The 144,179-nt window shown below is 43.1% G+C and overlaps 2 protein-coding genes and 6 long non-coding RNA genes across 13 annotated transcripts; 4 read left to right on the top strand and 4 right to left on the bottom strand.

Moving 5' to 3' along the window:
* The first annotated feature begins 24,408 nt into the window (after nt 1–24,408).
* Nucleotides 24,409–25,946, top strand: LOC144988748 (uncharacterized). 2 transcript variants are annotated; one of them, XR_013652736.1, is made up of 3 exons: nt 24,409–24,628; nt 25,403–25,493; nt 25,734–25,946. It is a non-coding gene; the product is annotated as an uncharacterized LOC144988748 (long non-coding RNA). The 2 variants fall into 2 exon arrangements; XR_013652735.1 differs by having other exon boundaries at nt 25,403–25,488.
* Nucleotides 25,947–38,940: 12,994 nt separating this feature from the next.
* LOC144988747 (uncharacterized) lies at nt 38,941–42,611 on the bottom strand. 2 transcript variants are annotated; one of them, XR_013652733.1, is made up of 3 exons: nt 42,394–42,611; nt 41,529–41,619; nt 38,941–41,288 (listed from the first exon to the last, which is right to left on the bottom strand). It is a non-coding gene; the product is annotated as an uncharacterized LOC144988747 (long non-coding RNA). The 2 variants fall into 2 exon arrangements; XR_013652734.1 differs by having other exon boundaries at nt 41,076–41,288; nt 41,534–41,619.
* Nucleotides 42,612–44,549: 1,938 nt separating this feature from the next.
* On the bottom strand, nt 44,550–46,487 carry LOC144988746 (uncharacterized). Its single transcript, XR_013652732.1, has 3 exons — nt 46,391–46,487; nt 45,205–45,291; nt 44,550–44,722 (listed from the first exon to the last, which is right to left on the bottom strand). It is a non-coding gene; the product is annotated as an uncharacterized LOC144988746 (long non-coding RNA).
* Nucleotides 46,488–51,273: 4,786 nt separating this feature from the next.
* Nucleotides 51,274–54,671, bottom strand: LOC111947965 (uncharacterized). 2 transcript variants are annotated; one of them, XR_002873936.2, is made up of 3 exons: nt 54,454–54,671; nt 53,594–53,679; nt 51,274–53,348 (listed from the first exon to the last, which is right to left on the bottom strand). It is a non-coding gene; the product is annotated as an uncharacterized LOC111947965 (long non-coding RNA). The 2 variants fall into 2 exon arrangements; XR_002873934.2 differs by having other exon boundaries at nt 52,076–53,348; nt 53,589–53,679.
* A 1,938-nt stretch (nt 54,672–56,609) lies between these two features.
* LOC144988745 (uncharacterized) lies at nt 56,610–58,547 on the bottom strand. The gene is made up of 3 exons (XR_013652731.1): nt 58,451–58,547; nt 57,265–57,351; nt 56,610–56,782 (listed from the first exon to the last, which is right to left on the bottom strand). It is a non-coding gene; the product is annotated as an uncharacterized LOC144988745 (long non-coding RNA).
* A 3,151-nt stretch (nt 58,548–61,698) lies between these two features.
* Nucleotides 61,699–81,952, top strand: LOC144988744 (uncharacterized). Of its 3 annotated transcripts, none has more exons than XR_013652729.1 (5): nt 61,699–61,836; nt 63,744–63,924; nt 63,999–64,129; nt 64,304–64,389; nt 81,815–81,952. It is a non-coding gene; the product is annotated as an uncharacterized LOC144988744 (long non-coding RNA). The 3 variants fall into 3 exon arrangements; XR_013652728.1 differs by lacking the exon at nt 81,815–81,952 and adding an exon at nt 64,486–64,624; XR_013652727.1 differs by lacking the exon at nt 81,815–81,952 and having other exon boundaries at nt 64,304–64,464.
* A 20,038-nt stretch (nt 81,953–101,990) lies between these two features.
* LOC144988894 (uncharacterized) lies at nt 101,991–103,348 on the top strand. The gene is made up of 4 exons (XM_078940203.1): nt 101,991–102,270; nt 102,341–102,577; nt 102,667–102,936; nt 103,080–103,348. Exons 1-4 carry the CDS (start codon nt 101,991–101,993, stop codon nt 103,202–103,204), a joined length of 912 nt encoding a protein of 303 aa, XP_078796329.1. The 3' UTR covers nt 103,205–103,348.
* Nucleotides 103,349–103,853: 505 nt separating this feature from the next.
* Nucleotides 103,854–105,558, top strand: LOC144988896 (uncharacterized). The gene is made up of 4 exons (XM_078940210.1): nt 103,854–104,123; nt 104,239–104,547; nt 104,636–104,950; nt 105,026–105,558. The coding sequence occupies exons 1-4, from the start codon at nt 104,060–104,062 to the stop codon at nt 105,556–105,558; spliced, it is 1,221 nt and encodes a 406-aa protein (XP_078796336.1). The 5' UTR covers nt 103,854–104,059.
* Nucleotides 105,559–144,179: the final 38,621 nt, after the last annotated feature.

Consider the following 144,179-nt stretch of genomic DNA (forward strand, 5'->3'; position numbering starts at 1 on the left):
TGCTTTTGAGAGCGTTTTGTAGTTATACATCATTTTGTCAGTCAAATGAGCCAAAAGTGTGAAAAAAGCATGTTTCTGACTGTCTGGACTTTGAAACTTACAATGTGACCATGAATAACACTTGTTTTGAACTACAAATGACAAAACGTGCTTTTGAGAGCATTTTGTAGTTAAAAATCATTTTGTCAGTCAAATGAGCCAAAAGTGTGAAAAAAGCCTGTTTCTGACAGTTTTGACTTTGAAACTTACAATGTGACCATGAATAACAGTTGTTTTGAACTACAAATGACAAAACGTGCTTTTGAGAGCATTTTGTGTTCAAAAATCTTTTTGTCAGTCAAATGAGCCAAAAGTGTGAAAAAAGCCTGTTTCTGACTGTCTGGACTTTGAAACTTACAATGTGACCATGAATAACACTTGTTTTGAACTACAAATGACAAAACGTGCTTTTGAGAGCGTTTTGTGTTCAAAAATCATTTTGTCAGTCAAAAGTGCCAAAAGTGTGAAAAAAGCATGTTTCTGACTGTCTGGACTTTGAAACTTACAATGTGACCATGAATAACACTTGTTTTGAACTACAAATGACAAAACGTGCTTTTTAGAGCGTTTTGTGTTCAAAAATCATTTTGTCAGTCAAATGAGTCAAAAGTGTGAAAAAAGCATGTTTCTGACTGTCTGGACTTTGAAACTTACAATGTGAACATGAATAACACTTGTTTTGAACTACAAATGACAAAACGTGCTTTTGAGAGCATTTGTAGTTAAAAATCATTTTGTCAGTCAAATGAGCCAAAAGTGTGAAAAAAGGATGTTTCTGACTGTCTGGACTTTGAAACTTACAATGTGACCATGAATAACACTTGTTTTGAACTACAAATGACAAAACGTGCTTTTGAGAGCGTTTTGTAGTTAAAAATCATTTTTTCAGTCAAATGAGTCAAAAGTGTGAAAAAAGGATGTTTCTGACTGTCTGGACTTTGAAACTTACAATGTGACCATGAATAACACTTGTTTTGAACTACAAATGACAAAACGTGCTTTTTAGAGCGTTTTGTAGTTACACATCATTTTGTCAGTCAAATGAGCCAAAAGTGTGAAAAAAGGATGTTTCTGACTGTCTGGACTTTGAAACTTACAATGTGACCATGAATAACACTTGTTTTGAACTACAAATGACAAAACGTGCTTTTCAGAGCGTTTTGTGCTTCAAAATCATTTAGTCAGTCAAAAGTCCCAAAAGTGTGAAAAAAGCATGTTTCTGACTGTCTGGACTTTGAAACTTACAATGTGACCATGAATAACACTTGTTTTGAACTACAAATGACAAAACGTGCTTTTTAGAGCGTTTTGTGTTCAAAAATCATTTTGTCAGTCTAAAGTGCCAAAAGTGTGAAAAAAGCATGTTTCTGACTGTCTGGACTTTGAAACTTACAATGTGAACATGAATAACACTTGTTTTGAACTACAAATGACAAAACGTGCTTTTGAGAGCATTTGTAGTTAAAAATCATTTTGTCAGTCAAATGAGCCAAAAGTGTGAAAAAAGGATGTTTCTGACTGTCTGGACTTTGAAACTTACAATGTGACCATGAATAACACTTGTTTTGAACTACAAATGACAAAACGTGCTTTTGAGAGCGTTTTGTAGTTACACATCATTTTGTCAGTCAAATGAGCCAAAAGTGTGAAAAAAGGATGTTTCTGACTGTCTGGACTTTGAAACTTACAATGTGACCATGAATAACACTTGTTTTGAACTACAAATGACAAAACGTGCTTTTGAGAGCGTTTTGTAGTTAAAAATCATTTTGTCAGTCAAAAGTGCCAAAAGTGTGAAAAAAGGATGTTTCTGACTGTCTGGACTTTGAAACTTACAATGTGAACATGAATAACACTTGTTTTGAACTACAAATGACAAAACGTGCTTTTGAGAGCGTTTTGTAGTTACACATCATTTTGTCAGTCAAATGAGCCAAAAGTGTGAAAAAAGGATGTTTCTGACTGTCTGGACTTTGAAACTTACAATGTGACCATGAATAACACTTGTTTTGAACTACAAATGAAAAAACGTGCTTTTGAGAGCGTTTTGTAGTTACACATCATTTTGTCAGTCAAATGAGCCAAAAGTGTGAAAAAAGGATGTTTCTGACTGTCTGGACTTTGAAACTTACAATGTGACCATGAATAACACCTGTTTTGAACTACAAATGACAAAACGTGCTTTTGAGAGCGTTTTGTAGTTAAAAATCATTTTTTCAGTCAAATGAGTCAAAAGTGTGAAAAAAGGATGTTTCTGACTGTCTGGACTTTGAAACTTACAATGTGACCATGAATAACACTTGTTTTGAACTAAAAATGACAAAACGTGCTTTTTAGAGCATTTTGTGTTCAAAAATCATTTTGTCAGTCTAAAGTGCCAAAAGTGTGAAAAAAGCATGTTTCTGACTGTCTGGACTTTGAAACTTACAATGTGACCATGAATAACACTTGTTTTGAACTACAAATGACAAAACGTGCTTTTGAGAGCATTTTGTAGTTAAAAATCATTTTGTCAGTCAAATGAGCCAAAAGTGTGAAAAAAGCCTGTTTCTGACAGTTTTGACTTTGAAACTTACAATGTGACCATGAATAACACTTGTTTTGAACTACAAATGACAAAACGTGCTTTTGAGAGCATTTTGTGTTCAAAAATCTTTTTGTCAGTCAAATGAGCCAAAAGTGTGAAAAAAGCCTGTTTCTGACTGTCTGGACTTTGAAACTTACAATGTGACCATGAATAACACTTGTTTTGAACTACAAATGACAAAACGTGCTTTTGAGAGCGTTTTGTGTTCAAAAATCATTTTGTCAGTCAAAAGTGCCAAAAGTGTGAAAAAAGCATGTTTCTGACTGTCTGGACTTTGAAACTTACAATGTGACCATGAATAACACTTGTTTTGAACTACAAATGACAAAACGTGCTTTTTAGAGCGTTTTGTGTTCAAAAATCATTTTGTCAGTCAAATGAGTCAAAAGTGTGAAAAAAGCATGTTTTCTGACTGTCAGGACTTTGAAACTTACAATGTGAACATGAATAACACTTGTTTTGAACTACAAATGACAAAACGTGCTTTTGAGAGCATTTGTAGTTAAAAATCATTTTGTCAGTCAAATGAGCCAAAAGTGTGAAAAAAGGATGTTTCTGACTGTCTGGACTTTGAAACTTACAATGTGACCATGAATAACACTTGTTTTGAACTACAAATGACAAAACGTGCTTTTGAGAGCGTTTTGTAGTTAAAAATCATTTTTTCAGTCAAATGAGTCAAAAGTGTGAAAAAAGGATGTTTCTGACTGTCTGGACTTTGAAACTTACAATGTGACCATGAATAACACTTGTTTTGAACTACAAATGACAAAACGTGCTTTTTAGAGCGTTTTGTAGTTACACATCATTTTGTCAGTCAAATGAGCCAAAAGTGTGAAAAAAGGATGTTTCTGACTGTCTGGACTTTGAAACTTACAATGTGACCATGAATAACACCTGTTTTGAACTACAAATGACAAAACGTGCTTTTGAGAGCGTTTTGTAGTTAAAAATCATTTTTTCAGTCAAATGAGTCAAAAGTGTGAAAAAAGGATGTTTCTGACTGTCTGGACCTTGAAACTTACAATGTGACCATGAATAACACTTGTTTTGAACTACAAATGACAAAACGTGCTTTTTAGAGCGTTTTGTGTTCAAAAATCATTTTGTCAGTCAAATGAGCCAAAAGTGTGAAAAAAGGATGTTTCTGACTGTCTGGACTTTGAAACTTACAATGTGAATATGAATAACACTTGTTTTGAACTACAAATGACAAAACGTGCTTTTGAGAGCGTTTTGTAGTTAAAAATCATTTTTTCAGTCAAATGAGTCAAAAGTGTGAAAAAAGGATGTTTCTGACTGTCTGGACTTTGAAACTTACAATGTGACCATGAATAACACTTGTTTTGAACTACAAATGACAAAACGTGCTTTTTAGAGCGTTTTGTAGTTACACATCATTTTGTCAGTCAAATGAGCCAAAAGTGTGAAAAAAGGATGTTTCTGACTGTCTGGACTTTGAAACTTACAATGTGACCATGAATAACACCTGTTTTGAACTACAAATGACAAAACGTGCTTTTGAGAGCGTTTTGTAGTTAAAAATCATTTTTTCAGTCAAATGAGTCAAAAGTGTGAAAAAAGGATGTTTCTGACTGTCTGGACTTTGAAACTTACAATGTGACCATGAATAACACTTGTTTTGAACTACAAATGACAAAACGTGCTTTTTAGAGCGTTTTGTGTTCAAAAATCATTTTGTCAGTCAAATGAGCCAAAAGTGTGAAAAAAGGATGTTTCTGACTGTCTGGACTTTGAAACTTACAATGTGACCATGAATAACACTTGTTTTGAACTACAAATGACAAAACGTGCTTTTGAGATCATTTTGTAGTTAAAAATCATTTTGTCAGTCAAAAGTGCCAAAAGTGTGAAAAAAGGATGTTTCTGACTGTCTGGACTTTGAAACTTACAATGTGAACATGAATAACACTTGTTTTGAACTACAAATGACAAAACGTGCTTTTGAGAGCGTTTTGTAGTTACACATCATTTTGTCAGTCAAATGAGCCAAAAGTGTGAAAAAAGGATGTTTCTGACTGTCTGGACTTTGAAACTTACAATGTGACCATGAATAACACTTGTTTTGAACTACAAATGACAAAACGTGCTTTTTAGAGCGTTTTGTGTTCAAAAATCATTTTGTCAGTCAAATGAGCCAAAAGTGTGAAAAAAGGATGTTTCTGACTGTCTGGACTTTGAAACTTACAATGTGACCATGAATAACACTTGTTTTGAACTACAAATGACAAAACGTGCTTTTGAGATCATTTTGTAGTTAAAAATCATTTTGTCAGTCAAAAGTGCCAAAAGTGTGAAAAAAGGATGTTTCTGACTGTCTGGACTTTGAAACTTACAATGTGAACATGAATAACACTTGTTTTGAACTACAAATGACAAAACGTGCTTTTGAGAGCGTTTTGTAGTTACACATCATTTTGTCAGTCAAATGAGCCAAAAGTGTGAAAAAAGGATGTTTCTGACTGTCTGGACTTTGAAACTTACAATGTGACCATGAATAACACTTGTTTTGAACTACAAATGACAAAACGTGCTTTTGAGAGCGTTTTGTAGTTACACATCATTTTGTCAGTCAAATGAGCCAAAAGTGTGAAAAAAGGATGTTTCTGACTGTCTGGACTTTGAAACTTACAATGTGACCATGAATAACACCTGTTTTGAACTACAAATGACAAAACGTGCTTTTGAGAGCGTCTTGTAGTTAAAAATCATTTTTTCAGTCAAATGAGTCAAAAGTGTGAAAAAAGGATGTTTCTGACTGTCTGGACTTTGAAACTTACAATGTGACCATGAATAACACTTGTTTTGAACTACAAATGACAAAACGTGCTTTTTAGAGCGTTTTGTGTTCAAAAATCATTTTGTCAGTCAAAAGTGCCAAAAGTGTGAAAAAAGCATGTTTCTGACTGTCTGGACTTTGAAACTTACAATGTGAACATGAATAACACTTGTTTTGAACTACAAATGACAAAACGTGCTTTTGAGATCATTTTGTAGTTAAAAATCATTTTGTCAGTCAAATGAGCCAAAAGTGTGAAAAAGCCTGTTTCTGACAGTTTGGACTTGGAAACTTACAATGTGACCATGAATAACACTTGTTTTGAACTACAAATCACAAAACGTGCTTTTAAGAAGGTTTTGTGTTCAAAAATCATTTTGTCAGTCAAAAGTGCCATAAGTGTGAAAAAAGGATGTTTCTGACTGTCTGGACTTTGAAACTTACAATGTGACCATGAATAACACTTGTTTTGAACTACAAATGACAAAACGTGCTTTTGAGAGCGTTTTGTAGTTATACATCATTTTGTCAGTCAAATGAGCCAAAAGTGTGAAAAAAGCATGTTTCTGACTGTCTGGACTTTGAAACTTACAATGTGACCATGAATAACACTTGTTTTGAACTACAAATGACAAAACGTGCTTTTGAGAGCATTTTGTAGTTAAAAATCATTTTGTCAGTCAAATGAGCCAAAAGTGTGAAAAAAGCCTGTTTCTGACAGTTTTGACTTTGAAACTTACAATGTGACCATGAATAACACTTGTTTTGAACTACAAATGACAAAACGTGCTTTTGAGAGCATTTTGTGTTCAAAAATCTTTTTGTCAGTCAAATGAGCCAAAAGTGTGAAAAAAGCCTGTTTCTGACTGTCTGGACTTTGAAACTTACAATGTGACCATGAATAACACTTGTTTTGAACTACAAATGACAAAACGTGCTTTTGAGAGCGTTTTGTGTTCAAAAATCATTTTGTCAGTCAAAAGTGCCAAAAGTGTGAAAAAAGCATGTTTCTGACTGTCTGGACTTTGAAACTTACAATGTGACCATGAATAACACTTGTTTTGAACTACAAATGACAAAACGTGCTTTTTAGAGCGTTTTGTGTTCAAAAATCATTTTGTCAGTCAAATGAGTCAAAAGTGTGAAAAAAGCATGTTTCTGACTGTCTGGACTTTGAAACTTACAATGTGAACATGAATAACACTTGTTTTGAACTACAAATGACAAAACGTGCTTTTGAGAGCATTTGTAGTTAAAAATCATTTTGTCAGTCAAATGAGCCAAAAGTGTGAAAAAAGGATGTTTCTGACTGTCTGGACTTTGAAACTTACAATGTGACCATGAATAACACTTGTTTTGAACTACAAATGACAAAACGTGCTTTTGAGAGCGTTTTGTAGTTAAAAATCATTTTTTCAGTCAAATGAGTCAAAAGTGTGAAAAAAGGATGTTTCTGACTGTCTGGACTTTGAAACTTACAATGTGACCATGAATAACACTTGTTTTGAACTACAAATGACAAAACGTGCTTTTTAGAGCGTTTTGTAGTTACACATCATTTTGTCAGTCAAATGAGCCAAAAGTGTGAAAAAAGGATGTTTCTGACTGTCTGGACTTTGAAACTTACAATGTGACCATGAATAACACTTGTTTTGAACTACAAATGACAAAACGTGCTTTTGAGAGCGTTTTGTAGTTACACATCATTTTGTCAGTCAAATGAGCCAAAAGTGTGAAAAAAGGATGTTTCTGACTGTCTGGACTTTGAAACTTACAATGTGACCATGAATAACACCTGCTTTGAACTACAAATGACAAAACGTGCTTTTGAGAGCGTTTTGTAGTTAAAAATCATTTTTTCAGTCAAATGAGTCAAAAGTGTGAAAAAAGGATGTTTCTGACTGTCTGGACTTTGAAACTTACAATGTGACCATGAATAACACTTGTTTTGAACTACAAATGACAAAACGTGCTTTTTAGAGCGTTTTGTGTTCAAAAATCATTTTGTCAGTCTAAAGTTCCAAAAGTGTGAAAAAAGCATGTTTCTGACTGTCTGGACTTTGAAACTTACAATGTAAACATGAATAACACTTGTTTTGAACTACAAATGACAAAACGTGCTTTTGAGATCATTCTGTAGTTAAAAATCATTTTGTCAGTCAAATGAGCCAAAAGTGTGAAAAAAGCCTGTTTCTGACAGTTTGGACTTGGAAACTTACAATGTGACCATGAATAACACTTATTTTGAACTACAAATCACAAAACGTGCTTTTAAGAAGGTTTTGTGTTCAAAAATCATTTTGTCAGTCAAAAGTGCCATAAGTGTGAAAAAAGCATGTTTCTGACTGTCTGGACTTTGAAACTTACAATGTGACCATGAATAACACTTGTTTTGAACTACAAATGACAAAACGTGCTTTTGAGAGCGTTTTGTAGTTACACATCATTTTGTCAGTCAAATGAGCCAAAAGTGTGAAAAAAGGATGTTTCTGACTGTCTGGACTTTGAAACTTACAATGTGACCATGAATAACACCTGTTTTGAACTACAAATGACAAAACGTGCTTTTTAGAGCGTTTTGTGTTCAAAAATCATTTTGTCAGTCTAAAGTGCCAAAAGTGTGAAAAAAGCATGTTTCTGACTGTCTGGACTTTGAAACTTACAATGTGAACATGAATAACACTTGTTTTGAACTACAAATGACAAAAGGTGCTTTTCAGAGCGTTTTGTGTTCAAAAATCATTTTGTCAGTCTAAAGTGCCAAAAGTGTGAAAAAAGCATGTTTCTGACTGTCTGGACTTTGAAACTTACAATGTGACCATGAATAACACTTGTTTTGAACTACAAATGACAAAAGGTGCTTTTAAGAGCGTTTTGTGTTCAAAAATCATTTTATCAGTCAAATGAGCCAAAAGTGTGAAAAAAGGATGTTTCTGACTGTCTGGACTTTGAAACTTACAATGCGACCATGAATAACACTTGTTTTGAACTACAAATGACAAAACGTGCTTTTGAGATCATTTTGTAGTTAAAAATCATTTTGTCAGTCAAATGAGCCAAAAGTGTGAAAAAAGGATGTTTCTGACTGTCTGGACTTTGAAACTTACAATGTGACCATGAATAACACTTGTTTTGAACTACAAATGACAAAACGTGCTTTTGAGAGCGTTTTGTAGTTAAAAATCATTTTTTCAGTCAAATGAGTCAAAAGTGTGAAAAAAGGATGTTTCTGACTGTCTTGACTTTGAAACTTACAATGTGACCATGAATAACACTTGTTTTGAACTACAAATGACAAAACGTGCTTTTGAGAGCGTTTTGTAGTTACACATCATTTTGTCAGTCAAATGAGCCAAAAGTGTGAAAAAAGGATGTTTCTGACTGTCTGGACTTTGAAACTTACAATGTGACCATGAATAACACCTGCTTTGAACTACAAATGACAAAACGTGCTTTTGAGAGCGTTTTGTAGTTAAAAATCATTTTTTCAGTCAAATGAGTCAAAAGTGTGAAAAAAGGATGTTTCTGACTGTCTGGACTTTGAAACTTACAATGTGACCATGAATAACACTTGTTTTGAACTACAAATGACAAAACGTGCTTTTTAGAGCGTTTTGTGTTCAAAAATCATTTTGTCAGTCTAAAGTGCCAAAAGTGTGAAAAAAGCATGTTTCTGACTGGACTTTGAAACTTACAATGTAAACATGAATAACACTTGTTTTGAACTACAAATGACAAAACGTGCTTTTGAGATCATTCTGTAGTTAAAAATCATTTTGTCAGTCAAATGAGCCAAAAGTGTGAAAAAAGCCTGTTTCTGACAGTTTGGACTTTGAAACTTACAATGTGACCATGAATAACACTTGTTTTGAACTACAAATGACAAAACGTGCTTTTTAGAGCGTTTTGTAGTTACACATCATTTTGTCAGTCAAATGAGCCAAAAGTGTGAAAAAAGGATGTTTCTGACTGTCTTGACTTTGAAACTTACAATGTGACCATGAATAACACTTGTTTTGAACTACAAATGACAAAACGTGCTTTTGAGAGCGTTTTGTAGTTACACATCATTTTGTCAGTCAAATGAGCCAAAAGTGTGAAAAAAGGATGTTTCTGACTGTCTGGACTTTGAAACTTACAATGTGACCATGAATAACACCTGTTTTGAACTACAAATGACAAAACGTGCTTTTTAGAGCGTTTTGTGTTCAAAAATCATTTTGTCAGTCTAAAGTGCCAAAAGTGTGAAAAAAGCATGTTTCTGACTGTCTGGACTTTGAAACTTACAATGTGAACATGAATAACACTTGTTTTGAACTACAAATGACAAAACGTGCTTTTCAGAGCGTTTTGTGTTCAAAAATCATTTTGTCAGTCTAAAGTGCCAAAAGTGTGAAAAAAGCATGTATCTGACTGTCTGGACTTTGAAACTTACAATGTGACCATGAATAACACTTGTTTTGAACTACAAATGACAAAAGGTGCTTTTAAGAGCGTTTTGTGTTCAAAAATCATTTTATCAGTCAAATGAGCCAAAAGTGTGAAAAAAGGATGTTTCTGACTGTCTGGACTTTGAAACTTACAATGTGACCATGAATAACACTTGTTTTGAACTACAAATGACAAAACGTGCTTTTGAGATCATTTTGTAGTTAAAAATCATTTTGTCAGTCAAATGAGCCAAAAGTGTGAAAAAAGGATGTTTCTGACTGTCTGGACTTTGACACTTACAATGTGACCATGAATAACACTTGTTTTGAACTACAAATGACAAAACGTGCTTTTGAGAGCGTTTTGTAGTTACACATCATTTTGTCAGTCAAATGAGCCAAAAGTGTGAAAAAAAGGTGTTTCTGACTGTCTGGACTTTGAAACTTACAATGTGACCATGAATAACACCTGTTTTGAACTACAAATGACAAAACGTGCTTTTGAGAGCGTTTTGTAGTTAAAAATCATTTTCTCAGTCAAATGAGTCAAAAGTGTGAAAAAAGGATGTTTCTGACTGTCTGGACTTTGAAACTTACAATGTGACCATGAATAACACTTGTTTTGAACTACAAATGACAAAACGTGCTTTTTAGAGCGTTTTGTAGTTACACATCATTTTGTCAGTCAAATGAGCCAAAAGTGTGAAAAAAGGATGTTTCTGACTGTCTTGACTTTGAAACTTACAATGTGACCATGAATAACACTTGTTTTGAACTACAAATGACAAAACGTGCTTTTGAGAGCGTTTTGTAGTTACACATCATTTTGTCAGTCAAATGAGCCAAAAGTGTGAAAAAAGGATGTTTCTGACTGTCTGCACTTTGAAACTTACAATGTGACCATGAATAACACCTGCTTTGAACTACAAATGACAAAACGTGCTTTTGAGAGCGTTTTGTAGTTAAAAATCATTTTTTCAGTCAAATGAGTCAAAAGTGTGAAAAAAGGATGTTTCTGACTGTCTGGACTTTGAAACTTACAATGTGACCATGAATAACACTTGTTTTGAACTACAAATGACAAAACGTGCTTTTTAGAGCGTTTTGTGTTCAAAAATCATTTTGTCAGTCTAAAGTGCCAAAAGTGTGAAAAAAGCATGTTTCTGACTGTCTGGACTTTGAAACTTACAATGTAAACATGAATAACACTTGTTTTGAACTACAAATGACAAAACGTGCTTTTGAGATCATTCTGTAGTTAAAAATCATTTTGTCAGTCAAATGAGCCAAAAGTGTGAAAAAAGCCTGTTTCTGACAGTTTGGACTTGGAAACTTACAATGTGACCATGAATAACACTTGTTTTGAACTACAAATCACAAAACGTGCTTTTAAGAAGGTTTTGTGTTCAAAAAACATTTTGTCAGTCAAAAGTGCCATAAGTGTGAAAAAAGGATGTTTCTGACTGTCTGGACTTTGAAACTTACAATGTGACCATGAATAACACTTGTTTTGAACTACAAATGACAAAACGTGCTTTTGAGAGCGTTTTGTAGTTACACATCATTTTGTCAGTCAAATGAGCCAAAAGTGTGAAAAAAGGATGTTTCTGACTGTCTGGACTTTGAAACTTACAATGTGACCATGAATAACACCTGTTTTGAACTACAAATGACAAAACGTGCTTTTTAGAGCGTTTTGTGTTCAAAAATCATTTTGTCAGTCTAAAGTGCCAAAAGTGTGAAAAAAGCATGTTTCTGAATGTCTGGACTTTGAAACTTACAATGTGAACATGAATAACACTTGTTTTGAACTACAAATGACAAAACGTGCTTTTCTGAGCGTTTTGTGTTCAAAAATCATTTTGTCAGTCTAAAGTGCCAAAAGTGTGAAAAAAGCATGTTTCTGACTGTCTGGACTTTGAAACTTACAATGTGACCATGAATAACACTTGTTTTGAACTACAAATGACAAAAGGTGCTTTTAAGAGCGTTTTGTGTTCAAAAATCATTTTATCAGTCAAATGAGCCAAAAGTGTGAAAAAAGGATGTTTCTGACTGTCTGGACTTTGAAACTTACAATGTGACCATGAATAACACTTGTTTTGAACTACAAATGACAAAACGTGCTTTTGAGATCATTTTGTAGTTAAAAATCATTTTGTCAGTCAAATGAGCCAAAAGTGTGAAAAAAGCCTGTTTCTGACAGTTTGGACTTGGAAACTTACAATGTGACCATGAATAACACTTATTTTGAACTACAAATCACAAAACGTGCTTTTGAGAGCATTTTGTAGTTAAAAATCATTTTGTCAGTCAAATGAGCCAAAAGTGTGAAAAAAGGATGTTTCTGACTGTCTGGACTTTCAAACTTACAATGTGACCATGAATAACACTTGTTTTGAACTACAAATGACAAAACGTGCTTTTAAGAGCGTTTTGTGTTCAAAAATCATTTTGTCAGTCAAAAGTGCCAAAAGTGTGAAAAAAGCATGTTTCTGACTGTCTGGACTTTGAAACTTACAATGTGACCATGAATAACACTTGTTTTGAACTACAAATGACAAAACGTGCTTTTCAGAGCGTTTTGTGCTTCAAAATCATTTAGTCAGTCAAAAGTCCCAAAAGTGTGAAAAAAGCATGTTTCTGACTGTCTGGACTTTGAAACTTACAATGTGACCATGAATAACACTTGTTTTGCACTACAAATGACAAAACATGCTTTTGAGAGCGTTTTGTAGTTACACATCATTTTGTCAGTCAAATGAGCCAAAAGTGTGAAAAAAGGATGTTTCTGACTGTCTGGACTTTGAAACTTACAATGTGACCATGAATAACACTTGTTTTGAACTACAAATGACAAAACGTGCTTTTCAGAGCGTTTTGTGTTCAAAAATCATTTTGTCAGTCTAAAGTGCCAAAAGTGTGAAAAAAGCATGTTTCTGACTGTCTGGACTTTGAAACTTACAATGTGACCATGAATAACACTTGTTTTGAACTACAAATGACAAAAGGTGCTTTTAAGAGCGTTTTGTGTTCAAAAATCATTTTATCAGTCAAATGAGCCAAAAGTGTGAAAAAAGGATGTTTCTGACTGTCTGGACTTTGAAACTTACAATGTGACCATGAATAACACTTGTTTTGAACTACAAATGACAAAACGTGCTTTTGAGATCATTTTGTAGTTAAAAATCATTTTGTCAGTCAAATGAGCCAAAAGTGTGAAAAAAGGATGTTTCTGACTGTCTGGACTTTGAAACTTACAATGTGACCATGAATAACACTTGTTTTGAACTACAAATGACAAAACGTGCTTTTGAGAGCGTTTTGTAGTTACACATCATTTTGTCAGTCAAATGAGCCAAAAGTGTGAAAAAAAGGTGTTTCTGACTGTCTGGACTTTGAAACTTACAATGTGACCATGAATAACACCTGTTTTGAACTACAAATGACAAAATGTGCTTTTGAGAGCGTTTTGTAGTTAAAAATCATTTTTTCAGTCAAATGAGTCAAAAGTGTGAAAAAAGGATGTTTCTGACTGTCTGGACTTTGAAACTTACAATGTGACCATGAATAACACTTGTTTTGAACTACAAATGACAAAACGTGCTTTTTAGAGCGTTTTGTAGTTACACATCATTTTGTCAGTCAAATGAGCCAAAAGTGTGAAAAAAGGATGTTTCTGACTGTCTTGACTTTGAAACTTACAATGTGACCATGAATAACACTTGTTTTGAACTACAAATGACAAAACGTGCTTTTGAGAGCGTTTTGTAGTTACACATCATTTTGTCAGTCAAATGAGCCAAAAGTGTGAAAAAAGGATGTTTCTGACTGTCTGGACTTTGAAACTTACAATGTGACCATGAATAACACTTGTTTTGAACTACAAATGACAAAACGTGCTTTTGAGAGCGTTTTGTAGTTAAAAATCATTTTTTCAGTCAAATGAGTCAAAAGTGTGAAAAAAGCATGTTTCTGACTGTCTGGACTTTGAAACTTACAATGTAAACATGAATAACACTTGTTTTGAACTACAAATGACAAAACGTGCTTTTGAGATCATTCTGTAGTTAAACATCATTTTGTCAGTCAAATGAGCCAAAAGTGTGAAAAAAGCCTGTTTCTGACAGTTTGGACTTGGAAACTTACAATGTGACCATGAATAACACTTGTTTTGAACTACAAATCACAAAACGTGCTTTTAAGAAGGTTTTGTGTTCAAAAATCATTTTGTCAGTCAAAGGTGCCATAAGTGTGAAAAAAGGATGTTTCTGACTGTCTGGACTTTGAAACTTACAATGTGACCATGAATAACACTTGTTTTGAACTACAAATGACAAAACGTGCTTTTGAGAGCGTTTTGCAGTTACACATCATTTTGTCAGTCAAATGAGCCAAAAGTGTGAAAAAAGGATGTTTCTGACTGTCTGGACTTTGAAACTTACAATGTGACCATGAATAACACCTGTTTTGAACTACAAATGACAAAACGTGCTTTTTAGAGCGTTTTGTGTTCAAAAATCATTTTGTCAGTCTAAAGTGCCAAAAGTGTGAAAAAAACATGTTTCTGACTGTCTGGACTTTGAAACTTACAATGTGAACATGAATAACACTTGTTTTGAACTACAAATGACAAAACGTGCTTTTCTGAGCGTTTTGTGTTCAAAAATCATTTTGTCAGTCTAAAGTGCCAAAAGTGTGAAAAAAGCATGTTTCTGACTGTCTGGACTTTGAAACTTACAATGTGACCATGAATAACACTTGTTTTGAACTACAAATGACAAAAGGTGCTTTTAAGAGCGTTTTGTGTTCAAAAATCATTTTATCAGTCAAATGAGCCAAAAGTGTGAAAAAAGGATGTTTCTGACTGTCTGGACTTTGAAACTTACAATGTGACCATGAATAACACTTGTTTTGAACTACAAATGACAAAACGTGCTTTTGAGATCATTTTGTAGTTAAAAATCATTTTGTCAGTCAAATGAGCCAAAAGTGTGAAAAAAGCCTGTTTCTGACAGTTTGGACTTGGAAACTTACAATGTGACCATGAATAACACTTATTTTGAACTACAAATCACAAAACGTGCTTTTGAGAGCATTTTGTAGTTAAAAATCATTTTGTCAGTCAAATGAGCCAAAAGTGTGAAAAAAGGATGTTTCTGACTGTCTGGACTTTCAAACTTACAATGTGACCATGAATAACACTTGTTTTGAACTACAAATGACAAAACGTGCTTTTAAGAGCGTTTTGTGTTCAAAAATCATTTTGTCAGTCAAAAGTGCCAAAAGTGTGAAAAAAGCATGTTTCTGACTGTCTGGACTTTGAAACTTACAATGTGACCATGAATAACACTTGTTTTGAACTACAAATGACAAAACGTGCTTTTCAGAGCGTTTTGTGCTTCAAAATCATTTAGTCAGTCAAAAGTCCCAAAAGTGTGAAAAAAGCATGTTTCTGACTGTCTGGACTTTGAAACTTACAATGTGACCATGAATAACACTTGTTTTGCACTACAAATGACAAAACATGCTTTTGAGAGCGTTTTGTAGTTACACATCATTTTGTCAGTCAAATGAGCCAAAAGTGTGAAAAAAGGATGTTTCTGACTGTCTGGACTTTGAAACTTACAATGTGACCATGAATAACACTTGTTTTGAACTACAAATGACAAAACGTGCTTTTCAGAGCGTTTTGTGTTCAAAAATCATTTTGTCAGTCTAAAGTGCCAAAAGTGTGAAAAAAGCATGTTTCTGACTGTCTGGACTTTGAAACTTACAATGTGACCATGAATAACACTTGTTTTGAACTACAAATGACAAAAGGTGCTTTTAAGAGCGTTTTGTGTTCAAAAATCATTTTATCAGTCAAATGAGCCAAAAGTGTGAAAAAAGGATGTTTCTGACTGTCTGGACTTTGAAACTTACAATGTGACCATGAATAACACTTGTTTTGAACTACAAATGACAAAACGTGCTTTTGAGATCATTTTGTAGTTAAAAATCATTTTGTCAGTCAAATGAGCCAAAAGTGTGAAAAAAGGATGTTTCTGACTGTCTGGACTTTGAAACTTACAATGTGACCATGAATAACACTTGTTTTGAACTACAAATGACAAAACGTGCTTTTGAGAGCGTTTTGTAGTTACACATCATTTTGTCAGTCAAATGAGCCAAAAGTGTGAAAAAAAGGTGTTTCTGACTGTCTGGACTTTGAAACTTACAATGTGACCATGAATAACACCTGTTTTGAACTACAAATGACAAAATGTGCTTTTGAGAGCGTTTTGTAGTTAAAAATCATTTTTTCAGTCAAATGAGTCAAAAGTGTGAAAAAAGGATGTTTCTGACTGTCTGGACTTTGAAACTTACAATGTGACCATGAATAACACTTGTTTTGAACTACAAATGACAAAACGTGCTTTTTAGAGCGTTTTGTAGTTACACATCATTTTGTCAGTCTAAAGTGCCAAAAGTGTGAAAAAAGCATGTTTCTGAATGTCTGGACTTTGAAACTTACAATGTGAACATGAATAACACTTGTTTTGAACTACAAATGACAAAACGTGCTTTTCTGAGCGTTTTGTAGTTACACATCATTTTGTCAGTCAAATGAGCCAAAAGTGTGAAAAAAGGATGTTTCTGACTGTCTGGACTTTGAAACTTACAATGTGACCATGAATAACACTTGTTCTGAACTACAAATGACAAAACGTGCTTTTGAGAGCGTTTTGTAGTTAAAAATCATTTTTTCAGTCAAATGAGTCAAAAGTGTGAAAAAAGCATGTTTCTGACTGTCTGGACTTTGAAACTTACAATGTAAACATGAATAACACTTGTTTTGAACTACAAATGACAAAACGTGCTTTTGAGATCATTCTGTAGTTAAACATCATTTTGTCAGTCAAATGAGCCAAAAGTGTGAAAAAAGCCTGTTTCTGACAGTTTGGACTTGGAAACTTACAATGTGACCATGAATAACACTTGTTTTGAACTACAAATCACAAAACGTGCTTTTAAGAAGGTTTTGTGTTCAAAAATCATTTTGTCAGTCAAAGGTGCCATAAGTGTGAAAAAAGGATGTTTCTGACTGTCTGGACTTTGAAACTTACAATGTGACCATGAATAACACTTGTTTTGAACTACAAATGACAAAACGTGCTTTTGAGAGCGTTTTGTAGTTACACATCATTTTGTCAGTCAAATGAGCCAAAAGTGTGAAAAAAGGATGTTTCTGACTGTCTGGACTTTGAAACTTACAATGTGACCATGAATAACACTTGTTTTGAACTACAAATGACAAAACGTGCTTTTTAGAGCGTTTTGTGTTCAAAAATCATTTTGTCAGTCTAAAGTGCCAAAAGTGTGAAAAAAACATGTTTCTGACTGTCTGGACTTTGAAACTTACAATGTGAACATGAATAACACTTGTTTTGAACTACAAATGACAAAACGTGCATTTCAGAGCGTTTTGTGTTCAAAAATCATTTTGTCAGTCTAAAGTGCCAAAAGTGTGAAAAAAGCATGTTTCTGACTGTCTGGACTTTGAAACTTACAATGTGACCATGAATAACACTTGTTTTGAACTACAAATGACAAAAGGTGCTTTTAAGAGCGTTTTGTGTTCAAAAATCATTTTATCAGTCAAATGAGCCAAAAGTGTGAAAAAAGGATGTTTCTGACTGTCTGGACTTTGAAACTTACAATGTGACCATGAATAACACTTGTTTTGAACTACAAATGACAAAACGTGCTTTTGAGATCATTTTGTAGTTAAAAATCATTTTGTCAGTCAAATGAGCCAAAAGTGTGAAAAAAGCCTGTTTCTGACAGTTTGGACTTGGAAACTTACAATGTGACCATGAATAACACTTATTTTGAACTACAAATCACAAAACGTGCTTTTGAGAGCATTTTGTAGTTAAAAATCATTTTGTCAGTCAAATGAGCCAAAAGTGTGAAAAAAGGATGTTTCTGACTGTCTGGACTTTCAAACTTACAATGTGACCATGAATAACACTTGTTTTGAACTACAAATGACAAAACGTGCTTTTAAGAGCGTTTTGTGTTCAAAAATCATTTTGTCAGTCAAAAGTGCCAAAAGTGTGAAAAAAGCATGTTTCTGACTGTCTGGACTTTGAAACTTACAATGTGACCATGAATAACACTTGTTTTGAACTACAAATGACAAAACGTGCTTTTCAGAGCGTTTTGTGCTTCAAAATCATTTAGTCAGTCAAAAGTCCCAAAAGTGTGAAAAAAGGATGTTTCTGACTGTCTGGACTTTGAAACTTACAATGTGACCATGAATAACACTTGTTTTGAACTACAAATGACAAAACGTGCTTTTGAGAGCGTTTTGTAGTTACACATCATTTTGTCAGTCAAATGAGCCAAAAGTGTGAAAAAAGGATGTTTCTGACTGTCTGGACTTTGAAACTTACAATGTGACCATGAATAACACCTGCTTTGAACTACAAATGACAAAACGTGCTTTTGAGAGCGTTTTGTAGTTAAAAATCATTTTTTCAGTCAAATGAGTCAAAAGTGTGAAAAAAGGATGTTTCTGACTGTCTGGACTTTGAAACTTACAATGTGACCATGAATAACACTTGTTTTGAACTACAAATGACAAAACGTGCTTTTTAGAGCGTTTTGTGTTCAAAAATCATTTTGTCAGTCTAAAGTGCCAAAAGTGTGAAAAAAGGATGTTTCTGACTGTCTGGACTTTGAAACATACAATGTAAACATGAATAACACTTGTTTTGAACTACAAATGACAAAACGTGCTTTTGAGATCATTCTGTAGTTAAAAATCATTTTGTCAGTCAAATGAGCCAAAAGTGTGAAAAAAGCATGTTTCTGACAGTTTGGACTTGGAAACTTACAATGAGACCATGAATAACACTTGTTTTGAACTACAAATCACAAAACGTGCTTTTAAGAAGGTTTTGTGTTCAAAAATCATTTTGTCAGTCAAAAGTGCCATAAGTGTGAAAAAAGGATGTTTCTGACTGTCTGGACTTTGAAACTTACAATGTGACCATGAATAACACTTGTTTTGAACTACAAATGACAAAACGTGCTTTTGAGAGCGTTTTGTAGTTACACATCATTTTGTCAGTCAAATGAGCCAAAAGTGTGAAAAAAGGATGTTTCTGACTGTCTGGACTTTGAAACTTACAATGTGACCATGAATAACACCTGTTTTGAACTACAAATGACAAAACGTGCTTTTTAGAGCGTTTTGTGTTCAAAAATCATTTTGTCAGTCTAAAGTGCCAAAAGTGTGAAAAAAGCATGTTTCTGACTGTCTGGACTTTGAAACTTACAATGTGAACATGAATAACACTTGTTTTGAACTACAAATGACAAAACGTGCTTTTCAGAGCGTTTTGTGTTCAAAAATCATTTTGTCAGTCTAAAGTGCCAAAAGTGTGAAAAAAGCATGTTTCTGACTGTCTGGACTTTGAAACTTACAATGTGACCATGAATAACACTTGTTTTGAACTACAAATGACAAAAGGTGCTTTTAAGAGCGTTTTGTGTTCAAAAATCATTTTATCAGTCAAATGAGCCAAAAGTGTGAAAAAAGGATGTTTCTGACTGTCTTGACTTTGAAACTTACAATGTGACCATGAATAACACTTGTTTTGAACTACAAATGACAAAACGTGCTTTTGAGATCATTTTGTAGTTAAAAATCATTTTGTCAGTCAAATGAGCCAAAAGTGTGAAAAAAGCCTGTTTCTGACAGTTTGGACTTGGAAACTTACAATGTGACCATGAATAACACTTATTTTGAACTACAAATCACAAAACGTGCTTTTGAGAGCATTTTGTAGTTAAAAATCATTTTGTCAGTCAAATGAGCCAAAAGTGTGAAAAAAGGATGTTTCTGACTGTCTGGACTTTCAAACTTACAATGTGACCATGAATAACACTTGTTTTGAACTACAAATGACAAAACGTGCTTTTAAGAGCGTTTTGTGTTCAAAAATCATTTTGTCAGTCAAAAGTGCCAAAAGTGTGAAAAAAGCATGTTTCTGACTGTCTGGACTTTGAAACTTACAATGTGACCATGAATAACACTTGTTTTGAACTACAAATGACAAAACGTGCTTTTCAGAGCGTTTTGTAGTTACACATCATTTTGTCAGTCAAATGAGCCAAAAGTGTGAAAAAAGGATGTTTCTGACTGTCTGGACTTTGAAACTTACAATGTGACCATGAATAACACCTGTTTTGAACTACAAATGACAAAACGTGCTTTTTAGAGCGTTTTGTGTTCAAAAATCATTTTGTCAGTCTAAAGTGCCAAAAGTGTGAAAAAAGCATGTTTCTGACTGTCTGGACTTTGAAACTTACAATGTGAACATGAATAACACTTGTTTTGAACTACAAATGACAAAACGTGCTTTTCAGAGCGTTTTGTGTTCAAAAATCATTTTGTCAGTCTAAAGTGCCAAAAGTGTGAAAAAAGCATGTTTCTGACTGTCTGGACTTTGAAACTTACAATGTGACCATGAATAACACTTGTTTTGAACTACAAATGACAAAAGGTGCTTTTAAGAGCGTTTTGTGTTCAAAAATCATTTTATCAGTCAAATGAGCCAAAAGTGTGAAAAAAGGATGTTTCTGACTGTCTGGACTTTGAAACTTACAATGTGACCATGAATAACACTTGTTTTGAACTACAAATGACAAAACGTGCTTTTGAGATCATTTTGTAGTTAAAAATCATTTTGTCAGTCAAATGAGCCAAAAGTGTGAAAAAAGCCTGTTTCTGACAGTTTGGACTTGGAAACTTACAATGTGACCATGAATAACACTTATTTTGAACTACAAATCACAAAACGTGCTTTTGAGAGCATTTTGTAGTTAAAAATCATTTTGTCAGTCAAATGAGCCAAAAGTGTGAAAAAAGGATGTTTCTGACTGTCTGGACTTTCAAACTTACAATGTGACCATGAATAACACTTGTTTTGAACTACAAATGACAAAACGTGCTTTTAAGAGCGTTTTGTGTTCAAAAATCATTTTGTCAGTCAAAAGTGCCAAAAGTGTGAAAAAAGCATGTTTCTGACTGTCTGGACTTTGAAACTTACAATGTGACCATGAATAACACTTGTTTTGAACTACAAATGACAAAACGTGCTTTTCAGAGCGTTTTGTGCTTCAAAATCATTTAGTCAGTCAAAAGTCCCAAAAGTGTGAAAAAAGCATGTTTCTGACTGTCTGGACTTTGAAACTTACAATGTGACCATGAATAACACTTGTTTTGCACTACAAATGACAAAACATGCTTTTGAGAGCGTTTTGTAGTTACACATCATTTTGTCAGTCAAATGAGCCAAAAGTGTGAAAAAAGGATGTTTCTGACTGTCTGGACTTTGAAACTTACAATGTGACCATGAATAACACTTGTTTTGAACTACAAATGACAAAACGTGCTTTTGAGAGCGTTTTGTGTTCAAAAATCATTTTGTCAGTCAAATGAGCCAAAAGTGTGAAAAAAGGATGTTTCTGACTGTCTGGACTTGGAAACTTACAATGTGACCATAATTAACACTTGTTTTGAACTACAAATGACAAAACGTGCTTTTAAGAGCGTTTTGTGTTCAAAAATCATTTTGTCAGTCAAATGAGCCAAAAGTGTGAAAAAGCCTGTTTCTGACAGTTTGGACTTGGAAACTTACAATGTGACCATGAATAACACTTGTTTTGAACTACAAATGACAAAACGTGCTTTTGAGAGCATTTTGTAGTTAAAAATCATTTTGTCAGTCAAATGAGCCAAAAGTGTGAAAAAAGCCTGTTTCTGACAGTTTGGACTTGGAAACTTACAATATGACCATGAATAACACTTGTTTTGAACTACAAATAACAAAACGTGCTTTTAAGAGCGTTTTGTGTTCAAAAATCATTTTGTCAGTCAAAAGTGCCAAAAGTGTGAAAAAAGCATGTTTCTGACAGTTTGGACTTGGAAACTTACAATGTGACCATGAATAACACTTGTTTTGAACTACAAATGACAAAACGTGCTTTTAGGAAGGTTTTGTTTTCAAAAATCATTTTGTCAGTCAAAAGTGCCATAAGTGTGAAAAAAGGATGTTTCTGACTGTCTGGACTTTGAAACTTACAATGTGACCATGAATAACACTTGTTTTGAACTACAAATGACAAAAGGTGCTTTTAAGAGCGTTTTGTGTTCAAAAATCATTTTATCAGTCAAATGAGCCAAAAGTGTGAAAAAAGGATGTTTCTGACTGTCTGGACTTTCAAACTTACAATGTGACCATGAATAACACTTGTTTTGAACTACAAATGACAAAACGTGCTTTTAAGAGCGTTTTGTGTTCAAAAATCATTTTGTCAGTCAAAAGTGCCAAAAGTGTGAAAAAAGCATGTTTCTGACTGTCTGGACTTTGAAACTTACAATGTGACCATGAATAACACTTGTTTTGAACTACAAATGACAAAACGTGCTTTTCAGAGCGTTTTGTGCTTCAAAATCATTTAGTCAGTCAAAAGTCCCAAAAGTGTGAAAAAAGCATGTTTCTGACTGTCTGGACTTTGAAACTTACAATGTGACCATGTATAACACTTGTTTTGCACTACAAATGACAAAACATGCTTTTGAGAGCGTTTTGTAGTTAAAAATCATTTTGTCAGTCAAATGAGTCAAAAGTGTGAAAAAAGGATGTTTCTGACTGTCTGGACTTTGAAACTTACAATGTGACCATGAATAACACTTGTTTTGAACTACAAATGACAAAACGTGCTTTTTAGAGCGTTTTGTGTTCAAAAATCATTTTGTCAGTCTAACCCTTCCGCTCGCTTAGGTTGGCATGTGCTTTGGGGTCTGCATGACCCCCCTGCAAAAAATGTAACTCCTTCCGCTGTGTTACAGGGCATAAGTGACCCCACGATGCATTTCTCGGTGGCCAGCACGAAACCCATTCCCTCCGCTGTTTAAACGGGCATAAGTGACCCCACGAGACAATACTTTATTTTTTTTTCTCTTTCCATCCTCTCCGCTGTGTTACAGGGCATAAGTGACCCCACGATGCATTTCTCGGTGGCTAGCACGAAACCCATTCCCTCCGCTGTTTTAACGGGCATAAGTGACCCCACGAGACAATACTTTATTTTTTTTTTCTCTTTCCATCCTCTCCGCTGTGTTACAGGGCATAAGTGACCCCACGATGCATTTCTCGGTGGCCAGCACGAAACCCATTCCCTCCGCTGTTTTAACGGGCATAAGTGACCCCACGAGACAATACTTTATTTTTTTTTTCTCTTTCCATCCTCTCCGCTGTGTTACAGGGCATAAGTGACCCCACGATGCATTTCTCGGTGGCCAGCACGAAACCCATTCCCTCCGCTGTTTAAACGGGCATAAGTGACCCCACGAGACAATACTTTATTTTTTTTTTCTCTTTCCATCCTCTCCGCTGTGTTACAGGGCATAAGTGACCCCACGATGCATTTCTCGGTGGCCAGCACGAAACCCATTCCCTCCGCTGTTTTAACGGGCATAAGTGACCCCACGAGACAATACTTTATTTTTTTTTTTCTCTTTCCATCCTCTCCGCTGTGTTACAGGGCATAAGTGACCCCACGAGACAATACTTTATTTTTTTTTCTCTTTCCATCCTCTCCGCTGTGTTACAGGGCATAAGTGACCCCACGATGCATTTCTCGGTGGCCAGCACGAAACCCATTCCCTCCGCTGTTTAAACGGGCATAAGTGACCCCACGAGACAATACTTTATTTTTTTTTTTCTCTTTCCATCCTCTCCGCTGTGTTACAGGGCATAAGTGACCCCACGATGCATTTCTCGGTGGCTAGCACGAAACCCATTCCCTCCGCTGTTTTAACGGGCATAAGTGACCCCACGAGACAATACTTTATTTTTTTTTTCTCTTTCCATCCTCTCTTCATTTTCCTTACACCCCAAGACCACCAGGGGGTGGAGAAGGAGGGGGGGGGGGGGTATCAATTTTTTTTTAAATTTATTTTCATACCCCTCGCGCTGTGGAGTTTGCGACTACTATTCGCAGTCCAGCCTGTTCCTGTGACGCTTTGAGTGTGTGAAATATTGTTGTTTCTTTTGTAAAAAAAAATGCTTTTGTCTTTTCACTGTTGCTTGTGTTACTTGACTTGCCTGTGAAACTCAATAAAACAATGGAGTTGATATGTTTTTTTCCTTGTTGTTTTTTTTTTCTTTCAACCATTTTTCACTCCAGCAAGGCATGAGTCAAGGTAAGTAAACTTTACAGCGACTTTTTCTTTTTAGCTGGGACTTTTGATTATGTTTTATGTCTTTCTTTTTTTTAAAAAAAAAAAAAACCTGTTGCAACTGTAAGACTTTAGATTATTATTAAATACCTTTTATTTATTTATTGCTTTCTTTTTTTGTTGTTTGTTTTTGCTTTCAAAAAATAAAAAGTTGTGTCTCAGCTCGCTTTTTGGAAAATCAGTTTTAAGACAGGACCAGTTGGTGCAATACCTCCACACCAGGTGGTGGCAGTATTGCACCATTCTGTTTTTCTTGTCAAGCTGCAGGAACCGGAAATCAGAAGCTATCCGGTCTACCACGCACGCATTTAATTGCTTTTAAAAACTATAAACACTAAATTGTGCAGCACTGTATGCCGTTATAGTTATCGATTAGGGAGGGAATTCGGACACAGATTTTCAGGACTTTTGTAACCTTGAGATTTAATGTTTACAAGCTTCACGTGTTTACATGGCTTTGTTACAAAACGGTGAGTTTTCCCGGTCATATGTGGGCTTGTTGCTTTTACTAAACACTGTCATTTGCGTAATCAGTGTTCTAAATTTTATTGAAGAGAAAAAAAAAACCAACAGGAATTACCATCTTTAATAGAATTTGCATCTGATGCAGCAAGAATGATTTTATGGATTTTAATATAAAATGATCTTTTAGGTAACATTCTTTCGTTCAGATTCTTAAAAGAATGTAAAATTGTGAACGCTATTAAATAATAACAGGATGCAGACAATGAGTCCGAACACACAAAAAACCCAGGTGAACTCAAACCGATCTAGGTCACAGATTTTTTATTGTAATACAGTATAATCATAATCAAGGATACATTTCTTGAAAATATGCAGTGTCAGATTAAATCAAATTAAAAACGAATGTACGACTCCAAGTACCACAGATACATCAAACAAATTTCAGAAGCAATAGTTCTTGATAGTGTAATTACTCACAAATATAGACATTTTACCTTGAAGAATATCTATGAAGTACACTCGTGTCACATTTAGCTAAGTGATATAAGGAGCCACTTACCAGATATATCAAAAATAGAGATTAAAACTTTTCTTAAAATGTAAAGACAACTCAAAGATGATGATATAATATTTTTCTACATTTTCTTATGCGATGCACACGTGTCGAACTACGTTGGTTACATATATATTGATTACAATTAATGATTGCTATTACTTTTATAAAGAGCTTATATGTGGCTTGAAAAGTAACGAAAATAACATGTCATTCTGGGGGGGAGGTCCGGTCCACATCAGCGCCATCTTCCTTCATGTCATCGTCGTCCTCATCAGAAGAACTGCCGATATAAATGACTCCAACATGACTGTAAGGTACCGCATGTTCCCCATAGATTTCCATCTGTAAAAGATGTTAGGGAAATTTCATGTGTAATTGCATTAATTATTCATTAAAGAATAATGAATCAAAATTGCTTGAAAAGTAAAAAAAAAAACAATACATTACCTGGTTGGGTTGCATGTTATGGTTTATTGAAAGTGGTCTCTGGTTTTTTGTCTTCAAAGTGAATTTTTCCTCACTTTCTGTCTGCACGCCTTTGTCAATCTTCGCAGGTTTGTCTGCTGTTGGAGTGCCTTCAGTTGAAGATGTGACATCTTCTATCATCTTTTCATCTTGGAAACTGGTTAGGTTTCTATTGATGCCTTCACAGCACAGGTATTGTCCTCCACAGAGGCAAAAACACCTCTTCCCTGAGCCAGGTTCAGGTGAACCAAAACCTTGGAGGTCCTTAAGATCTGCAGAAAAAAATGAAGGGGTAAAAGTTGTCCCGTCTAAATTTCTTTCGTGAATAATGGTAAGATCTTCCATCTTGTGCTCCAATCTGTTGTCCTGGGGAAAGCCTGAAGTAGAATGGGGAGGCCTTTATTTAAATCCTCTGTCTGGAGTCTGACTTCCTAATAAGGTTGAGGAGCAAATCAAAAGTTCCCAAGTTTATGGTTGCTCCTTTACCATAAACACATACATTTTAACTCAAGGATCAGAATTAGCTATTCTATCATTGTGCCATGTCATGTCAGACACCTCAGAACCCACACAGATTTAAATCTATGGAGGTTTTTAATACTAAACTCTGTGACATAACATAACAAAGATATATCTGGACTTTTTAAACAAAATTTTCTGAATCTTTACCAACAAACAGACAAACAATTTAAGCGTCTAGGTAATGTACCCATCTCATTAGCTGGTCGTGTAAATATAGTTAGAATGAACGTATTGCCAAAATATTTATTCCTTTTCCAATGCATCCCTATTATAATTCATTAAAAGTTTTTTTAAAAAAAATCGATTCTCTTGTCTCATCATTTATTTGGAATAAAAAAACACCCAGAATTAAAAAAGTTTTTTTGCAAAGACCAAAATTCCTGGGAGGATTAGGACTGCCTAGGTTTAGTCTGTATTATTGGTCATGTAATATTTGATGTATGTCCTTCTGGGACGGAAAAACCAGACCTGACTGGGAACGGTTGGAAAATCGAGCTTTCTTCCCAAACACAGCAAAGTCACTGCTATATTGTACATCAGATCTTTCTAAATTTAAATGCCAGAACCCAGTTGTATCTCAGTCCCTAAAAATTTGGTCCCATATAAGAAAACATTTTAAATGGAATTTTTGTTCAGTACAAATGCCGTTGACCAACAATCAAGCTTATAAATTACTATCACATGATACATTTAAACAATGGGGCTCTAAAGGGATCCACTTAGTAGCAGATTTGTTCATAAATAAGACTTTCTCTACATTTGACCTTTGAAAAATCTCAAGAGTTGAGCTTAAATGTAAGTGCGGACGAGCCAATTTATTCGCCCAAAACAGAAAAGAAATACAACCTTTTTGGTAAAGTTACATTTGTGATTAAGACGAAAGAAAACCGATAATTCAAATAATTCAATCTCTTGAGTGGCTGTGATTGTGTAAAAAACAACCCTGCAGCTTTTGCACATTTCATCCACAAGGTGACAGCATTCTCCACAACAAAATCCACTGCCAACCTGTTTGGAAAGTCTTTATCGGTCTGAAAAGGACCTCTTTGCACCAAATCCATTCTTACTGGATCAGAGAGTGTGGTTGGTCATTCAGCTGGATCAACTGGATTTAAGTTTGGGCGAATTTTGGATCCAGTCTGTTCCTCTTCCATACAGAGCTACAATAAAAGCAAACAGTTAAAAGAAAACAGTCAAATGTTTCCCTTTCAACAGTAGATGTGGTGACAGAAGTTTCTTCTGCAGATAAAAAACAAGAATTATTATTGTACAATAATCAATGATAAAGCCAATAAAATATCTATAGCAGAATAATAATATATTGGCTCGTTTAAAATCTGTGTGCAGGTTTTTCACAATTTCATGATCTTTTTATATATTTATGAGAGATTTATTGTTTGATTGTATATTTGCATAAGGTCATATTTCATTATGCAGACACTGTTTTTTTTTTATTACTCCAATACTTTTTAATACTTTTTGAGAGCAGAAGAAACTGTCGGCTGAGATGGAACTGTGCAAAACATCATCATTATGTAAACTAAAACTGCAAAATATAAATGAGAAATAAATGTACCTATTTATAAATAATAAAATGTGAACACTAATTTGAGAATAAGTGGAAATATAAGCCTTTAATACACTTCTTTTTGTATTATTTTGTATGTTCATAATTTTAAAATTAGTACATTTATTTTGTTTGTCATTTATAGATGAGAACCTTTATTTCCTGACACACTCGTTGTAAAACTCAGACTACCTGACTGTCTATAACAGATAAACAGCAGTTTTTATGCTGTAATAAACCGAAAAATGCAGAACGCACTAAATATGTGTTACCAAAACAATGAAACAAAACGATAACGTGAGTTAATTGCGCAGCTGCACAGAACTGCTGGATAATGTAAAAATAAAGCCCCAACATCCTCCAAACTTACCTGGTGACTGATGTGGAGTTGATCAGTGACAAAATGTGTTGGTTCGTTGATTTGTTGTTAGGAACCCATCTTGAAACGGAAGGCATCAACCTAAGGGCTGTGTAAACATTACCTGGTGACTGATGTTGAAGTTTCTTTTATCCCTTTTAGGTCCTGTCAGATAAAGTCTCTGAGGAATTAAGTGTTTCTTGTCGAGTTGATCACTGACAAAATGTGCTGGTTCGTTGATTTGATGTTAAGGGACCCACCTTGAAACCATCCACCTAAGGGCTGTGTAAACATTAAGGTTAACGTTTTTTTAGGTTTCATGCTTTTCTATTCCCGTTTTTGCTTGTTCCTTTAGCATAAATCCTTTTAAATTTGATTCTGTCAGGTTAGGTTATGTGGACAGTGTTTAAGTCCAAAATACATTTAAAAAATAAATAAAAATACAGATCGGGAGAGGTGCAGGAGGGATAGACCAGCATTTTATGTATGTATGTATGTATGAATGTATGTGTGTGTGTTGAAGGCCGATAATCATTTTATTACCATTTAGCTTATAATCTTGTTTATGTTTACGCTGAACACTTTTATTGAAACTGCTGAAACTTTTATATAACTTTTGCATTATCTTAAAGTAGATGTGGATTTTACTTAAATGTGTTTGCTAGATCTGTTTTTTTTTTTAAGGAGGGGCGTGATGGTGACCTCAGGCCTTGTCTACAGAATCAATGTATTTTCTCTTTATTTTATCGCAAAGCCCTTTTCGCACCTTCAAGGAGTTGTAAAGTGCTATATGTATGAACAAAGTGTCATTCGTTCAGGTTCCCTTAAATGAAATAATTGTTTCTGACAGAGGCAAAACGACGGGGGAAAATAGTGTATGAGGATTCATACCTGCAGATCGTTCCCGACATTCCACAAAGCGTTCGTATCGCCAGAAGAGCGTTCAACTCCGTGTGCGCGCACCTCATCGAGAGGAATATACGCTTCCAGATGGCTTATCCAGCAACACTGTCCTTCACAATCAACGGACCTGAAAAGACTTTCAGAGACTCGAAAGAGGCTGAACTATTTCTAAAAATTGCCCACAAATGAGGTACTGTTCTTCTATTCCAACCTCAATAATAATCTGGTGAGTAAACGTCGCAGTAATGAATGACTAATGTTTGTTAAGGGTATTGAATGAATTGCACTCCTCGGGAGAGAGAAATTTGACTTGAGTTTACTTTAATGACTATGGTAATCTTTATGTTTCTTAAATTTTTACTTATTGCAAACAAAATCATTTTACTACACAACTGAAGGTTGCATCTGGAGATCGAAAAAAAAAAAAAGTCTTGGAGGGTGTTAAATGACATTCTCAGCCGCAGAACAAAAACTACAGTCATCCCTGATGCCTTAGAGCAGTGGTTCCCAAACTTTTTCTGCAGGGCCCCCCTTTCTAAAGATTAGAATATTTTCGAGCCCCCCCACACTGACACAAACATACAAATCCTTTGTTTCTAAACTCCACTGCGCCTTATAACATGTGGTTAATGAGAAATCTCTCTCTGAACGGTAGAATTCTGTTATCTGAAGCTGAAGGAATCTCTAGATCTGTCTATGTGTCTCTGTCTTTAGAAATGCCAAAACACATCTGTAACCTATTAAACAAAACATTATTTGATTTTGGAGGAAAAAATGTCATTACTTAAGGAAAAATATTTGTGTAACAGCAGAAAACATTGGGGCATGGATGTATTAACCTTTGAAACTTTAAACAACTCTTTTAAAATAAAGTGGTTAAGTAATTTATTGAAAGGGGAAGACAATATCTGGAATGCATTTCCCAAATATATATTTGACACAATGGGAGGCATTCAATTCTTGCTAAAATGTAATTGTAAAAATGAAAAATTACCCACAAAACTTTCAAACTTTTACAATGAAGCCCTGCTGGCCTGGAAACTCCTTTATAAACATAATTTTTCTCCAACAACTTGTTTTATTTGGAATAACAGTAATGTACAATACTAGAATAAATCACTTTTTTTCCTAGATGGTATGATAATGATATTGTTTTAATCAGACAACTTTTCAATTCTCATGGACATCTTCTGACGAATGAAGAATTTCTTTTAAAATTCGGTATTCCTGTTCCACCCAGAGAATATGCAATAGTGTTAGATGCCATTCCAACCAGTCTACTTCAACTGTTTAAAGGGATTTATAACATAAGTCAATTAAGAACCCAGACAATTTTTTTGGACAATGTGGATATGTGTGTTAATTCAGTTTCCAATAAACAAATAAGAAATCTTTTACAGACCACAACCTTACCTGCTGGGAGGTTTTACTGGGAATCCAAATTTGTGGACATAAAATGGGCTTATGCTTGGACTATTAGTAATAAATACTGTCTAAATAACAAAATAAAAGAGGTGTCCTTCAAAATATTGCATTGTATATATCCTACCAAAACTTTGAGTAGATTTGTTGTGGACATGGACCTGTTTTGTTCATTCTGTGGAACTCAGGAGGAAACTATTTATAATCTGTTTGTGGACTGCAGACATACTAATATGTTTTGGATTGAAGTGGGAAACTATATTGGAAATATAACTAAACTAACTGTTACATTTTTAGATAAAGACATTATTCTGGGTTACCTTAATGTCAAAGTAGACAAAGATTGTATCTTCATTACACAATTGTTTTTATTATTGGCAAAATTCCATATCCATAAAGCCAAACGGTCAAACTCCAAACCTAAATTCCAGCAGTTTCTGAGTGAAATCAATCAGTACTGTACCATTATCAAACATCTGCAAAACAAAAAAGCAATCCAACTAATTTAATTTTTGAAAGATTTAAAATTTATTAAACCCCAAAGATTTTTGAAGGAATTATTCTTTTTTCTCTTATGTTGTATATGTATATGTATATAGTTTTTGTTTTATTTCCTATATTTTTCTGCAATATGTACACATTTCAATTCCCCCTGAGACATTCACATTGTTATTGTATTATGTTGTTTGTCAATAAAGTATGAAAAAAAAAAAACTCCACCGCGCCCCCCCTGCAATACCTCCGCGATACCTCCTCTGTGATTTTTAGTATCATTTTTGTCCCCAGACTTATATATGGGTATTATTTGAGCTATTTTAGTAATTTTTGGGACTTTGCCATGTGTTAATGAAAGATTAATGGTGTAAGCGAGAGGTTCTGCAATTTCATTTACTATAGCTTTGATGATGTTACTACTTATGTTATCAGCACCAACTGTGTAGGACGATCTTAGCTTGTTTATAATATTCACCACTTCTGTTTTACAGGTTGGTTTTAGAAAGAATGAATTTGGGTAATTTCCCTGAAGATAAACATTGTAATTAGCACCACCTGGTGGATGAATGTTTTGAGAGAGACTTTTCCCAACTGAACAGAAATAATTGTTAAAAATATCAGGTAAACTGAGATTGTTTGATTGACATTGCTCTAAGGCACAGTGGCGCCTCCAGAAATTTTTCATGGGGGTGGCCAGTGGGGGGCCACATTAAATCTTGGGGTGGCACACAAAAACCATGAGCTATATTTTTAAAATTCATTCTACCAAACGTAGTAAAACAACCTTTAGAAAACCAACAGAAAGATAAATGCCTACTGATATTTTGTAGAACATGAACTTATAGTAGATACTACTAGTATAATAACTAATAGATACTAGTAGATACCATTAGTAGATACTACTACTGATATATATATATATATTTTTTTGTTTATATTTAATGCTTTGGTGTGTCTGCTTGGGGTGTTCGGCTCTTGACTGAGAGATATCTATAATGAACAAAAAATGAAATCTGTTGTTCTGAAATAATAATAAAAATATCCTCCTAATTATTAATTATATCTGTAGACATTTCTATTCAGACTAATAATCATGAAACATTTTTATTATTAGGGTAACATAATTCTAACTTCACCTGTTGGTCCAGGAACAGGTGGAGCACCTGCTTATGCTGAGTTCTGCCTTGTTTCTCTGACCAATGATGCTGACTGATGCTGAGAGTCTCATCTTTGTCTTCCTCATTCTCTTCTGTCATTCATGCTGCTCTGTCTCATCTTCCTCCTCCTCCTCACTACTCCTCTGTTGCTCCCCTTCCATCTCTTTCACTCCTTCTGCTGCACTTTTATTCTTAAAATAAGAATATATGTTGAATTTCTCTTCATTCTCTGAAAATGGACAGACACAAGCATCAACTAATGACTATAGGTAACTCTGTGGAAACAAAAACACATCAAAATGTTGCGGTAACACAACAACCAGTGCTTAAATAGTTCCATAAAAATGAGTGGCGCGTGTGACAGGGACATCCTTTGTTTACTTATTAATAAAAAGTAATGACACATCCACCGCCGCTGATGATGTGGCGTATTTGCACCAAGTATTTGCACACTGGGTTTACATGTTTTGCAGACCGCATGTTTTTTACACCTTTGCAGCTGTGTTTATTTAATATTTATTTCTTTATTTAATAAGAATCTAATTTTTCATAATTTTTCATAATTTTCTGTGATATTTTTAATTATTTAATATAAATGTCATTATTGATGTCCTTTATTGATGTTATATTATATAGATTATTTCTGAATGTCGTGTTGCTGCCACAGATAAATGAAATTTCCAAGTTATCTATCTATCTATCTATCTATCTATCTATCTATCTATCTATCTATCTATCTATCTATCTATCTATCTATCTATCTATCTATCTATCTATCTATCTATCTATCTATCTATCTATCTATCTATCTATCTATCTATCTATCTATCTATCTATCTATCTATCTATCCAGATCTAAAGTACAGTAAACAGATTGTTAAAGACCCACGGAAAATATTTAACAGGAAAAGAAACTTAGCATTTTGGGATGTGTCATTGTGTGTGCGTGCGTGCGCTCTCGCGCGCACGCGTGTGTGTGCGTGCTGAAACCGGTGCTCGCGCGATGCAGGAAGAGAGGGGGGAGAGCGCGTGTGAGGCTGTGGAGCGCATACACGCGCGGTCAGTCGCCGTTTTGGACTTAAGGAAAAAGTAATAAAGAAAGTTCATCTTTAGTGACTGAGACTGGTTCTTTTGTCTGACCGGCCCAGAGGATCTGGGGGTTCGAACGCGGAAGTGAACCACGCGTCTTATTCATTCTTATTCTTATTCTTATTCATTCTTCAATTATTCTTTTTTCTCTTATGTTGTATATGTATATGTATATAGTTTTTGTTTTATTTCCTATATTTTTCTGCAATATGTACACATTTCAATTCCCCCTGAGACATTCACATTGTTATTGTATTATGTTGTTTGTCAATAAAGTATGAAAAAAAAAACTCCACCGCGCCCCCCCTGCAATACCTCCCCGCCCCCCCTAGGGGGCGCGCCCCCCAGTTTGGGAACCTCTGCCTTAGCAGTGGCGCCACCAGGGGGTGGCCAGGGGTGGCCATGGCCACCCCTCTCCGACACCTGGCCACCCCAGTGGCCACCCCACTGGCCACTATAAGCTGTGGTAGCATCAGTTGTGCGTTTCATCCCAAATGCACAGCCAGCAAGCGGGCAAGTCGCTCTGATCACCTAAACCGGCCCTCACCCCCTCCCCTCCCTGCTGCCTTTGAGTGCGCAGACATCTACAGAGGAGCCGCTGGACGCAGAATGAATAAGACGCGTGGTTCACTTCCGCGTTCGAACCCCCAGATCCTCTGGGCCGGTCAGACAAAAGAACCAGTCTCAGTCACTAAAGATGAACTTTCTTTATTACTTTTTCCTTAAGTCCAAAACGGCGACTGACCGCGCGTGTATGCGCTCCACAGCCTCACACGCGCTCTCCCCCCTCTCTTCCTGCATCGCGCGAGCACCGGTTTCAGCACGCACACACACGCGTGCGCGCGAGAGCGCACGCACGCACACACAATGACACATCCCAAAATGCTAAGTTTCTTTTCCTGTTAAATATTTTCCGTGGGTCTTTAACAATCTGTTTACTGTACTTTAGATCTGGATAGATAGATAGATAGATAGATAGATAGATAGATAGATAGATAGATAGATAGATAGATAGATAGATAGATAGATAGATAGATAGATAGATAGATAGATAGATAGATAGATAGATAGATAGATAGATAGATAGATAGATAGATAGATAGATAGATAACTTGGAAATTTCATTTATCTGTGGCAGCAACACGACATTCAGAAATAATCTATATAATATAACATCAATAAAGGACATCAATAATGACATTTATATTAAATAATTAAAAATATCACAGAAAATTATGAAAAATTATGAAAAATTAGATTCTTATTAAATAAAGAAATAAATATTAAATAAACACAGCTGCAAAGGTGTAAAAAACATGCGGTCTGCAAAACATGTAAACCCAGTGTGCAAATACTTGGTGCAAATACGCCACATCATCAGCGGCGGTGGATGTGTCATTACTTTTTATTAATAAGTAAACAAAGGATGTCCCTGTCACACGCGCCACTCATTTTTATGGAACTATTTAAGCACTGGTTGTTGTGTTACCGCAACATTTTGATGTGTTTTTGTTTCCACAGAGTTACCTATAGTCATTAGTTGATGCTTGTGTCTGTCCATTTTCAGAGAATGAAGAGAAATTCAACATATATTCTTATTTTAAGAATAAAAGTGCAGCAGAAGGAGTGAAAGAGATGGAAGGGGAGCAACAGAGGAGTAGTGAGGAGGAGGAGGAAGATGAGACAGAGCAGCATGAATGACAGAAGAGAATGAGGAAGACAAAGATGAGACTCTCAGCATCAGTCAGCATCATTGGTCAGAGAAACAAGGCAGAACTCAGCATAAGCAGGTGCTCCACCTGTTCCTGGACCAACAGGTGAAGTTAGAATTATGTTACCCTAATAATAAAAATGTTTCATGATTATTAGTCTGAATAGAAATGTCTACAGATATAATTAATAATTAGGAGGATATTTTTATTATTATTTCAGAACAACAGATTTCATTTTTTGTTCATTATAGATATCTCTCAGTCAAGAGCCGAACACCCCAAGCAGACACACCAAAGCATTAAATATAAACAAAAAAATATATATATATATATCAGTAGTAGTATCTACTAATGGTATCTACTAGTATCTATTAGTTATTATACTAGTAGTATCTACTATAAGTTCATGTTCTACAAAATATCAGTAGGCATTTATCTTTCTGTTGGTTTTCTAAAGGTTGTTTTACTACGTTTGGTAGAATGAATTTTAAAAATATAGCTCATGGTTTTTGTGTGCCACCCCAAGATTTAATGTGGCCCCCCACTGGCCACCCCCATGAAAAATTTCTGGAGGCGCCACTGTGCCTTAGAGCAATGTCAATCAAACAATCTCAGTTTACCTGATATTTTTAACAATTATTTCTGTTCAGTTGGGAAAAGTCTCTCTCAAAACATTCATCCACCAGGTGGTGCTAATTACAATGTTTATCTTCAGGGAAATTACCCAAATTCATTCTTTCTAAAACCAACCTGTAAAACAGAAGTGGTGAATATTATAAACAAGCTAAGATCGTCCTACACAGTTGGTGCTGATAACATAAGTAGTAACATCATCAAAGCTATAGTAAATGAAATTGCAGAACCTCTCGCTTACACCATTAATCTTTCATTAACACATGGCAAAGTCCCAAAAATTACTAAAATAGCTCAAATAATACCCATATATAAGTCTGGGGACAAAAATGATACTAAAAATCACAGAGGAGGTATCGCGGAGGTATTGCAGGGGGGGCGCGGTGGAGTTTTTTTTTTTTCATACTTTATTGACAAACAACATAATACAATAACAATGTGAATGTCTCAGGGGGAATTGAAATGTGTACATATTGCAGAAAAATATAGGAAATAAAACAAAAACTATATACATATACATATACAACATAAGAGAAAAAAGAATAATTCCTTCAAAAATCTTTGGGGTTTAATAAATTTTAAATCTTTCAAAAATTAAATTAGTTGGATTGCTTTTTTGTTTTGCAGATGTTTGATAATGGTACAGTACTGATTGATTTCACTCAGAAACTGCTGGAATTTAGGTTTGGAGTTTGACCGTTTGGCTTTATGGATATGGAATTTTGCCAATAATAAAAACAATTGTGTAATGAAGATACAATCTTTGTCTACTTTGACATTAAGGTAACCCAGAATAATGTCTTTATCTAAAAATGTAACAGTTAGTTTAGTTATATTTCCAATATAGTTTCCCACTTCAATCCAAAACATATTAGTATGTCTGCAGTCCACAAACAGATTATAAATAGTTTCCTCCTGAGTTCCACAGAATGAACAAAACAGGTCCATGTCCACAACAAATCTACTCAAAGTTTTGGTAGGATATATACAATGCAATATTTTGAAGGACACCTCTTTTATTTTGTTATTTAGACAGTATTTATTACTAATAGTCCAAGCATAAGCCCATTTTATGTCCACAAATTTGGATTCCCAGTAAAACCTCCCAGCAGGTAAGGTTGTGGTCTGTAAAAGATTTCTTATTTGTTTATTGGAAACTGAATTAACACACATATCCACATTGTCCAAAAAAATTGTCTGGGTTCTTAATTGACTTATGTTATAAATCCCTTTAAACAGTTGAAGTAGACTGGTTGGAATGGCATCTAACACTATTGCATATTCTCTGGGTGGAACAGGAATACCGAATTTTAAAAGAAATTCTTCATTCGTCAGAAGATGTCCATGAGAATTGAAAAGTTGTCTGATTAAAACAATATCATTATCATACCATCTAGGAAAAAAAGTGATTTATTCTAGTATTGTACATTACTGTTATTCCAAATAAAACAAGTTGTTGGAGAAAAATTATGTTTATAAAGGAGTTTCCAGGCCAGCAGGGCTTCATTGTAAAAGTTTGAAAGTTTTGTGGGTAATTTTTCATTTTTACAATTACATTTTAGCAAGAATTGAATGCCTCCCATTGTGTCAAATATATATTTGGGAAATGCATTCCAGATATTGTCTTCCCCTTTCAATAAATTACTTAACCACTTTATTTTAAAAGAGTTGTTTAAAGTTTCAAAGGTTAATACATCCATGCCCCAATGTTTTCTGCTGTTACACAAATATTTTTCCTTAAGTAATGACATTTTTTCCTCCAAAATCAAATAATGTTTTGTTTAATAGGTTACAGATGTGTTTTGGCATTTCTAAAGACAGAGACACATAGACAGATCTAGAGATTCCTTCAGCTTCAGATAACAGAATTCTACCGTTCAGAGAGAGATTTCTCATTAACCACATGTTATAAGGCGCAGTGGAGTTTAGAAACAAAGGATTTGTATGTTTGTGTCAGTGTGGGGGGGCTCGAAAATATTCTAATCTTTAGAAAGGGGGGCCCTGCAGAAAAAGTTTGGGAACCACTGCTCTAAGGCATCAGGGATGACTGTAGTTTTTGTTCTGCGGCTGAGAATGTCATTTAACACCCTCCAAGACTTTTTTTTTTTTTCGATCTCCAGATGCAACCTTCAGTTGTGTAGTAAAATGATTTTGTTTGCAATAAGTAAAAATTTAAGAAACATAAAGATTACCATAGTCATTAAAGTAAACTCAAGTCAAATTTCTCTCTCCCGAGGAGTGCAATTCATTCAATACCCTTAACAAACATTAGTCATTCATTACTGCGACGTTTACTCACCAGATTATTATTGAGGTTGGAATAGAAGAACAGTACCTCATTTGTGGGCAATTTTTAGAAATAGTTCAGCCTCTTTCGAGTCTCTGAAAGTCTTTTCAGGTCCGTTGATTGTGAAGGACAGTGTTGCTGGATAAGCCATCTGGAAGCGTATATTCCTCTCGATGAGGTGCGCGCACACGGAGTTGAACGCTCTTCTGGCGATACGAACGCTTTGTGGAATGTCGGGAACGATCTGCAGGTATGAATCCTCATACACTATTTTCCCCCGTCGTTTTGCCTCTGTCAGAAACAATTATTTCATTTAAGGGAACCTGAACGAATGACACTTTGTTCATACATATAGCACTTTACAACTCCTTGAAGGTGCGAAAAGGGCTTTGCGATAAAATAAAGAGAAAATACATTGATTCTGTAGACAAGGCCTGAGGTCACCATCACGCCCCTCCTTAAAAAAAAAAACAGATCTAGCAAACACATTTAAGTAAAATCCACATCTACTTTAAGATAATGCAAAAGTTATATAAAAGTTTCAGCAGTTTCAATAAAAGTGTTCAGCGTAAACATAAACAAGATTATAAGCTAAATGGTAATAAAATGATTATCGGCCTTCAACACACACACATACATTCATACATACATACATACATAAAATGCTGGTCTATCCCTCCTGCACCTCTCCCGATCTGTATTTTTATTTATTTTTTAAATGTATTTTGGACTTAAACACTGTCCACATAACCTAACCTGACAGAATCAAATTTAAAAGGATTTATGCTAAAGGAACAAGCAAAAACGGGAATAGAAAAGCATGAAACCTAAAAAAACGTTAACCTTAATGTTTACACAGCCCTTAGGTGGATGGTTTCAAGGTGGGTCCCTTAACATCAAATCAACGAACCAGCACATTTTGTCAGTGATCAACTCGACAAGAAACACTTAATTCCTCAGAGACTTTATCTGACAGGACCTAAAAGGGATAAAAGAAACTTCAACATCAGTCACCAGGTAATGTTTACACAGCCCTTAGGTTGATGCCTTCCGTTTCAAGATGGGTTCCTAACAACAAATCAACGAACCAACACATTTTGTCACTGATCAACTCCACATCAGTCACCAGGTAAGTTTGGAGGATGTTGGGGCTTTATTTTTACATTATCCAGCAGTTCTGTGCAGCTGCGCAATTAACTCACGTTATCGTTTTGTTTCATTGTTTTGGTAACACATATTTAGTGCGTTCTGCATTTTTCGGTTTATTACAGCATAAAAACTGCTGTTTATCTGTTATAGACAGTCAGGTAGTCTGAGTTTTACAACGAGTGTGTCAGGAAATAAAGGTTCTCATCTATAAATGACAAACAAAATAAATGTACTAATTTTAAAATTATGAACATACAAAATAATACAAAAAGAAGTGTATTAAAGGCTTATATTTCCACTTATTCTCAAATTAGTGTTCACATTTTATTATTTATAAATAGGTACATTTATTTCTCATTTATATTTTGCAGTTTTAGTTTACATAATGATGATGTTTTGCACAGTTCCATCTCAGCCGACAGTTTCTTCTGCTCTCAAAAAGTATTAAAAAGTATTGGAGTAATAAAAAAAAAACAGTGTCTGCATAATGAAATATGACCTTATGCAAATATACAATCAAACAATAAATCTCTCATAAATATATAAAAAGATCATGAAATTGTGAAAAACCTGCACACAGATTTTAAACGAGCCAATATATTATTATTCTGCTATAGATATTTTATTGGCTTTATCATTGATTATTGTACAATAATAATTCTTGTTTTTTATCTGCAGAAGAAACTTCTGTCACCACATCTACTGTTGAAAGGGAAACATTTGACTGTTTTCTTTTAACTGTTTGCTTTTATTGTAGCTCTGTATGGAAGAGGAACAGACTGGATCCAAAATTCGCCCAAACTTAAATCCAGTTGATCCAGCTGAATGACCAACCACACTCTCTGATCCAGTAAGAATGGATTTGGTGCAAAGAGGTCCTTTTCAGACCGATAAAGACTTTCCAAACAGGTTGGCAGTGGATTTTGTTGTGGAGAATGCTGTCACCTTGTGGATGAAATGTGCAAAAGCTGCAGGGTTGTTTTTTACACAATCACAGCCACTCAAGAGATTGAATTATTTGAATTATCGGTTTTCTTTCGTCTTAATCACAAATGTAACTTTACCAAAAAGGTTGTATTTCTTTTCTGTTTTGGGCGAATAAATTGGCTCGTCCGCACTTACATTTAAGCTCAACTCTTGAGATTTTTCAAAGGTCAAATGTAGAGAAAGTCTTATTTATGAACAAATCTGCTACTAAGTGGATCCCTTTAGAGCCCCATTGTTTAAATGTATCATGTGATAGTAATTTATAAGCTTGATTGTTGGTCAACGGCATTTGTACTGAACAAAAATTCCATTTAAAATGTTTTCTTATATGGGACCAAATTTTTAGGGACTGAGATACAACTGGGTTCTGGCATTTAAATTTAGAAAGATCTGATGTACAATATAGCAGTGACTTTGCTGTGTTTGGGAAGAAAGCTCGATTTTCCAACCGTTCCCAGTCAGGTCTGGTTTTTCCGTCCCAGAAGGACATACATCAAATATTACATGACCAATAATACAGACTAAACCTAGGCAGTCCTAATCCTCCCAGGAATTTTGGTCTTTGCAAAAAAACTTTTTTAATTCTGGGTGTTTTTTTATTCCAAATAAATGATGAGACAAGAGAATCGATTTTTTTTTAAAAAACTTTTAATGAATTATAATAGGGATGCATTGGAAAAGGAATAAATATTTTGGCAATACGTTCATTCTAACTATATTTACACGACCAGCTAATGAGATGGGTACATTACCTAGACGCTTAAATTGTTTGTCTGTTTGTTGGTAAAGATTCAGAAAATTTTGTTTAAAAAGTCCAGATATATCTTTGTTATGTTATGTCACAGAGTTTAGTATTAAAAACCTCCATAGATTTAAATCTGTGTGGGTTCTGAGGTGTCTGACATGACATGGCACAATGATAGAATAGCTAATTCTGATCCTTGAGTTAAAATGTATGTGTTTATGGTAAAGGAGCAACCATAAACTTGGGAACTTTTGATTTGCTCCTCAACCTTATTAGGAAGTCAGACTCCAGACAGAGGATTTAAATAAAGGCCTCCCCATTCTACTTCAGGCTTTCCCCAGGACAACAGATTGGAGCACAAGATGGAAGATCTTACCATTATTCACGAAAGAAATTTAGACGGGACAACTTTTACCCCTTCATTTTTTTCTGCAGATCTTAAGGACCTCCAAGGTTTTGGTTCACCTGAACCTGGCTCAGGGAAGAGGTGTTTTTGCCTCTGTGGAGGACAATACCTGTGCTGTGAAGGCATCAATAGAAACCTAACCAGTTTCCAAGATGAAAAGATGATAGAAGATGTCACATCTTCAACTGAAGGCACTCCAACAGCAGACAAACCTGCGAAGATTGACAAAGGCGTGCAGACAGAAAGTGAGGAAAAATTCACTTTGAAGACAAAAAACCAGAGACCACTTTCAATAAACCATAACATGCAACCCAACCAGGTAATGTATTGTTTTTTTTTTTACTTTTCAAGCAATTTTGATTCATTATTCTTTAATGAATAATTAATGCAATTACACATGAAATTTCCCTAACATCTTTTACAGATGGAAATCTATGGGGAACATGCGGTACCTTACAGTCATGTTGGAGTCATTTATATCGGCAGTTCTTCTGATGAGGACGACGATGACATGAAGGAAGATGGCGCTGATGTGGACCGGACCTCCCCCCCAGAATGACATGTTATTTTCGTTACTTTTCAAGCCACATATAAGCTCTTTATAAAAGTAATAGCAATCATTAATTGTAATCAATATATATGTAACCAACGTAGTTCGACACGTGTGCATCGCATAAGAAAATGTAGAAAAATATTATATCATCATCTTTGAGTTGTCTTTACATTTTAAGAAAAGTTTTAATCTCTATTTTTGATATATCTGGTAAGTGGCTCCTTATATCACTTAGCTAAATGTGACACGAGTGTACTTCATAGATATTCTTCAAGGTAAAATGTCTATATTTGTGAGTAATTACACTATCAAGAACTATTGCTTCTGAAATTTGTTTGATGTATCTGTGGTACTTGGAGTCGTACATTCGTTTTTAATTTGATTTAATCTGACACTGCATATTTTCAAGAAATGTATCCTTGATTATGATTATACTGTATTACAATAAAAAATCTGTGACCTAGATCGGTTTGAGTTCACCTGGGTTTTTTGTGTGTTCGGACTCATTGTCTGCATCCTGTTATTATTTAATAGCGTTCACAATTTTACATTCTTTTAAGAATCTGAACGAAAGAATGTTACCTAAAAGATCATTTTATATTAAAATCCATAAAATCATTCTTGCTGCATCAGATGCAAATTCTATTAAAGATGGTAATTCCTGTTGGTTTTTTTTTTCTCTTCAATAAAATTTAGAACACTGATTACGCAAATGACAGTGTTTAGTAAAAGCAACAAGCCCACATATGACCGGGAAAACTCACCGTTTTGTAACAAAGCCATGTAAACACGTGAAGCTTGTAAACATTAAATCTCAAGGTTACAAAAGTCCTGAAAATCTGTGTCCGAATTCCCTCCCTAATCGATAACTATAACGGCATACAGTGCTGCACAATTTAGTGTTTATAGTTTTTAAAAGCAATTAAATGCGTGCGTGGTAGACCGGATAGCTTCTGATTTCCGGTTCCTGCAGCTTGACAAGAAAAACAGAATGGTGCAATACTGCCACCACCTGGTGTGGAGGTATTGCACCAACTGGTCCTGTCTTAAAACTGATTTTCCAAAAAGCGAGCTGAGACACAACTTTTTATTTTTTGAAAGCAAAAACAAACAACAAAAAAAGAAAGCAATAAATAAATAAAAGGTATTTAATAATAATCTAAAGTCTTACAGTTGCAACAGGTTTTTTTTTTTTTTAAAAAAAAGAAAGACATAAAACATAATCAAAAGTCCCAGCTAAAAAGAAAAAGTCGCTGTAAAGTTTACTTACCTTGACTCATGCCTTGCTGGAGTGAAAAATGGTTGAAAGAAAAAAAAAACAACAAGGAAAAAAACATATCAACTCCATTGTTTTATTGAGTTTCACAGGCAAGTCAAGTAACACAAGCAACAGTGAAAAGACAAAAGCATTTTTTTTTACAAAAGAAACAACAATATTTCACACACTCAAAGCGTCACAGGAACAGGCTGGACTGCGAATAGTAGTCGCAAACTCCACAGCGCGAGGGGTATGAAAATAAATTTAAAAAAAAATTGATACCCCCCCCCCCCCTCCCTCTCCACCCCCTGGTGGTCTTGGGGTGTAAGGAAAATGAAGAGAGGATGGAAAGAGAAAAAAAAAATAAAGTATTGTCTCGTGGGGTCACTTATGCCCGTTAAAACAGCGGAGGGAATGGGTTTCGTGCTAGCCACCGAGAAATGCATCGTGGGGTCACTTATGCCCTGTAACACAGCGGAGAGGATGGAAAGAGAAAAAAAAAAATAAAGTATTGTCTCGTGGGGTCACTTATGCCCGTTTAAACAGCGGAGGGAATGGGTTTCGTGCTGGCCACCGAGAAATGCATCGTGGGGTCACTTATGCCCTGTAACACAGCGGAGAGGATGGAAAGAGAAAAAAAAATAAAGTATTGTCTCGTGGGGTCACTTATGCCCTGTAACACAGCGGAGAGGATGGAAAGAGAAAAAAAAAAATAAAGTATTGTCTCGTGGGGTCACTTATGCCCGTTAAAACAGCGGAGGGAATGGGTTTCGTGCTGGCCACCGAGAAATGCATCGTGGGGTCACTTATGCCCTGTAACACAGCGGAGAGGATGGAAAGAGAAAAAAAAAATAAAGTATTGTCTCGTGGGGTCACTTATGCCCGTTTAAACAGCGGAGGGAATGGGTTTCGTGCTGGCCACCGAGAAATGCATCGTGGGGTCACTTATGCCCTGTAACACAGCGGAGAGGATGGAAAGAGAAAAAAAAAATAAAGTATTGTCTCGTGGGGTCACTTATGCCCGTTAAAACAGCGGAGGGAATGGGTTTCGTGCTGGCCACCGAGAAATGCATCGTGGGGTCACTTATGCCCTGTAACACAGCGGAGAGGATGGAAAGAGAAAAAAAAAATAAAGTATTGTCTCGTGGGGTCACTTATGCCCGTTAAAACAGCGGAGGGAATGGGTTTCGTGCTAGCCACCGAGAAATGCATCGTGGGGTCACTTATGCCCTGTAACACAGCGGAGAGGATGGAAAGAGAAAAAAAAATAAAGTATTGTCTCGTGGGGTCACTTATGCCCGTTTAAACAGCGGAGGGAATGGGTTTCGTGCTGGCCACCGAGAAATGCATCGTGGGGTCACTTATGCCCTGTAACACAGCGGAAGGAGTTACATTTTTTGCAGGGGGGTCATGCAGACCCCAAAGCACATGCCAACCTAAGCGAGCGGAAGGGTTATATTGACAAACCAATACCTTTTTACATGCTTATCACAGGTAAGATTGATAACCCTTGTGCTGTCTTAGGGGAAAAGAAAAGCATGGATTAAAAAAAAAGATAAGGAGGGGGGGTCATTTTAAAAACGCATACCCCCCTTTGGTATTGACCCCAGACAGGTACACCCCGTACACCCTCCCGCAATCGAAGAGGGTCGAGTTCCTGAATTTTTGTTTTTTCATTGTGGATTGACTCAGTCCAGTTTCATTTTTAGCATTTAAATCAGTGTTTTTCAACCAGTGGGAGATGGTCAAGTGTGCTGTGGGAAATCACCCTCATTAACTGATGTAAAAAGATTTCCATCTCCAGGATATCAGCTCTTTGTTCATCCTTACAGGCGCTGAAAAACAAAACACTAAGAAATTAGGATTATGAAAGCTCTTTGTGTTTATTTAAAGACATTTTGATAAGAATAACGGTACCCCGATTTAGCTGTAGCTTCAGCTGTTTTAGAAAAAGTCCCGTTCCTTTAACTGTCTCCACCAATCCTTCTTGGATTCTTAATCACATGTCATCAGTCTGACCAAGTAAGTCTTCAAATCCTTTTTCTGAATTTTGCTGATAAAGTTGCTCAGTTCTAACAAAAATACCAGCTGAAGCTCATCTTTAGCTGTGTAGCTTACTAAAGAAACCGGTGTCAGACTGTGGAACAAGTGAACAAAACAATGAAGTTCAGAGACGCTAGTCTTTTTTTTTTTACTTTTCAAGCAATTTTAATTAATTATTCTTTAATGAATAATTAATGTAATTACACGTGAAATTTCCCTAACATCATTATATCTTTTACAGATGGAAACCCATGACACATATATGGTACCTTACAGTTATGTTGGAGTCATTTATATTGGCAGTTCTTCTGATGAGGATGACAGCTATGGAGATGAAGGTGACGTGGACCACTGCTCCCCCCTAGAATGACATGTTATCTTCAGGTTACTTTTCAAGCAACAAAAGAAGCTCTTTATAAAAGTAATGGCAATCATTTATTGTAATCAATATATGTAACCAATGTAGTTCCACACGTGTGTTAAGGTAAAGTGCATCACCTAAGAAAATGTAGAATTTTTTTATCATCACCTTTGAGTTGTCTTTATATTTCAAGAAATGTTTTAATCAATATTTTTTGATATATCTGGTAAGTGGTTCCTTATATTACTTAGCTTAATATGGCATGAGTGTACTTCATAGATATCATTTAAGGTAATTGTTTATAATTGTGAGTAATTACACTATCAAGAACTATTGATTCTGAAATTTGTTTGATGTATCTGTGGTACGTGGAGTCGTACATTCGTTTTTATTTGATTTAATCTGACTGCATATTTTCAAGAAATGTATCCATGATTATGATTATACTGTATTACAATAAAGAATCTGTGACCTAGATCGGTTTGAATTCACCTGATGTTCATTATGTGTTCAGACACATTGTCAGCATCCTTTTATTATATATAAAAGAATAACGTCCCCCTTTTACATTCCTATAAGAATCTGAACGTAAGAATGTTACATTAAAGATCGTTTTAGATTAAAATCCATAAAATCATTCTTGTTGCATCAGATGCAGTTCCATTAATGATGATAATTCCTGTTTTTTTTTTCTCTTCAATAAAATTGTCATTGAGAATGCGTATTTAGAACACGGCTTATGTGCGCCATCAGGCGGATACGAAGAGAACAGAACACAAGGGACGAATAATCATTCCACGTCTGGCCATTTTTTTTCAAGTCCACACCACGCATATGTAATAACTGTCTGGACACACAAATGACAGTGTTTTGTAAAAGCAACAACCCCATGTGAACGGGAAAACTCACCGCGTGTAACAAACAAAGCCATGTAAACACGTGAAGCTTGTAAACATTAACTCTCACGGTCCCGAAAGTCCTTAAAGGCTCTGTCCAAATGTCCTCCTTAATCTCTACATACTTTAACACCATGTAGTGCTGCACTATGTAAAATTCTGGGTTTTAAAAAGCAATTAAAACCGTGGCTGTCAGTACTCACAGCTTCCGCTGTCGGTTCCTGTAGCTCGAGAAGAAAACAGAATGGTGCATTACCGCCACCGCCTGGTGTGGAGGCAAACTACTATCTTAACGCTGATTTTCCAAAATAAAAAATAAATGAATAAATATTGCTTTTTGCCTTTTACTTCTAAGGGAATCCATCCTGAACCGGTTAGTGAGCTGGTGGTGCAAAAGCCCAAAACAGTTGGCAGGGACGGTCTGAGCTCCACACTGTTCAAGGCATATACAGGTGATTAATTTAACTTTGTGTTGCTTTGTGACAGCAAGTTAAGTTGGGTTTTTTTTTTCTAATCTTATGACTAACCAAATTATGGTTACAGCAGATATAATGAATAAAATTTAAATGTAGTTATGAACTCATGTCTAACTTTTGTGTGTTGTGTTTCTCTTGTGTAGGACCACAGCCAGATCCATATATGATGACATCTGGAAGCAGATTATGCCAAGTGCAGCCCCAACCTCTCGTGGCTGTGTTGGATGGGTTTCTGAGATGGAATGAAAGAGAACCTGGATATGTATTATTATGGCAAATACATGAATGCATACCTTAAATTGCACTTATCTTGTCTTTAACAATCAGTTAAGCCTTCTGTCTTACTGTTGATGATCTGAAATGTTATTTTTTATTGTAAATGTTTGATATCATTTGTGTTGTGATTAATCAGTTGTTGTTGTTGTTGTTACCAAAATATTAAATGAGGCACAATTTTGACCAAAATTGTTTTATTTGTTCATCTAATTTTTTGTGAAGTCAAAGTCACCTTTCAACAGAAAAATATTAAGAATATAACAATTATATTTAATTAGATTTTAAGAATATGTGAGAACACGAAATTTTTCCATACTATTTGCACATTATACATTTTTAAAATACCAAACATTAATTCACTCTTCAAAACAAAAAGTCCATGATCATTTGCCAAAACGCGGAAGTTTATCCAGATCTGATTCCCACTGCCCAAAATGCAACTTTATTAAAAGATTACACAAAAATTTCAATGGATTATTGTTGGTGATGATGTTCATGATCATCACAGTAAGTTTGAAGAAGATTTACTGGAGAAAATTAGAGAAATTACCATTATAGTTCTCCTAAGCATACTGCCTTTATAGTTAAAGTAAAACATTTGATCCACCCAAAATGCAACTATTAAAAGATTACGCAAAAATTTCAATGGATTATTGTTGGTAATGATCTTCACTAATATCTAAGCAAGTTTGAAGAAGATTTACTGGAGAAAATTACAGAAATTACCATTATAGTTCTCCTAAGCATACTGCCTTTATAGTTAAAGTAAAACATTTGGTCCACCCAAAATGCAACTATTAAAAGATTACGCAAAAATTTCAATGGATTATTGTTGGTAATGATCTTCACTAATATCTAAGCAAGTTTGAATAAGATTTACTGGAGAAAATTAGAGAAATTAAAGTTTTAGTTCTCCTAAGCATACTGCCTTTATAGGTAACATAGGACATTTGATCCACCCAAAATGCCACTTTATTAAAAGATTACACAAAAATTTCAATGGATTATTGTTGGTAAGGATCTTCCCTAATATCTCAGCAAGTTTGAAAAAGATATACTGGAGAAAATTAGAGAAATTACCATTATAGTCTCATTCAGGCAGGGTTATCCATGGTCAGCATATAACATGGAAACCATCCAAAATGCCACTTTATTAAAAGATTACACAAAAATTTCAATGGATTATTGTTGGTAATGATCTTCCCTAATATCTCAGTAAGTTTGAAGAAGATTTACTGTAGAAAATTAGAGAAATTGCCATTATAGTCTCATGCAGGCAGTCTCATTCATAGTCAGCATATAACATAGAAACCATTCAAAATGCCACTTTATTAAAAGATTACACTAAAATTTCAATGGATTATTGTTAGTAATGATGTTCATGATCATCACAGCAAGTTTGAAGAAGATTTACTGTAGAAAAATAGAGAAATTAAAGTTTTAGTTCTCCTAAGCATACTGCCTTTATAGGTAACATAGGACATTTGATCCACCCAAAATGCAACTTGACTAAAAGATTACACAAAAATAGTTTCCTCCTGAGTTCCACAGAATGAACAAAACAGGTCCATGTCCACAACAAATCTACTCAAAGTTTTGGTAGGATATATACAATGCAATATTTTGAAGGACACCTCTTTTATTTTGTTATTTAGACAGTATTTATTACTAATAGTCCAAGCATAAGCCCATTTTATGTCCACAAATTTGGATTCCCAGTAAAACCTCCCAGCAGGTAAGGTTGTGGTCTGTAAAAGATTTCTTATTTGTTTATTGGAAACTGAATTAACACACATATCCACATTGTCCAAAAAAATTGTCTGGGTTCTTAATTGACTTATGTTATAAATCCCTTTAAACAGTTGAAGTAGACTGGTTGGAATGGCATCTAACACTATTGCATATTCTCTGGGTGGAACAGGAATACCGAATTTTAAAAGAAATTCTTCATTCGTCAGAAGATGTCCATGAGAATTGAAAAGTTGTCTGATTAAAACAATATCATTATCATACCATCTAGGAAAAAAAGTGATTTATTCTAGTATTGTACATTACTGTTATTCCAAATAAAACAAGTTGTTGGAGAAAAATTATGTTTATAAAGGAGTTTCCAGGCCAGCAGGGCTTCATTGTAAAAGTTTGAAAGTTTTGTGGGTAATTTTTCATTTTTACAATTACATTTTAGCAAGAATTGAATGCCTCCCATTGTGTCAAATATATATTTGGGAAATGCATTCCAGATATTGTCTTCCCCTTTCAATAAATTACTTAACCACTTTATTTTAAAAGAGTTGTTTAAAGTTTCAAAGGTTAATACATCCATGCCCCAATGTTTTCTGCTGTTACACAAATATTTTTCCTTAAGTAATGACATTTTTTCCTCCAAAATCAAATAATGTTTTGTTTAATAGGTTACAGATGTGTTTTGGCATTTCTAAAGACAGAGACACATAGACAGATCTAGAGATTCCTTCAGCTTCAGATAACAGAATTCTACCGTTCAGAGAGAGATTTCTCATTAACCACATGTTATAAGGCGCAGTGGAGTTTAGAAACAAAGGATTTGTATGTTTGTGTCAGTGTGGGGGGGCTCGAAAATATTCTAATCTTTAGAAAGGGGGGCCCTGCAGAAAAAGTTTGGGAACCACTGCTCTAAGGCATCAGGGATGACTGTAGTTTTTGTTCTGCGGCTGAGAATGTCATTTAACACCCTCCAAGACTTTTTTTTTTTTTCGATCTCCAGATGCAACCTTCAGTTGTGTAGTAAAATGATTTTGTTTGCAATAAGTAAAAATTTAAGAAACATAAAGATTACCATAGTCATTAAAGTAAACTCAAGTCAAATTTCTCTCTCCCGAGGAGTGCAATTCATTCAATACCCTTAACAAACATTAGTCATTCATTACTGCGACGTTTACTCACCAGATTATTATTGAGGTTGGAATAGAAGAACAGTACCTCATTTGTGGGCAATTTTTAGAAATAGTTCAGCCTCTTTCGAGTCTCTGAAAGTCTTTTCAGGTCCGTTGATTGTGAAGGACAGTGTTGCTGGATAAGCCATCTGGAAGCGTATATTCCTCTCGATGAGGTGCGCGCACACGGAGTTGAACGCTCTTCTGGCGATACGAACGCTTTGTGGAATGTCGGGAACGATCTGCAGGTATGAATCCTCATACACTATTTTCCCCCGTCGTTTTGCCTCTGTCAGAAACAATTATTTCATTTAAGGGAACCTGAACGAATGACACTTTGTTCATACATATAGCACTTTACAACTCCTTGAAGGTGCGAAAAGGGCTTTGCGATAAAATAAAGAGAAAATACATTGATTCTGTAGACAAGGCCTGAGGTCACCATCACGCCCCTCCTTAAAAAAAAAAACAGATCTAGCAAACACATTTAAGTAAAATCCACATCTACTTTAAGATAATGCAAAAGTTATATAAAAGTTTCAGCAGTTTCAATAAAAGTGTTCAGCGTAAACATAAACAAGATTATAAGCTAAATGGTAATAAAATGATTATCGGCCTTCAACACACACACATACATTCATACATACATACATACATAAAATGCTGGTCTATCCCTCCTGCACCTCTCCCGATCTGTATTTTTATTTATTTTTTAAATGTATTTTGGACTTAAACACTGTCCACATAACCTAACCTGACAGAATCAAATTTAAAAGGATTTATGCTAAAGGAACAAGCAAAAACGGGAATAGAAAAGCATGAAACCTAAAAAAACGTTAACCTTAATGTTTACACAGCCCTTAGGTGGATGGTTTCAAGGTGGGTCCCTTAACATCAAATCAACGAACCAGCACATTTTGTCAGTGATCAACTCGACAAGAAACACTTAATTCCTCAGAGACTTTATCTGACAGGACCTAAAAGGGATAAAAGAAACTTCAACATCAGTCACCAGGTAATGTTTACACAGCCCTTAGGTTGATGCCTTCCGTTTCAAGATGGGTTCCTAACAACAAATCAACGAACCAACACATTTTGTCACTGATCAACTCCACATCAGTCACCAGGTAAGTTTGGAGGATGTTGGGGCTTTATTTTTACATTATCCAGCAGTTCTGTGCAGCTGTGCAATTAACTCACGTTATCGTTTTGTTTCATTGTTTTGGTAACACATATTTAGTGCGTTCTGCATTTTTCGGTTTATTACAGCATAAAAACTGCTGTTTATCTGTTATAGACAGTCAGGTAGTCTGAGTTTTACAACGAGTGTGTCAGGAAATAAAGGTTCTCATCTATAAATGACAAACAAAATAAATGTACTAATTTTAAAATTATGAACATACAAAATAATACAAAAAGAAGTGTATTAAAGGCTTATATTTCCACTTATTCTCAAATTAGTGTTCACATTTTATTATTTATAAATAGGTACATTTATTTCTCATTTATATTTTGCAGTTTTAGTTTACATAATGATGATGTTTTGCACAGTTCCATCTCAGCCGACAGTTTCTTCTGCTCTCAAAAAGTATTAAAAAGTATTGGAGTAATAAAAAAAAAACAGTGTCTGCATAATGAAATATGACCTTATGCAAATATACAATCAAACAATAAATCTCTCATAAATATATAAAAAGATCATGAAATTGTGAAAAACCTGCACACAGATTTTAAACGAGCCAATATATTATTATTCTGCTATAGATATTTTATTGGCTTTATCATTGATTATTGTACAATAATAATTCTTGTTTTTTATCTGCAGAAGAAACTTCTGTCACCACATCTACTGTTGAAAGGGAAACATTTGACTGTTTTCTTTTAACTGTTTGCTTTTATTGTAGCTCTGTATGGAAGAGGAACAGACTGGATCCAAAATTCGCCCAAACTTAAATCCAGTTGATCCAGCTGAATGACCAACCACACTCTCTGATCCAGTAAGAATGGATTTGGTGCAAAGAGGTCCTTTTCAGACCGATAAAGACTTTCCAAACAGGTTGGCAGTGGATTTTGTTGTGGAGAATGCTGTCACCTTGTGGATGAAATGTGCAAAAGCTGCAGGGTTGTTTTTTACACAATCACAGCCACTCAAGAGATTGAATTATTTGAATTATCGGTTTTCTTTCGTCTTAATCACAAATGTAACTTTACCAAAAAGGTTGTATTTCTTTTCTGTTTTGGGCGAATAAATTGGCTCGTCCGCACTTACATTTAAGCTCAACTCTTGAGATTTTTCAAAGGTCAAATGTAGAGAAAGTCTTATTTATGAACAAATCTGCTACTAAGTGGATCCCTTTAGAGCCCCATTGTTTAAATGTATCATGTGATAGTAATTTATAAGCTTGATTGTTGGTCAACGGCATTTGTACTGAACAAAAATTCCATTTAAAATGTTTTCTTATATGGGACCAAATTTTTAGGGACTGAGATACAACTGGGTTCTGGCATTTAAATTTAGAAAGATCTGATGTACAATATAGCAGTGACTTTGCTGTGTTTGGGAAGAAAGCTCGATTTTCCAACCGTTCCCAGTCAGGTCTGGTTTTTCCGTCCCAGAAGGACATACATCAAATATTACATGACCAATAATACAGACTAAACCTAGGCAGTCCTAATCCTCCCAGGAATTTTGGTCTTTGCAAAAAAACTTTTTTAATTCTGGGTGTTTTTTTATTCCAAATAAATGATGAGACAAGAGAATCGATTTTTTTTTAAAAAACTTTTAATGAATTATAATAGGGATGCATTGGAAAAGGAATAAATATTTTGGCAATACGTTCATTCTAACTATATTTACACGACCAGCTAATGAGATGGGTACATTACCTAGACGCTTAAATTGTTTGTCTGTTTGTTGGTAAAGATTCAGAAAATTTTGTTTAAAAAGTCCAGATATATCTTTGTTATGTTATGTCACAGAGTTTAGTATTAAAAACCTCCATAGATTTAAATCTGTGTGGGTTCTGAGGTGTCTGACATGACATGGCACAATGATAGAATAGCTAATTCTGATCCTTGAGTTAAAATGTATGTGTTTATGGTAAAGGAGCAACCATAAACTTGGGAACTTTTGATTTGCTCCTCAACCTTATTAGGAAGTCAGACTCCAGACAGAGGATTTAAATAAAGGCCTCCCCATTCTACTTCAGGCTTTCCCCAGGACAACAGATTGGAGCACAAGATGGAAGATCTTACCATTATTCACGAAAGAAATTTAGACGGGACAACTTTTACCCCTTCATTTTTTTCTGCAGATCTTAAGGACCTCCAAGGTTTTGGTTCACCTGAACCTGGCTCAGGGAAGAGGTGTTTTTGCCTCTGTGGAGGACAATACCTGTGCTGTGAAGGCATCAATAGAAACCTAACCAGTTTCCAAGATGAAAAGATGATAGAAGATGTCACATCTTCAACTGAAGGCACTCCAACAGCAGACAAACCTGCGAAGATTGACAAAGGCGTGCAGACAGAAAGTGAGGAAAAATTCACTTTGAAGACAAAAAACCAGAGACCACTTTCAATAAACCATAACATGCAACCCAACCAGGTAATGTATTGTTTTTTTTTTTACTTTTCAAGCAATTTTGATTCATTATTCTTTAATGAATAATTAATGCAATTACACATGAAATTTCCCTAACATCTTTTACAGATGGAAATCTATGGGGAACATGCGGTACCTTACAGTCATGTTGGAGTCATTTATATCGGCAGTTCTTCTGATGAGGACGACGATGACATGAAGGAAGATGGCGCTGATGTGGACCGGACCTCCCCCCCAGAATGACATGTTATTTTCGTTACTTTTCAAGCCACATATAAGCTCTTTATAAAAGTAATAGCAATCATTAATTGTAATCAATATATATGTAACCAACGTAGTTCGACACGTGTGCATCGCATAAGAAAATGTAGAAAAATATTATATCATCATCTTTGAGTTGTCTTTACATTTTAAGAAAAGTTTTAATCTCTATTTTTGATATATCTGGTAAGTGGCTCCTTATATCACTTAGCTAAATGTGACACGAGTGTACTTCATAGATATTCTTCAAGGTAAAATGTCTATATTTGTGAGTAATTACACTATCAAGAACTATTGCTTCTGAAATTTGTTTGATGTATCTGTGGTACTTGGAGTCGTACATTCGTTTTTAATTTGATTTAATCTGACACTGCATATTTTCAAGAAATGTATCCTTGATTATGATTATACTGTATTACAATAAAAAATCTGTGACCTAGATCGGTTTGAGTTCACCTGGGTTTTTTGTGTGTTCGGACTCATTGTCTGCATCCTGTTATTATTTAATAGCGTTCACAATTTTACATTCTTTTAAGAATCTGAACGAAAGAATGTTACCTAAAAGATCATTTTATATTAAAATCCATAAAATCATTCTTGCTGCATCAGATGCAAATTCTATTAAAGATGGTAATTCCTGTTGGTTTTTTTTTTCTCTTCAATAAAATTTAGAACACTGATTACGCAAATGACAGTGTTTAGTAAAAGCAACAAGCCCACATATGACCGGGAAAACTCACCGTTTTGTAACAAAGCCATGTAAACACGTGAAGCTTGTAAACATTAAATCTCAAGGTTACAAAAGTCCTGAAAATCTGTGTCCGAATTCCCTCCCTAATCGATAACTATAACGGCATACAGTGCTGCACAATTTAGTGTTTATAGTTTTTAAAAGCAATTAAATGCGTGCGTGGTAGACCGGATAGCTTCTGATTTCCGGTTCCTGCAGCTTGACAAGAAAAACAGAATGGTGCAATACTGCCACCACCTGGTGTGGAGGTATTGCACCAACTGGTCCTGTCTTAAAACTGATTTTCCAAAAAGCGAGCTGAGACACAACTTTTTATTTTTTGAAAGCAAAAACAAACAACAAAAAAAGAAAGCAATAAATAAATAAAAGGTATTTAATAATAATCTAAAGTCTTACAGTTGCAACAGGTTTTTTTTTTTTTTAAAAAAAAGAAAGACATAAAACATAATCAAAAGTCCCAGCTAAAAAGAAAAAGTCGCTGTAAAGTTTACTTACCTTGACTCATGCCTTGCTGGAGTGAAAAATGGTTGAAAGAAAAAAAAAACAACAAGGAAAAAAACATATCAACTCCATTGTTTTATTGAGTTTCACAGGCAAGTCAAGTAACACAAGCAACAGTGAAAAGACAAAAGCATTTTTTTTTACAAAAGAAACAACAATATTTCACACACTCAAAGCGTCACAGGAACAGGCTGGACTGCGAATAGTAGTCGCAAACTCCACAGCGCGAGGGGTATGAAAATAAATTTAAAAAAAAATTGATACCCCCCCCCCCCCTCCCTCTCCACCCCCTGGTGGTCTTGGGGTGTAAGGAAAATGAAGAGAGGATGGAAAGAGAAAAAAAAAATAAAGTATTGTCTCGTGGGGTCACTTATGCCCGTTAAAACAGCGGAGGGAATGGGTTTCGTGCTAGCCACCGAGAAATGCATCGTGGGGTCACTTATGCCCTGTAACACAGCGGAGAGGATGGAAAGAGAAAAAAAAAAATAAAGTATTGTCTCGTGGGGTCACTTATGCCCGTTTAAACAGCGGAGGGAATGGGTTTCGTGCTGGCCACCGAGAAATGCATCGTGGGGTCACTTATGCCCTGTAACACAGCGGAGAGGATGGAAAGAGAAAAAAAAATAAAGTATTGTCTCGTGGGGTCACTTATGCCCTGTAACACAGCGGAGAGGATGGAAAGAGAAAAAAAAAAATAAAGTATTGTCTCGTGGGGTCACTTATGCCCGTTAAAACAGCGGAGGGAATGGGTTTCGTGCTGGCCACCGAGAAATGCATCGTGGGGTCACTTATGCCCTGTAACACAGCGGAGAGGATGGAAAGAGAAAAAAAAAATAAAGTATTGTCTCGTGGGGTCACTTATGCCCGTTTAAACAGCGGAGGGAATGGGTTTCGTGCTGGCCACCGAGAAATGCATCGTGGGGTCACTTATGCCCTGTAACACAGCGGAGAGGATGGAAAGAGAAAAAAAAAATAAAGTATTGTCTCGTGGGGTCACTTATGCCCGTTAAAACAGCGGAGGGAATGGGTTTCGTGCTGGCCACCGAGAAATGCATCGTGGGGTCACTTATGCCCTGTAACACAGCGGAGAGGATGGAAAGAGAAAAAAAAAATAAAGTATTGTCTCGTGGGGTCACTTATGCCCGTTAAAACAGCGGAGGGAATGGGTTTCGTGCTAGCCACCGAGAAATGCATCGTGGGGTCACTTATGCCCTGTAACACAGCGGAGAGGATGGAAAGAGAAAAAAAAATAAAGTATTGTCTCGTGGGGTCACTTATGCCCGTTTAAACAGCGGAGGGAATGGGTTTCGTGCTGGCCACCGAGAAATGCATCGTGGGGTCACTTATGCCCTGTAACACAGCGGAAGGAGTTACATTTTTTGCAGGGGGGTCATGCAGACCCCAAAGCACATGCCAACCTAAGCGAGCGGAAGGGTTATATTGACAAACCAATACCTTTTTACATGCTTATCACAGGTAAGATTGATAACCCTTGTGCTGTCTTAGGGGAAAAGAAAAGCATGGATTAAAAAAAAAGATAAGGAGGGGGGGTCATTTTAAAAACGCATACCCCCCTTTGGTATTGACCCCAGACAGGTACACCCCGTACACCCTCCCGCAATCGAAGAGGGTCGAGTTCCTGAATTTTTGTTTTTTCATTGTGGATTGACTCAGTCCAGTTTCATTTTTAGCATTTAAATCAGTGTTTTTCAACCAGTGGGAGATGGTCAAGTGTGCTGTGGGAAATCACCCTCATTAACTGATGTAAAAAGATTTCCATCTCCAGGATATCAGCTCTTTGTTCATCCTTACAGGCGCTGAAAAACAAAACACTAAGAAATTAGGATTATGAAAGCTCTTTGTGTTTATTTAAAGACATTTTGATAAGAATAACGGTACCCCGATTTAGCTGTAGCTTCAGCTGTTTTAGAAAAAGTCCCGTTCCTTTAACTGTCTCCACCAATCCTTCTTGGATTCTTAATCACATGTCATCAGTCTGACCAAGTAAGTCTTCAAATCCTTTTTCTGAATTTTGCTGATAAAGTTGCTCAGTTCTAACAAAAATACCAGCTGAAGCTCATCTTTAGCTGTGTAGCTTACTAAAGAAACCGGTGTCAGACTGTGGAACAAGTGAACAAAACAATGAAGTTCAGAGACGCTAGTCTTTTTTTTTTTACTTTTCAAGCAATTTTAATTAATTATTCTTTAATGAATAATTAATGTAATTACACGTGAAATTTCCCTAACATCATTATATCTTTTACAGATGGAAACCCATGACACATATATGGTACCTTACAGTTATGTTGGAGTCATTTATATTGGCAGTTCTTCTGATGAGGATGACAGCTATGGAGATGAAGGTGACGTGGACCACTGCTCCCCCCTAGAATGACATGTTATCTTCAGGTTACTTTTCAAGCAACAAAAGAAGCTCTTTATAAAAGTAATGGCAATCATTTATTGTAATCAATATATGTAACCAATGTAGTTCCACACGTGTGTTAAGGTAAAGTGCATCACCTAAGAAAATGTAGAATTTTTTTATCATCACCTTTGAGTTGTCTTTATATTTCAAGAAATGTTTTAATCAATATTTTTTGATATATCTGGTAAGTGGTTCCTTATATTACTTAGCTTAATATGGCATGAGTGTACTTCATAGATATCATTTAAGGTAATTGTTTATAATTGTGAGTAATTACACTATCAAGAACTATTGATTCTGAAATTTGTTTGATGTATCTGTGGTACGTGGAGTCGTACATTCGTTTTTATTTGATTTAATCTGACTGCATATTTTCAAGAAATGTATCCATGATTATGATTATACTGTATTACAATAAAGAATCTGTGACCTAGATCGGTTTGAATTCACCTGATGTTCATTATGTGTTCAGACACATTGTCAGCATCCTTTTATTATATATAAAAGAATAACGTCCCCCTTTTACATTCCTATAAGAATCTGAACGTAAGAATGTTACATTAAAGATCGTTTTAGATTAAAATCCATAAAATCATTCTTGTTGCATCAGATGCAGTTCCATTAATGATGATAATTCCTGTTTTTTTTTTCTCTTCAATAAAATTGTCATTGAGAATGCGTATTTAGAACACGGCTTATGTGCGCCATCAGGCGGATACGAAGAGAACAGAACACAAGGGACGAATAATCATTCCACGTCTGGCCATTTTTTTTCAAGTCCACACCACGCATATGTAATAACTGTCTGGACACACAAATGACAGTGTTTTGTAAAAGCAACAACCCCATGTGAACGGGAAAACTCACCGCGTGTAACAAACAAAGCCATGTAAACACGTGAAGCTTGTAAACATTAACTCTCACGGTCCCGAAAGTCCTTAAAGGCTCTGTCCAAATGTCCTCCTTAATCTCTACATACTTTAACACCATGTAGTGCTGCACTATGTAAAATTCTGGGTTTTAAAAAGCAATTAAAACCGTGGCTGTCAGTACTCACAGCTTCCGCTGTCGGTTCCTGTAGCTCGAGAAGAAAACAGAATGGTGCATTACCGCCACCGCCTGGTGTGGAGGCAAACTACTATCTTAACGCTGATTTTCCAAAATAAAAAATAAATGAATAAATATTGCTTTTTGCCTTTTACTTCTAAGGGAATCCATCCTGAACCGGTTAGTGAGCTGGTGGTGCAAAAGCCCAAAACAGTTGGCAGGGACGGTCTGAGCTCCACACTGTTCAAGGCATATACAGGTGATTAATTTAACTTTGTGTTGCTTTGTGACAGCAAGTTAAGTTGGGTTTTTTTTTTCTAATCTTATGACTAACCAAATTATGGTTACAGCAGATATAATGAATAAAATTTAAATGTAGTTATGAACTCATGTCTAACTTTTGTGTGTTGTGTTTCTCTTGTGTAGGACCACAGCCAGATCCATATATGATGACATCTGGAAGCAGATTATGCCAAGTGCAGCCCCAACCTCTCGTGGCTGTGTTGGATGGGTTTCTGAGATGGAATGAAAGAGAACCTGGATATGTATTATTATGGCAAATACATGAATGCATACCTTAAATTGCACTTATCTTGTCTTTAACAATCAGTTAAGCCTTCTGTCTTACTGTTGATGATCTGAAATGTTATTTTTTATTGTAAATGTTTGATATCATTTGTGTTGTGATTAATCAGTTGTTGTTGTTGTTGTTACCAAAATATTAAATGAGGCACAATTTTGACCAAAATTGTTTTATTTGTTCATCTAATTTTTTGTGAAGTCAAAGTCACCTTTCAACAGAAAAATATTAAGAATATAACAATTATATTTAATTAGATTTTAAGAATATGTGAGAACACGAAATTTTTCCATACTATTTGCACATTATACATTTTTAAAATACCAAACATTAATTCACTCTTCAAAACAAAAAGTCCATGATCATTTGCCAAAACGCGGAAGTTTATCCAGATCTGATTCCCACTGCCCAAAATGCAACTTTATTAAAAGATTACACAAAAATTTCAATGGATTATTGTTGGTGATGATGTTCATGATCATCACAGTAAGTTTGAAGAAGATTTACTGGAGAAAATTAGAGAAATTACCATTATAGTTCTCCTAAGCATACTGCCTTTATAGTTAAAGTAAAACATTTGATCCACCCAAAATGCAACTATTAAAAGATTACGCAAAAATTTCAATGGATTATTGTTGGTAATGATCTTCACTAATATCTAAGCAAGTTTGAAGAAGATTTACTGGAGAAAATTACAGAAATTACCATTATAGTTCTCCTAAGCATACTGCCTTTATAGTTAAAGTAAAACATTTGGTCCACCCAAAATGCAACTATTAAAAGATTACGCAAAAATTTCAATGGATTATTGTTGGTAATGATCTTCACTAATATCTAAGCAAGTTTGAATAAGATTTACTGGAGAAAATTAGAGAAATTAAAGTTTTAGTTCTCCTAAGCATACTGCCTTTATAGGTAACATAGGACATTTGATCCACCCAAAATGCCACTTTATTAAAAGATTACACAAAAATTTCAATGGATTATTGTTGGTAAGGATCTTCCCTAATATCTCAGCAAGTTTGAAAAAGATATACTGGAGAAAATTAGAGAAATTACCATTATAGTCTCATTCAGGCAGGGTTATCCATGGTCAGCATATACTTTAACTATAAAGCAGTATGCTTAGGAGAACTATAATGGTAATTTCTCTAATTTTCTCCAGTAAATCTTCTTCAAACTTGCTGAGATGATCATGAACATCATCACCAACAATAATCCATTGAAATTTTTGTGTAATCTTTTAGTCAAGTTGCATTTTGGGTGGATCAAATGTCCTATGTTACCTATAAAGGCAGTATGCTTAGGAGAACTAAAACTTTAATTTCTCTATTTTTCTACAGTAAATCTTCTTCAAACTTGCTGTGATGATCATGAACATCATTACTAACAATAATCCATTGAAATTTTAGTGTAATCTTTTAATAAAGTGGCATTTTGAATGGTTTCTATGTTATATGCTGACTATGAATGAGACTGCCTGCATGAGACTATAATGGCAATTTCTCTAATTTTCTACAGTAAATCTTCTTCAAACTTACTGAGATATTAGGGAAGATCATTACCAACAATAATCCATTGAAATTTTTGTGTAATCTTTTAATAAAGTGGCATTTTGGATGGTTTCCATGTTATATGCTGACCATGGATAACCCTGCCTGAATGAGACTATAATGGCAATTTCTCTAATTTTCTACAGTAAATCTTCTTCAAACTTACTGAGATATTAGGGAAGATCATTACCAACAATAATCCATTGAAATTTTTGTGTAATCTTTTAATAAAGTTGCATTTTGGGTGGATCAAATGTTCTATGTTACCTATAAAGGCAGTATGCTTAGGAGAACTAAAACTTTAATTTCTCTAATTTTCTCTAATTTTCTCCAGTAAAACTTGCTGAGATGATCATGAACATCGTTGACAACAATAATCCATTGAAATTTTTGTGTAATCTTAGACAGAAGCCACTTTAGAATGAATTGACATGACAGGACCAGATGTGCCCTTTTACGTGGAGAATCTTTATTTCTGTTTCGTTCCATTCCATGCCATGCTCAACAACACACAAAACACTCTTGTTAGTGTTCAAACACACTTTTAGAATCTGTCTGATTGATTATATTTCAAACAAAACACTTTATTTATGGTAGTTTATTATAGAATGGTCAGACATGCAATCTAAATGAATAAATCTGTACATCAAATAACAATATAGGGCTTGCAATAGCTCTCATAGATGTCAGAGCACAGTACATGTTATTTGATCATAGGTAACTGTGATATGATGGGTTATAGTAGCGTTTTATACGTCTTTTCAGCTCGCTGGCCGTGTGTACCGTAAACTATGATGTAAACGCGCATGCAAAAAGTCGGTGACGGCTAGCGAGACCGCACTTCCACAGATGTCGGCTCACTTGACCGCGGTCCACTCTTCAGGCGACGAACGACGCAGCCGCATCACAATCCGGAGCGAAGTGCCGGCATCAGACGATGCTAACTGTGTTTACATTAAAACTATGCCCTTCCTCTCTTCGGATCGCCTGTATCCATTCGGGTTTCAGGTTTGGATCCACAGGAAAATAATGAAATGAAAGGCCGGGCTGTTTTTGGTTGGAAGACGAACAGCCTGGAACACAACAGAAACTTCAACTCTTCGACTCTGCCATTCTTCATATGTGCTGCTGTGCTAACAGGAAGTTGTCATTGACGTATTTCCGGTCGAAAAATGCGGAAGTGTGAAAAAGGTCTATTAAAACCGTACTGTTTGAATTATTCGAAGATGGCAGACGGTTGCGCTAGAAAGAGGACTTAAAAATGTAAGTATATTTAAAAGTATCTTGTATATGTTGTAAAATATATTTGTAAATACGTAAGGTGACTTGTTTAATATGTTAATATTTATCTACATTGTTTTGAAGCTCATCAATTTCGGTAATGCTAAAGCTAACGCTAGCGCGAATTAGCATTGAAGGCTAAAAACAAACGCTGTTGATAGTACATCAAAAAATAGAGAAAATTCCCTTAAAACAGTCTAATTTTCATAAGCAGGTTTTATTAACATGGACTTTGATCTACAAACATAATTTTTCTCCTCGTCGCTACTATATTTGGAATAACGCAGATATTCTACACAAAAACAAGAGTATTTTACTTGAAAATTGGTTTGAAAAGAACATTTCTCTTGTAACACAGCTGATTAATCCACATGGTAACCTGATGTCATACGATGAGTTTCTGTCCACCTATGGTCTGCATGTTTCACCTGCAGAGTTTGCATTGGTTACTGGGGCCATCCCAGGTGGTGTTAGACTTCTGTGTAGCAGTACTCCTTCAAATACTCCATGTTCTCCTCCCAAATTAACAGATTTGTGGTGTGGAAAGATTTGTTTTTCAACTAGCAGGAATAATCGAATTATCCGTTTTCTGTTTCAAAATGAGATTGCCACAAAACCGTATGTTATCTCATACTGGAACAGCTTTGGATTTAGAATTCAGTGGGAAAAGGTTTGGACCCTGCCCCAAAAGTATTTCATCACCAACAAAATCAGAGAAATTTCTTTCAAAATTCTTCATAAATTTTATCCAGTGAAACACTTCTTTACCAAATTCAAAAAAGATCTGGACATAAACTGTTCATTCTGTCATTCCTCACCAGAAACTGTGCCTCATCTTTTTTGGTATTGCTCCTTTACTCAACTATTTTGGAAAGATTTGATACATTTTATAAGAACTCATCTATGTGTAGATTATAGATTATTTTATGAGCATATTATTTTTGGATATTTTACACAAGAAAAACTTAATGCAGATAAATTATATGTAGTTAATTTACTCATAATTATGGCTAAACACTTTATACATAAGTGTAAATATTCCAACAAGAAACCAGTGTTTTATGTTTTTCAGAAAGAAATGGTGTTGTATGTGAACAGTATAAAATCCTCCACTAACAAAAAAGCTGTCAGAACAGTTGAAGCTTGGTCTCTCCTGAAACTTTAACAAATTCCTATGCCTTTATTATTTTTGTTTTATTTTTGCATAACCAGTTTTACATAGTTATTATTATGGTTTTTGTTTTTTGTTCATTCTCCTGGCAAACGTGAATATTGTATTTTGCACAGTGTGGAGTTTTGTTTTTGGTATTTTGTATGTGCAATATTTGTTAATAAAGTTTAAAGAAAATAGTACATCAAAAAGCAGTGAGTTCTAACCATAGTCATAAGTTATTAACACATTTTTAAAATGTGTTTATATATGTAGGGACAGACGAGGATGAGGAAAATCTGATCCATCTGTGGATGGAGAAAGATAGCCTGTTTGTTATCAGGCAAGCTCGTGCCGGATGGGAGTGAGAGACACTTGATCAGATTTGTATTTATTTATCATTAAACTGTAATCGTTGTCATGTTGGGGTAAAGGTTGTTGTTAAAAGGGGAGAGGAGAGGAGGAGAGAGCAAGAAGGGACAAAGAGTGACAGGAGAGTCTGTTAAGCTTACCTGAGTTTAAAATATTGTTGACAAAATGTAACATCGTCGTTGTTTTTGCAATTTGTTTAATAAATGCATGAACAAAAATGAATTATTTACATGTATTATTTAAATCTGATCCATTTTTAACAATCTCAAAAGGATTTTCATATAAATATCAAATGTACATATTTACATTTTCGTTTTATATGTTAACATTTATTTTATACATCTTAACAATAATCCTGGTCTTCTAGAGTCATGTGTGTCACAGTTGGAGCTAAAAGGAAAGCAGAGATCTGTCCTCGCAGACGGACGCCACTTTACCCGTCCTACTGGTTCCTGCTGTGGCTCAACATCTGTGGCTCCCAGCAGTCCCCTTCGCTGATGCACAGATCGTGCAGAACTGAACTGCAGGCAATGATTTTCATCGCAAAGGTTGGTTTTACTTCCAGTGCCCCCAGAAATATTGCTCTCCTGCTCATTTGCCAAATGCTCTCTCTCCACCACAGAGCGTGCCTTGGTGTGGTGCTGGTTGTAACGGGCCTGAACCGCATTCCTCATGGGTTCCCTGTAGGGTGTCAGCAGCGTGATGGGATGAGCAATGCAGGGATACCCACCATCACCCAAAAGGATCCTTCAGGTGGGTTTGTTTGATTTACATAAATTGGGCTTTTACGTAGAACCTGTGAACTGTGGACTGATCCTTGATTCCCAACAAAAATATCTCTATATTTGGCTTGGAGTCACATACAGCCTGCAGTTGAATGGAATAAAAAAGCTTCCTGTTAAAATAACAAGCTGCATTTTCTTTTAGGGCCTTTATTCTTCAGTGGCAGCCATCAATGCTCCCCACGACCTTTTGGAAGGTGGAAGACCAAGCAAGCTGCTAAAAAACCAGAGGTGACTAATGGCAGTTCATTCCCACTGGATGCTGGATGACCCTGCTTATCAGCTGGAGGATGCGGTCTGCCGTCCTGTGGACAATGTCACTTACAGTGGACCGTGGCATGTCAAAGGCCCTGGCTACCACACTGTATGATGTGCCACATGCCAGCCAGAAAAGAAACACCAGGACCTCAGTCTCCTGTGCCCCCCCCCCAGAGTGTGAGGAACCGGAAGCTGCTCCACCAGATGCTCAATGGTCCTGCGGGTCAACCGACCTGCAGGTCTGCCGGTCTGGTTTTGTGTCGGACTGAGCGTCAGCGTGAAGGGCCACGACAGACACCTTTATGTTTGCAAAGCAGTAGAGACGTGGAAGAACTTGTAAAATAGAAAAATAATTATTTCATTGAGAAAATTAAATCTGATTTTTTTGAATGTTTCATTGCAAAGCAGTAGAGACGTGGAAGAACTTGTAAAATAGAAAAATAATTATTTCATTGAGAAAATTAAATCTGATTTTTTTGAATGTTTCATTTTATTCTGATGTCTTACATTTTAGTTTATGACGTATTTATTAATGCTGGAAAATCTCGTGTTTTTTTTTTTTGGCTGGGTTTTTGGATTTTTATATAAATATTTAAAAATTAAAGTATTTTTGTTTAAAACAAGTGATATGGTTTGACTCTGAATAAAAAATACTAAACTTTGAACTCACAAGTGTTTCATGTAGTTAGACTATACAGTTCATAGTCCAGTGTTGAAAAATAATTTTAAACTCTTACCCAGCAGACTGTGTAATCTTGAGCACAATTAGTGACAAATGCTTAAATTGAACTAATAAAAAAACTTTAAGTTTAACTTACAGATGGTTTATGTCTGGTCAGGGGCATCCAGATGAAATCTTCTGAGACGTCTGCTTCTCCTTGCCGTCCTGTGATGCTGCATATCTGCTCGTTTTTGGTTTGATCCCATGAAAAACGGTTGAATTATTGCCAGGAACACGGACAGATTCATATATAAAGCTATTTTCAGTAAGGTAGAAGAGAAAACTACAGAAAAAAATGCCTCCTCGCAAGAGCCTGTAAATCGTTCAGCGGCACAAAAATAAATATTGCCATGGAGTAATAACATAGGGGTTTATTTATCAACAAATACATAAAATCACCACCAATGTGTTTGTAATTTTATTATTTATAAATCAGCCACGTTTTCCATGATCAGAACACAGCAGATGCATCAATAGTCTTCATAAAATGTTCATATTTATTATATTTTTAATTTGACAAATGGGTGTCATTCTCCGCGTTAAATAGAAGTAGTTCCCCTCCAGACCAGGTGGTGGCGGTAATGCGCCACTTTGTTTCCGTGCCAAGCGCCATTTGAAAACACCCGAAAGAGAAAACTAGTGAGCACGGGTGTCCGAATTGCTTTGAAAATTCAAAGAACTATATAGAGAACTATATAGTGCCGCACTATATAGGGTTTTAGTAGTTAGGGGTTAGGGCGGTAATTCGGACACAGTCCTCACAGCTTCCGCTGTCGGTTCCTGCAGCTCGAGAAGAAAACAGAATGGTGCATTACCGCCACCGCCTGGTGTGGAGGCAAACTACTATCTTAACGCTGATTTTCCAAAATAAAAAATAAATGAATAAATATGAACATTTTACGAAGACTATTTACGAATCTGCTGTGCTCTGATAATGACAAACATGTCTGATTTATAATGCATAAAAGTAGATACAAATTTGTCTAGATTTAATGTGTTTGTTCAGAAATAAACCGCCAAGATACTAGGCATGTGTCTGTCATTTTTTAAAAAGAAACATACTGTGGCGGCTGCTCTCTCACGTAGGTCAGGATGGAGCAGAATGCAGCTATGCTAAATAGCAAGGTGCTAATGCCTGTCACCTAAACTGTTTTAGCAGGCTGAAAAGTGAGCTGACCCGTGCCGCATGACCCCAGGCAGCTGTTGTTTTAGGAGGCACAAATGAAATGACAGAGTCCAATGTCCTCAGATTAACCATTTATTAGGCCTTTTCAGAACTAAACAGAACAGACCAACATTGAAAATGTCTTTACTGGAGATACCCAACTCACTCATGGTTTCAACAAAGCAAACAGAAAACTCCCATACTGCATTCCTGCCATGGGCAGGATAGCCACATCGACAGGATCACTACACAGCCCCCCCTCTTAGAGGGTTAAGTGTCCTCACAACCCTTAAATGTCATCAATTTCAAAATCTTGTAAGTTAACAGGCTGGTGGCGAACACGCACTGGTATTCTCTTTGGTGTGTCACCATGACCAGGCCCAGCCCTGAGTCTGCTTCCACCATTCTCTGACGCGGTTTTTGTGCAGGTTTGCTGTGAGGATTGTGGGACATTAACGCATGCCCGCCAGCGACAAAGGAGGTCAAGCCCTCTAATGCAGTCATCTTGGATGTCAGCCAGCCAAAACTCATGTTTAGACTTAATAGCCCCAACTGCCACCGATAACAATTTCTTCCCTGGCATGATGGTTCGCTCACCTGTCACTGTGAGCAGTGCAGTCTCAGTATGAATCCAACTCTCTGGGAGAGAGCCTGATGTCACTGGACCCTGCATTGGCATTGGTGGACCCTGTGTCCACCAATGCACTGCAGGGCTGGCCACCAATGGAACAGTCCAAATATAATCCATGTGTTGGGCCACAGTGATCTACCATTGGAGTGATGGTTCCAAGGGGGGTTGTGGTTTGGGGTGAGGATCCCCTTACTGCCTCACCCCGCTGGTGTTTCCCCTGAAGGGCCTGAGGTCTGGCTCTGGGACTGGGTGCTGGACAGTCTCTGGCAAAATGTCCTGGTTCTCCACAGCGGTGGCAGCAATTGGGCGGCATCCGGCGCCGTTGGGTTCGAACAGCTTGAGCTTGACTGAGCTCGTCCTGCGCAGAGTCCTCCAACTCATGGTCAGCAGCCCTCACCAGTGGGGATCTCTCAGTTGACCCAGCACACAAAACGTCCTCCGCCTGTTCAGCTCCTTTCAGCGCCTCCCCCAGGCTGGTGGGAAAGGAGAGACACACGTGTTGGCGCAGAGGTTCAGGTGTCAGACCCCGCAGAAATGCATGAAGGCTTAGCTCTTCCCTGGCAGAACTTGGAAAGTTAGGGTAGCCATGTCGTATGTGTAGTTGAATGTCAGCGGCATAGGCTCCCAGACTCTCTCCACTACGTCGTTGTCGTCTGATCAGCTGCTCTCTGCTCTGCTCACTGGACACTCTTTGGCCAAACCTTCTGTTTAGGGCCCCAGTAATGGCTTGTAGGTCACTATGTTCGTCTGCAGACAAGTCTACTAAAACCTGAAGTGCTGGACCCTCCAGAGCAAGGGCCAGGTGGATAGCCGTCTCCCTGCTGCTCCATCCATCATGCAAGGCAGCTAAATCCACTTGGGCAAGGAAAGGCTCAAGAGGAGTCAGGCCGCTAAATCTCGGTAGCTTTGCCGGTGTTTGAGTAATGGGTTTCGTGCTGGCATCCGAGAAATGCTTCGTGGGGTCACTTATGCCCTGTAAAACAGCGGAGAGGATGGAGGGGAAAAAAAAATAAATAATGTATTGTCTCGTGGGGTCACTTATGCCCTGTAAAACAGCGGAGGGAATGGGTTTCGTGCTGGCCACCGAGAAATGCCTCGTGGGGTCACTTATGCCCTGTAAAACAGCGGAGGGAGTTATATTTTTTTGGAGGGGGGTCATGCAGACCCCAAAGCACATGCCAACCTAAGGGAGCGGAAGGGTTAAAGTCAAATTGTTTTTATCAATAAAGCACTTTGACACAGTAATCCGCGCCTTTATTTCTATTCGACTGGATCAGTGTAACTCTCTTTCCATCTCTCACTCGTCCTTATCCTGTCTCAAACTGGCAAAGATCGCTGCTGTATGTTTGTTAACTGGCATGTGGAACAGAGAGCATATTACTCAAGTTCTGACTTCTCTACACTGGCTGACTGTTCATTTTAAAATTCTTTTATTTGTTTCTAAATCTTTAAACAGTCTGGCTCTGCCCTGTCTCTCTGAGCTGCTACAGCTGCATTCCTCTTAGATCAGCTGACCAGCTGCTGCTGGATGTGCCAAGGACACAGGGGAAACTCAGAGTGTATGGGGCATTTTCCTTTGCTGGCCTCAGCTTGTGGGATGCACTGCTCATGCAGGTTAGGCAGGCCAATTCTTCGAATGATTTTAAATCCAAGTTGAAAACTCAGTTTTTCTCACTGGCTTTTAACTTAGTTTGAGTTGGTGATTGTACTGATTTTTATTACTTTTGTATTATGTTGTTCATTTTGGATCGTTGTCTTGTTTTATCTTTCATCATTAAGCACTTTGGTCAGCCTCTGCTGTCACAAAAGCGCTTTATAAATAAAGTTTACTTGACTCATGCCTTGCTGGAGTGAAAACATAGTTGAAAGAAAGAAACAAAAACAACAAACAAAACACATCAACCCCGTCATTGTTTTTATTGAGTTTCACAGGCAAGTTTACTGTAGCACAAGCAACAGTAAAAAAAAAGCAAAAGCATTTTTAAAACTAAAAAAAAAACTATATTTCACACACTCAAAGCGTCTGCCAGCACAGAGTCCTTTCACTGCTAGCGCATTTCACAGGAACAGGCTGGACTGTGAATAGTAGTCGCCATCCCCGTATGTTTTGGCAGCATTAAGACCGTCTCGATGAGCGTTGTGTGACATGAAGGCGTCTGTATTTCTCCCGTCGCCTTGCCTCTCTTTGAGCACTGTGGAGGTGAGCACCATGGTGATCACGTACATGGCGTATATGAGAATGTTGAACACTGCTATGGCGCACTCCACGTTGTGCATCCTGTGTTCGTCACGAATCAGCGGCCTGTACAAGAGCTCCATGCAACCAGAGACGACTGCCATGAACAGCTCCAGATTCATCATGATCAGACAGGCCAGCACCGTCCGGGTGCTTTTGTTGAGCCTTCTGGTTCCTTCCTCGGCGTCGTCCATCTTGCGCTTGCTCTTGGCCGCGAAAAAGCTCAGCACCACGCTCACGACCATCGCCAGACAGCCCATGGTTATCACAGCTATGCCGCCGTGTATGTAAGCGTGATCGTAGCTACTCCTCTCCTGAGCCGTAGAGGAGCCGAAGGAGACGTCCCGAGCGCTCCCCCTCACGGCGTGACTGCTATCTATCAGGTAGAGGATGTTGTTGGGCAAGGCGAGGAACCCGACAATGAGAGAGGTGATGACCGCGATGGCGGCCCCCAACTTTCCCCTGAACCTGGCAACGCTCAGTACGGGGTTGGACTTCCTCCCCATCAACATCTCTTTTCCGGACGAAATCAAAGAATCGAAGCCTCCGACGAGGCCGGACCTGGTCCGCTGCATCCCGCCCAGCAGAGGTGGGCAGACGGGGTCGCGTCCTGCGCACGAGAGGGCCGAGCCAGCATAGGTTACCTACCCCCCTTTAACGGTTACTGCCGCACAGCGTCTTGGTCCACCCCGAGACATTTAATACGATGAAGCTCGGGAGGCCCGTGATCGAGTTCAGAGGGTCGAGAAGAGACCTCCAGGCGAAGGCCGTGACGCAGGACCGGTGGTACAGGGTCCGCGGCATCACGAGGACCTTGGATTCGATCGCGCGCCGCAGGAGAGGCGTCCGATCTCACAACATGATATGTGTGGACCTATACGCTAGGTTTTTTAGCCACCTCGTCCGTGACCGACGAAACCCGCTCGGCTGGTTGTCTCATCACTTGGCCATCCTGAACGCGCCTGATGACCCAGCCCGTAAGTTTGAGGGCGAGTTGAGACGCCTGCTGGCATACGGCTCTCTCAACTTTGAGTCGTGCAGGCGCGCCTGGGACAGGAGCCGCATGTCCAGGGGCATAGGAAACGCAGTAGACGCTCAGTGCAAGGACGTGTTCAACGGAAAGAAGGCTGCTTCAGAGACCGGGCCCGTGTCTCGCCTCCTGCTCGCCCAGCTCGAGGCCCTGCGCCTCAAGCCGATCTGCGCGGGCCTCAAAGTGGCCGGCGTGCCCACGCCCGACCGAGGCGGCAGCACGTACCACAACGGCTGCACCCGGGGCTGCGGGCCACTGCCTGGACGGAACACCTTCTACACGGAAGTCGACCTGCTGGCTCACGATGCAACGACCGACACCGTGGCCCTCCTAGAGCTCAAGACCCGAAACAGCGACGTCTTGGATGCCCCTACCCTGTGGCGGTACAACGCCCAGCTGTGGCTGACCTGGACGATGTTCTCGCTCACGTACCCGAGCGTGGCGGAGCGCTCAAACGCTTACCTGGTGATCGTGAGGCCAGGCACGAACACAGTCACCATAAGGAGCTGTCTGAGGCCCTCCGTGACCAAGACGCTGCGCACCAAGTTCCCCTGGATAAACTGCCTTTGTCCGCAGGTGCTCAACTGCCTCACGCCGACCTGTGTCAACGTGAGAGTGCAGGCCTATCCGAAGCCAGGCTCTGGCGGCAGGGCGAGCATCGACCCAAAGGACCTCTGTTACAGGAACGTCATGTTCAACCGAGAAAAGGCCAGAGTGCGTCAGAGACGTTACCCCGATGAGGGATCGCAAGGCCGTCCACCGCACCCAATACCCTCCTCCTCCGAGACGAGCGGGGCCCCCAGGGGTCCTGGGTCCGCATCATGTCGGAGCCAAAAACGGCTCCCGCGCAGGCATGACACTCAATGAAAAGCCTCGCATGTTCGAGCGCTGGATGGAAACTGACGGACAACTAGAACTGACATGGGTCTGAGGCACCAAGCGCTCCACGGCATGCTGGCCAACCCAGACGTGTCCCCTTTCAAAGTCATCGAGAAACCCAGCGAACAGCAGGACTGGATCCTGATAGACCATCTCATGGTCATACACACAGTCAGAGAAAGCGATTACACGGAGAGCGAACCGGAGATGTCGGTCGCGAGGATGGCGAGCTATTTCGCATCCCGGTACGTCAGAGAGAGGGCCCACGGCCGATGCGTCGTGCTCGTAAAAGACGGTCCGGGGGCGCAGAAGCCTAGCGTGAGGGAAGAAAGGGCCAACAGGACGGTCCCTGGTCACTTGAAGTTCTGTAAGGCTCACCTGGCCGAGATAGAGTACGGCACGATGAAACTGTTGGCCGACGTGGGCATGAGAGACAGCTTTTTCTTAGTCACGGGGGCGGTAGGCGAGTCGCGCTGGGCCGAGACCGCCGGCGAGCGCGCCAGCAACCTGGTCTCGTTCCACAACGAGCGCGAGGAGCGCGGGGGAGAGGGGGCCAGTCCACTCACGGAGCCAGACCACTTCAAAATCGAGACCCTCCATTTTCCCATCGTGGATCTGAGCTTCTGCGACGGCAAGACCTACAGGCCTGAGGGGACGCCTGGAGTTTTCTTGACAGCTTTCGGGAGCCCGGAAGACGAGCGGCTCCAGGGCTTGCTAAAGGCTTGCGTCGAGTGTCGAGAAACGGAGGCCGACACGCTGATGGTGGAGTTGGCCAACGCCCTGACGGGCTCAGTGACAGTGTGCACAGGGGACACAGATCTGATAGCCGTGCTCGCTGCGAGCGGACGGCCCGGCCTGACACTGAGGTTGGACAACAAAAGCTACACTGAGGACAGAGCCATGCACGAATCGCCCTTCGGCGAGCTCCTTGTCGAGCCAGCGGTCCGACGGACCGCCAACAGAGCGCCGGGTGCCACAGACGACTGGCTGAGCGCACTGTGCGACCTGGGCTCCGCAGAGCACCACCTGTTGCCCAACGGCGCGGCGGAAAGACATGCCGATCTGGGTCGCCTTCTGGAGAGCCACGGGGGCGAGGCGTTCAAACTCTCAGTGTACGAGTTCTTGTACCGGGGCGGTGTTCGAGGCTCGGTTTACGTCGCTTTCCTGAGCGCGTTCTTCGAGTCTGACGCGAGGAGCAAACTGAGCGAACTGGCACTGGAGAGCCAGAAAACGTACCCCCCCGGCACACGCAGCGCAAACACGTTACGCTTCGCCTTCACGGTCCTGTGCGGCGCGGATGACCCGAAAGTCTTAGGCGCGGGGAACGCGCCCTCGTCGCAACTTTTCGGTAACGCAGCACGCTCGGTCGAGCGGGGATCTAAGCGCCCCCGCGAGCCAGAGGTCGACCGTGAGGGCGAAGCAGAACAAGAGATCGGATCCGACCCCCAGAAGACCAAGGTAAAGATCACGGCTGGGCTCAAGCGCACGGCCAAAGCCTACGCGGACGGAGCAATTCCGGAGTCCACTCACGCCCGTTACCTCAGACTGGCTCGCTCCGGAAGGCACCTGTTCCTGAGAGCCAAAGCCAGAGCGCAGGAGGACCAGAGCGTCCGATCCAAACACTTGCTGTTCATGGCCCTCTGCGGAACAGACTACAGCTTCACTCCAGTGGGGCTGGGAATCAAAAGGTTGCTGAGTGGCGCGATACGCAACCGAGAGAAGTTCAGCTCTTGGTGCGCCAAGCTCGTGACCGCGCTGTGGTCCCGGGACGGAGAGGATGGCGGAGGGAGCGAAAGGTCCCTTGAGTTTCGCGCCATGGGCGAACAGTTGGCCAGCCTCACAGGAGTCCCCAAGTCTACGAGCTCAAAGCATTGGACTGGAAAAAAGTTTGAAATCATGTGCAGGACGCTCAAATACATGTGCGACCTGTGGACCCTGAAGGGTCCCCGGATCGGTCCCCATTATGGGTTTCATGTGCACGACGGAGTCGTGCGTTTCATAGAAGAGGAAGACCCAGAGTCTGTGTCTTGAGAGTTGATACAGGGGCGAGATGTATTTCATTTCATTTTCTGTGTAAAAAATGAAGAAGAAAAAAACGAGCGAACAAACACAATAAGAGGATGACCCAGAGTCTGTGTCTTGAAAGTTGATACAGGGGCGAGATGTATTTCATTTCAATTCCAATTTCTGTGTAAAAAATGAAGAAGAAAAAAAAAAAATAAGTGAACAAACACGATGGAAACAATAAAAGTAAATTCAAACACACCAGTGCAGTTTTCAGAGTTTTATTTCATTCGGGCACGTCTGTATTTACACCACACAATGTCGATTTCAACTCTCGAAGCCATCTCTAAATTACCACTGGAGTTCGTCGTGTGTCAACCGAAAGGATGATTGGCGTACTCGAGCTTGCTCATCCATGTACATTAAGGTCATAGGCGGCGCTAAGGATGAACAAAGGCCGCAAAAGAACACTAAGAAGCAGGTCGAGGCCCCTGGCCCACAAGCGGGGAACAAGAGCGGTCGAGCCAGAGGATCCTCGGCCCGACTCGCAAGGGCAGCGCGGGGGGCCGAAGCCGGGCCGCTACGAACCCTACGACTGGGATTCGGACTCAGACGGGGGACACGGAGACGGAGGGGGTCACGGTCGAGTCAGCCGCAAAACTCGCGCGGGCCGGCGATCCCATCCGCCGGGGGACAAAGCCCGTGAGCCTGATGCGGCAGCGTTGGAGCCCGTGGGTCCTCGGCACGACTCGGAAGGGCAGCGCGGGGCCCCGAAGCCGGGCCGCTACGAACCCTACGACTGGGATTCGGACTCAGACGGGGGAGACGGAGGGGGCCACGGTCCGCCGCGGGACGAAGCCCTCGAGCCTGATGCGGCAGCGGTCGAGCCCGAGGGTCCTCGGCACGACTCTGAAGGGCAGGGCGGGGGAGACGGAGACAGAGGGGGCCGCGGTCAGGTCGGCCGTGAAACTCTCGAGGACAGGCGATCCGATCCGCCGCGGGACGAAGCCCTCGAGCCTGATGCGGCAGCGGTCGAGCCCGAGGGTCCTCGGCACGACTCGGAAGGGCAGGGCGGGGGAGACGGAGACAGATGGGGCCGCGGTCAGGTCGGCCGTGAAACTCTCGAGGACAGGCGATCCGATCCGCCGCGGGACGAGGCCCACATGCCTGACGATGGAGCGGTCGAGCCCGGGGGTCCTCAGCATGAATTGGAAGGGCAGGGCAGAGGCGACGAACCCTCCGATTGGGATTTGTACGAGTGTGAAACGGACGTGGACGAGCTCGATGGTTCTCAAAGTGAAACGGAAGAACAGCACCGGGGCCCCAGGTCATCGGGCGAGGAAGACGTCGAGGAAGCCGTTGAGGAAGACGCCGAGGAAGACATAGAGGAAGAACCAGCCGCAGAGAGCGCGAGCGTGTACCCGGATACATTTTCCTCCAAGAACGGTGAAATAAAGTGGTCAGCGAACGAGCGTGATCGGTCGAGCGTCCGGGCGTCCCCTCCTCACCAGGCCTCAGGGCCTACCACTGAGGCGAGGGAGGGGGCTCGAGACATCCTGTCTTCTTTTCTTTTGTTTTTCACTCCAAATGTAGAAAGACTGATTTTGATAGCTACCAACCGCCATAGCGCCGATAAGGCCCACGAATTAAAGACTCCGAAACCCATGGACGAGATTGAACTGAGGGCCTACGTGGGACTGCTGATCTTGGCCGGGGTGTACAGGTCTCGAGGCGAAGCGTTGGTGAGCCTGTGGGAGCCCGAGTGCGGACGACCGATCTTCGGGGCAACCATGTCCCTTAGAAGCTTTTACCAGCGCTCTGCGACGCTCAGGTTCGACGATCGAAGCACGAGAGCCTCTAGGAGCGCTTCGGACAGATTGGCCGCAGTCAGAGAGGTGTGGGAAGAGTGGTGCTATCGGCTGCCCAGGCTTTACGACATCGGACCCGAGGTGACTGTGGACGAACGAATGGTTCCTTTCAAAGGTGCGGTTTCAGCCTCCCTTTTTACTGTTCTCAGGGTATCCTTGACGTATTTGCGTCTGTCTTAACTCTTCCTTTTGTTTTTCTTTCTCTACGCAGGACGTTGTTCTTTCAGACAGTACATTCCCAGCAAGCCTACCAAGTACGGCCTCAAACTATGGGTCGCTTGCGACGCAAGGACGAGCTACGCTTGGAGGGTCCAACCGTACATGGGCAAGCTGGCTTCGGGTGCTCGAGAGACAAACCTTGCGTCCCGAGTGGTTTCGGATCTCACCCGGGGACTGGAGCACCGTAACGTCACGTGCGACAATTTCTTCACTTCGTACGCGCTCGCCACCGAGCTCCTGAAACGGAACATCACCCTGCTCGGTACGATCAAAAGCAACAAACCCGAACTGCCTCCGGAGCTCGCATCGGCCCGCGGACGAGAAGCACTCTCCTCCAGGTTCGCCTTTACGGACTGTGCCGCGGCCGTTTCCTACGTGCCCAAAAAGAACAAAAACGTCCTGCTCCTTAGCACGAAGCATTCGAGGGTCAAAATATGCCACGAACGCAGGGACAAAAAACCAGAGATGATCTTGGATTACAATAAAACCAAGGGCGGCGTGGACAACCTGGACAAACTGCTGGCCACGTACAGCTGCAGGAGAATGACCAAGCGCTGGCCCTTGGCCATGTTCCACAACATGATCGACATGTCGGCGTACAACGCTTACGTGATATGGAGGGAAATGCACCCGGACTGGATGCCGTGGAACCGCAACCGAAGGAGAATCTTCCTCGAGCAGCTGGGCAAAGATCTCGTCAGACCGCTCGTACTTCGCAGGAAGCGTGTTCCTCGCGCAAGGCCGGCCTACGATCTAATGGTCAGCATGCAAGAAGCCGGCGGGACGAGCGCGCGCAGCGAGGGCAAAAGAAAACGATGTCAGATATGCCCGCGCTCCAAGGACACAAAGACGCTGATCTCCTGCAAGAGCTGCGGAAAGAGCATCTGCAGAGGCTGCACTGTCCCCTTTTGCCCCCTTTGCTCCGAGCGCCAGGGAAGGGACGGCGACACAGACGCGTCCCAGTGAAAGGGATCGAGCTGTCTGGTAGCGCGACCTGATGCCTCGTTTCCCACTCGAGTAACTGAAAATCTGTTCTGTTTTGATATCAGCGAGTCTGTCCTCTGTGCCGCCCTGTATGTCCTCTGAAAATAAAACTGAGAACTGCTGTCGTACAAAGGTGTCTGTGTGCGCGTGTGTCTGTGTGAACATTCGAGAAGCAAAACTGTTGAAAGGGTTTGAGGGGTCTACGCGAAGGTACGGATATTTCGATCCAACGTGTTCGATTCACAAAGAAAGGCCTACAAACAGGGCTGGTTTGAGCTCGCAAAGCCTCTCAGCGCCCACAGGCCAACTCTGTCCTCGTTCGAGTGGATAAACAGAGTCAGCAGGGATTCTAAGCTTTATGGGGAGAGAATTGGCCTGCAAGCTCTGAGGCTTGGCGTTCTGGAGGTATCTTCACATTCAGAATGCTTGAGTCCGGAAAGATTTTTTTTTTCTTCCCACTCGAGCTGTCAGAATTACATGTGGAGCCAGTTTGGGGAGGGAACCGCAACAGCCGAGAGCTCAGCGGAAGGGGAAAAAAATGAGTTGGCCTTGTAGCACCAAATCTCTTATGAATCCTATGAGCTCTCCACCTAAACCTACTGTGAATGTTGTGTGAGATTTTCACTGGGTGTAAAATAAAATAAAAACAGAACAAATAATCGAAAAGAACCCAAACATTATAGTTTTTTTTTTGTGTGATTCGGGGATGTCTTCTGATGCAAAAGGCTCGTAGCGCTGGCCAGCCTTCGCGATCTGGTCTGCGCCCTGGAAACGAGCAGTGTGGGTTTGCGAGGGTAGCCGAGCTGCCACACGGCTGCTCGTTCTGGGATAGGATTGGCCTGCGAGCTCCTCTCATCAACGACACGCTTCAGTTTGCCTCTGATTCGGCTTCCCTGACACAGCGCGCTGTGATGTGACTCGCAGAGCCACACATCAAACCCTTCCCATAGAGCTTCATGTGCTGTCAGAGTGGAGGCGATCGGCCTGCTCTGGGGCTGGGCTCCCCTTGGGGTTGCTTCACATTTGGAACATTTGGAGATACAAGCGGAGCCAGCCCGGAGAGGGAACAGAAACGGACCACAGCTCAACGGAAAGGAGAGAATGTTGGTCTTTGAGCACTCCGCCTGAAGCTATCGCGAATATTCCGTGAGGTTTTCACTGTCTGTAAAATAAAAATAAAAAACAGGACAGAAAATCCAAACGAACACAGAAATTGTTTTTATTTTGTAAGACTTTTTTATTACAACATGACCTGGGTATCCAACCCAGGGTGGAACCGAAACGGTCAGAGCTCAGCGGAATGGAGAAAGTCGGCCCTCCCTGACACAGAGCGCTGCGGTGTGACTCGTGGCATCCAGCCTGTCTCTCAGTCAGCTCACTCTCAGGCGCAGGCTGCGTGTGTTTTTCAGACGCGAAAGGCCCCAGCCTGTCTCTGAGGATGCCCCCCTGCCCCCCGACACAGAGCTCTGTGGTGTGTGGATTGTGTTCTGAAAGGGTTTTCTCACTCGAGCGGTCAGAATTACATCCTGAGCCACGCAGAGCCGCTCGTGCGGTTCCCTTCACCCAAACCTGAGCCTCTCCACGGAGCTTCATGTGCTGTCAGAGGGGAGAGGGTCTGCATGCGGGCTGCTCTCAGCCAATGCACGATCTAGCCTGCCCCTGCGCGGTCCAGCCTTCCTCTCATTCTCCTCCCCTGCAGGCGCGGGCTGCGTGTGTGCCTCAGACAGGAAAGGCTCCAGCCTTCCTCTGCCTCGGCCCCCCTTGAAACAGCGCTCAGTGGCTTTACTTCACGCAGAGCCGCTCAGGATTTTTCCCTACACACACCCCAAGCCTTTCCGTCGAGCTTCATGTGCTGTCAGAGGGGACAGGCTCTGACTGCGGGCTGCGCTGCAGCTCGGCTTCCTTGAGGTTGCTTCAAAGTTAGAACGCTTGTGTTCGGAAAGGGTTTTCTCACTCCGGCTGTCAGAATTACATCCTGAGCCACCCTGGAGAGGGAACAGAAATGGCCCAGAGCTGAACAGACTGAAGAGAATGTCCTTCTTAGAGCTCTACGCCTGAATCTATCGCAAATGTTCCGTGAGGTTTTCACTGGCTGTAAAATAAAAATTAGAAAAAAACAGAACAGAAAATCCAAACGAATTTCCCCCCGGGAGGGGCTGCGTGTGTTTCTCAGACGCGAAAGGCTCCGGCCTGCCTCTGAGAGTGCACCCTGAGCCTCTGCAGAGAGCCTCCGTAGAGAGCCTGCCTGCGAGTGGGGACTTCCCGACAGAAGCGGAGCCCTGTGCCTTGTGACATCTGTTTCGAAAGACCGCAGCCTGCTTCTGCTTCTGCAGCTTGCTTGACACGGATTTCTGCGGAGCGTGGCTGGTGTTGGGAAAGATTTGTTTTCTCACTCGAGCGGTCAGAATTAAGTGCAGGGCCAGCTCTGGGAGTGAACCGAACGGGCCCGGAGCTCAGCAGAGTGAAGAGAAAGTTTGCCACCGAGCTCTTTGCCCGTTGCTGTCTAGAGTGTTCTGTGAGGTTTTTGCTGGCTGTGAAATAAAAATGAAAACGAAGTAAAAACGGGACAGAAAACCCAAAAGAACACAGAAAATTTATTTTGTGTGATGACTTTTTTTATTACAACACAAGCTGGGTATCGAACCCAGGGGTGGAACAGAAACGGTCCGCAGCTCAGCCAACCCTGCCTGACACACAGCTCTGCCGTGTGACTCGTGGCATCCAGCCTGTCTCTCGCTCGGCTCACTCGCGGGCGGGGGCTGCCTGTGTTTCTCAGACGCGAAAGGCTCCGGCCTGCCTCTGAGGGTGCGGCCTGAGGAAAGGTTTTTTTTTTTTTTTCCCTCTCGAGCTTTCAGAATTACATGTGGAGCCAGCTTGGGGAGGGAACCGCGACAGCCAAAAGCTCAGCGGAATGGAGAAAGAGTTGGCCTTCTAGCACTAAATCTCTCATTGTTTTTGCAAATGAGCTCTCCAACTCATGCTACTGTGAATGTCGTGTGAGGTTTTCACTAGATGTAAAATAAAAAACAGAGCAAAAAATCCAAAAGAACCCAAAAATTATTGTAATTGTTTTATTTTTTATTTTTTGCATGATGATTTTCTTTGTTGAGACTCGGGGATGCCTTCTGATGCAAAAGGCTCATCGCGTTGGCCAGAAAGAGTTGAATTCAGAAAGAGTTTTTCTCACTCGAGCTGTCAGAGATACAAGCGGAGCCAGCCTGAAGAGGGAACAGAAACGGGCCACAGCTCAACGGTCTGCCTGCGGGCGGCTCTCAGACAAAGCACGATCCAGCCTGCCTTCAGTCGCTCCCCTGCACAAATCCAGCCTGCCTCTCATTCCCTCCCCTGCAGGCGTGTGTGCCTCAGACGCAAAAGGCTCCAGCCTTCCTCTGCGTTGGGCCCCCCCTTGACACGAGCTTCAGTGTCTTTACTCCACACGGAGCCTGCCTGCGGGCGGCTCTCAGACAAAGCACGATCCAGCCTGCCTTCAGTCGCTCCCCTGCACAAATCCAGCCTGCCTCTCATTCCCTCCCCTGCAGGCGTGTGTGCCTCAGACGCAAAAGGCTCCAGCCTTCCTCTGCGTTGGGCCCCCCCTTGACACGAGCTTCAGTGTCTTTACTCCACACGGAGCCTGCCTGCGGGCGGCTCTCAGACAAAGCACGATCCAGCCTGCCTTCAGTCGCTCCCCTGCACAAATCCAGCCTGCCTCTCATTCCCTCCCCTGCAGGCGTGTGTGCCTCAGACGCAAAAGGCTCCAGCCTTCCTCTGCGTTGGGCCCCCCCTTGACACGAGCCTCGCGGAATGGAGAAAGAGTTGGCCTTCTAGCACTAAATCTCTCATTGTTTTTGCAAATGAGCTCTCCAACTCATGCTACTGTGAATGTCGTGTGAGGTTTTCACTAGATGTAAAATAAAAAACAGAGCAAAAAATCCAAAAGAACCCAAAAATTATTGTAATTGTTTTATTTTTTATTTTTTGCATGATGATTTTCTTTGTTAAGACTCGGGGATGCCTTCTGATGCAAAAGGCTCATCGTGTTGGCCAGAAAGAGTTGAATTCAGAAAGAGTTTTTCTCACTCGAGCTGTCAGAGATACAAGCGGAGCCAGCCCGAAGAGGGAACAGAAACGGGCCACAGCTCAACGGTCTGCCTGCGGGCCGCTCTCAGACAAAGCGCGATCCAGCCTGCCTCTCATTCCCTCCCCTGCAGGCGTGTGTGCCTCAGACGCAAAAGGCTCCAGCCTTCCTCTGCGTTGGGCCCCCCCTTGACACGAGCTTCAGTGTCTTTACTCCACACGGAGCCTGCCTGCGGGCGGCTCTCAGACAAAGCACGATCCAGCCTGCCTTCAGTCGCTCCCCTGCACAAATCCAGCCTGCCTCTCATTCCCTCCCCTGCAGGCGTGTGTGCCTCAGACGCAAAAGGCTCCAGCCTTCCTCTGCGTTGGCCCCCCCTTGACACGAGCCTCCGTGTCTTTACTCCACACAGAGCCGCTCGTGATTTTTGCTTCTCACAAACCGAGCCTTTCCGTCAAGCTTCATGTGCTGACGGAGGGGACAGGGTCCGCCTGCGGGCTGCGCTGCAGCTCCCGTGAATTTGCTTCAAAGTCAGAACGCTTGTGTTCGGAAAGGGTTTTCTCAATCCGGCTGTCAGAATTACATCCCGAGGCAGCCCGGAGAGGGAACAGAAATGGCCCAGAGCTCAGCAGACTGAATAGAATGTCGGTCTTAGAGCTCTCCGCCTGAAGCTATTGGGAATGTTCTTTGAGGTTTTCAATGAGTGTGAAATAAAAAAATTAAAAAAAACAAACAGGACAGAAAATCCGAATGAAAACAGAAATTGTTTGTTTTTTGTATGACTTCTCCAGCCTGCCTCCTGCCTCTGAGTCGCCCCTCCCTGACATTGAGCTCTGTGGCGTGTGACTCGTCTGAGAGGAAGTCTCCAGCCCGCCTCTGAGCGGGCTCCCCTCGACAGGACGCACAGCTCCGTGGCGTGTGACTCGTCTCGACCAAAGGTTGCAGCCTGCCCCTGAGTCTGCCTCTCCTGACCGAACGCAGGGCTGCCTGGCGTGTGGGTCGTTTTTGGAAAGGTTTTTTCTCTCTCGAGCGGCCAGAATTACATGCGGGGCCAGATCGGGGAGTGAACCGAAACGGCCCAGAGCTCAGCAGAACGAAGAGAAAGAGTTGGCCTTCAAGCAACAAATTTAAAGCTATTCTGAATGTTCTGTGAGGTTTGCGATGGGTGTGAAATAAAAGAAAAAAAAATGAAACGGGACAGAAAATCCAAACGAACACAGAAATTGTTTGTTTTGGTATGACTTTTTTATTTCAACCCAGGGATAGCTCAGCGAAATGGAGAAAGAGTTGGCTTTCCAGCCCCACACCTGAAGCAATTGCAGCCCGCAGAGCTCAGTGGAGTGTGACTCTTCTGAGAAGTACCCAGATTTTTGTTTTGTTCTTGTGGGCATACAACGGGGAACAGAGATGCTTCAGAGCAGGCTCAGAGACCCCGCCGAGCTTTGGAGAGCGATAAAAAGAAATGAAAAGCAAAAGAAGCTGTGCTTTTTTTTTTAAAAAAAAAAAACGGTGCTTAGAAAGGCGACTGGTAGTCGTGCGAAACACTTTCGGTGCTGCTGTTAGATACCGCACTCTTCATTCTGTTTCAGAGTCTGCCCATCGGAGTCCTCGCTGTCCCCAGCCACGCATTTGAGAGGGAAATACCGCCGCCCCTCACTACGGCACGCTGCCCCACGAGTAAATCCCACGCTCGAACAGTCAGGGGAAGAGCCTCGGGATTTACATTTAGGGCTGACCCAGGCTGGAAACCAAAAGGGCCCAGAACTCCGTCACGAGAGGAGAGGGTTGGTGTTCGAGCAATAGGTTCAGAAGCTATTGCAAACATTGTGTGTGGTTTTCACTGGCTGTGGAATAAAACAATAACAAAACGAATAAAAAAGCCACAAAGACACCCAGAATTGGTTTTGCGTGGTGATTTTTTTTTTATTACAGCATGACTTGGAGACGCTCTCATAGACAATAAAATGGAAAATACAAAAGATTTGTCCAGCGAATCGCTCAGATGTTCCTAGTCAACGTCTCCGTCGCTTGTCAAGGCTCTCAGAGCAGACTGACCTGGAGGTCAGCCGTTTGCGCGAACGGCCCATCCCTCTCAGTCCAGAAGTCCTCACTTCGTGCCGAGTTTCACCTGCGCGAGACTGGGTCGAAGGCCACGTTCTCATCTCCAGAGCGGCGCGACCGTCGGCCTTGCGCAAGACGCTCACCGCGCGGGCCAACCTTCGCGATCTCATAGGCGCCCTGGACGCGTCCTCCCCCTTGACCACAGTCATGGCCACGGCGTAGTCCCGTTTCAGGCTTTCGACGGTGAACGCATCATGACCGTGCAGTCTGTTGAACACCTCGCAGGCTTCCAGCCACTCCCAATCCGGTTCCAGCTCGACGACGGGCCGGCGGGTGCCGTCTTCCTCCCTCAGCAGAATTCGCTCCTGGTGGTACACGGTTCGCGTGGCGCAGAAGGAGCTCAGGTTTTTCACCGGCAGGCCCGAGTACTCCGGCGAGTAGACGCTCAAGCGAGGCCCGTGAAAAGTGTCCGCCGGGCCTCTCTCGGACTCCCTCTCGTGCAGAGGGTCCAGAGATCCCCGCGGCGGGTCGTCTCCCCTGAGCCTGAAGGCTCTCGCCACCAGCCCTCCGTAGTACAAGGGCGCAGTGCAGCGAAAGAGCTGTCCCCCGATGGCGCATTTGTTGAACGAGAGCTCGTTCAGAGGATCCACTCCCGCCGTCGCCTCGAGTATCAGGGAGCGAACCGGGTCGTCGCCGAAGTCCAGGGAAAACACCAGTCTAGCGCTCCGATCCATCTCCTCGTCCCCGTCGGCCTGTGCGGTCCCGAACGCGTTGGTCTTTTCGACCGTTTCGTTGTCATAGGCGTCCATCATCGCTTCGCCCAGCTGGTCCCAGAAGCCCCGGTGCGCCTCGGGCGCGTACAGAGCCAGCATGTCGTAGACCGCTTCGAGAGAAAGGGTGACGGAGCTCACCTTTTTGGGCCGAGCGTGTCCACGCCTGCCCTGCTGCGTGTTCTGAGAGGGGGCGCATTTGTACGAGCAGAGCCTGCGGCTCCTGGGACCCGTCCCGCCACGTTCGGGAAACGTGCAGTTCGAGCAAAGCTGGAGCATTTCGTGAGCGGCGTCGTTGCCGCCTCTAAATTCGGGGCCCGAAAAACTCAAAGAATCGACGCCCGAAATGCACATCTGACCGTCCTTGACGGCGGTCTTCAGGCCCTTTTCCCGCACCTGACAAAGAAGGCGGCCCAGCGCCTTGCACGCGAAGCGTCCCTGCGCGTCCAGCACGCGGGGGCAAATGTCCGGCAGGCAGGCGGCCGCGCAGAGCTTGAACGCCGCGTTGGTCTCCAGGCAGATCTGTCCGAAAGACAGCCTGTCCAGGGCCCTCAGTCTGTTCCTGTTCAGCTGCGTCCAGAAGCCGCGGAGGTCCGGGAAGCTCCCCTCGTCTGGCACCTCCGTCCACGGAGGGACCCACACGTCGAACACAAAGTGGCAGGCCAGTTTCATGGCCTCGGCGAAGACCAGCTGGTTTATGCAGAAGGACACCCGTCTGCTCAAGGCTCCCGCGCACACGACGTGACTGGCGTACATGGCCTCGACGCAGGCGTCTCTGGCCGCGTCGAACCTCCTGTCGAACTGCATGATCTCGGACTCGGCGATCATGGTGGCCGACTGCACCAGGTTCTGCCTGTACAGGCAGACGGCAGCCACCTTGTCCATGGATCGCTTCTCCACTGTGTCCTGCAGCTGTTTCGAGCTGCGCGTCCGAGTCACGTGCGCCGAGAACTCGGATTCCATGATCACGCAGCGGTCGGCCCAGGCGTCGCTCACGAACCCCAGGGTGTTGGTGTTCCACACGAACCCGCAGTTGTGCACCGCGTGATACCTCACGGTGTCCACCTTTCCGCTGCGCGCGTCCTTGCCCACCACGTCGCTCTCCAAGACGCTGGTGTCCAGCAGGTTCTTGAACGTGTTGGGTATCACGCTGGACTCCTTGTCCAGGGCCTTTAGGTTTTTCTCGTGGGTGATGTGAGCGTCGTCTATCATCACCACGCAAGCTTTCCTCTGTTGCTTGTACTTGAAAGCTTGCGGGGTGAAGGACGTGAGCGTCTCTATGCAGCCCTTCACCTGCCTGAACTGGCAGTTCAGCACGTTGTTGGCGTAGCTCTTGCCCTCCCCGGGCCCGGTGACGTTGAACAGCATGATCCGTTCGATCGTGTACCTGGGCGCGGTGTTGGTCACCACGTAGTTGAAGGTGGTGGAGGCCTGAAATAGCCTGCCCACCTGGAGGCTGTCAGAGAACATGTAGCGCACCAGCGCGTGGTCGTAGACCTTCACCGGGTTCAGCGAGCGCGGGTCCTCGGCGTAGTCGTCGTAGTAGTCCTCAGCCGGGAACTCCAGGCACAGCTCCTCGTGTATGTCGGGGAGAGCGCGGCCGAGAGACAGGCGCGAGTTGAGCATCCCTTCTCCCATCAGGTCCCGGAGCCCCGCGTACAGCGCGTCGGCGTGCGAGGAACGGCGCTTCGCGAGGATGTCGAAGACCATGTTGGCTATGCTCTCGAAGTGCCTGTGTCCTCCGTATTTCGTCTTCATGTCCTTGCTCAGGCGTTCGAGTTTTCCCAGGTGAGGGTACAGGTGCGCAAAGTAATGGTTGTAGTCGCACCTGCTCACGGAGAAGGGGTGCTGCTCGCACACGTTGTAGAAGCACGCGTACGCAGTCTGACAGTCTTCCCGGCACCTCCTCCCTCGACGATCCTGGTCGACGGCCGGGCCGGGCCGGGGGCAGGGGCAGTGGCAGCGGCCGCCCGTCAACAGCCGAGCGAGGTGCCGGGTCCTGCGGTTGGCCCTGATCTCTCGCAGCGCTCTCGAGATGCGAGGCTTCGTCACCGGCATGTGCCTGTGGAGCATGGAGTTCAGGAAGGCGTCGGGTTTGTCCCTGTCTATAAGCCTTTCGATCGAGTACCTAAACACCAGGAGCCTACCCACGCAGACTTGGGGCGCTGTCCCGCCCGCGAGGGCTCGCGTGAAGGCTCTCACCTCCTCCAAGAATCTTGCGTCGTTTGGGATGCTCGAGCTGTACCTCTGCACCACTTTGTGCCTTCTCCAGTTGTCCTCTGCGAGCCTCGAGACCAGGCGCTCGAAGAGTTCCTTGCCTTGGTCCCGACTCTCGGTGTCCGTGATCCTCCCTATCGCCTCGGCCAGGGACTTCAGCGTCAGACCGGTGATCGCCTCGGGCAGCGCGGTCGTCTGCTTTCCGCCCTGGCAGGCGGGCACGTACATCGAGCCCTGCAGTTCCTTGACCTTTTTCCGATCTATCTTGTCGGGGTTCAGCGTATCGCTGCGAATGTCTAACCACTCGAACGCAGGGTTCAGTTCTCCCTTGGGGTCTCTCATGACGATCATAGCGTTGTTCAGCGACACAGCTTTCTGCCTGACGAGCTGAAGTCTCATGAAGGCGTTGTAGGCCTCCTCTCCAAGCTCGTAGTCGATGGCGGTCCAGTCGTGTGGCTCCTCGTCGCCGTCATCGCCCTCGTCAGGCTCGCTGTCCACACTGGTGTCGGAATGCTCGTCTCCGCTCGCCCCGGGACTGCGGAACACGCTCGCGTCCGCCTCCACGAAACGCAGTAGACCACCGCCGTAAACGCACTCGGCCGGGTCGCCGTCCTCGCGACCGCGACGTTTACCCGACTCGCGTCCAGCGGCCACAAAGCTAGAAATTCCGGGAGAGTCGCCCCCGTTCATGTCCAACACGAAACAGAAAAGCCTTCCGTGCGCAAAGTCCTCCCTGACGGGGGCCGACATGCTCGAAAAGTCCGGGTCCTCCAAGGTCAACTGGAGGACTTGTCCTTTGCAGCAATAGGTGAGGTAGAGGAGCAGCTGCACCAAAGACCTTTCGCAGGGCGGCAGAGCCCGAAAAGCCAGCTCGACCGTCTCGTCGTCGTGCAGCATTTCGGTGTCCAACGCGAGGAACAGAGCTCTCCTGTCGGTGGGGAGTTCCACCATTCGCACCACTGCGGTGTTAGATTCCCTGTGGGGCAACGCCGCTCGCTCCTTCTGCTGGGCCTTTTTGTCAGACTCCATGCTCGTGGTGTGCGCGAACCTGCTGCCAACACTACATCTGGATCTGCGTGTGGCTCACTCACTCACGAGCTCATCGGTAGGCTGGCCAAGTGAGCAGTCTGACTTCAACTGAGGCGGTGGGAAACGCTCCGAGTCTGGAGGCAGGGCATCCCCGTCAGACTTTGCTGTGGGTTGGACACTTTCAGAGGCGGCCTCTGGCTCACTCACTCACGAGCTCATCGGTAGGCTGGCCAAGTGAGCAGTCTGACTTCAACTGAGGCGGTGGGAAACGCTCAGAGTCTGGAGGCAGGGCATCCCCGTCAGTTTTTTGCTGTGGGTTGGACACTTTCAGAGGCGCTCACAGCCGGCCTCTTTTCGATCAGATTTTGCTGTGGGTTGGACACTTTCAGAGGCGGCCTCTGGCTCACTCACTCACGAGCTCATCGGTAGGCTGGCCAAGTGAGCAGTCTGACTTCAACTGAGGCGGTGGGAAACGCTCAGAGTCTGGAGGCAGGGCATCCCCGTCAGTTTTTTGCTGTGGGTTGGACACTTTCAGAGGCTGCCTCTTTTCGATCGGATCGTTTTGCTGGCGGTCGGGGCTGGTCTTTGCTACGTCGGAGATTTTAGATCGTGGCCGGACCCTTTCAGCGGCGGTCGGAGTCCTTCTGTGTAGCAAGGGGAACCTGTGTTGAGAAGAAGAAAGAAAAGAGGTGAATAAGAAAGAAGAAGAAGAAAATAGAAGAGAAAAGGAATTTAAAAATAAATAAAATAAAATAAAAATAAACCAAACACCTTGTGTCCAGTCTAAGTTCACTGTACCCCCCATTTTTTTTTTTTTCTGAGGAGAACGATGGATAGGCCCATTCCTTTCGTGAATTTGTTCCCCGACATCTTTCCGAAACGTAGAGCAGTATCGCCCTCGGAAAGAGGTTTGATCGGGCTCATGGTCAAGTCTGTGATGTTTCACAGGTTGGAGGAGGCACTCTTGTGCAGGGGCTTGGTGCTGCAGGCTCACAACGGCACCACGGTGTACACCACAGTGTGTTTCAAAGTGGTGGGCATAATGCCCGTGGTGGGCTATGACTTGGAATTGGACTCTGACCAGGGCGACGCCTGTGAGAGCTGGGAGCGGGTGAGTCGAGAGTGGCGCAGACACTTTGCTGCGGAGCCGGCTCACGTGAGAGTGGTGCACGACGACGTGAAAAGGGAAGTGAAGGCCGCTGCGTTCCCGCTGGGGAGCATAGCGCTGGCCAAAAAATATATGGAGACCGTAAAAGGAGCTCTCACGTTTGGGGATTTCCACCCAGAGAGCGGCTACTACGTTGCACGGGACGGCAACACGCCGGCCCTGTGCTGCGATGTCATGTACGGACGAGTGTATTTCTTGCCCGAGGAAAAGTGTGGCGGGACCCTGGTCCCAAGCGAGCTCGTGTACGACCACGAGAGGTCCGAAGAGGAGGCCAAGCTGTTTGACACCGTGCACGCGCCGCACGTCTACAGGGCCGCCTGTCTTGACATCGAGACCGTGGTGGACGAGGCCTTCCGCGATCGCTCCCTGAGGTGCGAGTTTTTCGCCCACAGGTTCCCCTACTGCACGGAGCGCACGGTTTCCGATTTGACGGCGTACAGGAGCAAACTGGTCAAGATCCTGAGCGACTTGAAGAAAGGCCCGCTCAGAGGGGCTTGTCGGGTGTCCATACCGGCCCTGGCCAGTGACATGCCGGGACAGGAGCACGAGATCACATGCGTGTCCTTGGTGCTGATGAACTCGCACCTCCCAAAGCCCGAGCCGGGGAGTCACAGGAAACAACTGATAGTGGTCTACAACAAACTGAAGGTAAAGGGCCAGGGACACCCGAAACCCGATGGCGCGCTCGTGGAGGCCGTGGGACTGGAGTCCGCGTCCAGGATCCTTTTCTACCCCTGCGCCGGAGAGCTCGCGCTCCTAGAGCAGACCCTGCGGCTGCTCGATCGCCACGGCGTGGAGCTCCTGTACGTGTACAATGCGGAATTCGACCTGAGAGTCATCGACCAGCGCGTGCATTTCTACGCGGACTCCAACTACGCAGAGCGATCGGACGAGGATACCCGCAGAAGGTGCGCTGAAATCCTCCGGTCTTGGCACGGGCTCTTTGTCACCAGGCACCTCTCGGAAGACCTGCCTCCCGTTTTCCGTTTCGAGTCGGTGCGCCACTTGGAAATCTACAAGGAGATGCTGACCGCCGTGGGCTCGAGCCTGACCGGAGGCAAGCTCACCGAGCGTGAGGTCGAAGCGGCGTGTCGACACGTGGACAAGTTCAACAAGGACAAGGGCAAGCTGGGCCACTTTAAGATGATCGGCTGCGGCATGACAGTCGTGGACCTGTACAGGATGGCGGGCACCAGGGAGATCAGATTCGCCTGCACGAGCATGAAGCTGAACGACGTGGCGCCCTTCGTGATTTCCAGAGACCGAGAGCTGCGCGGACTGCCTCCCAAAGACCCACGTAAGCTGCGGAAGCTGACCGACGTGCCCTACTCGATGATGGACGGCATGATCCACCGCGGCGGGACCGAACTGTTCGCCGTGCTGCTGTACAACTTGGTGGACTCGCAGCTGTGTTCGAGGATGGCCAAGGCGCTCAAGCCCGCGTCCGCGCTGTTCCACAGGTGCAGGATCACGCTCAACATAGACGTGGTGGTGCACGGGCGGGGAGACAACTTTGGCGGTTTCGTTCAGAGCATCCACTCGGTCCAGATGCCCCAGCTCAAGTACGTGCTCGACACTCTGAGGGTCAGGGCGGGACCCTCGGGCAGAGAGCTGAGCAGCCGCGAGCCCTGGGACGCCTCACCGCCGGGGCTCGACGGAGCGGGCGAGGACACGTGGAAGGGAGGGTCCGTGTGCGAACCCCTCTCGGGCCTCCACTACTCTGGGCCCGGCATGGGCTTGGAGCTGGCCTTCGATTTCGCCAGCATGTACCCGTCCATCATGTGCGCGCTCAACATTTCTCCAGAGACCACCGTGCCCTGGCCTCCGCGCTCCTTCCCCCACGATCTCTCCGGATGGGTCGTGTACAAGTGGGAGGCCGAAGGCTTCGAGTACGCGACGCTGATCCTCCGGTACGACGCGGACCGAGCCGTCTTCGAGCGGGCGCCGGCCGTCTTCTCCTCCTCCGTGGAGCATTACCTCAACAGGCGGGACGAGTTCAAGGCCAAGCTTAAGGACCCGGCCCTCTGCGACGCGGAGCGAGCGTACTACAAGGTGCAGGAGGCAGAGTGCAAAGTCATGGCCAATTCGTTTTACGGGACCGCTCCCCCACCCTGCGGGTCCCTCATATCGGGACACGGCAGGAGACAGATATCGGTGGTGAACGACTGCGTGTCGACTTTTTACAAAAACCGCTGCCCGGTCATGTACGGGGACACGGACAGCGTGATGGTGTCCGCGGGGTACGGGCCGGACGACCTGCCCGAGAGCGACGTGTCGGACGAACAGCCGGGCGACGGGGAGTCCCCGGAGCTCGAGACCGAGCGGCTTCGGAACTTCGCGGCGGCCTCCCTGGCGGCCTTGGGGGCGAAATTCGAACGCGCTGCCTCCGAGGTACCGGGTTTCCTCCGATACGTGCACCTGGCGCTGGTGGAGGACACTCTGAAGAGGATGTACACCATAGAGAGGGGCAACGAGCCGGTGGCGGTGATCAGAGACCCCGAGGGCGCCTTCACGGAGGAGGGCTACCCCGTGTACGTGGCGCAAACTCCGGACTCCCGGAGCCTCCTGGACGTGACGAGGCCCTTCGTGAAGGACCGGCGGGTGAAGCTGGAATACGAGTACAGCAGCTCGGTGTACTGCCACGTGGCGAAGAAGAGCTACGTGTCTCTCACTCACAACCTTGATGGGAGGGGCCGCATGTCCTCCTCGACGGTCAAGATCAGAGGACTCTCCGCTGTAAAAAGCCTGCGCTCGCCCTGCGATTCCGCCGTCGCGGACACTTTCGTGGCCTGCGTCATGAGGGGAGACTGCGTCAAGCTGGAGCCCCACGGACTCTCCTGCTTCTCCACCCTACCGTGGCATCGGCTATCGGAGGGGGATCTCGTACTGTACCCGGAGAGCGAGCTCACCGTGGACGGCCGCGGGCGGTGGGAGCAGCTGGATCGAGCGCAAGCCCTCCTCGTAGGCCACAGGGTGCTGCGCGTAACAGAGCTGGAACTGGACGGCGGGTTTTCGGCCGTCTCCGTCACGTTGGCGAGGCCGGGTTCCGGCGTCGTCACGGCAAGAGCCCTGTACAAGGACGGAACGTACTGCATGAACCACCTGTTCTCGAGCAGACACGGAGTGCTCAGGGACCTGCTCGCGTGCCGAGCCTCCGAGCTCATCGCGTCCAAGATGGGAGCGGGCTTCTTTCCCTGGAGCGCCCTCGTCAAATCGGCGAAAAACAAGCACTTCAGCCAACAGACGCTGGAACGTTTCAAAGCGAGCAAGTCCGGCGTGAAGACGACGTACGTGGAGATCGTCCGCACGTGGCTGCAGAGGATAACCGGGCTCTCTGTGAAACCCGTGGAGTGCGAGGAGTTCTACAAGTGCAGCCCCATCGAAGCCGCCTTCTACAGGTACCCGCTCAACCTGCAGGCCACCTCGGGGTGCACGACCGCGATGTTCGGAGGTTCCCTCGCCTGCCTCTCGGACAAACACGCCCGTGGCTGCGACGGCGAGGCCGGCGCCCGGAGCGCCTCGGCGGGCCGTTTGGTCCCTCACCCCTGTCAGCCTCAGAGCCAGTGCTTCGCCGACGCCAGGGTCTTGACGGCGCACAAGGCAGACCGTGAGCTCGTCGGCCGATCCGGGAAGCTGGTGGCCCACTGCATCGTGGACTACTGCCTTCCGCGACGCATGTACGGGAGCGGCGCGGACGAGCTCGAGATCCTGGCAGACTGCAGGAGGCACCTGATCCTGTCATTCTCCGCCGTCCGAGAGCGCCTGAGCAGAGCTACGGCCGCGTTCAACGCGCTGATGAACGTCTGTCCGGAACACATGGAGCCGGCGTGCGGCCTCCGCGAGCTCGAGCGCCTGAGGGCTCTCCGTCGGGCTGCGCCTCGCCTCACGGGGGACAAACTGGAAGCCTGTCGCAGGGTCCTGGAGGAAGATCTCGCGCTGGTGCCCCGTGAGGTGTACGCCGGCCTGATCGGAGAGCTCGGCCGCTCGCTGGCCTTGCTGACTCGCGAAGGCGTCGTGCGCGTGGGAACCTCGGACGAAGGCGAGGGGCTCTCGAGCGAGCGCATAGCCCTCCGCCTGCCGACGTGCCTGTTGGTCGATGCGGGCCTCGCCGGCTCGGAGGGATCGCTGTCCATCTCGAAGAGCGAAGCCTCGGAGAGGGCCTTGGTGGACCTCGCGGGGCTTCTCTACCAGACGTTGCTCGCGCTGCACGTGAGATCGCCCGACGCGTTTTCCTCTGTCGTCGCCAGGGAGCCCGATTCGACGCTGCGCATCATGCCGTACACGACAGAAGACCCCGATGCCCTGAGAGCCTGGATAGAGGACTTCAAGAGCAAAAAGTGGCTCGTGCGTCCAGCGCCGCCAACGGGACAGAAAAGGACGGCCCGCGACAGGGCCTCTCTCGGAGGGACCGCGGGAGTCACGTATCACTGCGCCGGTTGCAAAGACTTTTTCAGAGACCTGTGCGCAAACAAGGTGTCGGGCCGGACGCTCCTGCGCAGTGTGTACGGAGACAACGGTAAGAGGAAGCTGGGGCGTTGCGTCAACGAAGCCTGGTGGCTCCGTTGAGAAAGGGGACGGCGCCCGAGCGGCAAACGGGTCGCGGTCCGGGGACGTGAACTGGGCAGACTAACTGAACCGAGGTGCGGAGGACCCCGAGCGAGCGAGCGACCAGGAGCGGACGAGATGGCCTTCAGTCAGAAGACCTACGTCTTTTGTCACGACGTGGCTAAGGACAGCGTGTCGAAACAGCCCCTCCTGTTCGCCGTCGACCTGCGGGATCTCATCTCGCCTTTCGAAGGATGCAGCCCCATGTTTGTGATCGAACAGATGAGCTTGCGGGCGTACAAGAGAGACACCTTCGAAAGGATACCGGCAAAGTTTGCGGTGCTCAACTACGCCAAGAGCAGGGTGGTCACCAACGACCCCTCCAGACTCTCGTCCGCGTGGGAAGTGGAGTTGAACGGAAAGGATGTCCGGATCAGGGCGGCGGGGACAGACACTGATCCTTTTTGCCGCACGCCGTCCACGCACGACGACGACAACAGACAGGCTCTCTTGAACGTTCTGGCCTTCATGATGTCGGGCGGGGTGCGAGCCTCGGATGGGGCGAGGCGCTCCCTCGACGCCATGAAAGGCTGTTTGTCCTCGGAACACTTCACCTACGCCTGCGAGCTGTGCAAGGGACAATGTGAGGCGACGGTCATCGTGACCCAGCCCGGCTACCCGTCCCTGTCGTTGCCCTTGTGCGTCGACGGCTACGTGTGCGTGCCCGAGCGGTCGGGCTCGACGAGTCCGAAGTCTCAAACGTACAGGAGTGTGATTTCGCTCCTCAGGACTGCGTACGAAGACAACACGAGCCTCGTGGACCGAGCGATCCAGGCCGCGTTTGCGAACTCGGGGTTCGGGCGTTATTTGGAACGGGGCAACGGAGAAGTGGAACTGTTTCCCAACCCGCTGATAAACTTTGTCGTTTCCCTGTATGACACGTTGAGCGACCAGGCCGGCAATTTCGTGGCGGTCGACAAACACGAGCCCGGTCTGAAGGTGCTGGTCGAGAGCCCCGCGGAGAAGGTGGGACACGTGACGGGCTCCCTCACTCTCACACTGCTGTACGGTCAGAGCGTGCTGGACGTGTACAGCAACGTGAAGGCACGGCACCGAGGCACCGACTGCCCACAGGACCTGCTGGACATGCACACGGCCGTGACTCGGCTCGGCTGCGACGCCTTGCTCAGACGATTCCCCTTGGACTTCTGCTCTAAGAAACGCCACCTCACCACAGTGGATTTGTGCAATTTTGACAACGACTAAGTGTGTCCCGTGGTTTATTTGAGGGTTATGCTTTATTGTGTGTTACCGGTTGCACTGTGCTCTAAACGCCAAGGTGACAATAAAAATCAAAGACAGAAAGAATATGTTTGGTCTCACGCACTCATTTATTTTGTGCACACAACCACATGGACAGAGAAATGAAAACGAGAAAAAAAATAATAACGCAGCCTCTCGCGCTGGGCAGAGCTGACCCACGGAGGCATCTAAAGGTGAAGGTGACAGCACAATTGTCTAATATCATGTGCAGACATTCACTTGGAAAGAAAAATCAGCCTTTTTAGCCGGCTGAGCCCGTACACCAGGGCCTCCATGTCCATGTGATAAGCGAGGCACTTTTTGTCCCTCGGTCCGCACACCACGGTAAACCCACGGATGCCGAACACGACCTTGCACTTGTTGATGAGCAGTCCGTAGCCCCCGTTTCATTTGCTCAAGTACATGATCTCGAACAAGTACCCGGGACCCCTTTCTTCCTTCACGTCCGTCAGAGCGATCATGGCGCTCGGCCTCCTCTGTCGCTGCAGAGCCGTGAGGGGATACGTCAGCTTTGGCACTTGGGCCAAGTTGGTGTACGTACCCCACCAAACCTTGCCCATGGGGCCTCGTATCAGCCTGTGCAGCCGCTCTGGTATCCTCGCGTCGGCGAAAAAGCTCCGTTGCGAGGACGTCACGTTGGAGGGCTTGCGAGCCACCGTTCGCTGGCATCCCAGTAGCAGCACGATGTCCCTCGGGTCATCGTAGTAGCCCTTGAGCTCCTTGCACACGTAAAGTCCCCTTTCCATTGCGATCTCCGTCGTCAGCACTGCGTCCGAACTGCCCTGCATCGTCACGGAGCACAGCGCTCCGATCTTCGGCTCCAGGGGCTCCGAGACCACGACGGCGCATCGCCCCTTCTCGCTCCTCAAGAACGTAGCTATGTCATCTCGAGACACGGAGCCCCACCAGCGATCGTCCAGCCAGTTCAGGAAACCCTTCCAAGAACGCATGACGCTCAACCAGTTCTGGACGAGCGTGTCGGAGTCAGAGTAGAGCTCTTCCATGTTCACTTCAACTGCTCTCCTCGAGAACATGGTGCTAGGTACGAGCAGCTGGGAGCCATCCTCCCCGTTGATGATACACTCTTCTTCTTTATCCATTTCTACATCTTCATATTCTCTCTCTTCTTTTTCTTTCCTTCCTTCCCCTACTTTCTCTTCGTCCGCCTCTCCGGGTTTCTGAGACGTGGCGAACTTTGAATCCCGGAGCCCTCTCGCGATGCAGCGGAGCGGCTCTGAGACTGCCTGACGGCACTCGCCGACAAAGGTGTGGCGGCAGAACCCATAGCAACCCGAGCCGCTCGGGTCCTTCACGCACACGATGGGTTCGTAGTGGCCCAACTGGTTCTGCACGTATATCCCGGGCAGCTCGTTCGACCGAGGCCTGCCGTCTGGACTGTAGACTACCCACCCTCCGTGGTTGTGGGTGTACACGTTCACGTCCCAGCCGTTGGCCAGCGCTGCGATTTCCACCTCGGTGGCCCAGACACCCCGATCCTTCGGCCTCCTTTCGAGAATGTACTGCTCCACGCTCGAGTACTGCGAGCGCAGCAAATCTCTGTATTTTTCTTTATTCGAACTCATTTCCCTGACGCACCAGCTTCTGATCTTGTAGTGGTAGTCGTCCCTGCCGCAGACCAAGTAGCTGACGGCCCTGAAGAAACAGTTGCCGTCTCCCATCACCGGCACCGTCGCGCAGGGCCGTCCCAGAGGCACGGGTGAAAAATTCGGCCCGCGGCACAGAGCTCTCGGCTTCTCAGGAGCTGCCACAACGTACGCAGCCAGGTCGAGCAGCGTCGCTCCCCTCACCGGATCGAAGGTCATTTTGTTCCCCGGGGCAGATTCGATGTACATGACATCCAAGTCCGAGTCGCTCCCAGCCCTCCCTCCAGATACCGGGGTGCTGTCCATTCTAACGAAGAGAGTGTTTCGGTCTGGAAACTCGAGAGGAGCAAATGAGGAAAACGAAAAAAACAAAAAAAAAAACAAAAAGAATACTACTTAGAAACTTTCCAAGCGACAGAGATACAAGGTACAACAGAGACAGTGCAACAGGTTTGCTCTCATCTGCAGAGCCTGTCAAGTGCCTGCCCCTGAAAGGGTGTGGGTGGGGGAAGAGGTTTCTTAGGAAAGGTGTGCCTGTTAAATATTTAAGCGGAGGGGCTGGCTTCTCTCCTCCTATCGTCTTGCAAACAGCCAGGAATTCAGAGACATGCAGTGTTAGGAATAATTAGAAACAGAATAGTTAGAAACTCAATCTTTTCTTTTATTACATTCACTTTTACCTTTTACTACACAAATGGTTTAAACTTGATTCAGTATTATCATCTCAAATTTATATTACATCCTAAGACAGCACAGCAGAGTTATTGTTGTCACAGTTTCTCCTCATCCTCCCTTTTTCACTTTTTGTGTGTCCTCGTGTGGGTCCATAGACCCTCGGACCATCTTCTGAATAAGTAAATGCTAGGTATATAAACCGAACCTTTTTATGAGTGTCTTTGTTCAGACTTTGAGATCATGTTCCTCTGTCTGTAACCCTGCGTACAAATCTGTGCTGTTTTGTGCGGGGTAAATCTTCACTGTAGCTATGTATTGTCTCTGAGTCTTATTCATTCATTTCTGTGTGCAGGAAACTGAAGGGAACGAACCAACCGAACGTTTTTATTAAAACAGTCCTTTCTAGAAAATCCAATTTTCTCACAGGCAGCATGGACGTCGACTCGGATGAGGAAGTCAACGCAGGACGGCGGTTTGTCCCAAGACGCCGGACCATCGGGACCAATACTGGGACCTCGCCCGAAGGGCCGCAGGCCAGCGTGGAGGATTCCGAGTCAGATTCTGACAACGATCGGGCCATGATGGCTTACTTGAAAAAACGGATCAAAGAGTCCCGTCAGTCCGGGAGCGACAGCAGCGAGCTGGAGTCTGGCGGAGAAAGCGTGGAGTCCTACGACGACAAAGAAATTTTCCCGGCCCACCTTTGGGGTTTCGGGGACCATGAAATCGACTGCGAATGCTGCAACTGCGTCTTCTGGCGCGCAAAGTACCGTCGCAATTACTACCAGAGTAAGCACGGTAGGATCTATTACGATCGCACCACGCAGACTGGAGCAACGGAATCCACGAGCGCGCCAGCTCAACCCGAGAAATCTGAGCCGGCACGCGTGGATCGCGGCACGAGGCCCATAACCTCAAGATTCACCAGCAAGAAGATGCGACTCGCCCAAGCCAAGTCACATTTCAGGCACACGGGAGACATATACGTCGACAGCACGTCTGACGAGGATGAGCCCAGAAAACCCTAGTTTTACAGTCACGGGCTGTGCACTCGTTTTACCAAACGATGTGAACCTGGTTTTGTTTGAATTGAATTCTACGTTCCTGTGTTCCATTACAAAATAAAGACTCCTTGACTGGGGTGTTGCTCCTTGACTGATTTTTTGTTTGTTTTGTTTTTTCTGTCTCGACCCTATCTTTAACTCGATTGAATACTGAGGAGCAAGTTACACACACACATGCACAAAAGACAAGCACACAAAAACACACACAACATAAAGGTGTGCACTGTTGGACAAGCATGAAGGCTTTTGGTCAGAGAGGTAAAGTATGTCCCTAGACCTTGAGAAAGCTCATGTGCCCCTTCCACCGTATTTTCTGTGTGCAGAAGAGATCTGCTCAAACAGACGTTGCATCCTACCTGCCATAACGGCCAGGCAGCGCGGAAAGTGTAAGAAGTAGAGACGAACGAGGAGAGTGCACAGAAATTTTATTTTATTTCATTTTTTCCATACATAACAGACAGCAGAGGGCAATAAATCTACAAATCCGGTCGCCACTTCAACATTCCCGCCCGCTGTCGACTGTCGAGTCACGATCGCTGTCTTCGCGGTAGCCCCTGCCGCCTTGTTTCACCTCCCTTCCCTGACCGTGCCTTGTCGAGGAGAACTCCTTCGCACTCGAGCGACATCCATTGCGAACAGGCACTCTCCCTCGCTCTGTTCTGTCAAACCTCGATTCGTCCGCTTCACGCCATCCGCTTTCCACAGCTTCGCTCGGGTCAACCCTTTCGGCGTGACGACCGGGCCCTCTCGTCTGCGCCCGGAGCTTGCCCGCTCGAGAAAGCTGCGCAAAGTCAGATTCCTCCGGAGGAGCTGACGGGGCGGGCGACTGGAACGGAGGCAACCAAGCGTGGGGGATGTCTCTCAGGGGTTCGACCGCTCCGGCGCCAGCACCCCACGCTCGAAACCTGTTGTAAATGAAGCCCCCTCGATCGGACGATGCGAAGCTCACGCTGTAGCGAAACAGCAGGTACACGTAGTACCTGGACAACTTGCGATGGTCCACGGCGATGCATTTCGGGACCTTGGCGCCGGCGTGCCCGGCGCTCTCGCACTCCATCCGATGGAGCGAGATCAGGTCGTCCTGACACACGTGCAGCGCGTCAGACCTCGTCCACATGTCCCTCAGAAGCTCGAGGCTCTTTTGAAGCGTGGGTCTGTGCTTGCTGACCACTTCGTTCTGCAGCAGGCCAGTGGCGGGCGCCCCTGCCACTATCAGGCACTCGAAAAGGGCTACCGAGGCGTGGGGAGAAAACGCGATTTTCTGTCTCATTTCTGAGTTCATTTTATAAACTGACCGAGAGCCCCCTTCGGGCGCGCAAAGCATGGAGGACGGCGGACGGTGCACTCGGAGGCTTCTCGGACTGCTGGGAGAGCACCGCTTGTATCATGTTAAGACTCTTTGTTGCAGCGACGCTCCTGGAGCGCTGGAGTGGCTGGGAGCTAAAAGCGTCGATCTGTGCGAACCTCGCCGGGGAAGAGAAAACCTAGTCGCCTGGCTCACGAGACTGTGCGGGCTGTGCGGCGTGGACACGGACAAGGTAGAGATATGCAGCGTGGACGCGAAACCTCGCGTCCGAGAGACCACGGAGCGTTTGGTGGTGTGCGTAGAGAGGACCTGGTTCCTGGGTCGCGACGGGTCTCTGGTCCTGTTTTCGACTGTAGGGCGAAACGCCCCATCTCAGAAAAACGACGAGGTGAGGTCCTTGTGCGCGGCCGCAAACGCGATCTTGGGCGCGGGAGGCTTCGAGTATGTCGCTCGCCGCGTTGCCCGGGGCTGCGAGTGCTCAATAAGACCCAAGGAGCAGGGGAGCGCTCCCGTGCTGAGGAGCCTGAGACCAGAGAGGTACGACACCGTGCCTCCAACGACGCCGATTGTGACAGCTGACAGTTTCGGACGGCGTAGCGAGCCAGAGGCGCCCACCCGCTCGTCCGAAAAATGGACGTTACGCGCCGTCCCGGAGACGGCGTCCGCGACGGCGGTCGACCTCGAGTCCCTGCTGCGCGACGGGAAGTCCGTGCTGGGCCGCGGCGGGTTCGGCGTCACGGTGCGCATCGAGGAGGGGCTGGTTGCCAAGGTCAACCTCTTCCCCGAGATGCTGAACTGGAGCCTGCCCGTGGTGGAGGACGAGTTCAAGCGCTATGCGCACGTCGCGACCCAGATGGAGGAGGTCCTGATCGGAGCCTCCATCAAGCACCCGAACGTGCTGCGGACATTCGGGGGCTTGTGGTGCGAGGCCCCCGGGTACCCTTTGGGTGGCAGGGTCGTATCCCTGATGGAGGAGGCGGCGTGCTCCCTGCACGAGTTTTCGGCGCACATGGGGACCGAGACGAGGTACGTGCCCCTGGTCGAACTGGACGTTCTGCGCGCCCTGGACCACCTGCGGTCGAGAGCCATCCAGCACAGGGACATCACGCACAGAAACGTCCTGGTGTGTCGCGCCGAAAGCAGGAGGCCCCTGCCACTGGTGTTCAAGATCAGCGACTTTGGCACCGCGTGCAACTTCTCCACTCCCGATCAGCCCAGGGGCACCCGTGCGAACAGAGCTCCCGAGGTGCTGTGGTGCCTGGAGTCCGACACTCAGGCGGACGTGTTCAGCTGGTACTGCATGATCTGGGAGCTGTACAGCGGTGCGCCCCTGATCGGCCACAGGGCGTCCGGTCAGCGGGAAGGTTTTTGCAGCAGGACCTACGCGCGGAATTTGTCCGAGCTGCTAGGCACGTACGAGCCTACCTCAGAAGCCGCCTTCGATTCGTATTACATGAAGAGCTTGGACGCCATGGAGCTGCGGCGGCAATTCCGCTCGAGGCCGCGGACTAGAGACGTCGCGGAGAAGCTGGAAGCCGCGGCCGCGAGGGCGTCCGGTCGAGCGGGCCCAGATCCGGAGTTCGTCGCCATCGGGGCGGCGTGCGTCACGTTGTTCCCCCAGGAAAGGTGGTCGGCGTCTGAGCTGCTCGAACTCCCGAGGTATCGGGACCTGGGCGCGGATGCCGTCTCGGTTCCGGCGAGGGAGATCCCGACGAACATCGGCGCCGGCTGCTACAGAGCCTGTGACGCGGTGGCTTGCGAGGACTGCGAACCCCCCGCCTTCCGGGTGCCAGACACCTCTTCTCTCGCTACCACATTCCGATCCGAGAGTAAGATCTTCTACGGGGTCGACGTGATAAGACTGGCTCCGGGTTACATACAGCCTTACGTGTGGTACTCGAGAAAGGCCAGCGCTTCATCCCAGGTCGCCAAGGAAGACTCGGGCCGTGTCGGGCGGTCTCCGGAGAGACTCACCTTCGCGCAGATGCGGATCGGGTCTCCAGAGCCAGACCCGTGCTCCGCTTCGGCCAGCTCGCCCGCGGGAGGTCCCCGGGTCATCGTGAAAGGCAAAAGCGGATGCTGCGAGGGAGAGGTCGACACAAAGATGGCCATCCTCACCCAGGCATCTCCGGAGGACGCCGAGAGGTTCAGAGAGCACGTCGTCGAGCTCTCGATTGCTGTCACGGAGCAGCGACCGGACTTGTTCGCGGGCCCGATCCGAGGCCTGTGCAGGAGCTCGGAGAGCTGCGACGGCGTTGTGGTGTTCCAGTACGCTCCCATGTTCGCTGACTGCAAGAAAGCATCCGAGTGGACTCTCGAGAACGCGCCTTTCTCCGCTGACGCCTTCGCCGCTCAGGTGCTCCTGACACTTCACCAGGCCTTGGAGGCAAAGAAGCTCCCCACGCGCGCGTTAAATCTGGACGACTTGCTGATCTGCCGAGGCTGCGCGCTGATCGACCCGGTGGCTTACCTCGCCAAGCACTTTGGTCGCGGTGGTCCTTTTTTCGGGGTGCGAAACGAGGGCCTGCTCACGTTCTGTATCGAGGTTTTGGGCAGATGCGGCTTTCGCGAGGCGGATTCCATAAGCCTCCTCTCCTCAAGGGACCCCGTCGGGATCCTCAGCGGGGCCCTGGGGATCCTGAGTGAGAGAGCGGGCCGGGGGAGAGCCGTCGTACCCAGCAGGCTCACCCTGGACAGCGCCTACTTCGCGTTCGAGGAGTACACGGCCGAGAGGTCCACTTGGCGGGCCGAGCCGAGCCTCACGGGGACGAAATACGAGTCGGCCCGCGGGCTCGGCCTGCTGGTGTTCGGCAACCCTCCGCCGCGAAGGGGAAAACAGACGTTGCCGGGGCCTCCATCTGATTCCAAGTCGCTTTCTTCCCTGATACGAAACCTGACGCTGAGACTGAAGGTCAGAGTGTTCGAGAGCCACAAGGTCGAAGTGGTCGCGTTCAACTGCACGAGAGCCCCGCTGACCGTGGACCTCAGCAGGGCCGGGCTGCGCGACGTCGCGGGGGTCGACCTACTGAGCCCCGACAGAGTGCAGCTGTCCCGAGACGGCAGGTGCTACACTCACGACGCAGACCCTCGGGTCGCCTTGGGTCTATTGAAATGGGCCCCCGTCGTAATGATCTCCAAACACGCAGCACGGAGCCCCGTGCCCGAACTCACCAAAGTGTATTACAGGATCGTCATCGCGCTCGTACGCCTGTGCGGTAACGGCGCCTCCGAGAGCTCGCTGGTCGACCTCTTTGCCAGACTTTCGCCCCTCATCGTCTCCACTCACCTGCGGTGCTAGTGAGGAGCCCTTCGATCAGAGGCCCAGCGTACATGCTCATGTATGTGTGTCGATGAATGTCCCAGAGACACGGCTACGCTACACTGAGATCTGCTTCGGCTGGCTTTGTTTCTGTACTTTTACTTGACTTTTTCACGTTTGTTTGATTGTTTTCAGGTGTCCTTCGAGGGACCTACACATTGTTTGTTTTTTTGTTGTATCGTCGAGTGAAAATAAAATGTATTGTGTTCAGGTGTCTGGTTCTCCTTTATTTTCAGAGGTGAGATAAACTGTGCACTCGCTCCACCGGGGGTACGGGGTACGGTAGTGTAACCGTCCGTTGGCTCCAGTGGTACTAGGGCCCGCCAGTTCTTATTAAAATATTGCGTTCCCTTTCGGACTGCTGACAGATAGTTTCGTGTATCCCGTCAGAAAAAAAAAAACCATGAGAGGTCTCCCATTCGGACCGTGGCTACTTCTGACTCTCACATGGACCTTGAGCGCAGCGGGTGAGTCCTCTGTAGGCTTGCTGATACTGTTCCTAGCACGAGTACGATCGATGAGCCTGTGTTTTGAGAGGCAGGCCGTGACTATTCGATGAGTCTGTGTAGTCAGGTTACAAAGTCGCAGAAGGACTCGGGAGGGTTGCCGGCTAAATGTTTTTTTCTGCTTTCTTTCTTGTGTCGCTGTCACGTTGTTACAGACACCAACATCACCTGTCTCATCATGGAAACCTGCATCTTACCCTGCAGTTTTCAGAGAGGAGACAATCCGATAGTGCACTGGATTAAGGATAACGAGGGCACCCCCTTTCTTTCATATTACAACGCGAACCCTCAGTTCAGGAATGTCAAGGGCAGAGGTTTCTTGTTCTCGGATCAGGTCTCTAAAGGTAATGCCTCACTACGGTTGTCCTGGGTGCAGCTTCACGATCAGGGAAGATACACCTGCTACGTTACAACCCGTAAGAATGAGCGATACACTTATGTCAACGTCAACGTGCGAGGTAAGAGCGGTGAGTGACTTAGGTGACCGTTTAGCGAAAATGCGGCTCTAAATTCTAGTTTGTCTCGCAGCGGCTCCGGTCCTCGACAGTTCGGAGGGGATCAGCCGGGAACGCGAACCGGTTCGGTCGACGGAGCCCACTACGGCCAGCAGGACTTTGAACGCCGCGATCACCCCCCGGTGGTCCACGCAGCCGTTTCCCAACAAGGGCGGCTACCACGGTCCAACAACAGAGAACGTCGACGCGGACCGTGACCGCACAGCGGCGACTCCCGAACGAGACGATGGGGCGACGAAAGAGGCTGAAGGTGAGAGGGGCCGACGGTCACTGTCGAGAGGGAACGCTTGGCCCGCCAAGCAAACGGGTTGCGCTGAGCCCAGGATTCGTTTCTCGCAGCGGCTCCGGTCCTCGAAGTCCGCATGGAGGAGGTGGACGACACTGTCGTCTGCTGCTCGAAAGGGATCTACCCGAAACCCGAGCTAACCTGGTCCACCGAGCCTCCGTCCGGTGGGGCTCTGAACGCCACGACCGCCGTCTGGCGGACCTCGCTGCTGCTCTACGACATCCGCAGCTCCTTGTTACTGTCGCACGAGGACGCTGTCATGGTTTACAGCTGCGTTGTAACCTCTGGCAAGCACAGCAAGAAAGCAACTTTGATGGTGGAAGGTGTGCGAAGCAAGTGGTTCATTTGTTTAGTTTCTTTTTTTTTGCACCTACTGTTGGACTTCAGATTATGCACGAACGCCAGAGGCGTCACTATCCTCAATCTGTTCTCGCTTTCACGGCTTATTTCTTTTCGTTTTCCTCAGGCAGACTCCGAAAAGTTCTGACGATCTATGTCCTGATCCCCGTCGGTGTCGCGGCTCTCGCAATTTGCCTGGCTCTCGGGATATGGAGCATGCTAGGGAGAACCAGGAGATGCGCTCCCGCCTGACCGTGGGACTCTCGGCGACGGACCTTTCCAATCTGCCTGCTCATGCATTGTTCCAACTTCACAGGCTTACTTTTGCTACGTGAACCCTTGTGTGTGTTCGTTTGATTGCCGTAACAATAAAGACCCTAGAGTCCACCTCTGAAAGATGTCTGTATTTTGTTTTTCTTTTTGCTTTTTCAGTAATGAGAAAGTGTGGTTACGAAAAAATAAAAAGGATGGGGCATGCTCCATGAGCCTTCGAGCGCTTTGCGGCAACCCAGGGTGACCGTCCTACGCTTAACGGGGTTTCACCACGAGGTCGGTAGGGTCCTCCGAGCCCATCGCTTCACACTGCGCAAAAAACAAAAGAAAGGAAACCCAGGTTAAACGTCTGACTAGATTTTACTTTGTGTATCATCTCACACGATTACGTGTGAAAGTAGATAGAAGACAGACAAAGATGGCAGAGAGGTTCAGCCATTGAATCGAGCGGCCTTCACTGTATGAGCATGCCCTTTCGATTCTCGCCTTACGAGTTCTCTGGAATATGTAGCTCGAGAAACTCGGATGCGCCCCGAACTCGCACTTTCCTGACCTGCCTTCAGGGAATTCCCCATCTAGCGTCGGAACGGATTTGGGCGGGTCGAACGAAGCCCTTATAACTCCGCCGTGAATGCAGTGTTTGACTGAATCACCACCATCTGCTACGGTTTTACCAGGCTCCCCGAGCTCCCATTAAACTTCAGCGCCCCCTCGGACGAAAGCGAAGCGGACAGCGAGCGACGACGGTCGAAAGGTCCTTCTGTGTCTCCCACCGCCGACTCCCTCGACCCCAACCGTACTCTATCTGGCCTCAGTCATCAGAGCGGATAAACCATGAGAGGGTTCCTATTGGGACCGTGGATCCTTCTGACTCTCGCGTGGACACTGAGAGCTGAGGGTGAGTGAACTCGTTGTGTTGTGGAAGGCAGATGGTGAAACTTTGATGAATCTTTGTGAAAATGTGTGGGGTTTTGTTTTTCTTGTTTTTTTTTTCTTAAGCCGCTGTCATGTAGTTACAGACACCGACGTTACCTGCCTCGTCATGGAAACCTGCATCTTACCCTGCAGTGTTCCGAGGGAGGGCTCCATAACAGTGCGCTGGTTTAAGGATCCAGAGATAGTTCCCTTCCTCACATATGGTATAACAAACCCTGACAGGGGGAATGTCAACAACAGAACCTCCTTGTTCGAGGATCAGATCTTTGAAGGAAATGCTTCAATATTGCTGTCAAAGGTGCAGCTTCAAGACCAGGGATCATACCGTTGTGTCGTTGTCAGCTCGAGAAATGGGCATACCAGAAACGTCAAAGTAATGGTGCAAGGTAAGAGTCGCAAGTGTTGTGATTAAGTCAACCCCTGTGACCGTTAAGCGAAGACGCGGCCCTAAGTCCGAGTTTTGTCTCGCGGCAGCTCCTGTCACCGACGGTCACGCCAAAGAGGGGTTCGACCGGGATCCGAGTCTGGCCCGCCCGACGCCTCCTCCTCCACCTGGCTGGTCGAACGGCGGCGGCGCAGCCGGGGAAGAGGGGTCCAGCCGGGATCCGAGTCTGGCCAGCCCGACGCCTCCTCCTCGGACACACACCATGACCACCCCCCAGCAGTCCACGCAGACTGTCCACGCAATCAGCGACTCCCGGGTTCGACCGACCGAGGTTGTCGACGTGGACCCCAACGAAACCCAGGCCACTGGCAAAGGAGACGATAAAGCGTCGAGGGAGGTGGAAGGTGAGAGAGGCTTTCCATTTTTTATTTATTTCAATTTTTTTTTTTTTAAATTTGTTTGTTTCTTTCTTCTTTTAGTTTCTGCAGCATCTCCGGTCACCAAAGTCCGTCTGGAGCAGGTTGACAACACCGTTGTGTGCATTTCGGAGGGCATCTACCCGGAACCCGAGCTGACTTGGTCCACCCAGCCTCCGTCGGGCAGGACTCTGAACGCCACTACCGCCGTACGACGGACCTCACGGATGCTCTATGACATCCGCAGCACCGTGGAACTGTCTCCTGAGGACGCTGGCTTGGTTTACAGCTGCGCCGTAGCCTCTGGCATAAACAGCAAAAAAGCGACAGTGAAAATTCAGTTTTGTGAGTGGTGCTCTTATTCATTTATTCATTTATTTATTATGGCCCGCAGCAGTCATAGACTGCAAGGACCATATTGTAACTGGTACGAGGGTCGAACACTCAAAAAGTCCAAAACGTCAAAAAAACGCGTCAAAACGCCAAAAAATGGGGTCAAAAGTCGCCCAAAGCACACAACGACACGACAATTGTGTAACGCAACAAAAATACACACACACACGCACAACACCATCGCACAAACGTTAGAATTGTAGTCGCAAAAATGACGACAAAAACACAAAAAAGCCCCAAAAAGCCCTCAAAAGACGGGTTTAAAGCCAAACAGACATGCCCAGCCTGTAGTAAAAGACAGGCCGCATTGAAATACATAGGCCACCTGACTGCAAAAACTTCTATATTGTTTCTGCTTCGTTTCATTATTATGGCCCGCAGCAGTCATAGACTGCAAGGACCATATTGTAACTGGTACGAGGGTCGAACACTCAAAAAGTCCAAAACGTCAAAAAAACGCGTCAAAACGCCAAAAAATGGGGTCAAAAGTCGCCCAAAGCACACAACGACACGACAATTGTGTAACGCAACAAAAATACACACACACACGCACAACACCATCGCACAAACGTTAGAATTGTAGTCGCAAAAATGACGACAAAAACACAAAAAAGCCCCAAAAAGCCCTCAAAAGACGGGTTTAAAGCCAAACAGACATGCCCAGCCTGTAGTAAAAGACAGGCCGCATTGAAATACATAGGCCACCTGACTGCAAAAACTTCTATATTGTTTCTGCTTCGTTTCATTATTATTATGGCCCGCAGCAGCAGTCACTGACTGCAAGGACCATATTGTTTTTGCAGTTGGAACGACGACTTCGCCGCCTTTCAGCGAGAATTTGACCCCCGCCGCATGCTCGAAAAGTCACCAAAATGTGCACACACCTGGGATAAATTGCAAATGAATTTTCCACAAAGTCAACGTCACCCCCCCGAAGACGATGACATCACGGCCAGCGATCCCGTCAAAAAAATGAATGGGCCGAAAATCGCGTATGGGGCCGAACAAAATGTACTTCAAAATACAGTCGCCAAACCAATACACACGTGTCGGGGATATCCCAAAGATGTTTTGAAATCATTATGGGACGGCCACACGACCTACGGCTTGGAGGCCATTTTGTGGCGAACTCTGAGAATTGGCGATTTTCGTGTTTTCCCACAATATGGGGAAAAGACACTTTTGTTTGAACGATTTTCACGCAATTGCACACACTTGCTGCCAGCTCCAGTCTACAAACACCCTAGAAGTGTCGTTGACCTTTGACCTTGGGAAAAGGCCGCCATCTGGAATTTTCTCAAAAAAGCACCTTTAGCACCAGATACAAACGAAAACTCGTCGTTGGAATTTTCATCAATCGTCTCGTAACTTTTCGGGCACCAACGGCCAGCTACTCTGGAAAAAATGTTGGAATTAGAAGTTGTAGATTTTGAATGACGTGCGCGTGGCGAGCTAGCAACCGTTGCCATCTTGGCTAGCTCGCACATTTTTCATTGGAACGTCGTGAAGAGGAAATATGCGATTCCTTGGCCCGCGCTGAACAAAACGATGCTACGCACGACAAGATCGATAAAGGAATGTGGGCGTGGTAAGCAAAAAACCGTCGCAAAAAAATGTGCCGACTCGGCAAAAACGAAAACATTCGGAACTTTTTTTTTGAGAATCGACTAACGAAACCAATATACCCTTGTCCGCGATATCCAAAGGACATTTTGAAATCATTACGGGATGGTGACACGACCTACGGTTTGGCGGCCATTTTGTGCCAAAATCTGTCGTTTTGCGTTTTTCGCGTTTTTACACAATATGGAAAAATAAACATTTTTTCGAGCGATTTTCACGAAATTTGACTCACATGTTGCTAGAGCAAGTCCACAACTACCTCTGGAGTTTCGTCCACCTTTGACCTCGGGAAAAGGCCGCCATCTTGAATTTTCTATAAAAAACGCCTTTACCCCTGGATTCAATCGTAAACTTGTCGTTGGAATTTTCCGCGATCGTCTCGAAACTTTTTGGGCATCAACGTCAAGCTACTGTGAAAAAAATGTTGCAATTAGAAGTTGTAGATTTTGAACGGCGTCCGCGTGGCGAGCTCGCAAAGTCGCACACTGCTATTCCTCATACCTTATTATGGCCCGCAGCAGCAGTCACTGACTGCAAGGACCATATTGTTTTTGCAGTTGGAACGACGACTTCGCCGCCTTTCAGCGAGAATTTGACCCCCGCCGCATGCTCGAAAAGTCACCAAAATGTGCACACACCTGGGATAAATTGCAAATGAATTTTCCACAAAGTCAACGTCACCCCCCCGAAGACGATGACATCACGGCCAGCGATCCCGTCAAAAAAATGAATGGGCCGAAAATCGCGTATGGGGCCGAACAAAATGTACTTCAAAATACAGTCGCCAAACCAATACACACGTGTCGGGGATATCCCAAAGATGTTTTGAAATCATTATGGGACGGCCACACGACCTACGGCTTGGAGGCCATTTTGTGGCGAACTCTGAGAATTGGCGATTTTCGTGTTTTCCCACAATATGGGGAAAAGACACTTTTGTTTGAACGATTTTCACGCAATTGCACACACTTGCTGCCAGCTCCAGTCTACAAACACCCTAGAAGTGTCGTTGACCTTTGACCTTGGGAAAAGGCCGCCATCTGGAATTTTCTCAAAAAAGCACCTTTAGCACCAGATACAAACGAAAACTCGTCGTTGGAATTTTCATCAATCGTCTCGTAACTTTTCGGGCACCAACGGCCAGCTACTCTGGAAAAAATGTTGGAATTAGAAGTTGTAGATTTTGAATGACGTGCGCGTGGCGAGCTAGCAACCGTTGCCATCTTGGCTAGCTCGCACATTTTTCATTGGAACGTCGTGAAGAGGAAATATGCGATTCCTTGGCCCGCGCTGAACAAAACGATGCTACGCACGACAAGATCGATAAAGGAATGTGGGCGTGGTAAGCAAAAAACCGTCGCAAAAAAATGTGCCGACTCGGCAAAAACGAAAACATTCGGAACTTTTTTTTTGAGAATCGACTAACGAAACCAATATACCCTTGTCCGCGATATCCAAAGGACATTTTGAAATCATTACGGGATGGTGACACGACCTACGGTTTGGCGGCCATTTTGTGCCAAAATCTGTCGTTTTGCGTTTTTCGCGTTTTTACACAATATGGAAAAATAAACATTTTTTCGAGCGATTTTCACGAAATTTGACTCACATGTTGCTAGAGCAAGTCCACAACTACCTCTGGAGTTTCGTCCACCTTTGACCTCGGGAAAAGGCCGCCATCTTGAATTTTCTATAAAAAACGCCTTTACCCCTGGATTCAATCGTAAACTTGTCGTTGGAATTTTCCGCGATCGTCTCGAAACTTTTTGGGCATCAACGTCAAGCTACTGTGAAAAAAATGTTGCAATTAGAAGTTGTAGATTTTGAACGGCGTCCGCGTGGCGAGCTCGCAAAGTCGCACACTGCTATTCCTCATACCTTATTATGGCCCGCAGCAGCAGTCACTGACTGCAAGGACCATATTGTTTTTGCAGTTGGAACGACGACTTCGCCGCCTTTCAGCGAGAATTTGACCCCCGCCGCATGCTCGAAAAGTCACCAAAATGTGCACACACCTGGGATAAATTGCAAATGAATTTTCCACAAAGTCAACGTCACCCCCCCGAAGACGATGACATCACGGCCAGCGATCCCGTCAAAAAAATGAATGGGCCGAAAATCGCGTATGGGGCCGAACAAAATGTACTTCAAAATACAGTCGCCAAACCAATACACACGTGTCGGGGATATCCCAAAGATGTTTTGAAATCATTATGGGACGGCCACACGACCTACGGCTTGGAGGCCATTTTGTGGCGAACTCTGAGAATTGGCGATTTTCGTGTTTTCCCACAATATGGGGAAAAGACACTTTTGTTTGAACGATTTTCACGCAATTGCACACACTTGCTGCCAGCTCCAGTCTACAAACACCCTAGAAGTGTCGTTGACCTTTGACCTTGGGAAAAGGCCGCCATCTGGAATTTTCTCAAAAAAGCACCTTTAGCACCAGATACAAACGAAAACTCGTCGTTGGAATTTTCATCAATCGTCTCGTAACTTTTCGGGCACCAACGGCCAGCTACTCTGGAAAAAATGTTGGAATTAGAAGTTGTAGATTTTGAATGACGTGCGCGTGGCGAGCTAGCAACCGTTGCCATCTTGGCTAGCTCGCACATTTTTCATTGGAACGTCGTGAAGAGGAAATATGCGATTCCTTGGCCCGCGCTGAACAAAACGATGCTACGCACGACAAGATCGATAAAGGAATGTGGGCGTGGTAAGCAAAAAACCGTCGCAAAAAAATGTGCCGACTCGGCAAAAACGAAAACATTCGGAACTTTTTTTTTGAGAATCGACTAACGAAACCAATATACCCTTGTCCGCGATATCCAAAGGACATTTTGAAATCATTACGGGATGGTGACACGACCTACGGTTTGGCGGCCATTTTGTGCCAAAATCTGTCGTTTTGCGTTTTTCGCGTTTTTACACAATATGGAAAAATAAACATTTTTTCGAGCGATTTTCACGAAATTTGACTCACATGTTGCTAGAGCAAGTCCACAACTACCTCTGGAGTTTCGTCCACCTTTGACCTCGGGAAAAGGCCGCCATCTTGAATTTTCTATAAAAAACGCCTTTACCCCTGGATTCAATCGTAAACTTGTCGTTGGAATTTTCCGCGATCGTCTCGAAACTTTTTGGGCATCAACGTCAAGCTACTGTGAAAAAAATGTTGCAATTAGAAGTTGTAGATTTTGAACGGCGTCCGCGTGGCGAGCTCGCAAAGTCGCACACTGCTATTCCTCATACCTTATTATGGCCCGCAGCAGCAGTCACTGACTGCAAGGACCATATTGTTTTTGCAGTTGGAACGACGACTTCGCCGCCTTTCAGCGAGAATTTGACCCCCGCCGCATGCTCGAAAAGTCACCAAAATGTGCACACACCTGGGATAAATTGCAAATGAATTTTCCACAAAGTCAACGTCACCCCCCCGAAGACGATGACATCACGGCCAGCGATCCCGTCAAAAAAATGAATGGGCCGAAAATCGCGTATGGGGCCGAACAAAATGTACTTCAAAATACAGTCGCCAAACCAATACACACGTGTCGGGGATATCCCAAAGATGTTTTGAAATCATTATGGGACGGCCACACGACCTACGGCTTGGAGGCCATTTTGTGGCGAACTCTGAGAATTGGCGATTTTCGTGTTTTCCCACAATATGGGGAAAAGACACTTTTGTTTGAACGATTTTCACGCAATTGCACACACTTGCTGCCAGCTCCAGTCTACAAACACCCTAGAAGTGTCGTTGACCTTTGACCTTGGGAAAAGGCCGCCATCTGGAATTTTCTCAAAAAAGCACCTTTAGCACCAGATACAAACGAAAACTCGTCGTTGGAATTTTCATCAATCGTCTCGTAACTTTTCGGGCACCAACGGCCAGCTACTCTGGAAAAAATGTTGGAATTAGAAGTTGTAGATTTTGAATGACGTGCGCGTGGCGAGCTAGCAACCGTTGCCATCTTGGCTAGCTCGCACATTTTTCATTGGAACGTCGTGAAGAGGAAATATGCGATTCCTTGGCCCGCGCTGAACAAAACGATGCTACGCACGACAAGATCGATAAAGGAATGTGGGCGTGGTAAGCAAAAAACCGTCGCAAAAAAATGTGCCGACTCGGCAAAAACGAAAACATTCGGAACTTTTTTTTTGAGAATCGACTAACGAAACCAATATACCCTTGTCCGCGATATCCAAAGGACATTTTGAAATCATTACGGGATGGTGACACGACCTACGGTTTGGCGGCCATTTTGTGCCAAAATCTGTCGTTTTGCGTTTTTCGCGTTTTTACACAATATGGAAAAATAAACATTTTTTCGAGCGATTTTCACGAAATTTGACTCACATGTTGCTAGAGCAAGTCCACAACTACCTCTGGAGTTTCGTCCACCTTTGACCTCGGGAAAAGGCCGCCATCTTGAATTTTCTATAAAAAACGCCTTTACCCCTGGATTCAATCGTAAACTTGTCGTTGGAATTTTCCGCGATCGTCTCGAAACTTTTTGGGCATCAACGTCAAGCTACTGTGAAAAAAATGTTGCAATTAGAAGTTGTAGATTTTGAACGGCGTCCGCGTGGCGAGCTCGCAAAGTCGCACACTGCTATTCCTCATACCTTATTATGGCCCGCAGCAGCAGTCACTGACTGCAAGGACCATATTGTTTTTGCAGTTGGAACGACGACTTCGCCGCCTTTCAGCGAGAATTTGACCCCCGCCGCATGCTCGAAAAGTCACCAAAATGTGCACACACCTGGGATAAATTGCAAATGAATTTTCCACAAAGTCAACGTCACCCCCCCGAAGACGATGACATCACGGCCAGCGATCCCGTCAAAAAAATGAATGGGCCGAAAATCGCGTATGGGGCCGAACAAAATGTACTTCAAAATACAGTCGCCAAACCAATACACACGTGTCGGGGATATCCCAAAGATGTTTTGAAATCATTATGGGACGGCCACACGACCTACGGCTTGGAGGCCATTTTGTGGCGAACTCTGAGAATTGGCGATTTTCGTGTTTTCCCACAATATGGGGAAAAGACACTTTTGTTTGAACGATTTTCACGCAATTGCACACACTTGCTGCCAGCTCCAGTCTACAAACACCCTAGAAGTGTCGTTGACCTTTGACCTTGGGAAAAGGCCGCCATCTGGAATTTTCTCAAAAAAGCACCTTTAGCACCAGATACAAACGAAAACTCGTCGTTGGAATTTTCATCAATCGTCTCGTAACTTTTCGGGCACCAACGGCCAGCTACTCTGGAAAAAATGTTGGAATTAGAAGTTGTAGATTTTGAATGACGTGCGCGTGGCGAGCTAGCAACCGTTGCCATCTTGGCTAGCTCGCACATTTTTCATTGGAACGTCGTGAAGAGGAAATATGCGATTCCTTGGCCCGCGCTGAACAAAACGATGCTACGCACGACAAGATCGATAAAGGAATGTGGGCGTGGTAAGCAAAAAACCGTCGCAAAAAAATGTGCCGACTCGGCAAAAACGAAAACATTCGGAACTTTTTTTTTGAGAATCGACTAACGAAACCAATATACCCTTGTCCGCGATATCCAAAGGACATTTTGAAATCATTACGGGATGGTGACACGACCTACGGTTTGGCGGCCATTTTGTGCCAAAATCTGTCGTTTTGCGTTTTTCGCGTTTTTACACAATATGGAAAAATAAACATTTTTTCGAGCGATTTTCACGAAATTTGACTCACATGTTGCTAGAGCAAGTCCACAACTACCTCTGGAGTTTCGTCCACCTTTGACCTCGGGAAAAGGCCGCCATCTTGAATTTTCTATAAAAAACGCCTTTACCCCTGGATTCAATCGTAAACTTGTCGTTGGAATTTTCCGCGATCGTCTCGAAACTTTTTGGGCATCAACGTCAAGCTACTGTGAAAAAAATGTTGCAATTAGAAGTTGTAGATTTTGAACGGCGTCCGCGTGGCGAGCTCGCAAAGTCGCACACTGCTATTCCTCATACCTTATTATGGCCCGCAGCAGCAGTCACTGACTGCAAGGACCATATTGTTTTTGCAGTTGGAACGACGACTTCGCCGCCTTTCAGCGAGAATTTGACCCCCGCCGCATGCTCGAAAAGTCACCAAAATGTGCACACACCTGGGATAAATTGCAAATGAATTTTCCACAAAGTCAACGTCACCCCCCCGAAGACGATGACATCACGGCCAGCGATCCCGTCAAAAAAATGAATGGGCCGAAAATCGCGTATGGGGCCGAACAAAATGTACTTCAAAATACAGTCGCCAAACCAATACACACGTGTCGGGGATATCCCAAAGATGTTTTGAAATCATTATGGGACGGCCACACGACCTACGGCTTGGAGGCCATTTTGTGGCGAACTCTGAGAATTGGCGATTTTCGTGTTTTCCCACAATATGGGGAAAAGACACTTTTGTTTGAACGATTTTCACGCAATTGCACACACTTGCTGCCAGCTCCAGTCTACAAACACCCTAGAAGTGTCGTTGACCTTTGACCTTGGGAAAAGGCCGCCATCTGGAATTTTCTCAAAAAAGCACCTTTAGCACCAGATACAAACGAAAACTCGTCGTTGGAATTTTCATCAATCGTCTCGTAACTTTTCGGGCACCAACGGCCAGCTACTCTGGAAAAAATGTTGGAATTAGAAGTTGTAGATTTTGAATGACGTGCGCGTGGCGAGCTAGCAACCGTTGCCATCTTGGCTAGCTCGCACATTTTTCATTGGAACGTCGTGAAGAGGAAATATGCGATTCCTTGGCCCGCGCTGAACAAAACGATGCTACGCACGACAAGATCGATAAAGGAATGTGGGCGTGGTAAGCAAAAAACCGTCGCAAAAAAATGTGCCGACTCGGCAAAAACGAAAACATTCGGAACTTTTTTTTTGAGAATCGACTAACGAAACCAATATACCCTTGTCCGCGATATCCAAAGGACATTTTGAAATCATTACGGGATGGTGACACGACCTACGGTTTGGCGGCCATTTTGTGCCAAAATCTGTCGTTTTGCGTTTTTCGCGTTTTTACACAATATGGAAAAATAAACATTTTTTCGAGCGATTTTCACGAAATTTGACTCACATGTTGCTAGAGCAAGTCCACAACTACCTCTGGAGTTTCGTCCACCTTTGACCTCGGGAAAAGGCCGCCATCTTGAATTTTCTATAAAAAACGCCTTTACCCCTGGATTCAATCGTAAACTTGTCGTTGGAATTTTCCGCGATCGTCTCGAAACTTTTTGGGCATCAACGTCAAGCTACTGTGAAAAAAATGTTGCAATTAGAAGTTGTAGATTTTGAACGGCGTCCGCGTGGCGAGCTCGCAAAGTCGCACACTGCTATTCCTCATACCTTATTATGGCCCGCAGCAGCAGTCACTGACTGCAAGGACCATATTGTTTTTGCAGTTGGAACGACGACTTCGCCGCCTTTCAGCGAGAATTTGACCCCCGCCGCATGCTCGAAAAGTCACCAAAATGTGCACACACCTGGGATAAATTGCAAATGAATTTTCCACAAAGTCAACGTCACCCCCCCGAAGACGATGACATCACGGCCAGCGATCCCGTCAAAAAAATGAATGGGCCGAAAATCGCGTATGGGGCCGAACAAAATGTACTTCAAAATACAGTCGCCAAACCAATACACACGTGTCGGGGATATCCCAAAGATGTTTTGAAATCATTATGGGACGGCCACACGACCTACGGCTTGGAGGCCATTTTGTGGCGAACTCTGAGAATTGGCGATTTTCGTGTTTTCCCACAATATGGGGAAAAGACACTTTTGTTTGAACGATTTTCACGCAATTGCACACACTTGCTGCCAGCTCCAGTCTACAAACACCCTAGAAGTGTCGTTGACCTTTGACCTTGGGAAAAGGCCGCCATCTGGAATTTTCTCAAAAAAGCACCTTTAGCACCAGATACAAACGAAAACTCGTCGTTGGAATTTTCATCAATCGTCTCGTAACTTTTCGGGCACCAACGGCCAGCTACTCTGGAAAAAATGTTGGAATTAGAAGTTGTAGATTTTGAATGACGTGCGCGTGGCGAGCTAGCAACCGTTGCCATCTTGGCTAGCTCGCACATTTTTCATTGGAACGTCGTGAAGAGGAAATATGCGATTCCTTGGCCCGCGCTGAACAAAACGATGCTACGCACGACAAGATCGATAAAGGAATGTGGGCGTGGTAAGCAAAAAACCGTCGCAAAAAAATGTGCCGACTCGGCAAAAACGAAAACATTCGGAACTTTTTTTTTGAGAATCGACTAACGAAACCAATATACCCTTGTCCGCGATATCCAAAGGACATTTTGAAATCATTACGGGATGGTGACACGACCTACGGTTTGGCGGCCATTTTGTGCCAAAATCTGTCGTTTTGCGTTTTTCGCGTTTTTACACAATATGGAAAAATAAACATTTTTTCGAGCGATTTTCACGAAATTTGACTCACATGTTGCTAGAGCAAGTCCACAACTACCTCTGGAGTTTCGTCCACCTTTGACCTCGGGAAAAGGCCGCCATCTTGAATTTTCTATAAAAAACGCCTTTACCCCTGGATTCAATCGTAAACTTGTCGTTGGAATTTTCCGCGATCGTCTCGAAACTTTTTGGGCATCAACGTCAAGCTACTGTGAAAAAAATGTTGCAATTAGAAGTTGTAGATTTTGAACGGCGTCCGCGTGGCGAGCTCGCAAAGTCGCACACTGCTATTCCTCATACCTTATTATGGCCCGCAGCAGCAGTCACTGACTGCAAGGACCATATTGTTTTTGCAGTTGGAACGACGACTTCGCCGCCTTTCAGCGAGAATTTGACCCCCGCCGCATGCTCGAAAAGTCACCAAAATGTGCACACACCTGGGATAAATTGCAAATGAATTTTCCACAAAGTCAACGTCACCCCCCCGAAGACGATGACATCACGGCCAGCGATCCCGTCAAAAAAATGAATGGGCCGAAAATCGCGTATGGGGCCGAACAAAATGTACTTCAAAATACAGTCGCCAAACCAATACACACGTGTCGGGGATATCCCAAAGATGTTTTGAAATCATTATGGGACGGCCACACGACCTACGGCTTGGAGGCCATTTTGTGGCGAACTCTGAGAATTGGCGATTTTCGTGTTTTCCCACAATATGGGGAAAAGACACTTTTGTTTGAACGATTTTCACGCAATTGCACACACTTGCTGCCAGCTCCAGTCTACAAACACCCTAGAAGTGTCGTTGACCTTTGACCTTGGGAAAAGGCCGCCATCTGGAATTTTCTCAAAAAAGCACCTTTAGCACCAGATACAAACGAAAACTCGTCGTTGGAATTTTCATCAATCGTCTCGTAACTTTTCGGGCACCAACGGCCAGCTACTCTGGAAAAAATGTTGGAATTAGAAGTTGTAGATTTTGAATGACGTGCGCGTGGCGAGCTAGCAACCGTTGCCATCTTGGCTAGCTCGCACATTTTTCATTGGAACGTCGTGAAGAGGAAATATGCGATTCCTTGGCCCGCGCTGAACAAAACGATGCTACGCACGACAAGATCGATAAAGGAATGTGGGCGTGGTAAGCAAAAAACCGTCGCAAAAAAATGTGCCGACTCGGCAAAAACGAAAACATTCGGAACTTTTTTTTTGAGAATCGACTAACGAAACCAATATACCCTTGTCCGCGATATCCAAAGGACATTTTGAAATCATTACGGGATGGTGACACGACCTACGGTTTGGCGGCCATTTTGTGCCAAAATCTGTCGTTTTGCGTTTTTCGCGTTTTTACACAATATGGAAAAATAAACATTTTTTCGAGCGATTTTCACGAAATTTGACTCACATGTTGCTAGAGCAAGTCCACAACTACCTCTGGAGTTTCGTCCACCTTTGACCTCGGGAAAAGGCCGCCATCTTGAATTTTCTATAAAAAACGCCTTTACCCCTGGATTCAATCGTAAACTTGTCGTTGGAATTTTCCGCGATCGTCTCGAAACTTTTTGGGCATCAACGTCAAGCTACTGTGAAAAAAATGTTGCAATTAGAAGTTGTAGATTTTGAACGGCGTCCGCGTGGCGAGCTCGCAAAGTCGCACACTGCTATTCCTCATACCTTATTATGGCCCGCAGCAGCAGTCACTGACTGCAAGGACCATATTGTTTTTGCAGTTGGAACGACGACTTCGCCGCCTTTCAGCGAGAATTTGACCCCCGCCGCATGCTCGAAAAGTCACCAAAATGTGCACACACCTGGGATAAATTGCAAATGAATTTTCCACAAAGTCAACGTCACCCCCCCGAAGACGATGACATCACGGCCAGCGATCCCGTCAAAAAAATGAATGGGCCGAAAATCGCGTATGGGGCCGAACAAAATGTACTTCAAAATACAGTCGCCAAACCAATACACACGTGTCGGGGATATCCCAAAGATGTTTTGAAATCATTATGGGACGGCCACACGACCTACGGCTTGGAGGCCATTTTGTGGCGAACTCTGAGAATTGGCGATTTTCGTGTTTTCCCACAATATGGGGAAAAGACACTTTTGTTTGAACGATTTTCACGCAATTGCACACACTTGCTGCCAGCTCCAGTCTACAAACACCCTAGAAGTGTCGTTGACCTTTGACCTTGGGAAAAGGCCGCCATCTGGAATTTTCTCAAAAAAGCACCTTTAGCACCAGATACAAACGAAAACTCGTCGTTGGAATTTTCATCAATCGTCTCGTAACTTTTCGGGCACCAACGGCCAGCTACTCTGGAAAAAATGTTGGAATTAGAAGTTGTAGATTTTGAATGACGTGCGCGTGGCGAGCTAGCAACCGTTGCCATCTTGGCTAGCTCGCACATTTTTCATTGGAACGTCGTGAAGAGGAAATATGCGATTCCTTGGCCCGCGCTGAACAAAACGATGCTACGCACGACAAGATCGATAAAGGAATGTGGGCGTGGTAAGCAAAAAACCGTCGCAAAAAAATGTGCCGACTCGGCAAAAACGAAAACATTCGGAACTTTTTTTTTGAGAATCGACTAACGAAACCAATATACCCTTGTCCGCGATATCCAAAGGACATTTTGAAATCATTACGGGATGGTGACACGACCTACGGTTTGGCGGCCATTTTGTGCCAAAATCTGTCGTTTTGCGTTTTTCGCGTTTTTACACAATATGGAAAAATAAACATTTTTTCGAGCGATTTTCACGAAATTTGACTCACATGTTGCTAGAGCAAGTCCACAACTACCTCTGGAGTTTCGTCCACCTTTGACCTCGGGAAAAGGCCGCCATCTTGAATTTTCTATAAAAAACGCCTTTACCCCTGGATTCAATCGTAAACTTGTCGTTGGAATTTTCCGCGATCGTCTCGAAACTTTTTGGGCATCAACGTCAAGCTACTGTGAAAAAAATGTTGCAATTAGAAGTTGTAGATTTTGAACGGCGTCCGCGTGGCGAGCTCGCAAAGTCGCACACTGCTATTCCTCATACCTTATTATGGCCCGCAGCAGCAGTCACTGACTGCAAGGACCATATTGTTTTTGCAGTTGGAACGACGACTTCGCCGCCTTTCAGCGAGAATTTGACCCCCGCCGCATGCTCGAAAAGTCACCAAAATGTGCACACACCTGGGATAAATTGCAAATGAATTTTCCACAAAGTCAACGTCACCCCCCCGAAGACGATGACATCACGGCCAGCGATCCCGTCAAAAAAATGAATGGGCCGAAAATCGCGTATGGGGCCGAACAAAATGTACTTCAAAATACAGTCGCCAAACCAATACACACGTGTCGGGGATATCCCAAAGATGTTTTGAAATCATTATGGGACGGCCACACGACCTACGGCTTGGAGGCCATTTTGTGGCGAACTCTGAGAATTGGCGATTTTCGTGTTTTCCCACAATATGGGGAAAAGACACTTTTGTTTGAACGATTTTCACGCAATTGCACACACTTGCTGCCAGCTCCAGTCTACAAACACCCTAGAAGTGTCGTTGACCTTTGACCTTGGGAAAAGGCCGCCATCTGGAATTTTCTCAAAAAAGCACCTTTAGCACCAGATACAAACGAAAACTCGTCGTTGGAATTTTCATCAATCGTCTCGTAACTTTTCGGGCACCAACGGCCAGCTACTCTGGAAAAAATGTTGGAATTAGAAGTTGTAGATTTTGAATGACGTGCGCGTGGCGAGCTAGCAACCGTTGCCATCTTGGCTAGCTCGCACATTTTTCATTGGAACGTCGTGAAGAGGAAATATGCGATTCCTTGGCCCGCGCTGAACAAAACGATGCTACGCACGACAAGATCGATAAAGGAATGTGGGCGTGGTAAGCAAAAAACCGTCGCAAAAAAATGTGCCGACTCGGCAAAAACGAAAACATTCGGAACTTTTTTTTTGAGAATCGACTAACGAAACCAATATACCCTTGTCCGCGATATCCAAAGGACATTTTGAAATCATTACGGGATGGTGACACGACCTACGGTTTGGCGGCCATTTTGTGCCAAAATCTGTCGTTTTGCGTTTTTCGCGTTTTTACACAATATGGAAAAATAAACATTTTTTCGAGCGATTTTCACGAAATTTGACTCACATGTTGCTAGAGCAAGTCCACAACTACCTCTGGAGTTTCGTCCACCTTTGACCTCGGGAAAAGGCCGCCATCTTGAATTTTCTATAAAAAACGCCTTTACCCCTGGATTCAATCGTAAACTTGTCGTTGGAATTTTCCGCGATCGTCTCGAAACTTTTTGGGCATCAACGTCAAGCTACTGTGAAAAAAATGTTGCAATTAGAAGTTGTAGATTTTGAACGGCGTCCGCGTGGCGAGCTCGCAAAGTCGCACACTGCTATTCCTCATACCTTATTATGGCCCGCAGCAGCAGTCACTGACTGCAAGGACCATATTGTTTTTGCAGTTGGAACGACGACTTCGCCGCCTTTCAGCGAGAATTTGACCCCCGCCGCATGCTCGAAAAGTCACCAAAATGTGCACACACCTGGGATAAATTGCAAATGAATTTTCCACAAAGTCAACGTCACCCCCCCGAAGACGATGACATCACGGCCAGCGATCCCGTCAAAAAAATGAATGGGCCGAAAATCGCGTATGGGGCCGAACAAAATGTACTTCAAAATACAGTCGCCAAACCAATACACACGTGTCGGGGATATCCCAAAGATGTTTTGAAATCATTATGGGACGGCCACACGACCTACGGCTTGGAGGCCATTTTGTGGCGAACTCTGAGAATTGGCGATTTTCGTGTTTTCCCACAATATGGGGAAAAGACACTTTTGTTTGAACGATTTTCACGCAATTGCACACACTTGCTGCCAGCTCCAGTCTACAAACACCCTAGAAGTGTCGTTGACCTTTGACCTTGGGAAAAGGCCGCCATCTGGAATTTTCTCAAAAAAGCACCTTTAGCACCAGATACAAACGAAAACTCGTCGTTGGAATTTTCATCAATCGTCTCGTAACTTTTCGGGCACCAACGGCCAGCTACTCTGGAAAAAATTGACTAACGAAACCAATAACCAACGTTGGGCATCAATGGCAAGCTACTGTGGAAAAAACGTTGGAATTAGAAGTTGTAGATTTTGAACGGCGTGCGCGTGGCGAACTAGCAAAGTGGCGCACTGTTATAACTCCTATGTTTTTCAAAGGACTACTGTGAAATTTGAATGCATGCATTAATGCCTGAAACAGAATACATTGAAAAACACTGGATATGGACATATAAGGAATGTGGGCGTGGTTAGCATAAAACCACTTTTGCTAAGGACAACAAAAAGTTTACTTTTACCGATTTGTCCGAAACTGACGTCAACCTGTTCGTCCTCCCAAGGGGACCAAAACATAAAATGGTTGCTATGGAGATAAAATCAACAGAAAAGCTGCCATTTTGGAAAAAGTGGGTTTTTTAATCAACTTATGACATATAGCTCTCACCAATGGAGGAATGTGTTTTTTCTAGTCAGTTGATGATGCTGATCGCTATGCTAGCACTTTTAGCCACAATAGCATAGCTAGCGTAGTTAGCATAATTAGCATTTTAGGTAATGTGTTTTTCTGAGTCAGTTGATGATGCTGATCGCTATGCTAGCACTTTTAGCTGTGTTAGCATAACTAGCATAGTAAGCATAATTAGCATTTTTAAAAATGTGTTTTCCTGAGTCAGTTGATGATGCTGATCGCTATGCTTGCACTTTTAGCCACATTAGGATAGTTAGCATAGTTAGCATATTTATCAAATGCCGTTTTGATTAGCCTTTATCAAAAGTGGGCGGTGAGGGAGGCGGTGGTGCGTAAATTTGGGCATGGAGGCGGTGGTGCGTAGAGTTGGGCGTGGAAGGCGGGTTGCGTCTGCGGGCCATACAACGCCGCTTGCGGCTTTAATTATTATTATTATGGCCCGCAGCACTCACAGAGTGCAAGGACCATATTGTAACTGGTACGAGGGTCGAACACTCAAAAAGTCCAAAACGTCAAAAAAACGCGTCAAAACGCCAAAAAATGGGGTCAAAAGTCGCCCAAAGCACACAACGACACGACAATTGTGTAACGCAACAAAAATACACACACACACGCACAACACCAACGCAAAAACGTCAAATTTGTAATCGCAAAAATGACGACAAAAACACGAAAAAGCCCCAAAAAGCCCTCAAAAGAAGGGTTTAAAGCCAAACAGACATGCCCAGCCTATAGTAAAAGACAGGCCGCATTGAAATACATAGGAAATCCTAACCGCAAAAACTTCTATATTGTTTTTCGAATGTTTATTATTATTATTATTATTCCCGTTTCTAACGGATCCGTTGAGCTCAAATTTGACCCCCGCCACATACCCGAAAACTCACCAAAATTGGCACACACCTGGGATAAATTGAAAATGAATTTTCGGCAAAGAGAACGTCACCCCCCCGAAATCGATGACATCACAGCGAGCGTTCCCGTAAAAAAAATGAATGGGCCGAAATCTCTTTATGGGGCCAAAAAAAAATATTTCGAAATAGAGCTATGAAACCAAAACACGCGTGTTGGAGATATCCCAAAGAAGTTATGAAATCATTATGGGATGGCCACACGACCTACGGCTTGGCGGCCATTTTGTGGCGAACTCAGAGAAATGGCGATTTTCATGTTTTTTGACAATATGGGAAAACGACACTTTTGTTTAAGCGATTTTCACGAAATTGCACACATATGCCAAGACCCTGATTCTACAATAACCAAAGAAGTTTCGTTGACCTTTGACCTTGGGAAGGGGCGGCCATCTTGAATTTTCTTAAAAAAGCACCTTTAGTAACGTATACAAACGAAAACTCGTCCTAGGGATTTTTATCGATCTTTTTGAAACTTCTCGGGCATCAATGGCAAGCTACTGTGGACAAAATGTTGGAATTAGAAGTTGTAGAATTTGAAAGGCGTGCGCGTGGCGAATTCGCAACCGTCGCCATTTTAGCTAGCTCGCACATATTTTATCGGAATAGCCTGAAACTGAAATATGCGATACCCTGGCCCAGACTGAACAAAACGATGTCACATACGACAAAATCGAGAAAGGAATGTGGCCGTGGTAAACAAAAAACCGTCGCAAAAAAAAGTGCTGATTCGGCAAAAAAAAAAATTTTCGGATTTTATTTTTAAGAATCGGCTAACGAAACCCAGATAACTTTGTCGGGTATATCCAAAGAAAGTTTTGAAATCATTACGTGATGGCGACACGACCTACGGTTTGGCTGCCATTTTGTGCCAAAATCTGCCATTTTGCGTTTTTCGCGTTTTTACACAATATGGAAAAATAAACTTTTTTTCGAGCGATTTTCACGAAATTTGACGCGCGTGTCCCTAGCGTAAGTCTACAATCACCTCTGGAGTTTCGTCGACCTTTGACCTCGGGAAAAGGCGGCCATCTTGAATTTTCTATAAAAAACACCTTAACCACCAGATTCAAACGTAAACTTGTCGTTGGAATTTTCTTCGATCGTCTCAAAACTTTTTGGGCATCAATGGCAAGCTACTGTGTAAAAAGTGTTGGAATTAGAAGTTGTAGATTTTGAACGGCGTGCGCGTGGCAAGCTAGCAAAGTGGCGCACTGTTATAACTCCCATGCATTTCAATACAATACAGTGAAAATTGAATGCATGCATTCATGCCTGAAACAGAATACATTGAAAAACACTGGATATGGACATATAAGGAATGTGGGCGTGGTTAGCATAAAACCACTGTTGCTAAGGACGACAAAAAGTTTACTTTTACCGATTTGTCCGAAACTGACGTCAATCTGTTCGTCCTCCCGAGGGGACCAAAACATAAAATGGTTGCTATGGAGATAAAATCAACAGAAAAGCCGCCATTTTGGAAAAAGTGGGCTTTTTAGCAACTTATGACATATAACTCTCACCAATGGAGGAATGTGTTTTTCTGAGTCAGTTGATGATGCTGATCGCTATGCTAGCAATTTTAGCCACATTAGCATAGCTAGCATAGTTAGCATAATTAGCATTTTAGGAAATGTGTTTTTTTGAGTCAGTTGATGATGCTGATCGCTATGCTAGCACTTTTAGCTATGTTAGCATAGCTAGCATAGTTAGCATAATTAGCATTTTAGGTAATGTGTTTTTCTGAGTCAGTTGAAGATGCTGATTGCTATGCTAGCACTTTTAGCCACATTTGCATAGTTAGCATAGTTAGCATAATTAGCATTTTAGGTAATGTGTTTTTCTGAGTCAGTTGATGATGCTGATCGCTATGCTAGCACTTTTAGCCACATTAGCATAGCTAGCATAGTTAGCATAATTAGCATTTTAGGTAATGTGTTTTTCTGAGAGAGTTGATGATGCTAATCGCAATGCTAGCTCATTTAGGCACATTAGCATAGCTAGCAAGGTTAGCATAATTAGCATTTTAGGAAATGTGTTTTTCTGAGAGAGTTGATTATGCTGATCGCTATGCTAGGACTTTTAGTCACATTGGCATAGTTAGCATAGTTAGCATTATGAGCAAATCCAGCCTTGATTAGCTTTTAATTTGTGGGCGGTGAGGGCGGAGAGGGCCGCGGTAGTGCGTAGAGTTGGGCATGGAAGGCGGGTTGCGTCTGCGGGCCATACAACGCCGCTTGCGGCTTTAATTTTTCTTCTACTTTCTTTCTTCCACTTTGAGCTCAAATTTGACCCCCGCCACATACCCGAAAACTCACCAAAATTGGCACACACCTGGGATAAATTGAAAATGAATTTTTGGCAAAGAGAACGCCACCCCCCCGAAGTCGATGACATCACGGCGAGCGATCCCGTTAAAAAAATGAATGGGCCGAAAATCGCTTATGGGGCCAAAAAAATATATTTTGAAATACAGTTACGAAACCAAAACACGTGTGTTGGAGATATCCCAAAGAAGTTATGAAATCATTATGGGATGCCCACACGACCTACGGCTTGGCGGCCATTTTGTGGCGAACTCAGAGAAATGGCGATTTTCGTGTTTTTTGACAATATGGGAAAACTACACTTTTGTTTAAGCGATTTTCACGAAATTTCATACACATGCCACAAACACGATTCTACAACTACCAAAGAAGTTTTGTTGACCTTTGACCTTGGGAAGGGGCGGCCATCTTGAATTTTCATAAAAAAGCACCTTTAGTAACGTATACAAACGAAAACTCGTCCTAGGGATTTTTATCGATCTTTTTGAAACTTCTCAGGCATCAATGGCAAGCTACTGTGGACAAAATGTTGGAATTAGAAGTTGTAGAATTTGAAACGCGTGCGCATGGCGAATTCGCAACCGTCGCCATTTTAGCTAGCTCGCACATATTTTATCGGAATAGCCTGAAACTGAAATATGCGATACCCTGGCCCACAATGAACAAAACGATGTCACATACGACAAAATCGATAAAGGAATGTGGCCGTGGTAAACAAAAAACCGTCGCAAAAAAAAGTGCTGACTCGGCAAAAAAAATTTTTTTCGGATTTTATTTTTAAGAATCGGCTAACAAAACCCAGATAACTTTGTCGGGTATATCCAAAGAAAGTTTTGAAATCATTACGTGATGGCCACACGACCTACGGTTTGGCGGCCATTTTGTGCCAAAATCTGCCATTTTGAGTTTTTCGCGTTTTTACACGATATGGAAAAATGAACTTTTTTTCGAGCGATTTTCACGAAATTTGACTCGCATGTCCCTAGCGTAAGTCTACAATCACCTTTGGAGTTTCGTCGACCTTTGACCTCGGGAAAAGGCGGCCATCTTGAATTTTCTATAAAAAACACCTTAACCACCAGATTCAAACGTAAACTTGTCGTTGGAATTTTCTTCGATCGTCTCAAAACTTTTTGGGCATCAATGGCAAGCTACTGTGTAAAAAATGTTGGAATTAGAAGTTGTAGATTTTGAACGGCGTGCGCGTGGCAAGCTAGCAAAGTGGCGTACTGTTATAACTCCCATGCATTTCAATACAATACAGTGAAAATTGAATGCATGCATTCATGCCTGAAACTGAATACATTGAAAAACACTGGATATGGACATATAAGGAATGTGGGCGTGGTTAGCATAAAACCACTGTTGCTAAGGACGACAAAAAGTTTACTTTTACCGATTTGTCCGAAACTGACGTCAATCTGTTCGTCCTCCCGAGGGGACCAAAACATAAAATGGTTGCTATGGAGATAAAATCAACAGAAAAGCCGCCATTTTGGAAAAAGTGGGCTTTTTAGCAACTTATGACATATAACTCTCACCAATGGAGGAATGTGTTTTTCTGAGTCAGTTGATGATGCTGATCGCTATGCTAGCAATTTTAGCCACATTAGCATAGCTAGCATAGTTAGCATAATTAGCATTTTAAAAAATGTGTTTTTTTGAGTCAGTTGATGATGCTGATCGCTATGCTAGCACTTTTAGCTATGTTAGCATAGCTAGCATAGTTAGCATAATTAGCATTTTAGGTAATGTGTTTTTCTGAGTCAGTTGAAGATGCTGATTGCTATGCTAGCACTTTTAGCCACATTTGCATAGTTAGCATAGTTAGCATAATTAGCATTTTAGGTAATGTGTTTTTCTGAGTCAGTTGATGATGCTGATCGCTATGCTAGCACTTTTAGCCACATTAGCATAGCTAGCATAGTTAGCATAATTAGCATTTTAGGAAATGTGTTTTTCTGAGAGAGTTGATTATGCTGATCGCTATGCTAGGACTTTTAGTCACAATAGCATAGTTAGCATAGTTAGCATTATGAGCAAATCCAGCCTTGATTAGCTTTTAATTTGTGGGCGGTGAGGGCGGAGAGGGCCGCGGTAGTGCGTAGAGTTGGGCGTGGAAGGCGGGTTGCGTCTGCGGGCCATACAACGCCGCTTGCGGCTTTAATTTTTCTTCTACTTTCTTTCTTCCACTTTGAGCTCAAATTTGACCCCCGCCACATACCCGAAAACTCACCAAAATTGGCACACACCTGGGATAAATTGAAAATGAATTTTTGGCAAAGAGAACGCCACCCCCCCGAAGTCGATGACATCACGGCGAGCGATCCCGTTAAAAAAATGAATGGGCCGAAAATCGCTTATGGGGCCAAAAAAATATATTTTGAAATACAGTTACGAAACCAAAACACGTGTGTTGGAGATATCCCAAAGAAGTTATGAAATCATTATGGGATGCCCACACGACCTACGGCTTGGCGGCCATTTTGTGGCGAACTCAGAGAAATGGCGATTTTCGTGTTTTTTGACAATATGGGAAAACTACACTTTTGTTTAAGCGATTTTCACGAAATTTCATACACATGCCACAAACACGATTCTACAACTACCAAAGAAGTTTTGTTGACCTTTGACCTTGGGAAGGGGCGGCCATCTTGAATTTTCATAAAAAAGCACCTTTAGTAACGTATACAAACGAAAACTCGTCCTAGGGATTTTTATCGATCTTTTTGAAACTTCTCAGGCATCAATGGCAAGCTACTGTGGACAAAATGTTGGAATTAGAAGTTGTAGAATTTGAAACGCGTGCGCATGGCGAATTCGCAACCGTCGCCATTTTAGCTAGCTCGCACATATTTTATCGGAATAGCCTGAAACTGAAATATGCGATACCCTGGCCCACAATGAACAAAACGATGTCACATACGACAAAATCGATAAAGGAATGTGGCCGTGGTAAACAAAAAACCGTCGCAAAAAAAAGTGCTGACTCGGCAAAAAAAATTTTTTTCGGATTTTATTTTTAAGAATCGGCTAACAAAACCCAGATAACTTTGTCGGGTATATCCAAAGAAAGTTTTGAAATCATTACGTGATGGCCACACGACCTACGGTTTGGCGGCCATTTTGTGCCAAAATCTGCCATTTTGAGTTTTTCGCATTTTTACACGATATGGAAAAATGAACTTTTTTTCGAGCGATTTTCACGAAATTTGACTCGCATGTCCCTAGCGTAAGTCTACAATCACCTTTGGAGTTTCGTCGACCTTTGACCTCGGGAAAAGGCGGCCATCTTGAATTTTCTATAAAAAACACCTTAACCACCAGATTCAAACGTAAACTTGTCGTTGGAATTTTCTTCGATCGTCTCAAAACTTTTTGGGCATCAATGGCAAGCTACTGTGTAAAAAATGTTGGAATTAGAAGTTGTAGATTTTGAACGGCGTGCGCGTGGCAAGCTAGCAAAGTGGCGCACTGTTATAACTCCCATGCATTTCAATACAATACAGTGAAAATTGAATGCATGCATTCATGCCTGAAACTGAATACATTGAAAAACACTGGATATGGACATATAAGGAATGTGGGCGTGGTTAGCATAAAACCACTGTTGCTAAGGACGACAAAAAGTTTACTTTTACCGATTTGTCCGAAACTGACGTCAATCTGTTCGTCCTCCCGAGGGGACCAAAACATAAAATGGTTGCTATGGAGATAAAATCAACAGAAAAGCCGCCATTTTGGAAAAAGTGGGCTTTTTAGCAACTTATGACATATAACTCTCACCAATGGAGGAATGTGTTTTTCTGAGTCAGTTGATGATGCTGATCGCTATGCTAGCAATTTTAGCCACATTAGCATAGCTAGCATAGTTAGCATAATTAGCATTTTAGGAAATGTGTTTTTTTGAGTCAGTTGATGATGCTGATCGCTATGCTAGCACTTTTAGCTATGTTAGCATAGCTAGCATAGTTAGCATAATTAGCATTTTAGGTAATGTGTTTTTCTGAGTCAGTTGAAGATGCTGATTGCTATGCAAGCACTTTTAGCCACATTTGCATAGTTAGCATAGTTAGCATAATTAGCATTTTAGGTAATGTGTTTTTCTGAGTCAGTTGATGATGCTGATCGCTATGCTAGCACTTTTAGCCACATTAGCATAGCTAGCATAGTTAGCATAATTAGCATTTTAGGAAATGTGTTTTTCTGAGAGAGTTGATTATGCTGATCGCTATGCTAGGACTTTTAGTCACAATAGCATAGTTAGCATAGTTAGCATTATGAGCAAATCCAGCCTTGATTAGCTTTTAATTTGTGGGCGGTGAGGGCGGAGAGGGCCGCGGTAGTGCGTAGAGTTGGGCGTGGAAGGCGGGTTGCGTCTGCGGGCCATACAACGCCGCTTGCGGCTTTAATTATTCTTCTCGTTTCTAACGGCGTCTTTGAGCTCAAATTTGACCCCCGCCACATACCCGAAAACTCACCAAAATTGGCACACATCTGGGATAAATTGAAAATGAATTTTCGGCAAAGAAAACGTCAACCCCCCCACGACGATGACATCACGGCGAGCGTTCTCGTAAAAAAAATGAATGGGCCGAAAATCGCTTATGGGGCCAAAAAAAAATATTTTGGAATACAGTTACGAACCCAAAACACGCGTATTGGAGATATCCCAAAGAAGATTTGAAATCATTATGGGATGGCCACACGACCTACAGCTTGGCGGCCATTTTGTGGCGAACTCAGAGAAATGGCGATTTTCGTGTTTTTTGACAATATGGGAAAACGACACTTTTGTTTATGCGATTGTCACGAAATTGCACACACATGCCAAGACCCTGATTCTACAATAACCAAAGAAGTTTCGTTGACCTTTGACCTTGGGAAGGGGCGGCCATCTTGAATTTTGATAAAAAAGCACCTTTAGTAACGTATACAAACGAAAACTCGTCCTAGGGATTTTTATCGATCTTTTTGAAACTTCTCAGGCATCAATGGCAAGCTACTGTGGACAAAATGTTGGAATTAGAAGTTGTAGAATTTGAAACACGTGCGCGTGGCGAATTCGCAACCGTCGCCATTTTAGCTAGCTCGCACATATTTTATCGGAATAGCCTGAAACTGAAATATGCGATACCCTGGCCCACACTGAACAAAACGATGTCACATACGACAAAATCAATAAAGGAATGTGGCCGTGGTAAACAAAAAACCGTCGCAAAAAAAAGTGCTGACTCGGCAAAAAAAAATTTTTTCGGATTTTATTTTTAAGAATCGGCTAATGAAACCCACATAACTTTGTCGGGTATATCCAAAGAAAGTTTTGAAATCATTACGTGATGGCGACACGACCTACGGTTTGGCGGCCATTTTGTGCCAAAATCTGCCATTTTGAGTTTTTCGCGTTTTTACACGATATGGAAAAATGAACTTTTTTTCGAGCGATTTTCACGAAATTTGACTCGCATGTCCCTAGCGTAAGTCTACAATCACCTCTGGAGTTTCGTCGACCTTTGACCTCGGGAAAAGGCGGCCATCTTGAATTTTATATAAAAAACACCTTAACCACCAGATTCAAACTTAAACTTGTCGTTGGAATTTTCTTCGATCGTCTCAAAACTTTTTGGGCATCAATGGCAAGCTACTGTGTAAAAAATGTTGGAATTAGAAGTTGTAGATTTTGAACGGCGTGCGCGTGACAAGCTAGCAAAGTGGCGCACTGTTATAACTCCCATGCATTTCAATACAATACAGTGAAAATTGAATGCATGCATTAAAGCCGGAAACTGAATACATTGAAAAACACTGGATATGGACATATAAGGAATGTGGGCGTGGTTACCATAAAACTACTGTTGCTAAGGACAACAAAAAGTTTACTTTTACTGATTTGTCCGAAACTGACGTCAATCTGTTCGTCCTCCCGAGGGGACCAAAACATAAAATGGTTGCTATGGAGATAAAATCAACAGAAAAGCCGCCATTTTGGAAAAAGTGGTTTTTTTTATCAACTTATGAAATATAGCTCTCGCCAATGGAGGAATGTGTTTTTCTGAGTCAGTTGAAGACGCTGATCGCTATGCTAGCACTTTTAGCTATGTTAGCATAACTAGCATAGTTAGCATAATAAGCATTTTAGGTAATGTGTTTTTCTGAGTCAGTTGATGATGCTGATCGCTATGCTAGCACTTTTGGCCACATTAGCATAGCTAGCATAGTTAGCATAATTAGCATTTTAGGTAATGTGTTTTTCTGAGTCAGTTGATGGTGCTGATCACAATGCTAGCACTTTTAGCCACATTAGCATAGCTAGCATAGTTAGCATAATTAGCATTTTAAGTAGTGTGTTTTTCTGAGTCAGTTGATGATGCTGATCGCAATGCTAGCACTTTTAGCCACATTAGCATAGCTAGCATAGTTAGCATAATTAGCATATGCCGTTTTGACTAGCCATTATCAAAAGTGGGCAGTGAGGGCGGTGAGGGCGGTGGTGCGTAGAGTTGGGCGAGGAAGGTGGGTTGCGTCTGCGGGCCATACAACGCCGCTTGCGGCTTTAATTATTCTTCCCGTTTCTAACGGATCCGTAGATCGCAAATTTGACCCCCGCCACATACCCGAAAACTCACCAAAATTGGCACACACCTAGGATAAATTGAAAATGAATTTTCGGCAAAGAGAACATCACCCCCCCCACGATGATGACATCACGGCGAGCGTTCCCGTCAAAAAAATGAATGGGCCTAAAATCGCTTATGGGGCCCAAAAAAAAAATTTCGAAATACAGTTACGAAACCAAAACACGTGTGTTGGAGATATCCCAAAGAAGTTATGAAATCATTATGGGATGGCCACACGACCTACGGCTTGGCGGCCATTTTGTGGCAAACACAGAGAAATGGCGATTTTCGTGTTTTTTGACAATATGGGAAAACGATACTTTTGTTTGAGCGATTTTCACGAAATTGCACACACATGCCACTAGCACGATTCTACAACTACCAAAGAAGTTTCGTTGACCTTTGACCTTGGCAAGGGGCGGCCATCTTGAATTTTCATAAAAAAGCACCTTTAGTAACGGATACAAACGAAAACTCGTCCTAGGGATTTTTTTCGATCTTTTTGAAACTTCTCGGGCATCAATGGCAAGCTACTGTGGACAAAATGTTGGAATTAGAAATTGTAGAATTTGAAACGCGTCCGCGTGGCGAATTCGCAACCGTCGCCGTTTTAGCTAGCTCGCACATATTTTATCGGAATAGCCTGAAACTGAAATATGCGATTCCCTGGCCCATACTGAAAAAAATGATGTCACATACGACAAAATCGATAAAGGAATGTGGCCGTGGTAAACAAAAAACAATCGCAAAAAAAAGTGCTGACTCGGCTAAAAAAAAAAATTTCGGATTTTTTTTTTAAGAATCGGCTAGCGAAACCCAGATAACTTTGTCGGGTATATCCAAACAAAGTTTTTAAATCATTACGTAATGGCGACACGACCTACGGTTTGGCGGCCATTTTGTGCCAAAATCGGCCATTTTGAGTTTTTCGCGTTTTTACACAATATGGAAAAATGAACTTTTTTTAAGCGATTTTCACGAAATTTGACGCGCATGTCCGTAGCATAAGTCTACAATCACCTCTGGAGTTTCGTCGACCTTTGACCTCGGGAAAAGGCGGCCATCTTGAATTTTCTATAAAAACACCTTTGCGATTGGATTCAAACGTAAACTTGTCGTTGGAATTTTTATCGATCGTCTCGAAACTTTTTGGGCATCAATGGCAAGCTACTGTGGAAAAAATGTTGGAATTAGAAGTTGTAGATTTTGAACGGCGTGCGTGTGGCGAGCTAGCAAAGTGGCGCACTGTTATAACTCCCATGTCTTCCAATACAATACAGTGAAAATTGAATGCATGCATTCATGCCTGAAACTGAATACATTGAAAAACACTGGATGTGGACATATAAGGAAAGTGGGCGTGGTTAGCATAAACCACTGTTGCTAAGGACGACAAAAACTTTACTTTTACCGATTTGTCCGAAACGGGCGTCAATCTGTTCGTCTTCTCAAGGGGACCAAAACATAAAATGGTTGCTATGGAGATAAAATAAACAAAAAAGCCGCCATTTTGGAAAAGTGGTTTTTTTTATCAACTTATGGCATATAGCTCTCACCAATGGAGGAATGTGTTTTTCTGAGTCAGTTGATGATGCTGATCGCTATGCTAGCACTTTTAGCCACATTAGCATAGCTAGCATAGTTAGCATAATTAGCATTTTAGGTAATGTGTTTTTCTGAGTCAGTTGATGATGCTGATCGCTATGCTAGCACTTTTAGCCACATTAGCATAGCTAGCATAGTTAGCATAATTAGCATTTTAGGTAATGTGTTTTTCTGAGTCAGTTGATGATGCTGATCGCTATGCTAGCACTTTAAGCCACATTAGCATAGTTAGCATAATTAGCATTTTAGGTAATGTGTTTTTCTGAGTCAGTTGATGATGCTGATCGCTATGCTAGCACTATTAGCCACATTAGCATAGCTAGCATAGTTAGCATAAGTAGCATTTTAGGTAATGTGTTTTTCTGAGTCAGTTGATGATGCTGATCGCTATGCTGGCACTTTTAGCCACATTAGCATAGCTAGCATAGTTAGCATATGCAGTTTTGACTAGCCTTCATCAAAAGTGGGCGGTGAGGGCGGTGAGGGCGGTGGTGCGTAGAATTGGGCGTGGAAGTCGGGTTGCGTCTGCGGGCCATACAACGCCGCTTGCGGCTTTAATTATTATTATTATTTTTCTTCTACTTTCTTTCTTCCACTTTGAGCTCAAATTTGACCCCCGCCACATACCCGAAAACTCACCAAAATTGGCACAGTCCTAGGATAAATTGAAAATGAATTTTCGGCAAAGAGAACGTCACCCCCCCCACGATGATGACATCACAGCGAGCGTTCCCGTCAAAAAAATGAATGGGCCGAAAATCGCTTATGGGGCCAAAAAAAAATATTTCGGAATACAGTTACGAAACCAAAACACGCGTGTTGGAGATATCCCCAAGAAGTTTTGAAATCATTATGGGATGGCCACACGACTTACGGCTTGGCAGCCATTTTGTGGCGAACTCTGAGAAATGGCGATTTTTGTGTTTTTTGACAATATGGGAAAACAACACTTTTTTTCATGCGATTTTCACGAAATCGGACATACATGCCACTAGCACGATTCTACAATAACCAAAGAAGTTTCGTTGACCTTTGACCTTGGGAAGTGGCGGCCATCTTGAATTTTCAAAAAAAAGCACCTTTAGTAAGGTATTCAAACGAAAACTCGTCCTAGGAATTTTCATCGATCTTTTTGAAACTTCTTGGGCATCAATGGCAATCAATTGTGGACAAAATGTTGGAATTAGAAGTTGTAGATTTTGAAACGCGTGCGCATGGCGAATTCGCAACCGTCGCCATTTTAGCTAGCTTGCACATATTTTATCGGAATGTCGTGAAAATGAAATATACGATTCCCTGGCCCACACTGAACAAAACGATGTCACATACGAGAAAATCGATAAAGGAATGTGGCCGTGGCAAACAAAAAACGATCGCAAAAAAAAGTGCTGACTCGGCTAAAAAAAAAAAATTCGGATTTTTTTTTTATGAATCGGCTAGCGAAACCCAGATAACTTTGTCGGGTATATCCAAACAAATTTTTGAAATCATTACGTGATGGCGACACGACCTACGGTTTGGCGGCCATTTTGTGCCAAAATCGGCCATTTTGAGTTTTTCGCGTTTTTACACAATATGGAAAAAGGAACTTTTTTTTGAGCGATTTTCACGAAATTTGACTCGCATGTCCGTAGCATAAGTCTACAATTACCTCTGGAGTTTCGTCGACCTTTGACCTCGGGAAAAGGTGGCCATCTTGAATTTTCTATAAAAAACACCTTTGCCACTGGATTCAAACGTAAACTTGTCTATGGAATTTTTATCGATCGTCTCGAAACTTTTTGGGCATCAATGGCAAGCTACTGTGGAAAAAATGTTGGAATTAGAAGTTGTAGATTTTGAACGGCGTGCGCGTGGCAAGCTAGCAAAGTGGCGCACTGTTATAACTCCCATGCATTTCAATACAATACAGTGAAAATTGAATGCATGCATTCATGCCTGAAACTGAATACATTGAAAAACACTGGTTCTGGACATATAAGGAATATGGGCGTGGTTAGCATAAAACCACTGTTGCTAAGGACGACAAAAAGTTTACTTTTAACGATTTGTCCGAAACTGACGTCAATCTGTTCGTCTTCTCAAGGGGAACATAACATAAAATGGTTGCTATGGAGATAAAATAAACCAAAAAGCCGCCATTTTGGAAAAAGTGGGTTTTTTATCAACTTATGGCATATAGCTCTCACCAATGGAGGAATGTGTTTTTCTGAGTCAGTTGATGATGCCGATCGCTATGCTAGCACTTTTAGCCACATTAGCATAGCTAGCATAGTTAGCATAATTAGCATTTTAGGCAATGTGTTTTTCTGAGTCAGTTGATGATGCTGATCGCAATGCTAGCACTTTTAGCTACATTAGCATAGCTAGCATAGTAAGCATAATTAGCATTTTTAGTAATGTGTTTTTCTGAGTCAGTTGAAGATGCTGATCGCAATGCTAGCACTTTTAGCCACATTAGCATAGCTAGCATAGTTAGCATAATTAGCATTTTAGATAATGTGTTTTTCTGAGTCAGTTAATGATGCTGATCGCTATGCTAGCACTTTTAGCCACATTAGCATAGCTAGCATAGTTAGCATAATTAGCATTTTAGGTAATGTGTTTTTCTGAGTCAGTTAATGATGCTGATCGCTATGCTAGCACTTTTAGCCACATTAGCATAGCTAGCATAGTTAGCATAATTAGCATTTTAGGTAATCTGTTTTTCTGAGTCAGTTAATGATGCTGATCGCTATGCTAGCACTTTTAGCCACATTAGCATAGCTAGCATAGTTAGCATAATTAGCATTTTGGGTAATGTGTTTTTCTGAGTCAGTTGATGATGCTGATCGCTATGCTAGCACAATTAGCCACATTAGCATAGCTAGCATAGTTAGCATAAGTAGCATTTTAGGTAATGTGTTTTTCTGAGTCAGTTGATGATGCTGATCGCTATGCTAGCACTTTTAGCCACATTAGCATAGCTAGCATAGTTAGCATAATTAGCATATGCAGTTTTGACTAGCCTTCATCAAAAGTGGGCAGTGAGGGCGGTGAGGGCGGTGAGGGCGGTGGTGCGTAGAGTTGGGCGTGGAAGGCGTGGAAGTCGGGTAGCGCCTGCGGGCCATACAACGCCGCTTGCGGCTTTAATTATGGCCCGCAGCAGTCATAGACTGCAAGGACCATATTGTAACTGGTACGAGGGTCGAACACTCAAAAAGTCCAAAACGTCAAAAAAACGCGTCAAAACGCCAAAAAATGGGGTCAAAAGTCGCCCAAAGCACACAACGAGACGACAATTGTGTAACGCAACAAAAATACACACACACACGCACAACACCCCCACACAAACGACAAATTTGTAGTCGCAAAAATGATGACAAAAACACAATAAAGCCCCAAAAAGCCCTCAAAGAACGGGTTTAAAGCCAAAAAGACATGCCCAGCCTATAGTAAAAGATAGGCCTCATTGAAATACATAGGCCACCTGACTGCAAAAACTTCTATATTGTTTCTGCTTTGTTTCATTATTATTATTATTATTATTATGGCCCGCAGCAGTCATAGACTGCAAGGACCATATTGTAACTGGTACGAGGGTCGAACACTCAAAAAGTCCAAAACGTCAAAAAACGCGTCAAAACGCCAAAAAATGGGGTCAAAAGTCGCCCAAAGCACAAAACGACACGACAATTGTGTAACGCAACAAAAATACACACACACACGCACAACACCAACGCACAAACGTCAAAATTGTAGTCGCAAAAATGATGACAAAAACCCAAAAAAGCCCCAAAAAGCCCTCAAAAGACGGGTTTAAAGCCAAAAAGACATGCCCAGCCTATAGTAAAAGACAGGCCGCATTGAAATACATAGGCCACCTGACTGCAAAAACTTCTATATTTTTTTCTGCTTCGTTTCATTATTATTATGGCCCGCAGCAGTCATAGACTGCAAGGACCATATTGTAACTGGTACAAGGGTCGAACACTCAAAAAGGTCCAAAACGTCAAAAAAACGCGTCAAAACGCCAAAAAATGGGGTCAAAAGTCGCCCAAAGCACACAACGAGACGACAATTGTGTAACGCAACAAAAATACACACACACACGCACAACACCATCGCACAAACGTTAAAATTGTCGTCGCAAAAATGACGACAAAAACCCAAAAAAGCCCCAAAAAGCCCTCAAAGGAAGGGTTTAAAGCCAAGAAGACATGCCCAGCCTATAGTAAAAGACAGGCCGCATTGAAATACATAGGCCACCTGACTGCAAAAACTTCTATATTGTTTCTGCTTTGTTTCATTATTATTATTATTATTATTATTATTACGTTTCTTCTTTCTTACGGATCCGTTGATCGCAAATTTGACCCCCGCCACATACCCGAAAACTCACCAAAATTGCCACACACCTAGGATAAATTGAAAATGAATTTTCGGCAAAGAAAACGTCAACCCCCCGAAGTCGATGACATCACGGCGAGCGTTCCCGTCAAAAAAATGAATGGGCCTAAAATCGCTTATGGGGCCAAAAAAAAATATTTCGAAATACAGTTACGAAACCAAAACACGTGTGTTGGAGATATCCCAAAGAAGTTATGAAATCATTATGGGATGGCCACACGACCTACGGCTTGGCGGCCATTTTGTGGCAAACACAGAGAAATGGCGATTTTCGTGTTTTTTGACAATATGGGAAAACGATACTTTTGTTTGAGCGATTTTCACGAAATTGCACACACATGCCAAAAACACGATTCTACAACTGCCAAAGAAGTTTTGTTGACCTTTGACCTTGGCAAGGGGCGGCCATCTTGAATTTTCATAAAAAAGCACCTTTAGTAACGGATACAAACGAAAACTCGTCCTAGGGATTTTTTTCGATCTTTTTCAAACTTCTCGGGCATCAATGGCAATCAATTGTGGACAAAATGTTGGAATTAGAAGTTGTAGAATTTGAAACGCGTCCGCGTGGCGAATTCGCAACCGTCGCCGTTTTAGCTAGCTCGCACATATTTTATCGGAATAGCCTGAAACTGAAATATGCGATTCCCTGGCCCACACTGAACAAAACGATATCACATACGACAAAATCGATAAAGGAATGTGGCCGTGGTAAACAAAAAACGATCGCAAAAAAAAGTGCTGACTCGGCAAAAAAAAAAAAAATCGGATTTTATTTTTAAGAATCGGCTAACGAAACCCAGATAACTTTGTCGGGTATATCCAAATAAAGTTTTGAAATCATTACGTGATGGCGACACGACCTACGGTTTGGCGGCCATTTTGTGCCAAAATCTGCCATTTAGAGTTTTTCGCGATTTTACACAATATGGAAAAATGAACTTTTTTTCGAGCGATTTTGACGAAATTTGACTCGCATGTCCTTAGCGTAAGTCTACAATCACCTTTGGAGTTTCGTCGACCTTTGACCTCGGGAAAAGGCGGCCATCTTGAATTTTATATAAAAAACACCTTTACCACCAGATTCAAACGTAAACTTGTCGTTGGAATTTTCATCGATTGTCTCGAAACTTTTTTGACATCAATGGCAAGCTACTGTGGAAAAAATGTTGGAATTAGAAGTTGTAGATTTTGAACGGCGTGCGCGTGGCATGCTAGCAAAGTGGCGCACTGTTATAACTCCCATGTATTTCAATACAATACAGTGAAAATTGAATGCATGCATTAATGCCTGAAACAGAATACATTGAAAAACACTGGATATGGACATATAAGAAATGTGGGCGTGGTTAGCATAAAACCACTGTTGCTAAGGACAACAAAAAGTTTACTTTTACCGATTTGTCCGAAACTGACGTCAATCTGTTCGTCCTCCCAAGGGGACAAAAACATAAAATGGTTGCTATGGAGAAAAAATGAACAGAAAAGCCGCCATTTTGGAAAAAGTAGGTTTTTTATCAACTTATGACACGTAGCTCTCACCAATGGAGGAATGTGTTTTTCTGAGTCAGTTGATGATGCAGATCGCTATGCTAGCAATTTTAGCTATATTAGCATTACTAGCATAGTTAGCATAATTAGCATTTTAGGTAATGTGTTTTTCTGAGTCAGTTGATGATGCTGATCGCTATGCTAGCACTTTTAGCCACATTAGCATAGCTAGCATAGTTAGCATAATTAGCATTTTAGGTAATGTGTTTTTCTGATTCAGTTAATGATGCTGATCGCTATGCTAGCACTTTTAGCCACATTAGCATAGCTAGCATAGTTAGCATAATTAGCATTTTAGGTAATGTGTTTTTCTGAGTCAGTTGATGATGCTGATCGCTATGCTAGCACTTTTAGCCACATTAGCATTGCTAGCATAGTTAGCATAATTAGCATTTTAGGTGATGTGTTTTTCTGTGTCGGTTGATGATGCTGATCGCTATGCTAGCACTTTTAGCCACATTAGCATAGTTAGCATAGTTAGCATAATTAGCAAATCCAGCCTTGACTAGCTTTTAATTTGCGGGCTGTGAGGGCGGTGAGGTCAGCGGTGGTGCGTAGAGTTGGGCGTGGAGGCGGGTTGCGTCTGCGGGCCATACAACGCCGCTTGCGGCTTTAATTATTATTATTCTTCTTGTCCTATAACGGCGTCTTTGAGCTTAATTTTGACCCCCGCCACATACCCGAAAACTCACCAAAATTGGCACACACCTGGGATAAATTGAAAATGAATTTTTGGCAAAGAGAACGCCACCCCCCCGAAGTCGATGACATCACGGCGAGCGATCCCGTAAAAAAAATGAATGGGCCGAAAATCGCTTATGGGGCCAAAAAAAAATATTTTGAAATACAGTTACGAAACCAAAACACGCGTGTTGGAGATATCCCAAAGAAGTTATGAAATCATTATGGGATGGCCACACGACCTACGGCTTGGCGGCCATTTTGTGGCGAACTCAGAGAAATGGCGATTTTCGTGTTTTTTGACAATATGGGAAAACTACACTTTTGTTCAAGCGATTTTCACGAAATTTCATACACATGCCACAAACACGATTCTACAACTACCAAAGAAGTTTTGTTGACCTTTGACCTTGGGAAGGGGCGGCCATCTTGAATTTTCATAAAAAAGCACCTTTATTGACGGATACAAACGAAAACTCGTCCTAGGGATTTTTATCGATCTTTTTGAAACTTCTCGGGCATCAATGGCAAGCTACTGTGGACAAAATGTTGGAATTAGAAGTTGTAGAATTTGAAACGCGTGCGCGTGGCGAATTCGCAACCGTCGCCATTTTAGCTAGCTCGCACATATTTTATCGGAATAGCCTGAAACTGAAATATGCGATACCCTGGCCCACACTGATCAAAACGATGTCACATACGACAAAATCGATAAAGGAATGTGGCCGTGGTAAACAAAAAACCGTCGCAAAAAAAAGTGCTGACTCGGCAAAAAAAAATTTTTTTGGATTTTATTTTTAAGAATCGGCTAACAAAACCCAGATAACTTTGTCGGGTATATCCAAAGAAAGTTTTGAAATCATTACGTGATGGCCACACGACCTACGGTTTGGCGGCCATTTTGTGCCAAAATCTGCCAATTTGAGTTTTTCGCGTTTTTACACGATATGGAAAAATGAACTTTTTTTCGAGCGATTTTCACGAAATTTGACTCGCATGTCCCTAGCGTAAGTCTACAATCACCTTTGGAGTTTCGTCGACCTTTGACCTCGGGAAAAGGCGGCCATCTTGAATTTTCTATAAAAAACACCTTAACCACCAGATTCAAACGTAAACTTGTCGTTGGAATTTTCTTCGATCGTCTCAAAACTTTTTGGGCATCAATGGCAAGCTACTGTGTAAAAAATGTTGGAATTAGAAGTTGTAGATTTTGAACGGCGTGCGCGTGGCAAGCTAGCAAAGTGGCGCACTGTTATAACTCCCATGCATTTCAATACAATACAGTGAAAATTGAATGCATGCATTCATGCCTGAAACAGAATACATTAAAAAACACTGGATATGGACATATAAGGAATGTGGGCGTGGTTAGCATAAAACCACTGTTGCTAAGGACGACAAAAAGTTTACTTTTACCGATTTGTCCGAAACTGACGTCAATCTGTTCGTCCTCCCGAGGGGACCAAAACATAAAATGGTTGCTATGGAGATAAAATCAACAGAAAAGCCGCCATTTTGGAAAAAGTGGGCTTTTTAGCAACTTATGACATATAACTCTCACCAATGGAGGAATGTGTTTTTCTGAGTCAGTTGATGATGCTGATCGCTATGCTAGCAATTTTAGCCACATTAGCATAGCTAGCATAGTTAGCATAATTAGCATTTTAGGAAATGTGTTTTTTTGAGTCAGTTGATGATGCTGATCGCTATGCTAGCACTTTTAGCTATGTTAGCATAGCTAGCATAGTTAGCATAATTAGCATTTTAGGTAATGTGTTTTTCTGAGTCAGTTGAAGATGCTGATTGCTATGCTAGCACTTTTAGCCACATTTGCATAGTTAGCATAGTTAGCATAATTAGCATTTTAGGTAATGTGTTTTTCTGAGTCAGTTGATGATGCTGATCGCTATGCTAGCACTTTTAGCCACATTAGCATAGCTAGCATAGTTAGCATAATTAGCATTTTAGGTAATGTGTTTTTCTGAGAGAGTTGATGATGCTAATCGCAATGCTAGCTCATTTAGGCACATTAGCATAGCTAGCAAGGTTAGCATAATTAGCATTTTAGGAAATGTGTTTTTCTGAGAGAGTTGATTATGCTGATCGCTATGCTAGGACTTTTAGTCACATTGGCATAGTTAGCATAGTTAGCATTATGAGCAAATCCAGCCTTGATTAGCTTTTAATTTGTGGGCGGTGAGGGCGGAGAGGGCCGCGGTAGTGCGTAGAGTTGGGCGTGGAAGGCGGGTTGCGTCTGCGGGCCATACAACGCCGCTTGCGGCTTTAATTATTATTCTTCTTGCACACTAACGGCGTCTTTGAGCTTAATTTTGACCCCCGCCACATACCCGAAAACTCACCAAAATTGGCACACACCTGGGATAAATTGAAAATGAATTTTCGGCAAAGAGAACGCCACCCCCCCCGAAGTCGATGACATCACGGCGAGCGATCCCGTAAAAAAAATGAATGGGCCGAAAATCGCTTATGGGGCCAAAAAAAAATATTTTGAAATACAGTTACGAAACCAAAACACGCGTGTTGGAGATATCCCAAAGAAGTTATGAAATCATTATGGGATGGCCACACGACCTACGGCTTGGCGGCCATTTTGTGGCGAACTCAGAGAAATGGCGATTTTCGTGTTTTTTGACAATATGGGAAAACTACACTTTTGTTCAAGCGATTTTCACGAAATTTCATACACATGCCACAAACACGATTCTACAACTACCAAAGAAGTTTTGTTGACCTTTGACCTTGGGAAGGGGCGGCCATCTTGAATTTTCATAAAAAAGCACCTTTATTGACGGATACAAACGAAAACTCGTCCTAGGGATTTTTATCGATCTTTTTGAAACTTCTCGGGCATCAATGGCAAGCTACTGTGGACAAAATGTTGGAATTAGAAGTTGTAGAATTTGAAACGCGTGCACGTGGCGAATTCGCAACCGTCGCCATTTTAGCTAGCTCGCACATATTTTATCGGAATAGCCTGAAACTGAAATATGCGATACCCTGGCCCACACTGAACAAAACGATGTCACGCATGACAAAATCGATAAAGGAATGTGGCCGTGGTAAACAAAAAACCGTCGCAAAAAAAAGTGCTGACTCGGCTAAAAAAAAATTTTTCGGATTTTATTTTTAAGAATTGGCTAACGAAACTCAGATAACTTTGTCAGGTATATCCAAAGAAAGTTTTGAAATCATTACGTGATGGCGACACGACCTACGGTTTGGCGGCCATTTTGTGCCAAAATCTACCATTTTGCGTTTTTCGCGTTTTTACACAATATGGAAAAATGAACTTTTTTTCGAGCGATTTTGACGAAATTTGACTCGCATGTCCCTAGCGTAAGTGTATAATCACCTCTGGAGTTTCGTCGACCTTTGACCTCGGGAAAAGGCGGCCATCTTGAATTTTCTATAAAAAACACCTTTACCACCGGATTCAAACGTAAACTTGTCGTTGGAAATTTCATCAATCGTCTCGAAACTTTTTGGGCATCAATAGCAAGCTACTGTGGAAAAAATGTTGGAATTAGAAGTTGTAGATTTTGAACGGCGTGTGCGTGGCAAGCTAGCAAAGTGGCGCACTGTTATAACTCTCATGCATTTCAATACAATACAGTGAAAATTGAATGCATGCACTCATGCCTGAAACAGATTACATTGAAAAACACTGGATATGGACATATAAGGAATGTGGGCGTGGTTAGCATAAAACCACTGTTGCTAAGGACGACAAAAAGTTTACTTTTACCGATTTGTCCGAAACTGACGTCAATCTGTTCGTCCTCCCGAGGGGACCAAAACATAAAATGGTTGCTATGGAGATAAAATCAAAAGAAAAGCCGCCATTTTGGAAAAAGTGTTTTTTTTAGCAACTTATGACATATAACTCTTACCAATGGAGGAATTTGTTTTTCTGAGTCAGTTGATGATGCTGATCGCTAAACTAGCACTTTTAGCTAAGTTAGCATAACTAGCATAGTTAGCATAATTAGCATTTTAGGTAATGTGTTTTTCTGAGTTAGTTGATGATGCTGATCGCTATGCTAGCACTTTTAGCCACATTAGCATAGCTAGCATAGTTAGCATAATTAGCATTTTTAAAAATGTGTTTTTCTGAGTCAGTTGAAGATGCTGATTGCTATGCTAGCACTTTTAGCCACATTAGCATAGTTAGCATAGTTAACATAATTAGCATTTTAGGTAATGTGTTTTTCTGAGTCAGTTGATGATGCTGATCGCTATGCTAGCACTTTTAGCCACATTAGCATAGCTAGCATAGTTAGCATAATTAGCATTTTAGGAAATGTGTTTTTTTGAGTCAGTTGATGATGCTAATCGCAATGCTAGCTCATTTAGGCACATTAGCATAGCTAGCATAGTAAGCATAATTAGCATTTTAGGAAATGTGTTTTTCTGAGAGAGTTGATTATGCTGATCGCTATGCTAGGACTTTTAGTCACATTAGCATAGTTAGCATACTTAGCATTATGAGCAAATCCAGCCTTGATTAGCTTTTAATTTGTGGGCGGTGAGGGCGGAGAGGGCCGCGGTAGTGCGTAGAGTTGGGCGTGGAAGGCGGGTTGCGTCTGCGGGCCATACAACGCCGCTTGCGGCTTTAATTATTATTCTTCCCGTTTCTAACGGATCCGTAGATCGCAAATTTGACCCCCGCCACATACCCGAAAACTCACCAAAATTGGCACACACCTAGGATAAATTGAAAATGAATTTTCGGCAAAGAGAACATCACCCCCCCCACGATGATGACATCACGGCGAGCGTTCCCGTCAAAAAAATGAATGGGCCTAAAATCGCTTATGGGGCCAAAAAAAAAAATTTCGAAATACAGTTACGAAACCAAAACACGTGTGTTGGAGATATCCCAAAGAAGTTATGAAATCATTATGGGATGGCCACACGACCTACGGCTTGGCGGCCATTTTGTGGCAAACACAGAGAAATGGCGATTTTCGTGTTTTTTGACAATATGGGAAAACGATACTTTTGTTTGAGCGATTTTCACGAAATTGCACACACATGCCACTAGCACGATTCTACAACTACCAAAGAAGTTTCGTTGACCTTTGA

This window comes from Oryzias latipes, chromosome 21, assembly GCF_053564925.1.
Source record: "Oryzias latipes strain Hd-rR chromosome 21, Olatipes_Hd-rR_3.1".
Taxonomy (NCBI): domain Eukaryota; kingdom Metazoa; phylum Chordata; class Actinopteri; order Beloniformes; family Adrianichthyidae; genus Oryzias; species Oryzias latipes.

Excerpts from the sequence above, each read along its gene's own strand:
- LOC144988894 (XM_078940203.1), top strand. The coding sequence starts at position 101,991 with ATGGAAACCTGCATCTTACCCTGCAGTTTTCAGAGAGGAGACAATCCG. Across the intron at positions 102,578-102,666 it reads GGCGACGAAAGAGGCTGAAG|CGGCTCCGGTCCTCGAAGTC; the intron begins GTGAGAGGGGCC and ends CGTTTCTCGCAG. Across the intron at positions 102,937-103,079 it reads AGCAACTTTGATGGTGGAAG|GCAGACTCCGAAAAGTTCTG; the intron begins GTGTGCGAAGCA and ends CGTTTTCCTCAG.
- LOC144988896 (XM_078940210.1), top strand. The coding sequence starts at position 104,060 with ATGAGAGGGTTCCTATTGGGACCGTGGATCCTTCTGACTCTCGCGTGG. Across the intron at positions 104,124-104,238 it reads GTGGACACTGAGAGCTGAGG|TTACAGACACCGACGTTACC; the intron begins GTGAGTGAACTC and ends GCTGTCATGTAG. Across the intron at positions 104,548-104,635 it reads CGTCAAAGTAATGGTGCAAG|CTCCTGTCACCGACGGTCAC; the intron begins GTAAGAGTCGCA and ends GTCTCGCGGCAG.